Source organism: Myotis nattereri, assembly GCF_964212035.1.
Source record: "Myotis nattereri genome assembly, chromosome: 12".
Lineage (NCBI taxonomy): Eukaryota > Metazoa > Chordata > Mammalia > Chiroptera > Vespertilionidae > Myotis > Myotis nattereri.
Window position 1 is genome coordinate 57,344,996 of NC_138087.1, and position 144,179 is coordinate 57,489,174.

The 144,179-nt window shown below is 44.3% G+C and overlaps 4 protein-coding genes across 4 annotated transcripts; 2 read left to right on the forward strand and 2 right to left on the reverse strand.

Moving 5' to 3' along the window:
* The first annotated feature begins 21,777 nt into the window (after positions 1-21,777).
* TGFBR1 (transforming growth factor beta receptor 1) lies at positions 21,778-63,822 on the forward strand. Its single transcript, XM_081103569.1, has 9 exons — positions 21,778-21,943; positions 45,478-45,723; positions 48,437-48,667; positions 52,272-52,502; positions 56,004-56,171; positions 56,769-56,925; positions 58,556-58,680; positions 60,270-60,400; positions 63,414-63,822. Exons 1-9 carry the CDS (start codon positions 21,853-21,855, stop codon positions 63,537-63,539), a joined length of 1,506 nt encoding a protein of 501 aa, XP_080959695.1. The 5' UTR covers positions 21,778-21,852; the 3' UTR covers positions 63,540-63,822.
* A 38,337-nt stretch (positions 63,823-102,159) lies between these two features.
* On the reverse strand, positions 102,160-108,895 carry ALG2 (ALG2 alpha-1,3/1,6-mannosyltransferase). Its single transcript, XM_081103082.1, has 2 exons — positions 108,440-108,895; positions 102,160-104,789 (listed from the first exon to the last, which is right to left on the reverse strand). The coding sequence occupies exons 1-2, from the start codon at positions 108,782-108,784 to the stop codon at positions 103,887-103,889; spliced, it is 1,248 nt and encodes a 415-aa protein (XP_080959208.1). The 5' UTR covers positions 108,785-108,895; the 3' UTR covers positions 102,160-103,886.
* Positions 108,896-109,111: 216 nt separating this feature from the next.
* Positions 109,112-115,212, forward strand: SEC61B (SEC61 translocon subunit beta). The gene is made up of 4 exons (XM_081103085.1): positions 109,112-109,238; positions 109,430-109,527; positions 112,615-112,716; positions 114,933-115,212. The coding sequence occupies exons 1-4, from the start codon at positions 109,236-109,238 to the stop codon at positions 115,018-115,020; spliced, it is 291 nt and encodes a 96-aa protein (XP_080959211.1). The 5' UTR covers positions 109,112-109,235; the 3' UTR covers positions 115,021-115,212.
* A 17,172-nt stretch (positions 115,213-132,384) lies between these two features.
* LOC308527522 (high affinity copper uptake protein 1-like) lies at positions 132,385-132,927 on the reverse strand (the record flags this gene model as incomplete). The annotated part of the gene is made up of 1 exon (XM_081102848.1): positions 132,385-132,927. One exon carries the CDS (start codon positions 132,925-132,927, stop codon positions 132,385-132,387), a length of 543 nt encoding a protein of 180 aa, XP_080958974.1.
* Positions 132,928-144,179: the final 11,252 nt, after the last annotated feature.

Sequence of the window (144,179 nt, forward strand, 5' to 3'; positions counted from 1 at the left end):
TTTTGAGGCAGCAAATTATATAATTGGATGTATCATTATGACATTTTTCACTGTCAGAAAACAGAAAACCAGCATTAACTCTTCATAGACACAGCGCGAGCCTCACAAACACATACTCGCCTCCTGCTGCTTACGTTCATTTTATTACTGGGATAGGTACAATTGTCTACATTTTTGTTCTCGCCAGATCTGTTCGGATAAGAAGTATATGAACTAATTATTGTTTTGGAAAGAACACTGTGACTTCTGTGTGCTGAATGGACTGTGGTGGCAACGCTGGCGGTGAATGGACCAGCTAGTGAAGTACTGTGGGGATTTAGCTGAGAAGGGCTGATGTCCTGGGCTGTGGCTGAGGCAGGGAGATGGTGAGAATTTAGGAGGAGCCCTGCTGAGAGGCCTCAGTTGTGAGAGTGATTCCTGGGATTTTGGGCCTGGCCACTTGCCTGGATGGTGGTCCTATTTTCCTGGTATGGGAATGACTCTATAAGTCACAAGTCATTTTTGGTTGTTGGTTTTCTTCATTATTGTATCCCCAGGATCTAGAAGAGTACCTGTCCCTTTGTAGGTGCTCAATAAATATGTGTTGAATAATTGAAAAAGCAGTAGTTGGATCAGGTTATAGTTGAGATGCCTAATGAACATACTCATGTTCTTGCCACGGATGACTGGACAGAGACAGCAAAAACTCACTTCTCTGGCAAAGCGGCAAATTCCTCCCTCCTCCTAGTGGTCCCCATGAGGCAGGGCCACCAGAAGCTCCTGGCTTACATTATTTAGCTCAGCTGAGCAGAGCAATGAGAAGGCTTCTCTCTCCTCCTCCTGCTTCACTGGCTTTAAGTCTCAGCTGATGGGCCCAGCTTTTATCAGTTCCTCATTCAGTCTCCCAGGCTGGGGGATGGGGTTCTACAATTGGTCAGACTGAGGACCTGCATCATCTTTGTGGCCAGAGGTCAGGAATCTGTGATTGGCAGCCCTTCCCCCTCCTTCCCACCAATCAACTCCTATAGAAGGGGAGGAGCAGATCTCTAAAGGAAGAAGGTAAGGGGCCGTCCAGTTAAGAAAGGAAGAAGGAGGAGTTGGACAGGCAAACAAAACATTCCTTTTAGGAGAAGTCAGATTTAATGCCAGGAATCAAACAAGGGTTGTGCATTCAGAGGTTGGTTTTGTTTTCTCTTCTAACCTAAACAAGAAACGAACTTCGTGGGCAGGAGTTGTAATGAGGAAGTGATCACACCGCCTTCCTCTGTGGGGAAATGTACTAAAGGGGAAGTGTGAGAGTAGGCACACCACCCCCCCCACCACCACCCCATCCCCATCCCCACCCCCCCACCGCCCCACCCCTCACTCCCCGCCCCAAACACACCCCCCCACTGCCAGCCTGTAGGGGGCTCGGGAAGAAGTAAGCCTCTCAGGGGATGAGTCAGTGCCCTGTGGCACACCTCCCTCAGCCCTGCTCTGTCCAATTCTCCAAAGCCAAATAAATAGGAAGTGTGGCAGACGGGGCTCTTTTTAGCAGCAGTACACTTGGGTTTGTTTTCATGGGCATGAGTCCGCGGGAAAGCAATTATTTTCTCTTGTCTCTTTGCTGCATCAGAGAAATGGAGCCACTTAAAAAAAAGAATTCAAAGAAACAATTATGCAGCTTACAAAATGGAATCACAGAGTGACTGCCAACTTGACTGTGCTATTATGTCATGACTGGTTCTTTTTAAATATAAAAATGGTATATTTAAGGTGTACACATGTTTTGATATACATAGCGAAATGATTACTGCAGTCAATCTAATTTAACATCATCTCTACATAATTGGCATTTGTGTGTGTGTGTGTGTGTGTGTGTGTGTGTGTGTGTGTGTGTGTGGTAAGAGCACCTGAGATATACTCTCTTAGCAAATTTCCAGTATACAGTATTATTAACCACTAGAGGCCCGGTGCATGACATTCGTGTACTGGTGGGGGGGGGACGGGGGGGGTCACTCAGCCTGGCCTGCATCCTTTTGCAGTCTGGAAGCCCTCAGGGAATGTCTGACTGATGGCTTAGGCCCCCTTCCCAGTCAGACATCCTTAGCACTGCCGCAGAGGCAGGAGAGGCTCCCACCGCCACCACTGCTGCACTCACCAGCCATCAGCCTGGCTTGTGGCTGAGCGGTGCTCCCCCTGTGGGAGCACACTGACCACCAGGGGGCAACTCCTGCATTAAGCGTCTGCCCCCTGATGGTCAGTGTGCAACTTAGCAACTGTTCATTCCACCGTTCAGCCGATTTGCATATTACCCTTTTATTATATGTTAGTCACCATGCTATACATTAGATCTCTAGAACTATTCATGCTACATAACTGCAACTTTGTACCCTTGACCAGCATGTCCCCATTTTCTCTGCCCTGGTAACCATCATTCTACCCTGTGATTTTTATGAATTCAACTTCTTTAGATTCCCAATATGAATGAGATCACACAGTATTTTTCTTTCTGTTTGGCTTTTTCCACTTAGCATAATGTTCTTCAAGTTCATCCGTGTTATTGCAAATTGCAGGATTGCCTTCTTTTTTAAGACTGAATATTCCATTGTGTAATCATAATTTCTTTATCCATTCATCCGTCAACAGACACTTAGGTTGTTTCCCTGCCTTGGCTATTGTGAATAATGCTGAAGTAAATATGGGAGCGCAGCTCTCTCTTGAAGGTACTGATTTCATTTATTTTGGATATAGACCCATTATTTTGGGTCATATGGTAGTTCTGTTTTTAATTTTTAAAGAACCTCCATACTATTTTCCACAATGACTGTACCAATTTACATTCCCACCAACAGTGTGCAAGGCTTCCCTTTTCTTTACATCCTTTAATACTAGTTGTCTTTTTTATAATAACCATTCTAATAGGGATAAGGCGATATCTCATTGTGGTTTTTAATTTGCATTTCCTTGATGATTGGTATGTTTAACATCTTTTCATGTACCTGTTGTCCATTTCTATATCTTCTTTGGAAAAAGAGCTATTCAGCTCCTTTGCTCATTTTAAAATTTGGGTTTTAAAGGGGTAGGGGAGGCTGGTAGGGACATTTTCACACTTTTTAATGGCCCCAGGAGAGGACTCTGGTGTCATGGTGGTCAGCTCTCATGCTTTTTCTTTTCTTTTCTTTTCTTTTCTTTGCTATTGAGTTGTTTGAGTTCCTTATATATTGTGGATATTAACCGGTTATCAGATATGTGGTTTGCAAATATTTTCTCCTATTCTGTAGGTTGCATTTTCATTTTGTTGGCTGTGCAGATGTTTTTTTAGTTTGATTCTGTCCCACTTGTTTATTTTTGCTTTGTTGTCTGGTTTCCTACCCACCCCCACCCCCTCCAAAAAAAATCATTGCCAAGAGCAATTTGTCAAAACTTGTTCTGATCAGATAGTTTATATTAAAACCTTAGCATGCCAGAATCAGAAGGGATCTTAGAGATCATAGCCAACCTTCTCATATTACCAAGGAGGAAATCAAGGCCCAGAGAGGGGAAGGGAGTTGTTCGAAGGACCCAAAGAGTTAGAGGCCGAGTGAAGTCTAACACTGAGGTCTTCTGATTGTTGCACAAGGATCTTTCCATTAAGTCACTCAAGGATGCTTAACAAAGTAAATAATGGAGTGTCTGCTACAGGTTTACGTCTAAATGTCCTTGCAAGTAGTTGATGTGAAATTTCAACCCGCTGCTGCACATGAAATTGCTAAATGAATTCGATTCTTTCATGCCAAAAGTATCTCTGCAAAAATGAGACTTTGTCCTGGTTTCAACACATTTGAATTCAGCCCTCAGGGACGTGATCTTCCCTCCCAATGGCAGTATCTGAATTTCTGTGGTGTGAAGGCTGTCTTCCTGAATGGACTGCTGGACTGTGTCTTTATCATCTCTGGTACCTCTGGGTTTCCCCCTTTGGCTGGTAGGCTGTGCTGCTCAAGACTGGTCCCTGTCGGCCTGTCCCTCACTTCACAGTGAGGCTGTGTGGCTCAATTGCTCCATCAGATGCACCTGCCTCTGTGCCCTGCCACCTGATCCGCCTGGATACAGCAGTGGTTCCCTTGCCCTTTGGCCCCAAATTAGGTGAGGCCACCTGGCTGAATGGGAGGAAGGGAGAAGAGTGAGGGCAGGGTACCTATCCCTGTCTGTGGGATCTCCAAGGGCTGGCTACATCCCTCCTGTCAATCAGCTCCCTTCACAGAACTCTCTCTCCCTGTAGTTCAGGCCTGGGTTGGTAACAGCATGAGCCCTATGGGATTCTGCATTCTCTCTTGTGGTATCTCCAGACCCTGCATCCCTTTAAAAATAATCACTTCACAAAAGGCTCTTCAAATTACTCTACTTCGGCGTTCAGCTGGGACTCTGATGAACTACTTGGCTCCAACCTGTCTCAATCTGTCCTCAGCTCAGAGACATACTCTCTCCCAGAGAGACAATATTTAGAGCCGAATTAAGTTCAGAAGCCAGTTTAGGTAGAGAGTCCTTTAACGTGGACTCCTAAGCCCTAACAGCGAATTCTCAACTAATTCCTGAGACTAAACCTCCAAGACCTTAAGGTGGGACTGGTCACGTGGAGAATGATAAGGAGCCAGAAGTCAGGAACTTGAGCAAGGAGCCTGCAGAACGGGGCTGGCTGCCTGGGCTGGGGTCCGGTGTCCCACAGGGAATGGCGATCCTGAAGGAGAACCTACTCTGGCAGCATCAGAAGCCAGAGTGCCCCTGTGCTTCTGAGGCCACTTAGGCCCGAACACGAGGGAGGTGCAGCTGAAAGGGCGAGTCGTCGCGGGGCCTGACCACGCTGCTGGCGGCCTTGGGCACCGACTCCCCCAGCCCAAGGCGGGAGTCGCGGGAGCCTGGCGCAGGCTGCCACCCGCCCGCCGCCCCCTGTGCAGCAGCAGCAGCAGCAGCAGCAGGGCGGGGTGTGTCCCCTTGCCCGAGGAGATGGAGGAGGAGGCGATCGCCGGCGCCCCCAGGAACGAGATGGAAGACATGGACTTCCTGTCTGGGCTGGAACTGGTCGATCTGCTGGACCCCCAGCAACCGGACCGGCCCCTGGAGCCTGGGCTCAGCTCGCCCTGGGGGGGGCGGGGGCTAGAACTGCACCCTGCATCTTGCCCTGGGTCCTCCATTTTTGGAGCGGCCACCATGTGCTCAGGAGAGTGCCTTCTTCCCGGAAGCCCAGGCCCCTGCTGGCCACGCCCAGGATTTCTTTAAACTAACCAATAACAACAAGGGACGTGCGCACCAGAGAGATGACCACATCCTGTGTAACAAGACCCGACTCGCGCCTGGCCAATCGGCGGGGCCCACAGTCCCCTCCCCTGCCCTTACTATAAAACCCACAATCCCATCAGGCCTCGCTCTCTCTCGGCCACTGGGCTTACCGTTGTTGCATCAGTAAGTGTGGTTGGGGAGCCAAACTAGTTCGAAATGAAGGACTCTTTGCTTTTGCATCGGACTGACGGGCTCCCTGGGGGTCCTGGGAACCTTGAAATCTGGGCACAACACAGCCCCTGCCCAGAGCCTGTTACTCTCCTCTCCGCTCTAACGACCCTCCCACCCCCACCAATAGCCCGTTAGTTCAGGGTCCTCCTCCCCACCCCCCATTCTGACAATCACAAGCCATTCAGTAGTTGCCGGTGTCGTCTTTATTTCTTTCCTTCCTTGTGCTAGACACAAAATATGTCAGACTGAGAATAATTTACAGTCGCTTGCAACCTGCTTCCTTCAGACTGCCACTTGAGCGCAAAACTATGTGGGACAGCAGTTTCACAGGAGAAATAGACAGTTGCAAAGATAACCAAAATGATAACAATATCTCACATTTTTACAGTGTTTCACAGTTTATCAGACATTTTCTCATGCATTTCCTATCAAACGATTCTCACAGTAAGCCTATGCTATATGTGCGTGTTTATCTTTCTATCTGCCAGCTAAAATGTATTTGAAGAGCCTGGGGCTTCAAGAAAGAGAATGACTTACCCAAGGTCGTAAAACTAGCAAATAAGTTGCTTCTTTCCATGTCTTATGATCTCATGGTACAATATATTCATCGTAATTATGTCTGTCTTCCACTTGCGTCTGTGAGCTCATGAAGCACACAGTCCATGGCTTATTATATTTTTGTCATACATACCAATAGGTGTGTGTAGATGCATATATGTGCATCTTTAAGGTTTAATGAATAATGAAACAGCCATCTCACCACCCTTTAGATTAGGAAATAAAATGTTCCTGTAACTGTCTCTTCCCTGTAACTTTCTCTCTCTCCCCCTAACCACTATTCTGAATTTTGTCTTTATTATATGGCTGTAGCCTCAAAAACATATTATTTACTTGTGTATGTCATTTAACTTTATGTAAACAAACACATGGTCTATTTATCCTCACTCCTCCCACACACACCTTCCACAGACACAAACACTGTCCTGCACACAGTAGGAGCTTGGGCTAGCCTGGCCCTAGCATGACCAAAAAGCATCTGTCTGCTCACTGTGATTGATAAAGGGTTTAAAAAGTCTAGTTAGAGGTTGCAGTTGGGTTCTGGGTCTCCAAAACCACAGAGCAACACATCCCCGGGCACCCAGCTGGTTCCCATGCCCATGCTGACGCTCCAGGGGAGTCCTTAATAGCCACAAATCTGATCTATTCAGAGGCAAATCCTGAGGAGTGCTTTGCTGCTGGAAGCTGGAGTCCCACCTTGCAGCTCAAAAATCTCTTCTCTCAGGGCCTTCCTTCTAAGTCACAAGTGGCAAGCACCACCCCTATGTTCTTATTAGTAACGACCCTGTGCCCTCCATTAACCCAGTTCCACTTCCTTCTACATTTCTCTTTTAAATTCCTGGAGAATTTATGACATATTTTACCAACTATTTAAACAATGCAAGCAATTTATGCAGGCCTTAAGACTGGCATTTTTAAAACTGTGGGCCATGACCCAGAGTTTTGAAGTCGATCTAGTGAATTCAGTCCAGAATTTAAAAAAATTTAAATAGAATTGGGCTCTACCTGGTCAAGAAGCCAAGATTACAAAATATCAGAGTTTGGGGTAAATATCAGGAGCAAGGGGCAAATATTATTTTGTGAAAGTTTTGTTCCAGCTGTGTGTGTGTGTGTGTGTGTGTGTGTACTGGGTCACGGTGTAAAATGAATTTTCTACTATGGATCATGTTCCAAAAATGTTTGCAAGCAAGCCACTACTCAAGATCTATTCTCTCTGTCCCCTATGGTGGGATAAACTCGTGGTTTGGATGGGCCCTAGCAGTACCCATGATTGACCCAAATTAATTATCATAAATCCAACTCAGTTAACACTCTGATTGGTTCAGAAATGGGCAGTAATCCTTGGCCTAGCCAACCAGGACATATGGGGGGAATGTGACCCAATTAACCTAGAACTCTGTCTCTTAGAAAATTCAACCAAAACCTTTAATGGGTCTGCAAACTTTACAAATAAATGCTTTGGCGAACCCCAAGCTCACTTGCTCACTCCTATGAAACACAAAAAGACTATTCACTATCCCCCCCACCCCCACACAGACCAGAGTGTGCTGGGGAGGAAGAGGAAAAGACCAAAAAGAACAAACAAATAAGACACTGGGTAATTTCCAAATTACATCATCAATAACCTACTTATAAAAGTCATGGTTTTGCTGCCCTAAAGAGAGCTTTGTAGGTGACCACAGGTCCCTCTCAAGCTCTAGGTCCCCCAAGAAGTAGTTTACCTATTGGAAGACCTGGGCACTTAGGAGGCTGAATTCCTGGGGAAACAGGGATTTGGGAGTCCTCAGCATGCCTGTGGCAGGGGAAGCCAGGGGAGCATTTGAGGTTGTCCAGAAAGAGGTATGAATTGAGTCAGAGTGAGAAGATCTGGGACACACCCCAAGGAACGATAGTGCTTAGGGATGGACAGAGTGGTAAGAGGGAAGCCCAACACCACCTCACTTGCTCTGTTGCATTGTGGTCATACAAGCAGGAGCAGTGGGCCCTCCTGCTGTGTCTGGCAACCTGCCAAGCCCTGGTCTACATTCTCGCACCAGACTCTCAGGGCTTTGGGGTTAGAGATCTGGGTAGTGGGAGAAACGGAGGGAGAAGGCTAGCTGGGCATATGTGAGAAAGGACAGAGGGCCCTCAGTAGGATGGAAGAGGATGGAGTAGCATGAGTCTTCTTTTGAGAGATTTAAGTGTAGTCCTTGCTGCACCATTAAAAATTTTCTTTGCAATAAAAACTTTTAAGACTTTTTTTGGTTTTTGTTTGTTTTTTTTGCGGTAGGGGGGAGGCGGAGTAGTTAGACCACTGTTTGTTTTAATGAAACATTATAATAAGGAGGTTTGGAGATGGTCCAGCTATATTGGGATTGCAGTGCTAAGAGAGATAATTCATTGTATGCAGTCATCTCCCTCACTAAACTATGAGCAACTAGAAGAAAAAGGGCTGAGCTGAGACATAATGACTTACCCATGTTTGAAGAAGGGAAAAACAGTTGAGTGGGAAGGTCTCGTGCTATAGTTTCCCCTCCCTGGGCACCTGCCCTTGCCTACGCAACCCTGCCCATGAGAGCAAGGAGAGGGAAAGCAGTGCTTCCAGGGGACTGACTGGCTTTTCGTTGGAACTGAGAGCACCCACCTCAGAAATAATCTGGATTCATACCTAAATGGAACTCTCCTATGGAGTGTGGAGCAGAATCTTCCAGAAGCTGAGACACACAGATTCTATAAGTTTGGTAGACTTTCAGCATTTTTTTTCTTTACTTTTCCTTAGCTTCACAGTTAAATTTCTTTGAAAAGTACTATTTTACTGGAAATGGAAAAGGAGTTTGAGTTACATTCTGGGGCCCGAAGGAGGAGCTTAGCACTGTCCTCTGGGGAGCTGGGTGTGATGACTCAGGGGGCAGGTCTGTCCCCATCTGAGCAGTGCTCACCCAGGGCTCAGGTTCTCTGAAATCTCTCCTAAAAATGTGTCCTGACCTTTGCTTTTGATTCACATGAGGTGTTTCCCAGAACCAGACTCCTGCAGCTTCATGCTTCATCAGCTCAGCTCAGCTCAGCTCAGCAAATGGAGCTACGAACGCACTGAGATTGTTGAAGAAACAGCCCTGCCTTCCCTCTTTCTCAGAACTCCAAAGATGGCGGGGCTCTCGGCCTCTGCTTTCCCGGAAGCCCGATGTGACCTAGTTCCAATGAGCTCATGAGTGGAAAACAGCACTTGCCCTGGGTGTAATCAGCTCACAAAACCGCCCTCCCTGGTTCTCCTTCGTCCGGCAAGTCTAGTCCAGCTGACTGTTGGTGCTGACTGGGGACGTAGGGAACCTTGACCTTCTCGGTGGTCAAAGATCAGAGTGCATACGGAGAGGTAAAAAACACAAGAGATCAGGAGGGCCTTGAGGCCAGCTTGAAGAGGCTTGTTTATTGAACTGAAGTCCTGAGACAGGATGCTGAGTGCTGAGCCCTGGAAGCTGGTTCGTGGGAGGAGGGAGCCTCCGCTCACTGTTCTGCTCAGGGATGAAGGTAGAGGGCTGCAATCAACAGCTGTTGGTCTTTGTCCCTGCAGCGTCCCTTCTGGTAATGGGAACTTGGTGATAGTTCCTCTGGGAAATGACTCCTCCTCAACCACTGCGCCATATGGGTGTGGTGGGATTGCCAAACACAGTGCTCTATCCGTCCTCACCACAGGAGAACGCAGGTGACTAAGGGTTAGCTAGTCCCAGTGACCCAGGACCCTGGCTTCAACAAGTGATACAAAGCAGTGGTTCTCCACGTAAGGTGGTATTGCACCCCATACCCTTGTGCTTGAAATGGGGGGGAGGGGGCGGGTCAGCTGCAGTTTTGTTGTTGATATCACAATGATTGGGGAGCCCTTCTGGCAGTTAATGTCCAGGGGTCTCAACCATCAGCAATGCCCTGAACAATGCCCCATAGCATAGAATTGTCCTTCTCAAAAGGCCAGTGGCTTCTCGGTTGAGAAACCCTGACCCAAAGGATGGGCACCTGACCTCAATCAGAGTCTACCCCTAGGATTTTGTTTAAGAATGTCTGGCAGGAGAAGGCATTGGCCATCCCCTCTATCCCTAACATATGCAAGAAGATGTCTGAAGGAGAGAACAGGGTTACATAGAGAAAAGGATGAGGTGAAGAGAGATATGTAAGAGAGCTAATGACATCATCCTATTCTGTTATAACAGCCAATTTCCTTTCTTGCTTTCTTTTTCTTCCTTCCTTTCTTTCTTTTTTTAAAAATTTATCTTTGTTTTTGAAAATATTACAGATGTCCCCTTAGTTTATTTGCGTTTTCTTTCCCCTTTACCCACTCCATCCCAAACCAGCCCCTCCCAGACCTTCACCACTCTATTGTCTGTGTCCATACGTTATGCCCATAATGCACATAAGTTCCCCGATTAACCACTCCCCTCCCACCCCTGATCGCTACCTTCCCTCTGAAATTTGTCCGTCTGTTCCATGCTTCTATGTCTCTGGTTCTATTGTATTCACCAGCTTAGTTTGTTCATTAGATTCCACATATGAATGAGGTCATGTGGTACTTACCTTTCACCGAATGGCTTATTTTGCTTAGTATAATGCTCTCCAGGCCCATACATGCTGTTGCAAATGGTAAGAGTTCTTTCTTTTTTACAGCTGCATAGTGTTCCATCGTGTAGATGTACCACAACTTTTCTTCCTTTTTCCTTTTCTGCTTAAGCTCTTTTGAATTGGGTTCCTTTCTCTTATAACCCAAAAAATTCCAACCCCCCTGAGGCTTCCAGAAGCAATGTTCCTCCTCCCTGGCCGCCAACATAGGGGATCAGATTTAGAAAGCAGCTTTAATTCTCTCTCTACTCTTCCCAAACACCCTTCATATTTGCTATAAATAAGGAAACAGGTCCAGAGAAGGGCCACAGAGCAACATAGAGACCAGACTAGAAGTCAGGTCTCCTGCCTGGGAGCTCAGAATGAACAGCCTACTCTCAATTAATAAGATCAAATGTAAGTTCTTGGCCTTGAAGAGGGGGTGCAGTTATGTCCTTAATGTAACATTGGGCACGTAGGGGGATGCTGAGATACACAAAGGGGAGGTCCAGGTCCTCTGGGAACTTTCAAACTGGTTGGGGCCATCCTGGATCCTATTGATTTGGTTTAAGAAGTGGGATATGCCCTAGCCCCGTGGTCGGCAAACTGCGGCTCGCAAGCCACAGGCGGCTCTGTGGCTCTTCCTAAGCCTTAGGAATACCCTAATTAAGTTAATAACAATGTACCTACCTATATAGTTTAAGTTTAAAAAATTTGGCTCTCCAAAGAAATTCCCATCGTTGTACTGTTGATATTTGGCTCTGTTGACTAATGAGTTTGCCGACCACTGCCCTAGCCAATTTGGCTCAGTGGATGGAGCGTCAGCCTGCGGACTGAAGGGTCCCAGGTTTGATTCCGGTCAAGGGCATGTACCTTGGTTGCGGGCACATCCCCAGTAAGGGGTGTGGAGGAGGCAGCTAATCGATGTTTCTCTCTCATCAATGTTACTAACTCCCTATCCCTCTCCCTTCCTCTCTGTACAAAATCAATAAAATATATTTTTTTAAAAAGGGGAATATGCAGCCCAGCTGGCATGGCTCAATGGTTGAGGGTCGACCTATGAACCAGGAGGTCATGGTTCTATTCCTAGTCAGGGCACATACCCAGGTGGCAGGCTCCCCAGAGTGGGACATGCAGGAAGCAGCCAATCAATTGTTTCTCTTCATTGATGTTTCTATATCTCTCTCCTCTCCTTCCCTCTCCCTTCATCTCTGAAATCAATAAAAATATATTTTTTAAAAATAAAATAAAAAGCGGATATGCAGATGGAACTGGAACACAGGCAACCAAGCTAAGGGGCAGCGAATGCCAAGCCTGCTAAGGCTCATACTCCTTCTTCCTACCTCTAGTTCAGGTAATGTGATGGCGCTCTAGGATCTCCCATTTCCTCCGCAAAAGACCATTAGGAGACAGTCGGCATCTCTCTTTGGTCCAGAGAATTTTTAGAGGCTCCTTGTGGCCAAGACACTATAATTAAATGGAGATGGGCTCCTTTGCCCCTCCCCTATAGGTAGGGAAGGATTTATGCAAGGCTGGTGCTTGCCTGGTTTAGGTGGGTGGAGGCTGCACTGGGGGCAGTGGGGAGCCTGCTCGCTTTCCGCGCTAGCCTTGATCCAGAGCTGTTGGGGGACCTGATCCTCTGGAGCACCCGCTATCCACCCTGCCCGCCTCCACCCTCCCACTCTCCACCTTCACACCTGCTACACAGACAGACTGAAAGTCGCTGTCAGTTCTTCCTTGCAGTTTCCTGCAGTCTTAATCACTATCAATATCAAAGGGAATTCAAACAAAAGCTATTGGCAATACAATACAAGAGAAATTCAGCTTCTGGTGTTATCTCAACTTCTCCAACTGTGAGAAGATGCTCCCAGGCTGTCTCTCTCCCTCCCTCTTTCAAGCTGATTTTTCCAAATGCTTGGGTTGTTTAGGAAATTTTCAAAGCGTTTTTGAATATTTTCTTTTGTTTTGTTTTCATCTGAGCTTTTGTTAGGAATGTCCAACTTTAAACACATGAGGGACACAGGACTTATCCTCTCCTGTTTCTGCTTTGGAGGAATTTCCTCAGGTTTCTTAATTTATGGTCAGTTTTGTAAATGCCCCATGGATCCTGAAAAACAGAACTAGGCTCTGATGTTCATGCATGTGAACCTGGCAGTGAGTGTGTGTGTGTGTGTGTGTGTGTGTGTGCCTGTGTGCATGCTTAATTCTGGTAGTTATCCTTGCTTGTTTTTTGACTGCTGGACCTGCCAAATAAAGTTGTATTAAGCTCTCCCCAGTGCTGCTGCTGTGTTTTGTTTTAATTCTCTCATCTAATGTGGACGCTGTTGTTTTGGATGTTTGGATGTATAGTTCTAAATGTGCATGTGATGCGTGTGTGTGTGTGTGTGTGTGTGTGTAAAAGTAAGCTTATGCAGGTCTCCTACAAAGAGGCCAAATGGGCATGCGTTTCATGTCTTCTGGCCTTTTTTTTGTACTTTTTCAAAACAGGTGACTAAAGAAAAATTTGAACCAAGGGGAAGGGGAAGTGGCTACCTATTGAATACCATCAATTTGCCTTGACCACAGGGAATCTTCCAGGCTGACCGGGAGGGTGGGGGGGAGCTAGTCGCCTCCCCACTTCCCTCCCCACTGCCCACCAACAGTCAATACAACTGGAAAGGGCAGACCAACAGGAGGAAGGGTATAGGACCATAGTGAGACAATGAGACTAGTCAGGCTGCAACCAAAGAAAGAGTGACAGATGACACGCAGGCAGTCAGCCCCAAAGATTCTAACAAGGAACAAGATGTTGAGACAGACAGAGAACAGCCAAGGGTGCTTCCAAAGCAGAAACAACCACCTAAGGAGGTTGGTCTGCACAGAGCAAACACTCACACACTGAGCTCAGTTTGGGCCAGAGATTCCAGTCTTGCAAGGGGGGATGATAAGAAGAAGGCTGGGCCAGATGGAGGAATTGTAGACACAAATGCCGCAGCCTGGATATGGGAACACCGCAGGAACCTAGCGGTCAGCCCACAGGAGGATGAGTCCCAGAGAGCAAGGCTGGGACGGGTCAAGGTCGATTGTCTGAGGGCAGGACTAGTGCAAACAGAGCCACAGTCTGTAGCTGCAGGACTACTTTTCAGGATCAGAGAGAAGATGGCTCAAGCCTACTAGCCCTCAGCGCTGAGAGGGCCAAGGAAGCTAGCATTACTTTTTAGTTCTATGATGATGTGAGGAGGGTGGTGAAGGCCACAGGATGTATCTCCAGGGAAACAGGGAAAGCACTGAGGAGCGTTGAATGCACCTCTGTCTGTCTTTGCCACCAAGCAGTCAAAATTAAGCCAAGATTAACACCAGGATTAAATATACACACACATACACATACTCACAAGTTTGCATGTACAAAAAGGAGTCTACTTCTGTTTTCTAGTATCCATGGGGCATTTGTAAAATTAATCAAAAATTAGTAAAGTCCCCAAAGCAGATAAAGTATTTATCCGTAGTGTGTTTAAAATGAGACATTCATAACAAAAGTCTAAGAGAAAACAAAAACAATGCAAAACACAAAACAAAACATTTTCTTAGAGCAGCCCAAGCATTTGGGAAAACCAGCTTGACAGAGGCAAGCGGGGGTAGACAGCTTGTGAGCTGTCTTTAATGTTGGAAAAGCAGCAGAGACAATGCCAGAAGCTGAATTTCTCTTGGCAAAATAGCTTTTGTTTTAGTTCCATTTGATACCTAGAGCAGTTACAATGGTGTTCTGCTGTCACAGACAGTGTGGTAGTGATTTGTAAGATGTCTGGGAATGGAGGCGGTTAGGTTGTAGGAGTGCCATTCTTCATAATTGGTGGATTGACGCTCCCATTGAAAACAACTAAAATTGCTGGGGAAATATATCTTTCTAACTGCACTTATAAGCTGGCAAGAAAGTAAGAGATTCTCAGGCCAAAATACTAAGCGAAAGAAGGAACTCAGCAGGGTAACTGGAGTTCCGCAGCTGGCTGTTGCTCCTGGGACGTTTATTGAGCCAGATGAATTTGAGCTTCTGTTGTCTGGCCTCACAGAGTACAGAGAACCACAGAGTACAAAGATCAGGGACACCTCCTCCATAAGGATACGACTCCAAAGGTCTGCATTCCCAGTAAAAGGGTGAACAAGGTGAGTACTAACGCCATCACCCACCAGGGGATTTCAAAAACCTATGTGTTGAGTAAGAAAGAGAGAATAATATCATCATTAGGAATCAGGAATCACAATCTGTTCTTCATGTAGTTTGAAGCCCAAATTCATGTTACCCGTGTGTTCTAAACAATAAACAAATTAAAAACCAAAAAAACTCAAGCCAATAATTTAAGTTAGAGTAATCTGAGACCGGTAGTGGGAACAAATGCAAATCCTTGATAGAGAACCCTATCTTTATCTCAGACCTTAAAAAGTTTCCACAAATAAAATCTCAAGGAAAATGCATGGCTTTAAATAAGAAGTAACTATACTTATAAAGAGGGGCTGTAAATGACAAACAATAGAGAGCAGAAATAGACCCACAGGGATTGAAGTGCTGGAATTTTTATATACAAACATGACTATGAAATAACTGATTGCTATGTTGTTGTTTTTAAAAAAGGACCGATTAAAATACATAGGTTGGGGAAAAAAAGAAACTATAAAGGAAGACCAAGCAGATTTGGAAAAGATCCAAGTAGAACTTCTACAAATGAAAAATAAAATAATTGAAATTAAAACATAATGGAAACAACAAACAATTAGAAAATAAAATTTGATAATTGATTCCAATTACAATACAATAAAAAGTTACCCAGATATAAATTAACAAGTGTTATGAAAGACTTTTGCCAATAAAAACTACAAAGCATTGTTGAGAGAAATGAAAGACATGAATAGATGGAGAAATAGATCGTGCTCATAGATTAGAATAATCAATGTTACAAAGTTTTCAATTTTCCCAAAATTCTTATAGATATTGACAAACTATCAGTAAAATTTACTGAGAACGGCAAGGGTCGTAGATTAGGCAAAGAAGAACAACAAAGTTGGAGGGCTTACTCTACCTGATTTTAAGACTTACCATAAAGTATAGTAATCAGGTCAGTGATATTGGCATTAAGATAAATAGACCAATGTAAAGGAAAAGAGAGTCCAGAAATAAACCTACAATTATACAGTCAATCATTTTTGACAAAGATACCGATGTAGTTTAATGGAGAAAGAAAAGATTTTCAACAAATCATGCTAGATCAACTGAATATCAGTATGGAAAAAATTGAATGCTGATTCATACCCCACATCTTATGCAAGAGTTAATTCAAGATGGTTTTAAGAATTAAATGTAATAGCTAAAACTATAGAGCAGCTAGAAGACCATGTACGAGAATATCTTCGTGATTGAGGGTAGACAAATATTTTCTGGACAGAACACAAAAAGAACTAACTATAAAATAAAACTACTGCTCTTTGGCCGGCTGGCATGGCTCAGTGTTGGAGCATCTTCTTATGAACCAGGAAGTCACAGTTCAATTCCTGGTCAGGGCACATGCCCAGGCTGTGGGCTCGATCCCCAGTGTGGCACATGCAGGAGGCAGTTGATCAATGATTCTTTTTCATCGTTGATATTTCTATATCTCTCTCCCTCTCCTCTTCTCTCTGAAATCAATAAAAATAGATTTTAAAAAGTACTGCTCTTTGAAAATAACATAATAAAGCAACAGAACAAAAATATTTACTATACACACATCTGCAAAGAACTCATATCCAGATTAAATAGATAATTCCTGTAAATCATTAATAAAAGACTAGAGTAAAATACGTTGATGGACATTCACAAAAGATGATATGCAAATGAATAACAATGCTCAATATTTCTTCTGAGTTAAGAAGGTAGAGGTTAGTGCTCAGGGAGCCTGCAACTGCTAGAATCTGCAAGGCAGAGTTCTAGAGAAAAAGGGGCTATGCCGAGTTTTACAAATCTGCATAGGAGTCCTTTTGAGTCTTTGGCTGAATACTAATCTATGCATGCTTAGAGTGAAACCCCATAAAGCCAGCAAGCACAACTTTGGAGGAAAGAATAGTAACTGAGAAGGTATAAAATAGACAATTCTCAGAGTTCAGACTAGGTCAGGGATCATTTGAATTCTCTTCAGCCAGAGTAGAGAGACCTTGTTGAATATATAGAGCATTTAGCAGGGATATGAGAAAGGCCATACCTTACAAGTGAGGCAAAATTAGTCTTAGAATAATGGCTATTTTAGACTTGCCCTAAAGGATTTTTAAAAGAAGCCTCAAAAGGATTGAATTAATCTGAAATACCTAACTCACTGCCAGAAAAAGTTCCAAGACTCTGGTGGGAGCACATGCCTGAGTTTCAGGCTCAATCCCCAGTAGGGAGTGTGCAGGAGGCAGCCAAAGATATCTCTCTCTCATCAATGTTTTTATCTCTCTCTCTCTCTCTCTCTCGCTCGCTCGCTAAAAGTCAATAAAAACATTTTTAAAAAGATATTTTTTTAAAAGGGTATACTTCAGGCAGAATGAAAATGATTTGAGATGTAATGTCCAGAGGTTAAAAAAAAAGACCAGAAAAAGTAGTAAAAATTGTTTGCAAAAATGGCCACATTTAGAAACTCTCTTGGTCTCCACTCCCCTTCACAATGTGCTTTTTGTCAAAAGATGGAGTCTATTTCCCCATTCTTTTTCTTTTTAAAAAAAATATATTTTTATTGATTTCAGAGAGGAAGGGAGAGGGAGAGAGAGATAGAAACACCAATGATGAAAGAGAATCATTGATCCGCTGCCTCCTGCACACTCCCTACTGGGGATAGGGACTGCAACCCAGGCATGTGCCCTTTACCGGAATTGAACCTGAGATCATTCAGTCCGCAGGCCGATGCTCTATCCATTGAGCCAAACCGGCTAGGGCTATTTCCCCACTCTTTGAATTTGGCCTTGACCCAATTCATGCCCAAACAAATGGGATGTGGCAGAAGTGATGTTGGGCCAGTTGTAAACTTCCATTCATTACCTTGGCCCCCCCAAACTATCACTTTCACAAGCCCAGGTTAGCGTGCTGAGAATGAAAAACTACACAGAGGAAGTGCTCTAGGCCGTTAGAGATCTGTTCAGCTCCCAGTTGATCTGCCACCTGACTGCAGACTCATATGTGAACTCCGCTGAGATAAACTTAAATTGCCCCAGACCAGAAAAAACTGCCCAGCCCACCACAGTCTCATGAGCAATAATACATGGTCGTTATTCTAAGCCACTAAATTCTGAGTTGATTTGGCATTCAGCTAGGAGCACCAAGAGTTAGCAATAGATAATAATGGTATAAATCAATGATATATTGTCAGTTAAAAAATAAGATAGAAATAAAATTTACAATAGTTAGCATATGACTAGAATTGAAGTGTCTAAAGTAAAAAAAAAAAACAAAACAACATTTATTTTTCTCATATATTAAGAACTCCAGAAGTAAGCACTTGAGAGCTGGTATAGTTGTTCACAGTATTTATCAAGGACCCAGACTATTTCCATTTTTATTTCTGCTGTTTCCAGTTATGGTCATCATTATCCTTAAGGTCACAAGTTAGCTGCTGCATCTCCAGGCATTGCAACTGTGTTCCAGGCAGGAAGAAAAAGGTGAGAAGGTGATGAGTCTCTCTTCTTTATGGGGAAACGATATCTTTCCTACAAGCTCTGATAGATTCATATTTATATTTTACTAACCAGAACTCTGTCACATGGCCATACCTAGGTGCCTGGAGCCTGGCAAATTGAGATTTTTAGCTAGGTGAACTGCTTTCCCAAAGGAAATGAGGACTCTGTTATAAAGTGAATGTAGGAATGGATATAAGTTAGGCAACTAGCAGTCATTCTCTGCTCTCTATTTGGAAAATAAAACCTTCTTACTCAAAGGAACAATCCAAAAGGAAAAGGAATCAATGTCCTCGGTACAAAGACTGAGAAGTAGTATGGTGCAGGGAGCAAGGCACTGGCATGAGAGCCTCCTAATCCTGGCTCTGAGCTGTTAAGCTGGGGACTGGTTCTCACTTCTTTTCTCCTTTAAATCAAGACGTTGGAGTAAACACCTGTAAGCATTTTGGAGAGCCCGTAGAGACTGTGAAGGGAATTAACATTTATTATAGACTAGAGGCCCAATGCATGAAATCTGTGCAAGAGTAGGCCTTCCCCCCCCCCGCCCCCCCTCCCCCCCTCGCCCCAGCTGCTAGCACCGGCTTCCCTCCAGCACCTCGGACCTGGGCTTCCCTCGCAACCCTAGCTTCCTCTGGAAGGTTGTCCCGTCTAATTAGCATATTATACTTTTATTATTATAGATTCTTCATGTGCAATAGCTCATTTACTTCTTATAACAAATATATGAGCCATTATCCCACTTTCCACAAGGGGATGTGAAATTTCAGAAAGATCAAGTAGTGTGCACATATCCTAGATCTAGTAAATGGTAGAATTTCAAATGGGGTCTGCAGGCCTTCAAAGTCAAAGGCTTCTTCCAGTGCCCACCCTTTCTCAACAGGTGAAGTAAGCACATGCGTTTTTATTTACTGAAGCTTAAGGGCACACGTTCTGAACTGTGCCTTTCAAAGTGTGGCCCGGTAACGTCTGCAGCAGAATCACCTCGGGTATTTATTATAAATGCAGACTCCGGGACCTGCTTCAGGTGAACTGAAGCCAACTATCTAGGGCTGACACCCAGCAAACTGCATTTTTGAAAGCTTCCCAGATAATGGGAAGACATTTTAAAGTTTGAGAACCATGATTTAAAACTGAATTATTTTTGTTGCATTTTAATGTAGTTTACTTATGGAGCTGTGGCTCATGGAAATTTCCTCCTAATATTAGGAAAATAAAATTTAAAAATAGTTTGTTTCTTTTTCCTGTTCCTTGGTTTCCTACGGAATACACTCAATTCCATGGAAAATGTTAAGGAGCTGAAAGTGTGTCATAGGAGATATCCTAACACTGATTAATTGAGGCTCTGTAAGGCAAAGGCACAGATTACCATGAACATGAACGCCGATTAGAATCATACAGAAAAAAAAAAAAAGAATCATACAGAGCTGGAAAGCGATGGGCAAAGGAAATGACATTAACTAAATATTGCTATGTTCCAGATACTGTTCCAGACACCTTATGTCACTTAAGTGGTCCAATCCTTTTTATTTATAAATGGGATTGGTAGTAGTACATTTCCATTTTAGAGATCAAGAACCTAATGATGAGAGAAAAGCAGTCGCTTGTCTGAGCTGAGTCATTCATTCATTCATTCAATCAATATCTCTTATGTAAGGTACTGAGAATAGAGCAGAGAAAAAGCAGCCTAGAGACCTCGCAAGGCCCTGACTTACCCACCAAGTCTCCATTGAAAAAACGGTCAGTGAAAGAGCAGATTGGGACAAGAGCCTGCCAGAAGCAGTCTCTCCAGGTTTGGTTTGCCTGCTGCAGGGAGCAAGAGGAGAGCTTGCTGCTGGGAGCTCAGCAAGCCCCAGAGAGCAGGAGGTCCTTGGGTTTAGCAGTAGCTGCATCCCTTGGTAGGTTGCTCAGTGTACACCTGGCCCTTACCTGCCGAGAAGAGAGGAGATCAGGGGTCTGGAGGGAGAGCCTAGAACAAGAACTTGAAAGGGCAGAACCCCCATATCTTATTCTCTCACTAACCTCTGGAGGTAGATATTATTTCCTTTTTATAAATGAAGAAATGGAGTTTCAGAAAGGTTAACTGACTTGCTCAAGTAAGTGTCCTAGCCAAGAAAGGAATAGGGCAGGCCTCAGATCCCAGCGCCAACATCCCACCCTGCCCCTCTATAGCTCAGGAGGAAAGTCTTCACAGGTAGGTAAAAGGAATTTACAAGCCAATACTGGAGGCTGGTTTTGATTCCTGCTACCAAGGTTTATTTCATTCCATGTTCAAATCACACAGAAAATAGTTTTCTCCTTAAAAGGTTCTGTGGGAAAATGTCCTCTGTTCTATGTTGCAGCCTCCTAGGCTGTTGTTTGTGTCTGAACAGAGGACTAGTCTTACAGGAAGAATTACAAATCTGGAGCTCATTTTGGCATCCCAGAGGGAAGGTGGGTGGAGCGCCTCAGTCTCACAGTCAATTAGAAATTCAGAATGAAAACGTAGTCAAGTTTATTTGGGTTTCTAGTGACACCTCAGAATTATTGTGCAGGCTTGTCAGGGGCAGTTCAAAGCAATGAATGCTTCCCTTCCGCCTCAGGGGTGCTGCATGCTAAGAAGGGGAATCCTCCTATTTGGGGGGTGAAGGTGGACACCTTCCCTTTCCCACCTGAATCAGAAAGGGGTGAGAGGGAAGGTGTGTGGTTTGGAGTCCCGTAATGGGACTGCTCTGAGTTCCGGGGGGAGGCGGGAGGCTATAGGGATATGTCTTAGCTCAGGATCTGAACTCTGAGGCTGGGATATGAGGCCAAGATTCGGGGACTTGCTGGACCTGAAATTTGGGGGAAGGGGGTGCCTAGGTTGGGGGTAGAAGATGACAGCGGGAGTCAGAGGACTGAGTCATATATAAAGGGCACTGGACCTGAAATTTGGGGGAAGAGAGTGCTTAGGTTGGGGGTAGATGACAGCGGGAGTCAGGGGACTGAGTCATATATGAAGGGCACAGAGGGAGGATCTTAGGAGGAGTGTTGAAAGCTGAGGCTTGGATCTGCGGAGGGAAGTTGAAGCCTGCCCGATACTGCGGATCTGGGTGAATGCGTTGGCGACTGGTAGAGTAGGACTGTGAATGGGGTCGGCGAGGTTTGGGGGGTCAGGACCAGATCTTCGGTTCCTAGAGGAGGCTAGAAGAAAAGAGCGTCCAGTGACCACAGCCTTTCTCTTTTTCCGAAAGTGACTCACACCCAGACACACCCATCGTTCAGCCTGGGCCCTCCTGGACTGTGGGGTCGGCCGGACGCGGGCTAGTGTGGACCCTGCCCCCACTCGGTCTCCTGCGAGCGTGGAGCGGCTCTGGCTGGGGCAGGGGTCTCTGGAAGCGCTGCTCCCGGGGAGCCTGGGGGCGTGGCCAGCGGCCGGGCACCCGCGGCTCCGGATTGGCTGTCCCGAGGACCCGCGGGCGGGGCTCCGGGCTGGGTCCCGCTCAGCGGCTAGCAGACGGCCGGGAGGCGGGGCCGGCGGGAGCCAGCAGCCAATGGACGCGCGGCCCCCGAGCAGTTACAAAGGGCCGGAGCGAGGCCGCCGCCGCGGCGGGGGAGGTGGGGCGAGGCGGGCTTGCTAAGGCGAGGCAGTGGCCGGGCCGGGCCACAGGCGGTGGCGGCGGGACCATGGAAGCAGCGGTCGCTGCTCCGCGTCCCTGGCTGTTCCTCCTCGTGCTGGCGGCGGCGGCGGCAATGACACTGGTCCCGGGGGCGACGGGTGAGCGGCGGGGCTGGCGGGCGGCGGCGGCGGGGCTGGCGGGCGGCGGCGGGGCGCGCGGGCCGGGCCCGGCCTCTGGCTCACTCCTTCTCTTTCTCAAACATGGCGCGGGGCCGGGGGCGCAGGTGGCGGCGCCCGGGCAGGGGCCGGGCTTTACTGGCCGGGCCGCCGCCACGCGAGCCGCGGGCGGAGAGGAAAGGCGGGGCGGGGGCGTGTGTCCGAGCGCGGGTGGACGTTCCTGGCAGCCCGCGGCGGGCGACCCTGCTCTCGGCCCCGCGGGGGAGGTGGTGTCTCCGGCCCGTCTGAGATGAGGGACTGCCCTCTGGGGAGCGAGTGGGCGCGGGCAGAGGGGTGTGAGGCCGGCCTCCGTTCGGGCGCCGTGTGGCGCTGTCCCAGGCACCCCACCCGGAGCGGGTTGGCCCGCGAGGCTCCCGGGGCAGGATCGGGGTCCGAGTCGCCAGGCTTCCCGCGCGGGGAGTGACCCCTGAACCTGCACGGCTTCCCCGCGCGGCGGAGGGGGCGGCGTGTGGCGGCGACCCCGGGGTCAGCGGGGCCACCCCGCCGCGAGGGGCCGCCTCTGCAGCCGGCCGTGGCTCTGGACAGGAGCTGCGAAGCTTTGTGTGAGGAGCCGGGGCCCCGAGGATGAGCGGAGGGCTTCTCGCGTGCGTCTAGGCTAGGGATTGTGGAAGTGAACCCCGTCATCGGGAGGCGGCAGATGGTTTTCGTCGTCGAAACTTGAACTTTTTGTTCACTCTGCGGGGTTGGGAATGTTTGAATGGGGATGGCTCCGTGAAGTGGTCAGACGCTTCTGTTTCCTCGAAGGAACATCGCCGGTGAGGTTCCTTTTCTGGAGTGACAGTTCGATTGAATCAGTCGTCTGTGTAGCTGGTTTTCAAGGGGGAGAATGTCCCGCTCCGTTTTCCAAAATATTAAATCGGACCTGGGTATCCGGTCATTGCCTACCACCGAGGAGGGTGAAGAACTTTGTTAGCATCCAAGCTAAAATACTAAAAACTGAATTATAGAGCCTTAGTGTTAGCAACTAAAATACAGTGGAAAAGCACGTTTCTGTTTCTGAAACTGAATACCAGATGTTTTCAGAAACAAGAACTCAGGACGGAGGGTGCCAATTATTAGCAAGAGCTACTGTTTACCAAGAGCTTACTGTGATGTGGATGCATAAAAAGTGCACCAGAGTACATTATCTTGATCCTCCTAACTGAATCCTCAGGGCTAGTAAGTAGCATTTGCCCCGTTTTATACACGTACAACTGCGGTGTGGAGAGGTGGTTTTTTTTGTTTGTTTTTACTCAATTACTAAGAGCTGGAGTTAGGATTTGCACCCAGGGTTTAGTGTTACCTAAGCCTATACACTTTAATACATACACCTAATTGGCCCTTTTGTCTTTTTCAGTCTTCTAATGAGCATAAGCTTTATTCTTCACCTTTAGATTTTGCCCTCACAATTTGAAAATCAGATTGGCTTTCTGACTCCTAATACATTCCCAGAGTCTCCTCTCACTGGGCCTACATTAGGGGAAACCATCAATTTTTGACATTAGTCTAAGGAGGAGGGCAAGATAAATGGGTGGACAGATGGGAGAATCAATATAGTTATTCCTCAAGCATAAATTACATTTCCACACCACTGTTAACTCAAATAACAGTTCATTCTTTTTCACCTAACTTAGCACACAAAGTTTTCATGAATCAAGTAATAATACTGGAGTGATCGATGTACAGAACATTGCCTAGTCCAGGCTCTGGAGGAGTTTACAGATGGTGGCATACATTAGAATACAAAGCTGATTCAGGTGCTAATGCACTTAAGTATAGACTAGCTCAATTGTTCTGCCTGCCCTTGTTGGGTATGTTGATGTTTCAGCCCATCCTTTCATACATTCTGAAGAAGCTCAATGCTTTTTCTAAGTTTATAATTTGGCTTCCTTTTTAAGAGCTCACAGTTCCTTATTGTCTGGGTATCAGTTTTGTATTTCTCAGCTTCTGCTATCTCCAACATAGATGTCTCTAGGGAAATTGGTTCCCTGTCCCTAGTACACAGTTTAGTACCACTGTATGTCTACATGTATATCATGTGAGAGTGCTGCTTGTTTCCTTTCTGCCGATTCATAACTTTTTTCTTTACAAACACGCCCCCAAACCAACTCTTCTTTATATTAGTATCTCTTGGATGTCTCTTCCTTTCTTCATATGCATCTATCAGTTTAGTCCTCCTGCCTGTGTCATCCCTCAAAATCTAGTTGTTTTCCAGTGTTTCTTCTAGGCTTTTCTGCTGAGCTCATCTTCCTCAGTCATCCCTAGAAAGGTTTTACAAGATTTCCCATTTGTATTCAGCACTTAGACCAACACTTGAGGCTTATGATTAGGGCCATCTCTGATTATCCAATACTTCTCACTATTGCAAACCCTCAATTCCAGCGATTTCTGTTTTCCTACTGACTCCTGGCTTTTCAGCCTTTTCAAGATTACATGATTTTGCCCCTTTGGGGAGTGTGAGCAGAGAAGTTCTCAGTGCTGACTTCCTTCCTTACTCTATTCCCCTGAACTGCATATAGCACTTCAGATTTTGATGCCTGTTTCTACCATCCTGTACTATTTAACTATACTCTTGAACATGTTATAGGTAATCAGAGGGCCAGGGTTATGCCTTTTATTTTCTTTATGCGCTCAGAACCTAGCACTGTGTTTTATATTCTGTTCACTTAAATGCTTGTTGATTAAATGCATTCCATTTGACTGAGCATTCATGTAATATACTGTTATATTAATAGTTATGCAGTACAAGCGGCCCGGTGCACAAATTCATCCACCAGTGGGGTCCCTCGGCCTGGCCTGCAGGATCGGGCTGAAACCGGCTCTCCAACATCCCCTGAGGGATCCCAGATTGCGAGAGGGTGCAGGCCAGGCCGAGGGTCTCCGCCAGTGTGCAATCGGGGCTGTGGAGGGGCGCGGGAGGTTGACCATGCCGGGGAGAGAGCATGGGAGGGCTCCAGGGCATGTCCAGTCCATATCGCTCAGGCTCAGTCCTGATCTGCCGGACCCCAGCAGCAAGCTAACCTACCGGTCGACTGTCTGCCCCCTGGTGGTCAGTGCATGTCATAGCGAGTGGTTGAGTGGCCTTAGCATATCATTAGCATATTATGCTTTGATTGGTTGAACGGATGACTGGACAACCAGACACTTAGCATATTAGGCTTTTATTATATAGGATTAGTTGATAATTCTATATATATTCAGAGTGAGTCATATGATGTGGTGAAATAAGCAGTTTGTTCTTAGGTTTGGTTATTAGTCCCAATTTTACCTCTAGTTAAACAGAAAATGGGTATGATACCTACTTTTCCTAATTCATGAGATCATGAAGATCAAGAGAAAGTTGTGTTAGAGTTTGAGGTTGCTATTTGGTATTGGTAGTAAGAGATTGGATTGATGTTCAACCAGCAATTCCCATTGACCATGTGTGTTTTGATTGGTCAGATATCTTTTCTGATTGGTTAGTACAGGGGTGGGCAAACTTTTTGACTCGAGGGCCACAACGGGTTCTTAAAACTGGACCGGAGGGCTGGAACAAAAGCATGGATGGAGTGTTTGTGTGAACTAATATAAATTCAAAGTAAACATCATTACATAAAAGGGTACGGTCTTTTTTTTCAATAGTTTTATTCATTTCAAACGGGCCGGATCCGACCCGCGGGCCGTAGTTTGCCCACGGCTGGTCTGGCCCATATAACTAGTGACATGCCAGGGGAGGAAAGATGTTGAGTGTGCGGGAGTGTCCAAACCGCATAGCCAGTGATATGAAAGATCAGGGGTCTAAACCAAATGACCAGCAATATGCTAGGGGAGGAAAGGTTACCCTGTGGGTAGGTCCTTGTTTTCTCAGTTTTGTCTGCTGCTAGGGTTTTCAGCCCTGGTGACGGTCTTTACCTGGCCTGTTGTCCTTGCTCTGCTCATGTCTGTTTAACTGCCTACCACAGGGTGACTTACCTAAGTGAAGTTCTCTTGAATTTCAGAGAACTTAAGAAAAGTGGCTTCTGTAGGTGGGAGGGAGGGGGGATGATTACCAGATATAAAGTCTGCAAGAGAAGGTCAATCTCTTATATTGCTGATAAAAGGACCTGGTACAGCGTTTATTGGTTGAGAAACCAGGCTTATTGTTCGTTGGAAGATGGTAAAACAGTTTTGAGTTTAATTGAAATGGATGTAATTGAAAGGCCTTGTAGTACACGGTCAGGTTTAGAATTTTAGATGATTTACTTTGTTACTGAAATTAAATGGGGAATTGACATAATCAAAATAATCAAGAGGAAGACAAATCTTGTTCCTGTGGGAAGGGCCTTTTTTGAAAGATTCTTATAGGCCTAGTTAAAATAGTTACCTGAACTTGACACCATTCTTGAACTGTTATGTTGCATCAGATATGCTTATGTCTAATGAAGTGGGTTTTGAAAATGTCATTGTCCTGTGGATGGCCTTTTTGATGTGAGAAAGAATGTGTCTCTTCAAACCACAGAGCTCTCTGCACATGTTGACAAACTGCATGGCTTTTGCTGTTCTTTCTTGGCGGTGTCTTACATAATACAAGTTTTCAGAACAGATGGACTGTGGTTTGATATCATGTGATTAGGTCACATCTTTGTTTCCTGCTTCTGGAATTGAGGGCAGATGCTGGCATACTTCTCAGGGATTTCCATGCTTTGATCCACAGGACTGGCTTAAGAAAACTTTTGGAATCTCCTCAAAATGTATGGACTATCTTGACCCAGCCTAACTCTGATACTTAGGATAACATTTAATGTCTTTTTAAAACGGAATTTTCTCAATATATAAAATCCAAGCAGCTCCATAAACATTAAGATGTGCTGCTGCTCTGAATTAAATCCAATATGGTTTTGGCTCAGATAATGCAGGTAGGTTTCGTATGGTTATCCCTTTTTGATATGAACTTATAACTGGTTGACTTGCATTTTTTTTTTTTTTTTTGCTTTAGATAAACTTTCTCAAACATTAGTGATTGAAATAAGTTTGATTGGTTTTATGGGTCTAATTTTATATATCAGATCTGGCCTTTTGTAAAGCTGCTTTCTCATTTTGACAATTTGAGAGGATTATACGTTATAAAGAATGATTTCTAACTTCAAAAAATTTTTTTACTTGCTTTGACACTTCTTGAAGGTTCAGTGGTCCTTGCACCACTTTATCAATCTGAAAGGAATATATTATAAGAATGTGCCAGGCATTCTACCTGCCTTGTGTCATTTAATGCTCATAAACAACCCTGGGTGGTGGCTGTATAATTGTACAAATGCTTCTTACTTATGTACCAGTTAATTTCCAAGACTTTATAAGTCCATTTGTTCCTAGGTCCAGGTGACCAGTGCTTAGGAGGTAACTAGATTTTTATGACATGTATTCTAACCTAGGATTCTTTTCACTTCTCTTACATTATCCAAAATGTTAAATTTTGTCTTTCATCTTTTAATTATGAATACATTTATAAAAGGAGGACACTGCTTCAGATCAAACAGATGGCTAGACTAACCACTGAGAGACTCAAATGGTTGTGCATTACCATTAACCCCATCTACCTGGGTAAGCAGAGTTGGCAGGATTCTGCTTAGATTGGAACATTGTTTGTATCCGAAAGTTTGTAAATAGAAGAGCTTCTGTTTCCATTTTACAGACCAGAAAATTGAGGTCATAGTGTTAGTGAATGGGGGAGCCTGCATTTGAGTATTCCATAGTGCTGCTTTCATATATAATAAACTAGAGGCCCAATGCACGAAATTTGTGCAAGGGGCTCATCTCTTGCAGCCCCGGCCAGCCCTTGCAGTCCTGGCCAGTCCTGGCCAGTCCTTGCAGCCCTTCGCAGCCTTGGCCAGTCCTCACAGCCTCGGCTGGCCCTCGAAGCTCCAGCCTTGTCCGGAAAGTTGTCTGGTTGTTCTGCTGTTCGGTCTAATTAGCATATTAGCTCTTTATTATATAGGACTAGAGGCCCGGTGCATGAAATTGGTGCACAGGAGGGGGGGGGCTGTCCCTCAGTCTGGCCTGCACCCTCTCCAATCCGGGACCCCTCAGGGGATGTCCGACTGCCTCGCAATCCAGGACCATTGGCTCCTAACCACTTGTCTGCCTGGTCGCCCCTAACCACCTCTGCCTGTCTGCCTGCCTGATTGCCCCTAACTGCTCCCCTACCGGCCTGATCCCTCCTTTTGGCCAGCTGCAGGCACCCAGGACCTGGGCCAGCTTCACCCGGGCTGGCTGCAGCCGCAGGGGACCGTGGGTGACTTCACCTGGGCTGCAGCCGCAGGCGCCGGGACCATGGGGCAAGCAGCTTGTCCCTCTCCCAGGCCATAGGTGCAGATGTAGCCACTGGCACCTGGGACCACGGGGCGGGTGGCTTGTCCCTCTACTGGGCCGCAGCCTGGCTGGTCCCCATTCCTCTCTCCCCAGTGTTGAGTGTCTGAGCCATTATCTGTGAAGGTGTGAGGGTGTGATGATGTGAGGGTGTGTCGACCATTTGCATATTAGCTCTTTTTTGTATAGGATGCCTTGTTATGGTTACTTCTTAATCAGGAAGATTTTATTTTTTCTTTATTTTTTTAAACCATGAGAATTTGCTTTAGCTTGTCTTAATTACAGTTTGCCTCTTTGCAACTGCAAGTTACTCAGATGCTTGTAGTTTTTATTTGACAATACATTTTTAGGTAATTTGAATCTGACTGATGAGTCTAGTAATAGTTGATCATTCACTATTAGTATTGCTTTATGCAGATTTGTAGCAAACTCCTTGCTTCTCAAAGTAATATAGATCTGAACATTTGAATTAGAGAAAAGAAAACAACTGTCACTATCTGTGATTAATATTTTGGCTTATTCCACCCCCATGCATTTTTTATTAGTATAAGACCATTCTTTAATCATTCTGTCTCTTTCAGTAGTTATCAAAACTAATAAAGTGTTTTTAAGCTGAAACCGGTTTGGCTCAGTGGATAGAGCGTTGGCCTGCGGACTGAAAGGTCCCGGGTTCGATTCCGGTCAACGGCATGTACCTGGGTTGCGGGCACATCCCCAGTGGGAGATGTGCAGGAGGCAGCTGATCAATGTTTCTCTCTCATCGATGTTTCTAACTTTCTATCTCTCTCCCTTCATCTCTGTGAAAAATCAATAAAATATATATTTTTTAAAAAAGTGTTTTTAAGTTGGTAAAGAGCTTCAGAAGAAATGGTTCATTTAATCTCAGTCAGCAAATATTTAGTAGTGATCAACACATAGGAAGTATAGAAAAAGAAGCCTGCTTGTTTTCAAGAAATAACATGCTGTGGAAATATGAATACAGATCCAATACTAGCAACCACAGGGACTACTTTTTAGAGGTGGTAGGGCTTGTTCTTCATGCCTTGCAGGATGGATAGAGTTTATTGTGGATGATGTGTGTGAAGAAAGAATGTGCTAGTTTCAAAAATTTTAGGAAGTTCAGCACGTAAAGGTGAGTTCAGAGAATTATGAGTCTTAAAAATCAGGAAGATGGTTTTAAAGTAGAAAAAGAAGTCTAAATGTACCATAGAGAACATGGAGCAAGATGACTGTGTAGGAGATTTGGAGATTGGTATGATGGCATTGGGAATGGAGTGGAAGGGTGGCTTTATGACATTTACATGAACTTGGAAGGTAGTGGTGCCTTTGCATGGCTGCTCTTTTGCCTGAATGCTTTTTAGCTGAATGGTGGTACCAGTTAGCTATAAAATGGAGTATAAAAATTAAGAAGGACTCCATGAAATTAAAAAAGAATGACTCCAGGATGGAATTTGGCAAAAGAAAGATCAAGGGGGAATGAATTCTAGTTTGAGCATGCTGAGGTTGAGGTGATAGTATAGCCAAATGGGATTGTTCAATAGGCAGCAAACATATAAGACTGGAACATAATTGGAAATGAGAGAGAATCTTAGGTCAGGAAATGATTATCATCCTTCACCTTCCACCTCATTCTCTGCCACCTTAAGTGGAGTAGTATTTGTTTTGACCCCCAAACTCCTAGCTTAGATCTGGAGCCTTGTTCATTTCACTGTGATATTCTTCCCTCCTGGATTTCATGTCCGTGCTGTGCCCTTGCTACTCCCCTCCCTCCACCCCCAACGCCAAAGAAGAATATAGTCAGAAGTATGTGTGATCTTCTGGTTGTACTGAAATGAGTCTTTAGTTTGTGCTGCTTTCTCTGCAGTAATATGATTGACCTCTTAGGAATCTGCTCTGGTTCCTGGCCTGCATTTATACCACTGCTTTAGGTCATGGTTGTTTTTCATAGGTCTAACCTCAGACTATCTTCTGGAACTCCCTGTTAAATGCTCTTCACGCTATTGGTTTTCTCCATGGACCAAACATTGGTGCAGTTGTATTTCTAGACCATCTTTATTTTTCTCTTTGGATTGATTTCACTGTTATTCCTCCAGTTTTGAAGGCATTCAAATCATGTAACTTGGTTGCCAGAAATGTAATAAAATCTTTGTTTATAGTAGTAGATATAAGAACCCCCATATATTTGTCTGGACTTAGATTCTGATTAGTGTATCTCTCTGGGACTCACTTCTCAAAGGAGGATAACACCTAACTTAAATGATAGTTGTAAAGATAGTGCAGTGTTTACAAAATACCTAGCACATAGCCTGATACCAGTAAATAATTAATAAATGGGACTTATATATTTAAATAACTGGAGGACCGTCTTTTGGAAGGGGAAATACATGTGTATGTAATGAAGAACTATGATTAACTGGTAGACTGAGAGGCAGATTTCACTTGAATAAGGAAGGACTTTCTATCAGTGGGAACTGTCAAAAGTGGAGCATTATAAGGTTCTGTTCTCATCACTGCAAGCATTCAGGCAGAGGTTGATTGCCTTCTGTGTGAGAAGTTGTAGAAGGAATTTCTTGCGCTAGGTGGGAAGTTGGAATTTATTAACTCCAAGTTCTGTTTCTACTCTAGAATTCTGTACTTTTAGGTGTAATCTAAGCTTTCTTGCTCATTGTTTTTAGCCGGTATACAGGCTTTCAACCCCCCTAGCAGTTATGGCTTTAGAGATGAGCACTATTTTGTAACTTTCTTAATGTAATATGATTGGCCTCTTCGTATTGGGCAACACTTATTCATAGATTGGCTTGTGTACTTTGACCATTTTTCAAAACCGGATTTAGGAAGCTTGAAATAAAACATAAGACCAAAACTAATGATCAGAAAGATAAGAACCAATAAGCAAAAGGGGAAAAGAAAGAGAACAATTATCTATACCCTTTAGCCGAAGAAAACTTGAGCACAATACTTAGCTCTGAGTTTTCTAGCAGCAAAGGGTAGTAAGGGAACCTGATAGTTTACATAGATCTCATTGCCTATTACTGAGAATTCATGAGGAGGCTGCCATCTTCTTTAATTAGTAATATGGAACTCCAAACAGGAAGGTTGCAATGCAGGAAGAATCTCCAAGTGGTAAGGGTTCCTGGACCTGGCTGCCCTGATTCTTATTTTCTTAGGCTTCGTCTTTAACATGTATTTGAGGGTTCAATGGCTGCTGTCATTTTTCTTCTCCACTCTAAGGCTCTGATCCAAGTATGAACACACTAGTCTTAACCTAATGCCAACAGAACAGCTGATGTAAGGCTGGAACATTTAAATCAAGCTTTGCTAAAAGCTAGAGGGGATAATGAATAGAGAGCAACATGAAACTGCATGAAACTGATCAACCTGGTTTACAAAGACATTTTCCTCATGTCCTTATCTTTTGGCCTGTCTCCATTTGGCAGACATCATCTGGGTACTTCAACCAAAGGTGAACAGAGCCAGACGTATACCTTTCAGCAAACAGGCACAGTACAGCAAGGTCCAGAGGATGTCTTTGCTTGGGTTTCTTATTTGAAGAGCTGCCTCCTATGTGGGTAATGGATGTTGGGAATGATGACTTCCTTTACTCAGAAAGTGTGGTCCTACATATGTAGTTTCCTTAGTAACCCCAATATTTAAATAAAAGATACCCACATGTGTCACCGTGAAGGACACTCTTTGGTAGGTATAGGCTGATTTCATTGGGAAAATCAGGTTTCTCCCTGCTCTTAAGCAGAATCTATTGTAGAAGTCTTTGTATAAGGGGCATTGGGAAATAAAGTGAAGAATTTGGTTTATCACTCTCCATGACTTGTGTGGATTCATTTTCTTTTCTTATTCTGCAGTTACTGAGCTACTTTAGGCCTGTTCCTGTGTATCCTTGTTCTAACCAACAGGGCTGAACCTCCTCATTTAAAAAAAATTTTTTTTAATTGATTTCAGAGAAGAGGGGGGAGGGAGGGAGGAAGGGGGAGAGAGAGAGAGAAAGAGAGAGAGAGAAAAACATGTACCCTCCTGGTGATCAAGCCCGCAATTGGCATGTGCTCTTGTGCCCTGACCGGGAAACGAAAGAGGGTCGACACTCAACCACTGAGCCATGCTGGCTGGGCTGAACGTCCTTATTTTTGTTCACTTGCTTCAGGCTGAACCATTCCATCTAGATTTCCTAGGTGTGAACCTCACTGATTACATAATAGTGTATATTTATAGTTCTAGGACACCTTGTGCAGGCATCCTGTTACATCTACAATATAAGATGTTTAAATATGCAATGAAATACAAATAGCTCCCATGGAAAAAAGCAAAAACAAATAAATGGCTTTTTCTACTGGAAGTGAAGTCTTATACACATATTCGGGAGCACTGAACGTGGAGGAGATAGTTAAACCTGAGGAGGAATATAGAGATAGAAAAGCAGTAACTGGCTTTTCAATCTGTACAAACACACACAATATATGTATGGAGAGTTGTTTTGTTTTTTTTGCTTGATGTATTCATTTCCAAATTGAACCATAATGTGCTCTAATTGAGTCTCTTTGTTTAGCACATGGCTGTTGATTTGAGTGCTTTCTCCAGTTGAAAACTGACATTTTTAATTTTGTTATTTAATCTGCAACCGATTTAAATAAAAACATCAAGATTGTGTATTGTAGATTTCCTTAAACAATAATTATATGTAATTATTTTACCAAAATAAACAAGTTAACGTAGTTTTAGCTCTTTTATCTCATTTCCCATTTGGAAAAAATTACAAACCAGGGGCCAGAGTTTGCTCATGTTTCTCAATGAGGAAAGATAATTCTGCTTGCTAGTTCCACCAAAGCAGTGTAAAATTGATACTAGTGAAGAGTACTGAGAATATAGAAAGGAGCATGGAGAGTGGCTACATGCTACTAAAAACAGTTGATAGTTTTCATGAATATGGTATCTCAAAAATGTTAAGGGACCTGTAAAGATTAAATATGATGTGCACATAAAACTGACATACACCTGGCACATAGAAAACATGAAGTAAAAGACAGTTGTTATGAAGAGATAGTTTTTCATAGAATTCATCTGACTTTTTTTTACAGGTGAGGAAATTGGGGCTCAGAAGTCATGTGGCATTTCAGGATAATAGTTCAGCTAATGACTGAACAGGAATCTGTCTGGCTTCCTCCTCACTTTAGAACTTAATTTAGCATCCCTTTTCTGACTCAGACTTCTTTTAGGGAAAATGATTTTTTTGAAAATTGCCTAAATTTATGGAAGAATACTGTCAAGTCAGACCACCTAACGGATGGAAGCATAGATGGATAAATGACACTGTTGTAGCAAAATAGTAACTATTGTAGAATGTAGGTGATAGGTATATAGGTGTTCACAGTTCTGTGATTTTTTCTGAATGTTTGAAATGTTCATAATAAAATGTTGGGGTTGGGGGCAATTTAAAAAAATCTCCTTACCCCAGAGTGTTTATTTTACTGATCTAAACACAGACAAACCAGCAGTACTTGCTACAGCCAAAGGAAGTAAAGCAACCCTGGAGCCAGAGCCTTTGGGAGTGCACATTTTAGGGCCTTTCCTTGACATTCTTGAGGGAGTAAGAACCACAGATCTACCTTGACTTCTTCTTTCTTTCCCTTTCTTCTTCTTGTCCCTTTCTTTCTTTTTCTCTCGCCTTTAAAAAAGTAAATTACAAATGATAGTTGTGCATTGCAGATTTGAAATTCCCCAACCCACCAATAAACAAGCCAATTAGCACTGTAGATCCTGTTCCCGTGAACAAATGCTCTAATTTATTTTTATTTTTGTTGTTTTGCTTTCTATTTTCCTGTGGTAAATTTTAATTTTGTTCTCTTCCTATTTTTTTTTATTAAAAAAAAAATCTTTGCCCTAGCTGGTTTGGCTCAGTGGATAGAGCGTCGGCCTGCAGACTGAAGGGTCCTGGGTTCGATTCCGGTCGAGGGCATGTACCTTGGTTGCGGGCACATCACCAGTGGGAGATGTGCAGGAGGCAGCTGATCAATGTTTCTCTCTCATCGATGTTTCTAACTCTACCCCTCTCCCTTCCTCTCTGTAAAAAATCAATAAAACATATTTTTTTAAAATATATTTTATTGATTTTTTACAGAGAGGAAGGGAGAGAGATAGAGAGTCAGAAACATCGATGAGAGAGAATCATCGATCAGCTGCCTCCTGCACATCTCCCACTAGGGATATGCCCGCAACCCAGGTACATGCCCTCGACCGGAATCGAACCCGGGACCTCTCAGTCCGCAGGCCGACGCTCCATCCACTGAGCCAAACCGGTTTCGGCAATAAAACATATTTTTAAAAAAATCTTTATTGTTGAAAATATTACATCTGTCCCCCCTTTTCCCTCTTCTTATTTTTAATGCATTTCTAAGCTTGAATCTTCCTGTTCTCACAGTCTTTCTCCCTAAGATCACAATTGTTTCTTCCACCAAATTCTTTATTTTTTATTTTTTTATTGATTTCATAGAGGAAGGGAGAGGGAGATAAAAACATCAATGATGAGAAAGGATCATTGATTGGCTGCCTCCTGCACGACACCCATTAGGGATAGAGCCTACAATCCAGGCATGTGCCCTTGACCAGAATCGAACCCAGGACCTTTCAGTCCACAGGTCGACTCTCTATGCACAGAGCCAAACCGGCTAGGGCCATGGTCGGCAAACCGCGGCTTGTGAGCCACATGCGGCTCTTTGACCCCGTCAGTGTGGCTCTTCCACAAATACAGCGTGCGGGCACGCACGTACAGTGCGATTGAAACTTGGTGGCCCATGCGCAGAAGTCGGTATTTTGTGGAAGAGCCACACTGAAGGGGCCAAAGAGCCGCATGTGGCTCGCGGTTTGCCGAGCCGCAGTTTGCCGACCACTGGGCTAGGGCAAATTCTTTTTTCTTTTCTTTCTTTTTTTTTTTTTTAAGGCGATATAGGTATTCTTTTAGCTAGGGCCTTTCCACTCTTTCTCATTTGTCATTTAAGTTTTTTCAAATCCAGCCTTCCCTTGCCTTATGGTGGGAGAAGGGGAAGGAGGGAAGAGTTTTAATAAATTGGCTTTTAGGAGTCAAGTAGAAACCTTAGGGGATACTCTTTAAGGACCACCAGACTCGGAATTAGCTGTGTGTTGCAAGCAGATGGTGTGCCCTGAGGAAATAGCTGCTCTGAGTGACTGGCTGTTTGCATCTAATTTAGCTTAGAGATCCTGAAACTGGGGAAAAAGTTCATGGAGCAAATGGATATAGTCACATATGAAACATTCTAAACCATAGCTAGGACCTAGTAATTATTGACTTGTGTGTAGATGCCATAATTCCATGCTGCATATACATATGCTGCATAATTCTGTGCTGTATTTTCAATTCTCTGAAGGATAAGTAACATCAAGCCCTGGCAGGCTCTTATCTGTTAATAACCGCACCCCACTAGAGGCCTTCTTCCATAACCAGAACGCTAGCATCAATGCTACAAGCAATTTGAAACCCATATTCCTAATGCTATCTCTGTACATCTAGATTCTGAGGTTTGAAAACTTCATTAGATTGGTTACAGAGCATCCCAAGCTCTGGTTTAGTCTTAAAGGGTAAATGTTCCTTTGAAAGGAATTCAGACAACACTAGATACTTGCGTACTTATGCCCCAAGGGAGGCCATGGATTCAATGGTTAGAAATTTTATAAAATGCTATTAAAGCCCCTTTGTTTTGGCTGGGCTTTAATATCCTTGCTTAGTTTAATTCAGCTATGTACCGCTAGGTAACTGCAACCAGAATTGAACTGCTTGCTTTGACATCTTGTTTGACAAGGAACATGAACATTTCAGACTAGGGAAGGCAAGAAAATTAAAGCTTATTTAACTGTATGTGTTGTTCACCAAGCCTCTGAGATTTCTGACAATATCTACCATCCTTCTTTTGACTAAATTCAGTAATTTTTTTCTTTGTCCTACAAAGGGATGGGAATGACATAAAGCTAAACACCAAGATACTCAATTAAGAGTAGAAAGTGTAAATGCTTTTGTGGAGCAGGAAATAGCAGTGCTGAGGAATGTTTTTGAAACTTTCTCTGTGAAGGTCTTACATGTCTTGGTAGAGTTATTCCTAGGTATTGGATTTTTTGATGCTTTTGTAAATTACATATTTTTGAATTTTTTGTTTTCTAATTGCTGGTTTAAGAAAAGCTGGTGACTTTTTTTTTTTTTTAATCATGAATAGGTGTTGAGTTTAGTGGGGTTTTGTTTTTGTTTTTTTTTGCTTACATCAAGATGATTATACGATCTATTTATAGTTTCCTAAACTGCCTAACTCTCTTATTCCTGAATCTGTGTACAATATTTTTGAATATCATCTTCCTGGAATAAACTCCCATTCTTCTTCAGGCTTTCTTAAGCCTCATTGTAGGGTTAATCTTTGAGAGAAGTCTCCCTTTTCTGTGCTTTCTCTGCATTTTGTCTGCATTTCCCCTAATCAGTGGCATGTTTATTCTCTGCACTACATTGTGAACTCCTTGATAGTAGGAATCTCCTCCTGATCATCTCTGTCCCCCTAAAGGTGTGTTCTTCCTTTCTACACCGGGTACGTACACTGTTCTTTTCTGGTAAAAGGTGTTCAGGCCTTGCTCTCTGCTTCTAAAAGTACTAACTGCATAGCCCCATCAGCTAATTTCTTCAGCTGTGGCTCCCATAGTTCTTTTGCTGTTTGCTGGCCTAGGTGTAACTCTCCTCTTGCCCTTAATTCAAAGGCAGCTGGTGGGTGGTTACTACTTCCTTCTCTTACCACATTTTCTGTTTCATTCCCCTGCCAGAATGATCTGCACTTTCATTTAGGTTTATTAGTAGACCTCAGTATCTATGCAACCAAGTCACATCTATAGCCACTCTGCTTTCCCAAAGGGAAAGGGTTGAGACCTTTTGTCTTGTCTTACTTGGGGGAAATCACCAGAGATTATCTAATAATCCATTTTTTTCTTTTTGTGCTTTTAGAATAAGTCTAGATTATGTTGATGTAACTCATAGAGAACTTCTCGTAGAAAACTTCTGTTTCCTTGTCTATAAACTAAGGGATTAGGATCTGGTAATTATTAGGTTCCTTCCAGCATGAACATTTTATGGTTAATGAGTTATGAGTCTTTATTAGTTAGGATTATTGCATATAAATGTACACACTGGATGTGTTCAACAATTTGTTAATTTGGAACTGAAAATCTACTTCCCTGTAGGTAGCTCTCATGCTACTACTGTGAAGTTTTTGGGCTAACCCTGTTCCAAAAGTCATTGCCGAAAAACTCTGCACAGGTCTCTATGAATGGAGAAAGGGAATAGTAGCTACCATTCACAGTTTCATGTGCACACTGTTTAAGTTATATCCTAGAGTAGTATGAAGGTTTGCTCTGATTCTCTGGCCAGTGCTAGGACAGGGACTGGCACATAGTAGGTGATACATATTTGTTGAATAAGTATCCCTATCCTCTGTACCTGGTTCTCTTCCTAGGAAGCTAGTGTTACCTATTTCTTTCATATCCTCCCAGGTGATAACTTTATAATAAGTATAAGCCAATGAGTATTCATTTTCCTTTCCTCCCTCCTTCTCTTTTCTTCCCTTCTTTCCCTCCCTCCCTCCCTTCCTTAGCACAAATGTTACTATATCAAATACACTGTTTTGCATTATGTACTTTGGTTTAATACATCTCAAGGGGCTAAGTCTACATTAGTACATAGAAAACATCATTTTTTTAGTAGCTGTATGGTCTTCCATTTTGTATTGGTACATCATGTTATTTTATCAGTTCTATTGATAGATTAGATGCATAGGAAAGATTAGAAACAATCTAATGTAAACCATTAGGAAATTAATAACCATGTGTGTAAAACACTTTATCCATGTACAAGTATACCTATAGGCTACATTCCTTCTGGGTCAGAGGTTATGTTCATTTGTAATTTTGAAAGTGCCAGTTCGCCCTCCCTTTATATGGAGTGAGCTAGGTCAGTGGTCGGCAAACTGCGGCTTGGCAAACCGCGGCTCGCGAGCCACATGCGGCTCTTTGGCCCCTTCAGTGTGGCTCTTCCACAAAATACCGGCTCTTCCACAAAATACTGACTTCTGCGCATGGGCCACGAAGTTTCCATCACATTGTACATGCGCACCCGCACGTGGTATTTTGTGGAAGAGCCACACTTGAAGGGGCCAAAAAGCCGCATGTGGCTTGCGAGCCGCGGTTTGCCGACCACGGAGCTAGGTTATTCTGGACAATGGGATATTTTACATCATATGGGCATTAGGGATGCACCTAAGTATGAATTTGCAAAGTTGAAAGGTGAGCACTGAGAGATGGAAAAAGGACTTAAAAAAATGAAGGTAGTAAAGGGTAAAAAAAAAATGTGCTTGGTTGGCCATTTTAATATATTTTTTATTGATTTTTAGAGAGAGAGAGGAAAGGAGAGGGACAGAGAGAAACATCGGTGAGAGAGAAACATCAATCAGCTGCCTCCTGCACACCCCCTTCTGGGGATCACACTGCAACCTGGGCATGCACCTGACCAGAATCATACCACGATCTCTTGGTTCCTGGGTCCATGCTCAACCACTGACCCACACCAGCCAGGGTTGCTTGGCCATTTTATAAAGGACCCTGGTGGTAGCAACAGCTAACATACTAAAGAGATATTTCTTGAATGTTTATTCAAGAAACACATACTGGCCCAGCTGGCATGGCTTAGTGGTTGAGCATCGACCTATGAACCAGGAGGTCATGGTTTGATTCCCAGTGGGGCTTATGCCTGGGTTGCGGGCTCAATCCCCAGTGTAGGGTGGGCAAGAAGCAGCTGATCGATGATACTTTTTCATCATTGATGTTTCTCTCTCACTCTCCCTTCCTCTCTGAGAAAATCAGTGAAAATATATTTAAGAAAGAAAGAAACATACTGGATCTCCTGGCGTGCCAAGGCCTAGGGATACAGAAATGCATAAAGCATTAATCCAGTCCCCGACTGAAGTTCACAGTTTAATGGAGGAAATAGATAAACAATTAGACAATGAGGTGCTTTGCTGTAATTGTTGTGCCTTGAAGATGTTAAGTTGAATTTGTCAAAACATGAAAACATGGATGGTTTAATATTTGATGTAATTTGTAAAACAATAGAATCCTACCATTTAAAGGATAGAGTTTTAAACCAACCTTTCATTTAGTGCAAGACATCCTTACTTCATGAACTCTCACTTATTGGTCATTAAGCTTCTGCTTAAGTATCTCTAACGACAGGTAAGTCATAACCTTCTGAGGCAGCCATTTCCATTTTGTAGGGAGGAGCTGTAGTTAGGAAATGATTTTTTATGAAACAAAATTTACCACATCCTGACCTCATGGTCTGATTTAGTATATATAAGGTTAAGATAATTAACTCAGTTACAACACCTATAAAATGAGGTGATTGTATCCACTGCTAAGAGACCTTTCAGATTAGCCTTGGTTGAGTTAATTCTTTGAATCTCTAACTCATATTTACATGGCAGATTGATATTCAAACAACAGTTACTGATTACTTATTATATTGGACATTTATGAGATTTTGTGCCCAGTTCTCCCTCTGTTTCTCCCATCACCATGGCTACAATTAACAGTAAATACTGCTGACTTTTTAAAAAATCTGTTGTTAAACAGATTCCCCAAATCTGCTAAGCAAATCTTTATCCTGTACTTGTGCAGTTTATTTGATACTGAACCTAAATGAAGGCCTTTGTATTAATTGCCCCTATTAAACCTCATCTTGCCATTTAGGCAGCCTATTCTTAGTGTGCTTTGCTCTGAAAACAGTCAACATTCTATCAGCTAATTCATGGAGCTTAGGAGACTAGAAAATGCAGGTATTGTGGAAAAAGAAGTGATTGAGAATTTAGGAGTGTCCCCTGTTCTTCCAAGATGGAAGTGTGTGTTGAATTAAATAATGCTTCTTAAGTGATTTAAAGGTAGCAGACGTAATGTCTGGATAAATCATACTTTTGTTTGAAGCCCTAAATTTGGGAGTGAAATGTTATCTAGACTACTGGAGAATTTACTTGCACGTTGTATGGCGCAGGGTATTTAGACAAGCTTCCTTTGACATTGCCACTGCAGGGTAACCCCAAGGGGGTGGAGTTGAGAAGAACCCCAAGTTTTGAGGAACAAAACCCAGGGCAGTGGCTGGAGAGAGTTTTTTTCCCATCGCCATTTATCTCCCCTATACCCTCTTCCAGCTCCACCCCCCACCCCCCACCCCTGCAATCACCACACTGTTGTCTGTGTGTCCATGAATTCTTTCTCTTTTTTTTCTTTTTTGCTCCATCCCTTCATCCCCACCATCACCCAACACCACCAAAGCTGTCTGCCTGCTCTCTATCAATGAGTCTGTCTTTATTTTGCTTGTTAGTTCAGTTTGTTCGTTAAATTCCATATATGAGTGAAAACATATGGTACTTGTCTTTTTTATTTTACTTAGCCTAATGTTCTCCAAGCCCATCCATATTGTCGCAAAAGGTAAATTTTTTTCCTTTTTATGGCCAAGTAATAATATTTCATTGGTGTAAATGTACCATAATGTTTTATCTACTCATCTACTGATGGGCACCTGGGCTGCTTCCAAATCTTGACTATTGTAAATAACGCTGCAGTGAAAATAGAGGCATATAGTTTTTTGAATTAGTGTTTGGATAATATGCAGCATGTTTTTTAAAAAGAAGAGGACCTATAGGGTATACTGTCCCCAGAGGGAGAAGAGAAGCGAGGACAGGCCTCCTGGACCTGGGGCATGGTATTGGGAGCAGAGAGAAGAGGGGAAGGCAGATTACTCAGAACTGGAGTGGAGGAATAGACTAACAAATGCTGATGTTAGTACCTGAAAGGATTTGTTATAATTTCTAACTTTTGCCTTCACCTTTGCCAATAGTGGTGTGATCTGCTTTTAACTGTAGCTAACAGACTGTAGCTAGGACATTGTGCATGTTGGGCTCTTTACCTGCCTATTGGTGCATATTTGGAAATATTCTCACTGTATAGTTAAATGTAAGTTTGTTGTAATAGGCAGGGTAAGGGAAAGAAGGGTCATCACCAGCCAAGTCAGAGTGGTAAAAAGACTGGAATTTAATCTCTGGTGAGAAAAACCTTCTTTTCCTTCCAATTAATACAATTCAATATGACAGATAATGTTTAGTTTTCACAGTAGAAAAAAAATAGCCTTAGGTGTGATTCCATTTGAAATCTGTTTCTGTATTTTAATTTCAATGATACTAAAAGCTACAAGTGCCGTTCTCATAAGTTATGTTGTGTAAGGTGGTATCAATGACTTTAAGACTTTGTAAGTTTAGGATAATCAGTCCACATACCTAAGCAAAACACTTGCCAGCAAGCATTCCGCAAATACCAGTTTTAATGAACTGTCTGCTGTCTTGAAGATGAGGTTTAACGTTGTGACATTACTGAAATCTTTATTAAATGGTTCTCTAAACCAATTAATGCTGGCGTGAGAATGGAAAAATGTTGTTTCATACAACCACATTTACTGTGAATGAACTTTTGCAAATTGTACATGGTATTGGCTGTTAGCTATTGGCTTTTGAATATATCATGCCTGTATTGCCATATGCTCTGATTTTTCACTCTTTCAATTACAATTACTATGAAACTTTTGCTCGTACAGTGTGCTGTGAGGATATTTGGCATGAAGGAGATCTTAACACAACTGAAGAAGCACCAGGGAAAGCCTACTGGCAATATTTGTTTGGATGGTAGTTACTCATGACCCAGAATGTCATTCATTTTAGATTATCTTTTAAGTAAAACATTAAAAAAATTGTACACAATTCTTAGACTCCTCTTTCTCTTGACATATTTGTGACCTCCTGTTTAGGAAACGCTGCTTTAGAAAATATTTTTCTGATCACTCTCTAGGAATCTAGGATTTAAAGATAAGAAAACAAACTATAACCAAAAAAAACTTGGCCATTCTTTTTTTTTTTTTTTTTTTTTTTTTGTAGTCTCACCTGGGGACATGTTTATTGATTTAAATTTTTTTTTTTTTTTTTTTTTTTTTTTTTTTTAGAGAGAGGGGGAGAGAAAGAGAAACATCGATCGGCTGCCTCCCACATGCACCCCGACTAGGGTTTGAACCTGCAGCCCAGGTATGTGTCCTGACTGGGAATTGAACCCACAACCTTTTGGTGCACGGGATGAAGCTCCAACTAATTAAGCCACTCGGCCAGGGCAACTTGGCTATTCTTAATGTAATGAGAGATACTTTAACAACAGACTATAAATAGTTGGATTTGTGCTATCCTAAAGTATGCTAAGAGAGCTATGGGAACTTACTGAAAGGAGCTGCCCAGTTAGTTATCTTAAGGGTAGAGGAGGGGTTCAAAATCTTGTTTGAACAAGGTCTTAAAGCAGTGGTTCTCAACCTTCTGGCCCTTTAAATACAGTTCCTCATGTTGTTGCCCAACCATAAAATTATTTTCATTGCTACTTCATAACTGTAATGTTGTTACTGTTATGAATCGTAATGTAAATATCTGATATGCAGGATGGTCTTAGGCGACCCCTGTGAAAGGGTCGTTCAACTGCCAAAGGCGTCGAGACCCACAGGTTGAGAACCACTGGTCTTAAAGATTCAGAGGGTGGGTTTAAACTAGCAGAGAGATAGTATGTGTAAAGACCACGGTCATGAAAGACACGATTGTCATAATGGTGAGACATGTGTGGCCCTAGATAGCATTTTTAATGTGAATGGTAAATTAGAACCCAAAAGTAATTTTTAATTGTTAGACCAAATGTTGAACTGTTACTTCATGTACTCTAAGGGAGCTGTGAAGATCTTAGAACTCGGAGAGTATTCATGGCAGAAGTTTTATATATAGCAATTACCATATTATATTGTAACATTCTCCTTCACTAGTCTTTGGAACTCTTCAAGGGCTGTGACCATGAGTTATTAATCTTTGTGTACTAAGATTTTGGTAGAGTAACTGATAAAAAAGCTAATACTTAGAAAACCTTGGTTGAATGACTACTTATGGGTAAAGAGGATTCAGGAGAGAACGATGACAATCTCCTATGATGGTGGTTTCAATCTTTTATGAGTGACAGACCCTTTGTAATTCTATAAAACTTCTTGAAAAGGCAAATAAATACATACAGCATTTGGCCTACAGTTTTGTGGGATTCATGCACTCTAAAGTCAGTCCATGGATTTCTGGTTCAGAATCCCTCCTTAGGAAATTATACTCAAGGAACCTATAACCACCACCAAACCTCACCATGAGTAATTACTGTATCTTAACAGTCTTTAAATGTCAGATTATGATAGTGTCTCTTATACTTCCTAAAAAGGAAGAGATCATTGAAATAGCTGAACTATCTATGAAGAAAAACAAAATTTTTTATAATGATTAAGGTAAAACTTTTCTGATCTAGAAATAGAATAGACAAGTATGCTAATGAAGCCAGCAACCAAGAATTAGCTGCTTGAGGAGATCCTGACATTCCTGAATTTGAGTTTAGCAGGTGGGACTATCCAAGACTACTTCCAGCTCGAAGACTTGCTAGAAGGACTCATGGGACTAAGAAAAGCTGTTATACTAATGGTTGTGGTTTATTACAGTGGAAATACCCAGATTAAAATCATAAAAAGTAAAAGGCACACGGGAGAAGTCCAGGAGAAACTAGGTGCAAGCTTCCAGGTGTCCTCTCCCAGTGCAGTGGCACAGGTGCACTCCATAGCTCAGCAATGATGTGACAGCACTTGTCAACCAGGGAAGCTCTCCAGAACCTTGGTATCCAGGATTTTTATTGGGGCCCAGTCACACAGGCTTGCAGCATTCTTATTAGGGAGAATATTTCAAGGATTCAGAGTTCATTTCCTAGGAACTGACCAAGGGCTAGTCCTGAATGAAGAAGGCCTTTCTTGGAAATGTGAAGTATTGGAGCAACTCAGGCCTGCACAGCAAGTTAGCTGTTCAGAGACATAGCTTCGTTCTGGCCTGCCTGTCTGCCTAGCCACTCTTTCTAGATAGTATAGACTTTGGCCTCTTCATAAGTGGCCATTCGACATACACGGACTCTTCCTTTTTTCTTGCCAACAAGTAATTGGAAAGTTTGATTTGACTTAAAGAAGTAAATGTGCTTTGTAGTTTTCATGAGATCATAGTGAAATGTACGTGCCTATTCTGTTGTTCAGTCAATGAGGATTTATTGAATGCTGCTACATACCAGACTCAGTGCTAGATGTGGATTTACAGAAATGATTAATATGGGTCCCTGCCCTCAAGGAGCTTAGAGTTTCATAGGGGAGAGAAAAACAAAAGTAGCAATTCTGGTAAGCAGTGTGTGCTTTAGGAAACAGTTAATCATTGGAGAGCATATGGTGGAAGGTCTATTTGTGTGTGCACAGAAAGGTATTGGTGATAATTAGGGGAAGACTCCCATAAAGGGGTCACTCCTTGACTTGAGCCATAAAGATCAAATAGATAGAAGTGAGCATGGAGCTGGTGTTTCTCTAGTCATTTCTGTAGCCAGGTTGCCTGTTTTGTTAGAGCACATATGTATTGTTACCTGTGCAGTCGCCTTGACTTACTGAAAAAGCACCATAATCCTGGCTAGTAGAGAAATATCTTTCCCAGGGTTTGTACAAGAGAAAAGAGTGGTGCAATACAAATCTATTTCCATTACTCCATTACCATAAGTCCACCCAAATGGCATTTCCAACCGACATTGGAAGATTGTAGTATTTTCATACATTGCTTTTCGATAGGGGGAGTATGTGAATGCATAGTTTTGGACTAGTAAGAATAAGTATAACCAGTAAAAATTTAAATGTACTTTGTTTCAAACGGGAGGGCAAATGCTTGCCTTACCTTGATGATATTGCATGTAATAATTTCTCTATACTTGGAAGCAAAAAAGCTTTAGACAAGAACCTTGGTCCAAATTTTATCATATTTAGCTCCTACATATATGTGCTTCTCAACTCTCCTAAGAGGAATGAAGAGTTTTGTTTTTTGAAAAGTACAAAGAAATTACTATAAGATCAGGACTGTCATATAGTGAATATGGGATAATTTCAAAATATTAACCTTGAGAATTTTTTCTAATAAAATCTTGTTCTCTTTTCCTAGCATTACAGTGTTTCTGCCACCTTTGCACAAAAGACAATTTTACTTGTGTCACAGATGGACTCTGCTTTGTCTCTGTCACAGAGACCACAGACAAAATTATACACAATAGTATGTGTATAGCTGAAATCGACCTAATTCCTCGAGACAGGCCATTTGTATGTGCACCATCTTCAAAAACTGGGTCTGTTACTACAACATACTGCTGCAATCAGGACCACTGCAATAAAATAGAACTTCCAACTGTTGGTAAGTTATTGCATAAGATGTTTTTTTTTTCTTGATACTACAAAGGAAAGCCTTAGACTCTGGCTATGATTTTAGAACTGGAAGGGATCTTAGAGATTGTCTACCCCAGCTTGTTCAGTTTAGAGGCAAGAACAAACTTGTCCACAGTGGCAGTGTTATAAGAGTAGCCAAGATCCTGATTCCTGGGTGTGTGTTGTTTGAGAGGTTGATTCCATGATACTTTCTGTTCACCACAGAAGTATGTGCTCAGAATGTCTTCAGAGTGAATTTCTTCTTCCTTGCTTAGTGCTCTGTCCTTTTAAAGCAATCAATAATGGGTGGGAATTGAAAGCAGCACTAAACAGTCCAGATGCCTTCATTTTGTAATTTCACCTTGCCTTATGAAAAAATGTCCTGGAAAAGCTAGGAATTTCAAGAATAAACTCTTAGGATTAGATTAATTTAAGGTTCTGGTTTAAGATGTCAGTCTAAGCACATTTAATTCTGTCCTCAAATTTCTACTGTAGTAATCAAAATGGATACAAAAATAGGGGGACCTATATTAATGCTAGCAGAATTAATGGGAGAATACTGCCCACATGCCTACACTCGTGAGAAACTTTACAATTTACCAGTACCCGTTAGAGAAGGGCAGCAGTCCCCCACCTGGTACATGTGATAACAGCAAAGTGCAACTAAGTCTTCAGCATGACCAGGAAGCTCCCTGTGGCCAGGCTCTGTCAGACTCTTAACCTTTCTGGCTCTTTTTGTAAGTATCTGCAATTCTAATATGACAAAATGGTAATTCCAGAATTCTCCATTTCCAAAACCTTGAGAAGGACTCACTTCATTTCTAATGCTAAAAATGCACAAATTCCTTATTCCCAGGTCCTTGATACACAAAGAACAAAAAAATTACCAAATGAAAAGCTTCAGTGGTTTAAAAGGAGTGAACTAAACTGGATAAATCAGAGTAGATGTCACCCTTTGAAATAGACTTACCACGTAATAGGGAAGAACTTTCAGACAGACCAAGGTCTATTTTTCAGTTGTTCAATGTAAAATGAGGACAATAAAGATTGACAAGAAAGCAATAAAGATTGCTTTCAGATGAAAAGCTGGATTGATGAATTATTTTTTAAAATGCAGTTTTGAAAATGAACAGCAGACTGGATACGATAATTTTATAGTCAAGTGTGAGACAAGCTTAAGGCAAGATGAGCTTGAGAAACTGTTACAATTCAGAGAAAAAGACAGTTGGTGAGCAAATTAAGAGATACAGAGGACAGATCTAGGTGATCCAATATGCTTAGTATAAATATTTCAGAAAAAGACATAAGAGCAGACTTTCTATGCAAAATTAATGAAAAAATACTTATCTAAATACATATAATAAAAGACATACCAATTTCAAGAATAAAGAAAAAATGTATATGCATTCAGCACAAGTGAACATGGAATGACTATAAAAGGGAAAAAAGTTCAGATTTTGTGCTTTTTTTAAATACTAGAGGGCAGTGGAACATCATATAGTGAATGTTACTTAAAATTTTTTAGACAAGCCAAGATTTTTCATATATAAAGGCAAAGGCATCTTTAGATAATTAAGTATTCAGCGTATAAGGACACACATGTACTCTTCCTGAAAGAAATTATTAGAATTAGAATTCTGTGTTATAAGAAATAAATCCAAATAAGGATATCAAGAATGGAGAAGATGTGCTATTAAAGAAATGGTGGTGTGCAGTGAACCAGCAAGGCTCAGGATGAATGCCAAAATAATTATAATTAACTAGAAACCCGGGGCACAAAATTCATGCACAAGGCAATGTTCCCTCAGCCCGGCCTGCACCCTCTCGCAATCCGGAACCGCTAGCTCCTAACTGCTCGCCTGCCTGCCTGATAACCCCTAACCACTCTGCCTGCCTACTTGATTGCCCCTAACCACTTGCCTGCCTGCCTCATCGCCCCTAACCATCTCTGCCTGCCTGCCTCATCGCCCCTAACTGCCTCTGCCTCAGCCCCCTCCTTGTCTTTGTCCGGAAGGTCGTTAGGCTGTCCAGTCTAATTAGCATATTATGCTTGTATTATTGTAGAAAACTTTCTGAAACAATGTAAAGCAATAATTATTAAAAGAGATGATAAGAAAATAAGTGCTCTTGAATTAAAAACTCAAGTGATTAAAATAGAGTAGATAGTATACACATGCAAACTTTATTATAAAAAACAAAGAATATATTTTGCCTGAACAAAATTGATGGAGATTATATATATATATATATATATATATATATATATATATACACACATGCATATATACACACACACATACCTACACTAAACTGAATTGTTTTGGAGTAGTGAGGCTGTATATAGATTTATTTTTATTTATTTTTTTAACTTTTGCTCATCTAGTTCTTTTATTAGTGACCCTGAGAGTAATAAATAGGGAGGTCCTAGAATACTGGTGGTAGTTGGCTTTGTTATTTATTTAGATGGCTGAAAAATGCAGGAAGAACAAGTGAATGTTGACTAAGTTGGTGATCATAAAAGGAGAACCAATGGGAGGAAGGCTGAATGACTCACTTGTTCTGGTTTCCAGCCCTCTGAGCTGCTGTAATGAGGCTCTATGACTAATGGTGGTAGTGGCCAACTACAGGAAATGTGGAGAATTAGGAAATTGTAGATGCCACCTATCGTATTTTTTATATTTATTTCACTTGCCCTATTTCAGGAAAGCCATCACCTGGCCTTGGTCCCGTTGAACTGGCAGCTGTCATTGCTGGACCAGTCTGCTTCGTCTGCATCTCACTCATGTTGATGGTCTATATCTGCCATAACCGCACTGTCATTCACCATCGAGTGCCAAATGAAGAGGATCCTTCATTAGATCGCCCTTTTATTTCAGAGGGTACTACATTAAAAGATTTAATTTATGATATGACAACATCGGGGTCTGGATCAGGTAATGTAATTGTTTTTCCTAAGAAATCTTCTAAAAATTAACTGCATTATTTAATTAATTGGCTGAGCCACTTGATTTGGTTTGTTAAAACTTGGGATAGTGTGAATGCTAGTACAGCTTGAGCCTAGTAAAGGTCTTTAAGCTTGGTCTATATCTGACTATGGCTACTTTAGTGTAGACAGATTAGAACTAACTTTTACTGAAATAAGTCAGTATATCAGCTTCACGTTTGTGTAAATTTCAAAGTATTCTCACCTTCTCAGGACTCCATGAGATAGTAAGAATAAGAAGAATTATTCTCATATAGGTCAGGCTGAGTTCAAAGATGTTCAAATGATACGCAGCTACCCATTCTATTAGGATTGTTTAACAGCTTTATTTTTGTCTTTGAACAGAAACAGGCATGACAGAAAATGTGTTTCGAATTGTGAAGGTTATTTACTTTATGAATTTTTCATCATTTTCTCACCTCAGAAAAAAAGTCTAACCACCTTGTTATTTAATATAATAACTGGATGGATCCATGGCCCCTGTGATGTTTGCTTTTCTCAGTTCTGGTCATTTTTTGTGGGATTAGAAATAGACTAAGAAATTGCCCTAACCGGTTTGGCTCATTGGATAGAGCGTAGGCCTGCGGACTGACGGGCCCCAGGTTCTATTCTGGTCAAGGGCATGTACATCTCCAGTAGGGGGTGTGCAAGAGGCAGCTGATCAGTGTTTCTCTCTCATCGAGGTTTCTAACTCTCTATCCCTGTCCCTCTCTGTACAAAATCAATAAAAATATATTTAAAAAAAAAAAGAAAATTGCCAGGTTTATTCTCATAAGTGGAATTTGACATAGCACTGCTTTGTGTATAAACCAAAGGGGATTTATTTTTGACTTCTTGCTTTGGAAGGATACTAAGAGAGGAAAACCTCTATCCTCTATAGTATTGTAATGTGACACTCAGGTAGGAATTAAGAGAGCTAGACTCCAGTGCACACTTTGTCACTGCTTGGCTCCCTGACCTTGGTCAAACCATGTTTCCTCTTTGGGCTTCTGTTTCTTCATCAGAAATATGGAACAGATACTTGGTAATACTACTTAAAGTGGTTTGTTAGGACTTTAAATGAGATATACTATCGCCTTTGAGAGGTATAAATCAACTTCAAATAAGGGCTATATTTATGGGTAAAATGAAGAAGATTTGAAAATATATAATGAAAATTTCACCAATTTTATCACCAAGTGACTAAAGAAACGTTAAAGCAGAAGTTGTGACTAGGGGAGAATATCACTTTGAAGCACAAAATCACATCTGCTAATAAAGTTCACATAAATGTCAAATGCCTATTTATTTTAAGGAAATTAACATATTGATGTATATGCATCAGGAAAGATGCATATATCTATCTGTTCATTTAGAAACTGATTTCATGACCTGAAGTCTTCTTCAGTAGAATTAGGCTATATATATATATATATATATATATATATATATTTAGTAAGTGAGTTCTGTTATGATTTCTAGGACACATGTAGTTTGCACTAGAGCCCACATCTCTTAGGACAGCCTTTAGGGACCCCTGAGAACTTTGTGAGGAAGGAAGCAATGAGAGGTTGAATTGAGATGGAGCAGCCTTAGTACTGAAGATGCGACAGTCTTTGGGCAGGAGTGGTAGAGGAGTGGAGACTGTTTTAGGGCTTCCCTGGGATTTCCCATTGATTCTGAGTTATGCCAAAGAGTTCCCAAAGAAGATCTGGCTTATTCTAAAAGTTATTCTGGACCAAAATATGGTAAGCAAGGACCAACAGTCACAGGAAATCAGGGTGGCTACAGATCATTTGGAATTAATCCCTTGGACCTAAATCAAAGCAGCTCATGCCACTTGGCATAGGCTCCAGGGGAACAAGCCTACCTAAAGGAGCAAAAGAAATTAACTGTCTGGATGGCAGTTGGTTTTCCAATAAGAATACATTTATTTACCTTAAAGATATAGATATGAAGTAAAGACTTGAATTGTTATTTTTTCCATTTTATCTATAGTTATAGATCCATCAGGGATTATAGCTCTGTGATCTCTGTGAAAGCTTCACTTCTTTTATGCCTTACCCTGCAAAAACTTGTTTACATTTTTTGCAAGTAACTGTAGTTTGGGGTAGTTAGCTGATGTCTCATGTCTGAGTTATTTCATCTTTAAAATCAAAGTAATTAGATTGTTATGAGGTTCAAATGAGACAAAAATGTTTGTGTGAAAACACGTGGGAAATGGTCACGTATATCCAAATGACAGGTGTTATTCTTATTGAAAAGATATTTGGAAGAAATATCTATTTGCTGCAATGTTCCTTATGTCTTGCTCATGCCTATGATCTGTTATAATGTATGCATGTTATTTAGGTCTTATTTCTATTCACTAATGTGAAGCATTTTCCCCATTGAAGTTTACTCTTCTCAAGGTACAGAAGAATAACGCAGAGAACATAGAGATCTCAATTAGACTTGTTTATTTTTGTCTTTAGAAGAAAATCATTACTTTTTAAAAATGCTCAGGTATTCATGTGGGTTAGAGTAACCAAATATAGATAATATAATGAATATAGATGTGGTTTTTAATTTTAGGTCTGCATCTAGAATCCAAGGGTGATGGGAATAACAATAACTTTCCTTGTCCCATTAGCCTATTTTGACCATCCCATTTACATGGGTCCTGAATTGTCAGCTATTTAGGTGAACTGGAATAGTCCCAAATACAGTGTTACTTAAATGTTGTAGGTAGTTGTAAATCCTTTTCTATAAATGAAATACGTGTGGCAATATTTCAAAAAATGCGTTTTAGAGTAAGGCAAGTTCAGTTGGTAAAAAAAAAAATTACCAGAATATATTGCTAGACACTTGTTTAAGATACTAGTATTGTATAGGCAGCCAGTTCCTAGCAAGTAAATTGCCTATCTTGAAATGGTTTCTGTGATAATTTACTGATTTATTAAAAGTTGGGCCAGAATTTATTTTTATGTGTCTTATATTCACACATTTTTCTCCTCCCACAATTAAAACTGTTACCAAATTCATCTTTCTAGAATCAGTTGTTGTTTTTTAAATTATTTCTTCCCATACATAGCCTCTTTTCAGACATTTTTAATAGTTCTTCGTTTACCCACAGCTCTCATTGGTCATGTTGAGCTTGGCATCTCTAGTATTTGTCACATTTTGGTGACAGTTTACCTTCTCTTCCACTGCTTTACTACATGCACCTCCTTTCTGTTTATCTAAGCTGGTTCCCTAAAAATGTATCATTCATTTCCTTCTTGTACGTATGCTTGCATAAACCTTACCTCCTTTTCTTCTCCTTAGGTATCCCTCTGTAAAGGCCAGTCTAAATTCAACTTACTTTACAAAGCCTACCTTGACCCTCTAGCCAGGAGTTTCTGGATTCTTTTAATGTATTTATTATTTACCTTTTATCATGAATTACTGTGTCTGCAAAAGTGGTCTTTATTTCATTGAGATTGTAAGTTCCTTAAAAGTAGAGCTTAAAAGAGTTACACCTTTCCTATGGTGGTGTTGGATACCCATTCTTTTGTTGATTGTTTGTATTGAATACTATTTATTTTTATCTTCAGGTTTGCCATTGCTTGTTCAGAGAACAATTGCAAGAACTATTGTGTTACAAGAAAGTATTGGCAAAGGTCGATTTGGAGAAGTTTGGAGAGGAAAGTGGAGAGGAGAAGAAGTTGCTGTGAAAATATTCTCTTCTAGAGAAGAACGTTCATGGTTCCGTGAGGCAGAGATTTATCAAACTGTAATGTTACGTCATGAAAACATCTTGGGATTTATAGCAGCAGACAATAAAGGTCAGTAACATTTACTTTTCCTTTGAGTGTAGTAGTAACAAAATCTATTTAATAAAGCCTTTTTACAGATATGGCTACTGAGCACTGTCAAATTTAATGAGAAAAATAGATGTGTGTCATATAGATTAGACCCATTTGGTCAAATGGAATATATTAGAAGTCTTTAGAACCAGGAACTCCTTAAAGATTTCCTTGACTCTTGACAACCTGTTCCTAAATCTCTAATTGTTTTATAACAGCTAATTTTTTAAAAAGCCACGTGCTTTGTTATTTTGCTTCTGGACAGTTAGTTATTGAGTGAAGTCATAATACAGAAAAACTTATAAACTCGGGTTGCTCAACATTTTGAGGTAGGATAGAGCCCAGATATCTGTTTCCATTTAACCTCTTCACCTTAAGAGCATTCTGATATACACTAATAACTTTATTTATAAGGAGAGTAAAAAAAACTTCTCAGTGTAGTCTGTTTTAAGTTCCCTGGGGCTTAAATAGATTATTAAGTAGATACATGTTTTCTCCAAAACCACATTGACACTTCCTTGCTTGTGGCTCAGGTGCTTAAGGTCCAGGGTCAGATCAGATGCTGAGGAAGCAAGGAAGCCCTTTCCGGGGAGAGTCAGAACGAGTGGTGACTGTGAGCAGTGACTTCAGACTGTACTTGAACTACTTTTTTGGCTGCACTTACTATCTTTTGTCTACAATTTCTACTCTTACAGCTTTTGTCAGAGACGTATGTTACAACTCAACTCTCATTATTCCTAACCTGAATCAAATGCTTTCCAGCTTTCCTATTTTTTAAAAAATGCTATCATTATCTTTTTGAGATTGGCCAGAACCATAGTTATCTTTTTCCTTCTCTCCCTTCCCATTTTTTTTCAACAGCGTTTATTGCTTCAAACTGTTAACAGTGTTTAAAATCAGTTGGTAATTATGGATGATTTGATTCTGCTTCTGTATTTTCAAATTTATATACAACAAGCATTTATTACTTGTTTATTTTTTTAACTTTTATTTAGAGAAAATTTCCATTATATAAAAAAGAATAGTATAATGAACTTCCATCACTCACCTTTAATAATTATTAGTTCACTACCAATCATATTTGATCTCTGACTTCACCTACACTGCCCCCTAACTAAATTATTTGAAGCCAATTCCAGATAACATATCTTTTCATCCATAAACATTGTCATTTGTATCTTTAGATTATAAAGAACTTTTAATGAAACATAATCACACTACTATTGTCACTTTAAAAAATATCAAATATCTAGTCAGTTTTAAATTTCTGCAGCTGTCTCTTATTATTATTTTTTTTAAACAATTGGTTATTCATTTTAGGATACAAAGTCCACACATTGCATTTGGTTGGTTTTAATCTTAAGTCCCTTAAAATCTCTAGGTTCCTTCGCCATCTTTTGGTTTTTTTTCTTCTTGCAGTTTATTTGTTGAAGAAACTAAATTGTTTGTCCTGTAGGGCTTATCAGTCTGGATTTTACTAATTGAATTCCTATACTGTCTCTGAACTTGCTCCTTGTATGATTTGAAAACTGGTAGTTAGAATTAGAGACTGAATCTGATTATATTTTATTGGTTTCCTGAAGATATTTTCTTCTGTTAGGCATGTTCCAAGTCGAAAACTGGCACAAAATGCTCCTGCTGCTGTGGGCTGAGCTTTCTCTTTGCGTTTGCTCAAGCAGCAACCAAGCTGGTGCTGTCCTCTGGTGGTCACCATGGGAACTAGCTGACCTTGCTGGCTCTTCCCTTGCCCCTCTACCCCAGTTCCCTTCTCCCTTATCTTCATTCTCCTGGTTTAGTTAAATCTACCCAGATAACCTCTTATATATGCACAGCCTCTTACATATCTTTTTTTCCTTCTGCTTTTCTTGTCAGTTACCTCAGAAAAATCTATCTTCCGTCTGCCTGTGTTCCTATTTATTTCTTGCATTTCATAATTCAGTCATGGATAATAAGCAGGCAGATAAAGTAGTGATATATCTGTGTCAAGGAAGAGACAAGGTACAGTGAACACAATCAATTTATGAAGAACAAGTTTGTCAAGAACTAGTATCACGAATCTCCAAATCCTTTTGAAAGTACTGAAAAATCCCCTCCAGAATCTTCTGAAAACATCTTTTTTGATCTCTTCTAATCAGAGTTGCTTTCCTTCAGATAACAGCCTTCAAAATATAGAAGTTGTTTTATGTCAATTTGGGTTTTGTCTTTTGTTTTATAACTAATGAGGAAAGAAATAGCACATTTTAAATTCTCATGTTCCATGCTATGGAACTAAGTGCTTTAATGTACTAAATGCATTTTAAAAATCTGTTATTCTATTTTTAAAATCTTCTTAATGGTCTTACAAAATAAGGTATTCTTGTTGTGTAAAGGGAGACACTGTGGCTCACTGGTTAGGAAACTTGTCTGAAGTCACTTAGTCAATAACAGCTCTTGGATTTAAACTCAGGTCACAGTGACTTCAGGTGTGTATCGTTTACTGAATTGTGCTGCTTCGTACTATTGTAATACTTTTTCTCACAATTTCATGAAATGTGGTTTTTCATATATTTCTAGCTACTTGTAGGTTAAATAGGCTTTTGTGGACCAGCCTATCCAAAACCTTTACCTTGATTCCCATGGGAAAACACATTGCAAATTCATGCATCAGCTTACAAGTGAACTTTTGGTACATACATTCCTAGTTCTTGAGGTTTAAAATCACGTTGTGTGTGTAAAACTGGGTTCAGTCCCAACTTTGTCTTCTCCTGACATTTCAGTTCTGGCTCAGTTTTTCCGTGTGTCAGTGATAAACTTTTATGAAGTCTTAGAGTCATAATCATCTCATGTGGCTTCTTTGTTAACTATATTCAGAGCCTCTCATTAAAGCTTGCATTTCTTCATTTCACCTCACTTTGAGTTTTGTTCCATACTGCTCCATTCCACACTGTGGCCATACTAGGGTCCTGATACTTCTCATTTTCCTGCTTCCCTTCATTCTTTCCCTCCTCCCAGAAACAATCACTGAGCACCTAACCTGAACCAGGCATTTTTCTAGGCACTAAAGAGTTCCCACTTTACCACTGTCTCTGTAGACTCAAGATTACATCTTTGAACTGTGATTTCTTGTCTTTCTCTCTTTTTTTTAATTTATCTTTATTGTTGAAAGCATTAGAGATTGTCTCCTTCTGTCCCCCCCCCCATTAGCCCCCTCCATCCCGCTTTCTCCCCCTCCTCAGCCCTTCACCGATTCCTTGTCTCTTAAATTGGATTAGTCATCCAGCCTTATCTCAGGAAATGAGGCTTACTCTGAGGACCTAAAGGATGCATATGTAAAAGTATAAGACAAAATGAAAATACAGGAAAATATGAAGGAAATATTTACAAATTTAAGGTTCGATCATATTGTAGTGGGATTTGGGATAGAGTAAAGTGATAACTTTTGAACAAATAAATTGTAAATGTTCTACAGGCTGTCTGAAATATTGTTATTATACTTTGCAGACAATGGTACATGGACTCAGCTCTGGTTGGTGTCAGATTATCATGAGCATGGATCCCTTTTCGATTATTTGAACAGATACACAGTTACTGTGGAAGGAATGATAAAACTTGCTCTGTCCACAGCAAGTGGACTTGCCCATCTTCATATGGAGATTGTTGGTACCCAAGGTAACTTGAAGCAATCCTGTTTTTACTTTCAATTCCCATGGATCTAGTGTATGCTCAGAACATTTTTGTAGGAAGTCAGTCTAATTGGAGATGTTATATTTCTGTTGAAAATCTCACATGGAGTCAGGAATCTAGGAATTTGTTTAAAGATCCTGTAGTCATTGTAACAATACTGATACTTTTGTGAGTTCTAAAAAATAGCATTCAGTTTCCTACTCGTGATTTTTGAGGATATTGATTTCAGAATTCAAGTCTAAGAGATGTAATTTTCATGTGTAAGTGAAAGTGGAAATGCTTTATAAATGTCAACATGCTATATAAATGTTAGCGTCCATCTAACAAAATTATATTTGACTTTGAGATAAGACTGCATGAGACCCTTTGACAGTTGAAAAATTAAATATTATGTTTTTAGTTATTAAATGTTTTTGCTATGATTTTTGTGCTATGTAGGATATCAGACACCAACAAATCTCTATGCTCTAGCGATTATCCACTTGCTACCTGTTTCACTTGAGGATGTTAAGTAATGACCCAGGTAAAAATTGTGATTGGTACTACCTTTTAAGCAATTATGTTTCATTTCTTTTTCTTTAGGAAAACCAGCCATCGCTCACAGAGATTTGAAATCAAAAAATATCTTGGTAAAGAAGAACGGAACTTGTTGTATTGCAGACTTGGGACTGGCAGTAAGGCATGATTCAGCCACAGATACAATTGATATTGCTCCAAACCACAGAGTGGGAACAAAACGGTATACTTGTGAATAAAGTCTTTAATATGTTCTAAAAGCAAGTTCTTTTCCTTCTCATCTGCATATACATATTTTCTCTGAAACTCAACCTTTATTAGATTGGCCACAGGTAAAAGATCTTATGGTTTTGTCTGCTCTGAAACCAAGGTTGCCTGACTTAAAAAGAAGCCTGCTGATGAAAGATGGTCCTTCCAGAAAATATTTTCATTAGTGATGTTAATTATAATAGCAATAGGAGCTAATGTTTATAGGGTACCTACCTGTGTGCCAATCATTTTAATGAAATTTTTAAATATATTATCTCATTTGATGCCCTCCTCAAATGCAGTACTGTAATTATCCCAACTATTTTCAGTTCCTGAAAATATGCCTGCCTTTCTTCCTTAAAACTTTTGCATGTGCTGTACCTAGAGTCCACTTTCCCCTACTGTTTCCCTAACTTGTACTCACCCTTTCTTTCTCATAGGAAGCCTTTTCTGGACTGTTAGGTGTTCTTGCCAACAGCTCTCATAGCATGCTGAAATTGGACCGTTAAGGCACTTATTAACACATTCTGGTGTAATTATTTATTTGTCTGTATATTCCATTGGGTTGTAGGCCACTTGGAAGCAATCTGTATTCTCAGTATCCATCACAGTGCCTCATACATAGTAGATACTCAGTAAATATTTGTCCTCAAAATAATCTAACTAGGTAGGTGTCATTATTCTCAAGTCACAGATGAGGAATATACCTCATAGAGGTTATGTAATGTGGCCAACCTCTTAAATGGGTGGTAAGCTGAAGAGCTGAGATTTGAACCTGTGAACACAAGCTTGCTCTATATCACAACATATCTTCAAACTACCACCTTGGCCTTGAAGTAAGCCAAGCTTTATTCTATCTAAGTTGTATTTATGACTTCTGGATTCAGTAGGGACTCTCAGAATTCTAAACTCTGGTTGCAGTACAGTGGTTGCCACAGGTCTTTGTAGGTCCTGATCTGTAACCTTGATAGGGCTTTTGAAACCTCAGGACTCCACACTGTGGCATCAATAGGAAAATTAGCATTCGTTTTAATCTACTATTTTCTTCCCTGGGATATGTCCCTGACCTATTGTCCACCCGATTTTAATGAGGAGACTTCTAGATTAAAATATATAATTCCTGCAAAGTGCATGACAAAATAGGTGGTGTGCATCAGGACATTTGTTAACAGTCACAGTTGTTTCCTGTGGCTTTCATTGAAAACTAAGATTATAAGGCAGGTAGCAATTAGGCTTTAATTGACATCATTAATTTGGAAGCCAGTATGGTTATATAATACTTTTCTTGAGTCTAATATGATCTCAGTTATGTAACACTGTATTTGTATGAATAGAGAGATGTCTGAAAGCATAGTCATCAAACGTTAACACTGTGTGATAGTAATGGAATGATTTTTTACTTTGTACTTTATGTACTTTGGGAAAATATTTATAAGGATGGGTCATTTAAAAAACCCAGCAGTACCATGCTGAAAGAGGGGGAAAGTCTTAACATATATATTTTTTTTCTTTTTTAATTCTCAGGGGTAAAAGAAAATTTATTAAACAGTTCAAAAATAATATGGCCACCATTCAATAAAATAAAATACTGATTTTTTTTTTAGGTACATGGCCCCTGAAGTTCTAGATGATTCCATAAATATGAAACACTTTGAATCCTTCAAGCGTGCTGACATCTATGCAATGGGCTTAGTATTCTGGGAAATAGCTCGAAGATGTTCCATTGGTGGTAAATTTCTTCCCCTTTCCTCAACAGTTTGTCTGAACAGAAGTTGTTTAAGAATTGCTTTCTCTTTTATTGAATGAAATTAAACACATCAACAGTCTAAAATTATGCTCACCAGGTGATCAGGAGAGTGCCAAGAAAATAAAGGAGCCAAAACCTGTAATGGGGGGAACACAACGTGACATGCTTTACCTAATGCACAGCTTCATCCTAATGTATTCCTTTTCTGTTTCCTCTTGAATCTTGGAAGGCATCAGATTCTAACCCTTTATTTTCTTGAAATAGAGTTATGTTGAATGGATGACTGCTTTGGTGGCCACCCAGGAAACTGTCTAGCATGCACCTGAGTCAAACTGATTTTTCCCCCTGAGATGGTGGTTATTTTTCCCAACTTGGAAATTAGGTATACAAAGTACAGTACAATTACACCGCCATTACGTTGCTTTTTGACGTAAGTTTGCTTTAACTTTTTTTTTTTTATCCTCAAGGAGTGAGGATATTTTTTCCTTTGTTTGTGTGTGTGTGTGTGTGTGTGTGTGTGTATTTAAGAGAGGGGGCAGAAGGGTAGAGAGAGACAGAGAGAGAGAGATCGAGAGAGAGAGAAACATTGATTCGTTGCCTCCCACATGCGCCCTGACCGGGGTTGGGGATCAAACCTGCAACCCAGGTACATCCCTTTGACTAGGAATTGAACCCAAGACCCTTTGGTGTGTGGGCTAATGCCCTAGCCACTGAGCCATGCTGACTAGGTCTGTTTTAACTTTTAAATTTAGTTTTAGATAGAGCACTTTTGATGTTTCCTTGAGAAAGGCTTTTATCTGGGAGCCCTCACTTGGCTGAGACTAGGTGATGGCGAACCTTTTGAGCTTGGCGTGTCAGCATTTTGAAAAACCCTAACCAACTTTGGTGCCGTGTCACATATAGAAATTTTTTGATATTTGCAACCATAGTAAAACAAAGATTTATATTTTTGATATTTATTTTATATATTTAAATGCCATTTAACAAAGAAAAATCAACCAAAAAAAATGAGTTCGCGTGTCACCTGACACGCATGTCATAGGTTCAATATCACTGGACTAAGGTCTCAGGTTTTTGAGGCAGTGAGGGGCAGAGTGTGTCTCTGCATTGTAGCAGAGAGAACAGGTCATTGACAGATGCAAGGAGAGGAAGGGATTTGCACCTCAGGCTTGTCTTGTAGGATTCCCATCTCAGTGATAGAGGGTACATCCCCATGCCAAGTGAGAGGCCATGCACTCATGGAAGAAAAACTCATTAAAACTCTTAAGAGTTCTAGAGGAAACTGTCAATCTAGTCCCCACAGCTCATAATTCGTCATCATTCAAATAGCCTTTATGACCCCACAGTAATATGTACTTTCAAGGTGTGAGCCCAATCAGGTTGGGAGGTGGGTTGTTGGTAGAGATGTGGATGATACAGAGCAAGCTGTGAACCCTGTTCACTCACCTAGTTTAGTAATGGGACCCTGTGATAGCACACTCAGGACTTCCTTTCCTGCCTGGTCAAAGAATGGTCTGGCATTATCTGAGTAAACTCTTTAAATCCATTTTTTCTTTCTTTTACCAATATAGGAATTCATGAAGATTACCAGCTGCCTTATTATGATCTTGTACCTTCTGATCCATCAGTTGAAGAAATGAGAAAAGTTGTTTGTGAACAGAAGTTGAGGCCAAATATTCCAAACAGATGGCAGAGCTGTGAAGTGAGTATTTCTTTTAGACACTATGCAGCTTTCTAAACTAATTCTGTTTAGTAACTGCAAATTTGCTACTTTTCTTTAAAGAAAACAGACACAGATTCTCTTTATCTTTTTCATAGCAGTTAAACTGAGTAAAACAGAATAATTTGTTTTTCATGTTAGTTTATAAGCACATTGAAAGGGCCATGGTGTAGTTGCACTGGCCATGAGAACAGTGTTTATTTGGACCTGCCGATAACCAAAGCACCTGCATTTTGAATGAATACTTCCCTTCAATCAGGGCAGTCCAGAATAGTGGGATGCGTGCTGACAGGAATCGGGAGACCAGTATTCTAGGTCAAGCCTGGGTACCATTTCAGAGCGACGCTGGGCAAATGCCTTCAGTTCTCTAACTTTAGCATGACTTTTTGTAAAATGAAGAGCTTGGATAAGATGATTATGAAGATGGTTCAGATGGTTTTATATCTTATTCTCTTCATTGCCCGTAGGATCACTCACCAGGAATTTGGGGGAAAAGCTCCCCCCACAGTGTCTGAGCTTCTCAACGCTAGCTCTTACAAAAAGTTTTAGAAATCTCTTTGTAGTTGTAAATTTAAAGAAATTTTAAGACAAATTTTATGGAATCCATCTTTAATTGTTGCCTGTTACTAATAATCTGGTGAGGCAGAACATTTCCTTCCAGATTTGAAGTTTTGTACTTTAGGAGGAATTAAAAGCTGACCACTAAGTAGTTGATTTTACATCTCAAAATAATGTAGACTCAGTAGAACCTTTGACATCAAGAGCTCTCCTTAGCTATCTCCAACAAAACCATGTACTTAGACCCAGATACGTCTTATGTGTGCAAAGAATCGGCATGTTTAATAAATGAAATTGGGCTGGATTTTGCCTCTGAAAAATTTGATCTTAATATTGCAGTACAGACTTGAGTATTTTTGTATTTACTCTATAATTCGAACAGATTCTTCCTGAGCAGAGAGGTGGCTTTTTAACCATGAAGAAAAGTTTAAGAGCATTCCTGAACTTGCAGTGACTACCACATCATGCTGAATTAATGCCATTCAATTTGTTTTTTCTCCATTTAGTTAGTTTTTTATGTACTTATCACTAATTCAGTTTTTCACTTTCCTAGGGTTTTATAAATCTCCTCTCAATAGTTGAAACATATTTTAAAAAATAGATGAAACTGACTAAAGAAGTGCCTTTCAGAACCTTCTGACGTTTTCCAGTCTGGACTGGTTGCTCTCTAACCCAGCTGTACAGCTTTCATCTTGGGATATCCCTCACCTTTGGTCCTGGGATTCTCTTTGCCTGTTTTGTCGTGAATTCTCCTTCCTGGATCACATGTTTTCCTGTTTCTTGGTTTGCTCATTCCTCCCCTCCTTTAGGTCTCTGCTTAAATGTTACCTTGTCAATGAGATGTTACCTCTCCATCTGTTTAAAATAGCATCCCCCTTGACCTGGCTGGCGTGGCTCAGTGGTTACAGCGTCTGCCCACTCGCAGGTTTGATTTCTGGTCAAGGGCATGTACCTGGGTTGTAGGTTTCATCCCCAGCCCCAGTCTGGGCGCATGTGGGAGGCAACTAATCCATCTGTCCCTTTCACATCAATGCCTCTCTCTCTCTCTCTCTCTCTCTCTCTCTCTCTCTCTCTCTCTCTCTCTCTCTCTCACTTTCCCCCTTCCCCCTCCCCTCCCTTCTACTCTCTAAAAATCAGTGGGAAAAAATATCCCCAGATGAGGATTAACAACAACAAAGCATCCTCTTCATCTAGCATATTTTATCTTCTTCCCTAAATGATGTTTCTCCTTAGCACTTACCGCAGACAGTCCATGTGTTTTGCTTACTTGTTAATGTTATGCTTTAAATCTCTAGAATATAAGGTTTATGAAGGCAGGGATTTTGTGTTTGCCCACTGCCATATCCCCAGTACCTAGGACAGAATCTGGTATGTGGTAGGCACTCAGTAAATATTTGTTGAATGAATATATGTCTGTGATGGGCACTTGGTCCTTTTTAATCTAGAAACAAATGTTCACTTCTAGGAAATGTTTCTGAAATATTTCTTTGATTTTCTCTTTCATTTCCCTCTCTTTTCTTTTTTCAACTCTGATTATGAATGTTAGACTTCAGAAACAAAAATCTATCAATGAAATATCCAATACCATATTTTTTGGATCTCTTTGAGGATGTTAATGATAGATTGTTGATTTTTTTTTCTCTGTGTACAGCTTCTGTTTTCTCCAAGCTGCTTTTTTTCTGTTTGTGTCAGCTTCTACATTTTATAGACTTCTCTCAAATGTTTGATGAAACTCATGCTCTGTTTAAAAACAGGGCACTGAATGCTTATAGGAAGCTCTGTGCACAGGAATGGAGGGAGCTTTTTGACTGTAATCTTTAAGTGTTCTGACAGGGGCCACTGATCTCAGTCCCTTCAGGTCTCTCCTCTGAGGGCTGCTCACATGCTCCAGGGAAGACTCTTCCAGGCTCTTGCCTGGAGCAGTTTGTACATGTTGCTGCCTGTGTTTTGGGGAGAAAGCCTATGGTCTTAGCATTTAGTGTGTTCTCAGTATGGAACTTTCTCATCTGTGTTCCCCAAGTCAGAAATTTCTCTTTTACCCTCTCAGATACAAACCTCTAGTCTATTACTGAGGTAGGGAAGGGGGAAGGGCAGGTATCTGGGGTTCCAGCTTTTAGCTAATGCTTCTATTTTTCGCCTGAATTTCACTCTAAATTAGTGTGAGTCAAGTTCCTTCTTTGCCTTACATAGCTCTGATTTAGGATTCAGCTTTTTCAGGTGAGTGAGTCGCTCTGTGTCCTTTCCAGCTGCTAGCATCAGTACCTCGTCGATGGGAATTTAGGTTATTTCTGTTCACATGGTATTACAAATGCTCAAACAAAAAATTTGTACATTAAGAAATGTCATTTAGAAGGAAAACTCGCAGATAAATTACATTCTTATCTAGATGGATTGATAGAGTGCATTCATTAATTCTTTTTCTTGTATTTTCTTGTAGGCCTTGAGAGTAATGGCTAAAATTATGAGAGAATGTTGGTATGCCAATGGAGCAGCGAGGCTTACAGCTTTGCGGATTAAGAAAACTTTGTCACAACTCAGTCAACAGGAAGGCATCAAAATGTAACTCTGCGGCTTTGCCTGAACTCTCCTTTTCTTCAGATCTGCTCCTGGGCTCTAATTTGGGAGGTCACTTGTTCTACCTCACTGAGAGGGAACGGAAGGATATTGCTCCTTTTGCAACAGTGTAATAGGTCAATTTAAAACTTCCCAGGGTTTCTTTGGGCCCAGGAATCAGCCATGTGGGTCCTTTCTGTGCACTATGAACTCTTCTTTCCCAGGACAGTTACAAAGTGTTGTATAGTCTACCTTTATTTTTTATTAATACAAAACTTTTTGTTTTTTAAAGCTAAAATTGCTGGTCTTAACGTTAGGTAACTCTGCTGCGCTGAAGATCATCGTTAAGGGTGAAGGAGCTGGACGCTGAGTTATCCGAAGCATTTCTTATTTTTAAAGAAAGTAATTTACTCCTGGTTAGTACATTCTCAGAGGATTCAGAACCACTAAAGAGTTTCTTTGATTTAGACATTGAATGTACTGTTCTGTAAATTTCAGGATCTTAAAACTAACACTTAAAAAACTTTTAGCTTGAGTCTAAAAATGACCTCATATAGTAGTGAAGAACATAATTTATGCAATTTTATTTTGTATACTATTATCGTTCTTTCACATATTCAGAATATTACATGCCTTCAAATGGGATTGTACTATACCAGTAAGTGCCACTTCTATGTCTTTGTAATGGAAATGAGTGGAATTGCTTAAAGTCTGTGCGTGTTAAAACCGGTAGTGTTTCAATTCAGATAGTTTATCTGGGTAAACCAGACATTTTCTCTTTTGCTTTTTTTTTGGAGATTTTTTGTGATGTCATTTAGTATTCCAGTTTGAAAATGCTTTTCTCCTACCAGAATGTGCTTAAACCACTAATGAAGTGGCATTAATTGGTAAATTGTTATCATGGTCATGTTGGATAGTCTCTCATCAGGGTTTTGCATTTTAGTTGTGTCGTCTAAGCATACTTTAAAAAATATCAAGTGGCACTCTAGATGCTTATAGTACTTTAATTTAAAATTGGTAGCATACAGACTAATTTTTCTAAAAAGGAAAATTTGTCTAGCTGCTTGTGGAAAGTTGTGTGGCATTCTCTAAGCCATTTTGTTCTTTATGTGATAAAAGACAGTGTTATTTTTTTAAGAAATGAATTCTGTTTAAAGTTAGAATATGGTTAATGTTAAATGATAGGCCTTTTTCTAGGAAGGTAAAGGTAGTTAATTGAGTAGATAACAGGTGTGCGAGAGAGTCACATTTGTTATGTAGGAGTCACTGGTGGGTTTTCTGTCTGTAACTGAGGTTAGAGTTAGTGTGGTTTTGAGGTGTCACTACATTTTGAGGAAGGCAGCTTTTAATTCAGTCTTTCCTTCTGTGTGCAGATATTTTAACTGCTTAATTTACATGGCTCTGTAATAAATTCAGCAGACGTGGTATTTGGGAGAGTGGTAGCTAAAGCGTATTCTGAGTATAGGTTCTCCATTTACAAATGTTTTTGGTCAAATTAAATGTTTAAAATAAACTGGTCATGGTCTTCTCACATTAAGTTGAAACTAGTTTATAACAACTGGTTTTACTTCCAGTGCTGAAAGTCTTTGCAGAGCTTTTACAGTTTTCAACGTTTTCTTTATCACTGTGATCTTATTCTGAGGGCAAACTATTTAGCTGCGAGGCAGACACTGACTTCATAGTGCCGTCGATTTCCCAGTGAAAGGGTTAGAATAACCTTATAGTATTCAGGTCAGTAAGAGGGAGTGGCCATTGACGCTGACTGAACTGCATTCTGATAATGTCTTATCTCTTATACATAGACTAAGTTTGAAAGACTATTTGGTCTTAAAACCAAAGTAATTTTAGAAAAAAAGACATTATACACGAATTTAGGGTCAATTTCATGTGTTTAAAAATGTCATGGGGAAATGTGCTTAGAAGTTAATATTTTGACTCCAAATTTGAGTTATTTTTGTAGTTTCCGTAATTTCATTAAAGCAGATATATGTTTGACAGGGTTGTTTTTATAATTGTGTTATATTTCCTGTTTAATAATCTCTAGCTCTGTGATTAGGCACTCTTCCCCCCCCCCCCCCCTTGCCATTTCTAAACCTACCAGATCTGCTTTATGAAATCCAGGGGACCAATGTATTTTATCACAAACTATTTTTATATAATTTTAAGAACCTACCAAAAGTTCTTGTCTGATTTAAAGTTGTGACATATGATTGCTCACTTTCATACAAGATAATCGATTTTTGTTGATTATATTGTTTATGAAATCAAAGATTGAGTTACAATTATACTTTTCTTAAGTCGATAAAATGTATTTTTGATGAGTCAGGGAATTTTTTTAAAGTTGAAATTTAGTTCTAAATTTTATTTACATATTGAAGCTAGTTTCTTGTTTGGCTAATGACAGTTTGATAAACCTCAGTTGGCTAATATTGAAAATGAAAGTAATTTAAAAGATGAAACAGATCATCTGCAGTTAAGTTTGACTAGAGTATTAATTTTGTCGTTTAGAAACTTAAGCCTTTGTTTATACTGCCTGTCTTCAGATGCTCACCTTCTAAGATTCAACTTGGCTAATATACACCTTCAGGCAAATTACCTGTCCACATCCATTTTGTCAGTACCCTGGAGGAATGAGGATGGGGAGGTATGGCCCACGGGGGCACAGACACGCATGGTCCTTCCTTTCATAACTTCAGCTCTGTTTCTCTCAACCCGCCTTCCTGCTGATCCCTGACTCAGAGACCATAACCTTGCCAACCTTCCCCTCCCCCTTCCCCAGCAGCCTTTCCCTAAATAGCTGACTTTGACATCTATCGTGATATCTAAAATGGTTGATGGAAGTTGTGGGACATACTTTCATTTTTCATTTCCTTGAATATTGGATGTTACTGAGAAGGGTCTCCAAGTTTGGAGATCGGGCATATGATGGTCCTGCTGGCTGCCCTACTTTGACTTCAGCCTTGGCCAACGAGTGGCAGCTATGGCAGTGGGAGATATGCCAGAAGCCGTGGCCAGTTGTATTCCCTATAGGACAGGGTGAAGCCCAAAGAGCTGAGCCTATAATTCTACTGTAATAATAGTGCTCAAGAAGTGCCTTGAGTTGGTATAGAGTGCCATGCCATCAAGAATTCCAAATTTCAGTTCTTACGACAAAATGTAACTGGTCACTTGGCCACTTTGCAGCTTATGCATGAGTTACCTTTTATTTTTCTCTACATCTGAGAACTGTCACATAGAATATTCTGTAAAACATGATGGCAAAGTGCTAATTAAAGTGCATAACAAAATCAGTATCCCATTGGACATGTCACATCAAGAGTTAATTTTTATCCTCACACTGAAAGAGCAATTGTAAGTCACCTGTTTTTTGTTTCTTGATTGTGGCGGTGTTTTGGCTCCAGATAATAGAGATTCCAAATTATGATTCTGCTACAACTTGGCGAAAAATGCCAATTCACATATTTTTGAGATCTTAGGGATAGCTCTGGACATGTAGTAAAGCTTCTTATGTCTGTTTTGGAACACTGGGTTAGCCATGGCCCTCTGTCTAGGAATGCTGGACTTCTAGGACGTTGAGGATTGTCAGTACATTCAAAGTTTTCCATCCCATTATGCAATCTTATTTTTAATTGTAAATTTTAAAAATGTGGTTAATAACATCCAACCTGTTTCTTAAAGCTTAAAAAGAACTTCATTGAATTTATTTTTATTTTTTTAACTAGATTTGTGAATGAATATGATGAACTGTGTTTTGATATCCCTTTTTCACATTGTGCCAATGGAATGGGGTGTTTGCTATTTCTTTATATGTCAAGGAGATGCTTCAAAATGTCAATTGCTTTAAACTTAAATTACCTCTCAAGAGACCAAGGTACATTTACCTCATTGTATATATATGTTTAAATATTTGTCAAAGCATTCTCCAGGTTTGCAGTTTTATTTCTATAAAGTGTGAGTATTATGTTGTTACATTACTCAAATGGTACTGTATTGTTTATATTTGTACCCCAAATAACATCTTCTTACTTTCTGTTTTCTGTATTTTATTGTATTTGTGCAAAATCCTTTTGGCTTTTATCATATAATCTCTGCTCTTTCAGATGTGTACAGAAAATGTCCATATAAATTTTCCTTTAAGTTGAATGATTTTGAGAAACCTGTAAAGAGGAGAGAAAAACAAAAACTGCAGTTCCTCATAAGTTTTTAAAGTATGTATATTGTATTTGTAGTAATATTCTGAATGAACTGTAAATAGGAAGTAGAAGAGTGATACTTAATGTCAAGTCCTAACACTACAGTAGAACAATGGAAACAATGCAAATAAATTACTTTTCCCCTAAGTACCAGTGGCGTCCCGTATCTACCTATCTATATATATAACAGTCTAATATGCAAATTGTCCCCACTAGAGGTTGACCAGGAGACTGATCGCTTGCTATGATGTGCGCTGACCACCAAGGGGTGGCACAGAATGAAGGAAGGCCCCGGCCAGCATCCAGCAGCCAGGGGAGGGAGGCCCCGATCAGCCTTGATCACCTGCCAGGCCTAGCGACCCTACCCGTGTACGGATTTCATGCACCGGGCCTCTAGTTTAAAATAAAGTGTGTCTGTCCAAGTGAGCCATGCTGTTATGAAATGTAGTTGCTGAAGTTAGAGACTAGAATCTTTGGATTCCTACTCAGAACAAATTACAATATCGAAACATGTTAGAGAAGTGCTCACCTGCCCAGGGTGCATCTCTGTGCTGGCTTCTTCCCACCTGCTGAGGGCTTTTGAGCTGCCAGTGGTCAGGATGGCACCTGTCTGCAGGGGAACTGCTTTGCTTCTGACTCGGCAAGTTTGCTAAGTTTGTGTTAGAGCCATATTATTATTTTGATTCTTAAAGAACTGCTGGAGGAGATGTGCTCAAACCCCTGACTGGCTGGGACATAGGGGTTGCAGGTTAGATTGCCCTCAAAGCAGAGACTAGTCATTTCAACTCAAAGACTGGACTTGGAGGTTTTTTTTCTTTCTTCATAATAAGACACCTCTGTAGAGCTTTCTTTGGAAAAACTGACATTTTCTTTAAAACATTATAGATTCAGAAAAACAGCTTGACTAGCTTTATATAGGCCTCTTCTGCCTCTGGTGTTTCCTGATTTGGAAAAGGTGTTTTTACATATATGGCCTGCTAGACATATCTGGCAACTGCACTTTTTTAGCTTCCTAATCAAGGATTTACAAAATGGGGCTATTCTGAGAAATGAGTAGAAAAACTTGATGTTACAAAGGCTGGGGCCCTTGTCTTCCAGGGACCCAGGCATGTCTGGGGTGCCCTGTCAAGGAGCACAGTGCCTCATCTTAGTGGAATCTTTTCTGTGTAGCTCTGTAAAGCCATGTCATATTGTACACATGCTTCCCGTTAAGCCCTTATGCAAATTCTGTGTCCTTGAATGGTTCTGAGGCCTGCCTCTGCAGCTGGAAATGAAGACTCTAAGAGTCACTCATTTCTGGGAACCTATTGCCTAGCCCAGAGTTTGGATCAGAGCAAGGAGAGTCTGAACGAACGATCATCCTGCTGAAGGAATCCCAAGTGAGCATGAATCGATCTGAGCGCAGCTGTGGAGCTGGATGTTCACTTTAAAGGAGCAAGTCTTTCACACTGGGGCCCTCCAAGTGGAGGCCTGGCTTCCCTCTTTTTCTTTTTCTTTTTTTGGTTAATCAATCCTCTCCTGAGGATATTTTTTCATTGGTTGTTTGAGTAGAAGGGAAGAGGAGAGACAGAGAGAAACATCGATGTGAGAGACACATCGATTGGTTGCCTCCCACACACGCCCCGACCAGGGCCAGGGATCTGGCCTGCAACTGAGGTACGTGCCCTTGACCAGAATCAAACCGGGGGCCCTTCAGTCCACTGGCCAATGCTCTATCCACAGAGCCAAACCAGCAAGGGCTCTACTTCTATTGTCTTATTTATCTGTATTTTTCTCATACTTGATGTCGTTTTCTTTAAAACAATGGGCTCTCCTTAGAACTCAGGAACTTTTAATAAAGTGGAAGTTTGGAGCTTGATTGAAATTAATGTGAAAGAACATTTTTACATTCTCAATATATATTTATTGAGCATTGACTAGATAACATCCTGTACATATCATCCCCCTCTTCCTAGTTCTTGTACTAGCCTTCCAAAAACAAACAAACAAAAAACAAACACAACCACACTGAGAATTCTTATTTACAGCAGCCCAGTGTCTGAGCTTAGTGAACCAGATGATTTTGGAAGTCTTTTCAGTTCCACTACATTTGTAATTCTAATACGGTGGCTTTTTTTACTTGTTTGTTTTATGTTCCTTTTTTAAACCCATAAGTTGGGTTGAAGGTTGCTTTGATCTTATTGGGATGTTAATATTTTCAACCTTTACTTTAAAAAGGAACAAGAGTTTGGTTTATTAGATTTCAGGGCCTGAGTTTTTAGGGAACGTGTCCTAAGGGTGGGTAAGTGAGATATGCAAATCCAGTGCCTGCTAACAGGTTGGGTGTGGCAAGATGGCTAATCAGATGCAGCTTGGTTCCTCTTAGACTCTGGCTCCTTGGTATATTCCAGTCATTCCAAAACATGAGCTGAATGCCTTGGCCATGTCATCGAGCTCAGGAACACCAACATTCTTTCTGTAGCTCCAGGACAGGCTTTCCCTGTTCTCCCATTTCCAGAGACCAGGGATGCATTCACTATTTCACCAGACAAGTTATTTTTGGAAAGCAAGACTTATTAAAGGTTCTTTCTGGTACCCTATCCCTACTCTTCACTGGTCCCGTACCCTTCAGCCGTGTCAGAAATGAGGCCATATCCTTGGGTCAGTTCTTTGCTGAGGTGAACAAACTCCATGTCTTAAACTGTTGCCCAGACTTTCCCAAGTGTCTCTCCATACCATCCTGATTTTGTACATATGTCGCTAGTAATCCCTGCTGCTGGTAGAAGACAAGCCAGATTTCAAGTTTGTGCAAGTGTCAAAAGGCAATCTATCCTATATAATAAAGATGTAATATGCAGATGGTCGTTACGTAACGACCAACCGCGTAATGACCGGATCATGGATCAGCAGGAGGGTGGGGCAGTGAGCTATAAGCGGTGGCGGAGAGCTACAGGAGGGGGCAGGGAAGCAAGCTATGAGGAGAAGGAGAGGGGGAGGGGGTGTGGGCGGGGTTGCTACAGGAGGGAGGGGCAGCAGGCAGAGAGTTACAGGAGGGCAGCAGCGAGCTACTGGTGAACGGATTCGTGTGCAGGGCTACTAGTCTACACTAATCTACACTAATAAAAGAGAAACATGGTAATTGGCATACGACCGCTACCCTTTTCATTGGCTAATCAGCAAGATATGCAAATTAACTCAGCCAAGATGGCGGCCGGCAGCCAGGCAGTTTGAAACTAACATGAGGCTTGCTTGCCTCAGTGACGGAGGAAACCAACGTTCCCCGTCCCCGCCTGCGGCTGCAGGCCTCTGAGCGGGCAGTTTAAGAAACTCTCTAACAAATACCGCAGGACTTCAGCCAGCAGATTCGCAACATTGTAAGCAAAGGCCAGAAACCTACTTTCAGCCGAGGCCTAAGAGCTGGAGCCAAGCCTCAAGCTAAAGCTGGCCCAGAATAAAAATAAAAAAAATAAAAAAAGGAGCAGTTGGGAGCTTCAATCACCCACAGCCTGAAAACAGCCCTCAGCTCCTCATCCAGACTGGCCAGGCACCCCAGTGGGGACCCCCACCCTGATCCAGGACACCCTTCAGGGCAAACCAGCCGGCACCCAACCATGCACCAGGCTTCTATTCTATATAGTAAAAGGGTAATATGCCTCCCAGCACCGGGATCAGCGGAGCCATGAGGCCTCCCGGCACCGGGATAAGCATGACAGGGGGCAGCGCCCAAACCCCCTGATCGTCCTGCGGCTCTGTGTGTGACAGGGGCGGGGCCACAACCTCCCTATCCGCCCTGCTCTGTTCGTGACAGGGGAAGGCACCCCAACCCCCTGATCAGCCCTGCTCTGTGCCTGATAGGGGGGAGCTCCCCAACCCCCCCCCCCCACAGGCCCTGCTCTGTGTGTGATGGGGTAGAGCCATAACCTCCCCATCGGCCCTGCCCTGAGTGTGAGAGTGGCAGCACCCCAACCCCCTGATCGGCCCTGCTCTGTGGGTGATAGAGGGCAGTGCCCCAACCCCCTGATGGGCCCTGCTCTGTGGGTGACGGGGGCAGCGCCCCAACCCCCTGATTGGCTCTGCTCTGTGCGTGACAGGGGGGCAGCGCCCCAACCCCCTGATTGGCCCTGCTCTGTGCATGACCGAGAGTGGCGCCGCAACCTGCCCATCGACCCTGCCTTGAGTGTGACAGGGGACGGTGCCCCAACCCCCCAATCGGCCCTACCCTGATCGTGACTGAGGGTGGCATCACAACCTCCCAATCTCCCTGCTCTGTGCATGACAGGGGGCGGCGCCCCAACTCCCCAATCAGCCCTGCTCTGAGCCCGACCAGGGGCTGCACCTAGGGATTGGGCCTGCCCTCTGCCACCCGGGAGCAGGCCTAAGCCAGCAGGTCGTTATCTCCCAAGGGGTCCCAGACTGCGAGAGGGCACAGGCCGGGCTGAGGGACCCCCTCCTCCCCCCCGAGTGCACAAATTTTTGTGCACCGGGCCTCTAGTATATATATAAAAGCCTAAGTGACTGTTTGACCATTCAACCAGTAGCTGTGATGCTCACTGACCACCAGGGGGCATATGCTCCAACTGGTAGATTTGCTTGTGGCTGGGATCTGGCCTATTGGGCCTGGGTGAGATGGGCCAGACACACCCTGGAGCCCTCCTGCGGTCCCTCCCCAGCCCCAATTGTGCACTGGTGGGTTCCCTCAGCCTGCCCTGTGCCCTCTCACAATCCAGGACCCCTCAGGGGATGTCGGAGAGCCGGTTTCGGCCCGATCCCTGCAGGCCAGGCCAAGGGACCCCACGAATCTGTGCACCGGACCTCTAGTGTTACTTATAAAACAAAACAAAAAGCCTTCCTAACTCAGATTCTCCAAGAAATCCTCAGTAGATGGCAGTGTTGAGCTTTTTTTTTTTTTTTTTTTTTTTTTTTTTTGTGGTGATGGTGGTGGGTGTGTTGTTTTGTTTAGAACTGCAGGCTTCTGTTTAGCTTTAGATTGTGCATTTCACAAAATGCAGTTCATTTTACACAGTCTTTGTTGCTCAGGGCCTCACCAAAAACCCTAAGTGCCCTTGCAAGCTAATAAAATAAATATATCTTTAGTATTCTAGTTAAAGTTTTTTAATTGTCAAAGTTATGCTTGTAAAAATTTAAAATATGTGGAAGTGTAGAAAGTAAAAGTGATTGTAAGTTTTCCAGCTGTTTTACTATGCATATAAAATAGACATATAACATAAATGGGGTCATATAATTCAGTTTATTCTGCAGCTTCTCTGTGCCTCTTTCCATCATGCTCATTTCTCCACATAAACAGCTGTGGTCTCCATCCTTCCCAACTTTCACAATTCATAATGTCTACATTCTGCTCCAGACTGTAATCAAGTCATCTAGGTGAACTTCTGAATACTTAAACCTAATAAAAATAGCATTTCCCATATCATGGTTGTGTAAATACCAATCACTGTAGAACAAAACGTGGTCAAATCTATCTATAATAATAAAAGCATAATATGCTAACTAGACCGGACATCCTTCTGAACGAAGCCTCGGGCTGAGGCAGAGGCAGCCGCTGCCGCGGCAGGGGCCAAGCCCCTTGCAGGAATTTCGTGCATCAGGCCTCTAGTAGAGAAATAAAGTTAATTCCATGTGCTTAACCCCTACCCCACAATTGTCAAGATTCAAAGCTGTCTTTTAATTTCATTTTTATTTTCCTCACTTTCCCAGCAATCACAACTTTTCATATGTTTTAACCTCATGTTCCTTGAAATCTCATTCTTAGATTCCTTTTGCTTTGCTCAAGTACATATGTGAATTTGAGTGCATTGCTTTCTCTGCACAGCTGAAAATATCCCTCCCCCAACACTTACTGATTGATGGTTTGGCCGGGAATATAATTTAGGCTCAAATTCCTATTCCAGAGTAAATGGTTGGGATTTTAAAGACATAGTTTAAAAGTATTTCTGCTGGAAGTCATTTCAGTCACATTCTCACTCCTTTGTAGCTGACCTGTTTTGTTTTGTTTTTTCTTTTTAAGACTCGTTGTTCCTGGGGTTTTGAAATTTCTACAGGTGTCTAGGTATGGATCTTACTGTTATTTATCCTGCCTGGTACCTGGTGGGCTTATCTGAAGATTTGTGTTTTCTCCTAGCTCAGAAGTGTTTCTATTATGTGTGATCCCCACCCCGTCTCTTTTCTTTCTCAAACTCCCCAATGAATGTGTGTCGACCTCTTGGATCTTTCTTTGTTCCTGGACTTTAATTTTTCACTGCTTTGTGCTTTTCCTGTGTTGTAGGAGATTTCATTGACTCACAGATAACTGGTATGGTTTTTAGTCTTGGCTATTCTATAATTCCTTCTGTTTGCCGAAAATAGTTTTTTGACAGTCATTTTAAATTCCCAAAAATGATTTCTTGTTCACTGATGGTTCCCTTTGTAATGGCAGCTAGCTCTTGTTTTTTTAGAGGCTTAACATTCTCTCAAATCTCTCCATAGAGTTTTCTTCTTGAATATTACCTATTATTTCTTGTTTTTCCAGGATGACTCCTTCCATTACTCATCTTTGTTTAGCTCTTTCATGCTATTGGTTTTCCTCTAATATTTGGCCGTTCATCCACTTTCATAATGAAGGACGACATTAATATGTCTACATCTCTGGTAAAGCCTGTTTTCCGGGGAAGCCACCCCTTGAAGGGGAGGGCTGGCTACAGGCTCCTATAGGCTGTTGATCCATGTGTCAGCAGGTTCACCTCTAGATTACAGCCTGGGGATCCCCACACTTGCCGATGTACAAAGAGGCTTAAATAATGGACTAGAGCAAAAATAATGCTTTCCTCTTGGGAAGAGCCATTCCCCCCCTCCTCCCTTTGTCCTATATGTTTCTCGTAAATGTCTAGAGCAAGTGTAATCTCTATTCCACTTCTCTCTTCAGTTTCAACATCCATATTAGGATCCCTTCCTGGATAGATCACTCATTATTTGGAGAGTAATGTTTGGGTCCTGGGCAAAGTTGCTCCTTTATGGGTTGGGGATATGTTACGGGGCAGAGGAGGAGGGAAAAGGTGGGAGCCTACTGGCCCAGCCACTGTGAATATAGTTCTTCGCTCAGCTATCCTGATGATTGCCCTGTGGCCTACTCTTGCCTTCTCTTTCTTGGCTCTGAGTTTGGAGTTTTTCTGGCATTACTTTGAGAAGGGATGTTCTTGGTCCTGGCATTTCGAGCTATGGTTTACCTTTCTAGTTTTCTGTGTTTTCTCAGACTTTCTGATCTGCTGGCAACTTCTCTTGTTTTCTAGCACTAATATGATTTAATTCTTTTAAAAATACCTTATATTTTATTCTAATGGGCCATGGCCTAGTGGTGAGGTGAATATCTGTGCTCAATTTGTGACTTTCAATGTTCTTTCTTAATTCATGTGGTTCAAAAGGTATAAGACAGATCTAGGAAGTGAAAATATCCCTTTCACCCTATTCCTCTACTGGTTGTTCCCTTATGTCTATTCTCCCCTTCTTTTTTTTGTTTTTTAAAGCCCCTAATTTTAACTGGGCTCATGATTACTCAGCTAAGAAAGATACTTCCTAGGTGTGGCCAAGTGATTGAGTGCTGGCCCATGGTAGGTGAGCAGAAGTAGCCTGCTCAGCATCTAACAGGCAATGATGTGCATATTTCCCCCCTTCTTACTGTCTGGAATGCAATTGCAGGGGTAGGGGTGGGAGCCATCCTTGTCTATCCTGAGAAGGGCAACACTGTAGGGATGGCTGAGCAACAAAACAGAAGGAGCCTGGGTTCCTGACACTTTGTCACCATTATGCCAGCCCTGGTATGTGAGAGAGAAATGAAATGCTATCTTGTTTAAGCGTTGTATTCTGGGGTCACTTCTTACAGCAGCCTATCCTGTCTCTACCTGATACAATCTCTGGACTACTCAGTTCTCTTCCCTGTAGGTAACCAATGAGAACATATTACTGGATCCTTCCAGGGATATTTCATGCACAGATGAACAAATACACGGGTACGTTCATGAATGCATACATATGTATATACATACACATACAAACACACACATACATATAGCCCCCTCTCCATTTTTACCTAAATGGTGCTGTGCCAAACAGCTATTCTCTAAAGAAGTGAGGCTCTGTTTGAGTAGGAGGTTGCTAGTGGCAGCCCTCAGCCCAGCTTCTCTTCTGTGCTGACAAATTGAGCTCTGTGTCCAAATGTGCACACTGCCCCCTAATGAAAGCAAAACTCAATCCCCTCCACGCTGAGACAAGGTGTAAGCTCTTTGTCCAGTCTCTTCCCGCACCCCCCACAACCTCTTCCCCTCTAGAATTGTCAGTCTGCTCCCATTCCATGCCCCTGATTCTATTACATTCACCAGTCTGTTCTGTTCATCAGGTTTTTTTATTCGATTTTTAGGTTCACTTATTGATAGATATGTATTTGTTGTCACTTTGTTGTTAATAATTTTTTTATCTTTACCCTTTTCTTCTTTTTCCTTTTCTTAAAGAATACCCTTCAGCATTTCATATAATACTGGTTTGGTGGTGATGAAACTCCTTTAGCTTTTTCTTGTCTGTGAAGCGCTTTATCTGACCTTCAATTCTGAATGATAGCTTTGCTGGATAAAGTAATCTTGGTTGTAGGTTCTTGCTATTCATCACTTTGAATATTTCTTGCCACTCCCTTCTGGCCTGCATAGTTTCTGTTGAGAAATCAGCTGACAGTCGTATGGGTACTCCCTTGTAGGTAACTGTTTTTCTCTTGCTGCATTTAAGATTCTCTCTTTGCTTTTGCCCTTGGCATTTTAATTATGATGTGTCTTGGCATGGTCCTCTTTGGATTCCTCTTGTTTGGGGTTCTCTGCGCTTCCTGGACTTGTAAGTCTATTTCTTTCACCAGGTAGGGGAAGTTTTCTGTCATTATTTCTTCAAATAGGTTTTCAATATCTTGCTCTATCTCTTCTTCTGGCACCCCCATAATTCGGATGTTGGTACGCTTGAAGTTGTCCTAGAGGTTCCTTACACTATCTTCATATTTTGGATTCTTATTGCTTTTTGCTTTTCTGGTTGGGTGTTTTTTGCTTCTTTGTATTTCAAATCTTTGACTTGATTCTTGGGATCCTCTAGTCTGCTGTTGGATCTCTGTATATTATTCTTTATTTCAGTCAGTATATGCTTAATTTCTGATGGGTCCTTTTTCATATCCTAGAGGGTCTCACTAAATTTCTCAGAAGTTTCTAGAAGATTCTTGAGTAACTTTATAACTGTGGTTTTAAACTCTATCCAGAAGTTTGCTTTCATCCATTTCTTTCATTTGTGACTTGTTTCTTTGTCTCCACAATTTGGCTGCTTCCCTGTGTTTATTTCTATGTATTGGGTAACTGCTAAGTCTCCTTGAGTTGATAGAGTGGCCTTGTGTGGTAGGTGTCCTATAGGGCCCAGTGGCTCAGCCTCCCCAGTCACCTGAGGTAGACACTCTTGGTGCACCCCTTTGTGGGCTGTTTGCACAGTCTTGTTGTAGTTGAGCCTTGATTGCTGTTGGTATCACTGGGAGGAATTGACCTCCAGGCCAATTGGCTGTGATGACCAGCTGTATCTACACTGGAGGATCTCTTGCGCAGAAGACATCCTTATGGGGCAGGACTTGCTTCAGTGGGGCTTTGGTGCTCACTGAGTCTGCCCCTTGAGTGTGTCTCTTATGGATGTGAAGAGTTGTAATCCAGTAGGGTCTCACTCTGACCACTGGGTACACTGGCTCTTGGATTTCCACGAAGGTGCAAGGTCAACCACTGTCTGGGGCTGCCCAGCAGGAGCTACAGAGGCATCTGCAGATTACTCTTCTCTGTTTGGGGTTTGGAAGTGCCCAGACGAGGCCCAGCTGTGAAGCAAGGCTGACTGCTGCTGCTGGGCCTGGGCCTTCTTTTGGAAGCTCTGGGGCTCTCTGACCCAGCTGCAGTTTGACAGGTTTTAGGCAGAGAAAGGACAGGCCATTCATATGCAAAAGCCGATGCACACAGCTTGGGTGGGGTTGTAAATTGGGTGGGGAGGGGTCTCTGGGAATCACCAGGGCGGAGCAAACAGCAATGGCTGCCAGTCAGCCCTGCACCAGAGAGGTCCCTAGGTTTCCGCGTCCCGTGCCCCCGTGCAGGAACAATGATCACTGTGAGCACCTCTGAGAGAAAGCCGCCCTCGCGTTCCTGTCCCAGTGCCGGACAGTCCAGTTTCTCCCCGTATGTGTCTGGGTCCCCCAGAGTCTCACCCGGAACTGGAGTTCAGAGCAAGCGGGAGCTTGTATCTCCCTCCCGATTAAGAGAGCAGCACATCCAGGTGCCAGCTCTTTCCGCGCCTCCACACCTCTTACCAGTCTCAATGCACTTTCTTCACCTCTCTAGTTGTGGAACTTTTCCTCAGCCAGCTTTCCTGTGGTTCTGGGTAGTAGTTGTTCGGCCTTTTAGTTGTAATTTTGATGTGGTTGTGAGAGGCAGCAAATATATTGTGTTTACCTATGCCGCCATCTTGGTTCTCCCATGTAGCTATTCTTTGTATCAGTGGCCTGAAGCGTTGAGTGCCAACATTATCTTGATGGATACCTGACTCGCATAACAGATAGGGGAAGAGATCCAACTCACCTCTTCACAGGTGGGGAGCGCACCCCAAGACTTGCTCATAAGCCCAGGAAGACCCACTGTGATTTTTCTCAGTCACTGAGGGGTTAAGCCTGCCACAGCCTCTGCCAACTCTCAGGGGTTTCAGCCTTTACTCCAAGGCCATTAATCATCCGGGACCAGGGCTGCAGGAACAATACTTACTAGCAATTAACCTACAGTGGCGGGATCATTGTTTTCCCCAGCCTGCACTTCCCTCTTCTGCACGCCCAATTACTCTAAATTAACATTTACCAAGCAAAGTGCCTGTTAATTGGAAGGGCAGTAGAAAGAAAGGCCACACACCTACCCAGTCTAACTTAATAACCTCAAAAGAAGCCATTAATTAACAGGAAACATTGTACGTTCAGATCTTGTTGAGACATTGGCTATTTACTGTGTGTTTGTGTTTCTGAGCTCCATGTCCCCCTCCCCAGCACTTCAGGTTATAAATCAAAGACAAAACACACTCACGGGTAAAACTGCACTTGGAAGAAGTTCGCACTGACTGGAGTCCTTAGATTCCTGGAAATAATCCTAATGTCTGTATGGGGGAACTAAAAACTAAAGCTGAGAAAAAGGAAGAGGAAGAGAAATGCCCAGGGTCACGGGGTCAGCGGCAGCTGGCTGCCTCCTGGCCTGGTCCTCGCTCCACTCTGCATGTGCCCTGGGGCCTTTGGAATGCTGAGGCAGCATCCTCTCTGGTCTCCAGGTGGCTGACAGTCAGGTTTGTCAATTTTCACACCAGGGAAGGGTGACAAGCAAGAGGCTGATGAGAAGGGGTGGAAACCTGCTCACATGTTGAAAGTAGCCCCAGGCTGCCTGTCCTAAAATGCCCCCAACTTGCTCCCATCACCCCTCCCCATATGTGCAGTGGGGTTAAGTGACACCCAAATCCCCCAGCCCAGCAATCTGAGCAAGCTCCTCCCCCGCCCCCACCTGCCATCCGTTCCCAGGTCCTGCCCATTTGTAGCCTGGGCATCCCTCAGACCCAGCTCTTCTCTTCCTATACACGCTCTTGGTCTCCATCCCAGCCAGGCCCCCACCGCCTGGCAGGCCTTCCATGTGGCTCAGGTGAGTTCTCTCTCTTCCATTCCCACAGTGACTGCTGCACAACTTCCTCACTTCCCTTAAGTCCCTGACTCTCCATTCATGTCCTGATCAGACACCCTCACCTCTCTCTCCAAGAATATAGAGACCATCAGTGGGTTCTGCTCAGCCCCCCTTCCTCCCTGTCCTGTGGAGGTGCCCGAGTCCCACACCTCATTGAAAGTACTACCATGCTCATTGGAGTCATCCCTCCCCCATCTCTCATGTCCAATCCATCCATCAATCATCCAGCCCTCTACATTCCATCTCCAAGGAGCCTGTCGCCCACTGCCATTACTTTAGCTGTGACAAACTGCAGTCTCACCTCCCTTCAGCCAGAGTGATCTTGCTACTCTCATATTTTATCAAGTCACATCCTTCAGTGGCTCAGCATTGCCCACATGTCAAAGTCATGCTTTTTAGGACATCCTCCAAGCCAGATTACCCAAGACCACTAACTGGCATTACACCCCAGAAAAACTCACGGACTAGGACAAGAGTTCTCATCGTGGCCTCATTTTTCTCATCTAAAAAAAAATCAAACAAATATCCCTTCAACAATGTTGATTCTTGGAACTTTGATACCCACTTCCTGATTGGTCTTGAAACACTTCCATGAAGTAGGTATTGTCCCATTTTCCAGACGAGAATAATTGAGTCTCCAAGAGTCCGAGGTCACAGAATAATAAAGGCAGGCTTTGAACTTCAGTCTGATATTTTTCTTTCTTTTTTTTTTTTTAAAAAATATTTTATTGATTTTTTACAGAGAGGAAGAGAGAGGGATAGAGAGTTAGAAACATCGATGAGAGAGAAACATCGATCAGCTGCCTCCTGCACATCTCGTACTGGGGATGTGCCCACAACCCAGGTACATGCCCTTGACCGGAATCGAACCTGGGACCTTTCAGTCCGCAGGCCGACGCTCTATCCACTGAGCCAAACCGGTTTCGGCCAGTCTGATATTTCTTTTGCTCTTTCCACGATTCACAGCTGAACAATCCACGAGAGCAGAGGTGGGGCTTCTAGGGGACCACTCTGACCACAGCACATTCCTAAGAGACTTGCCCACATTGCAGTCCGCTCTTCCGGCGTGCCACGGTGCCTGAGGCCTGAGTTCTGGGGCAGAGGGGACCTGCTCCCACACCTAATCTCAGATGGAAAGGGGGTGACAGACAGCAGAGGATCAATAGCCATCTGCCCAGGCTCCACTGACAAGCTAATCTTTTCAGTAAACATTTCATTAGCTCCTGCCAGGCTGCTCCCACCTGCTGTCAGCAGAGGCAGAATGGGGTGGGGGAGGGGGCCCTCTGTGTTAGAATGGGCTCAGGTGTCAGCGGGGGTCTCATGGCCCCTGAGATCCAGCTCAGCTCAGCTGTAATGCCAGTGCTATACACTGGCGGAATCCAAATCATCCCAAGATTTTTGTAAATTCCTGGAGACTTACGTTCTTTGTGCTTCCTCTAGCTCAGTGGTTCTCAACCTTCCTAATGCCTCGACCCTTTAATACAGTTCCTCATGTGGTGGTGACCCCCAACCATAAAATTATTTTCGTTGCTACTTCATAACTGTAATTTTGCTACTGTTATGAACTGTAATGTAAATATCTGATATGCAGGATGTATTTAGGCGACCCCTGAGAAAGGGTCGTTCGATCCCCAAAGGGCCACGACCCACAGGTTGAGAACTGCTGCTTAGCTCTTCCCCAGAGAAACTTGCATGATCCACCATCTCATAGAGCCCCCTCCCCCGCACCCTGTTGTGGGTCCTTACAACTTTTGTTTTACCTTCATCTTACTCTTCTTACTACTGCTGCTGCTATTGATAGTGTTCGTTGTGTTGCTAACAATAGCAAACACCTGTGAGCACCTACTTTGGGCGGGGCACTGTGCTAAGTGACTTGCACACGGTGCCTTCACTGAACCCCACAACGACTCCACCTTTGGCAGGTGAGCAGAGCCTCCTCAGGAGTGGGGCTCCATCCTGGGCTTACCTGCCTCCGAAGTCTAAGCTCTTACCCACCGTATTGCATTTGCAATTTGTGGAATTATTTGACTACCGTCTGGCTCCCCACCAGACTGTGGGCTCTGCAAAGGCAGGAAGCATGTCTGATTGCTCCCACTGTGTCCCCAGCACAGCGCTTTAAAAAAAAAAAGATACAAGCTATTGTCCATGAGTTTGTTTAGCCTCTGTGGCTCCCAAGCCAATGGAGGTAAGAAGCTGGGGTTTTTTGTTTGTTTGTTTCAGAGAGAGGAAGGGAGAGGGAGAGATAAACATCAACGAACGAGAATCATGGATCTGCTGTCTTCTGTATGCCCCCTTCTGGGGATCCAGCCTGCAACCCACGCACCCTGACCTGGTCCATGGGTTGATGCTCAACCCCTAAGCCATACCAGCCAGGCAAGAAGTTGGTTTTTTATTTTATTTCTTTTGGGGGGTTTGAGGGGGGGATGGTGGTGTTTGTTTTTGCCATTCAAACTCACTCTCTTCTCAGCTGCTTCAGAGGAAGACAGCTCCCTGCCAACATGGCTAGTTTGGGTGATCTCATTTGGCCCCCCTCCCCTTGCTTCTTAAAACCAAACCATGTCCAAACAATGTCCTCAGGCAAGCCCACAGCCCCTCCTTTCCCACCGCTGTGAACAAGCGGCTCCGGGTCTGCAGGACAGGGTCCGCCCCCTTGCAGAGTTCCGTTTGCGGGCTTAGCCGCTCCACTTCCCTCCCGTGTCCCCTGTCCAGGCTCCTGCTGTCTTCCCACGGCTTTGGGCAGTCCTTCCGAATGATGTGGGTTCTGGAGTTTTACATGTCCCGGGTTCAATGGAAACTGTTGTTTTGGGGTGATTTCCAGGAAGAGAAAAGGGAAGGATTGACATGATGCCATCAGGTGACCTTATGGGGTTTGGGATTAACCTAGGGGGGCAGCCCCAGCTGCTTGGCGGCATGTGGGGACACAGCCTCACTGGTCCCAGGGCTTCCTGTGTCACGCTGGTGGCAAAGGACCCAGCAGGAACACGCCGTGGCTGACTCTGCTCTTAAACAGCACATTACCAGGTCCCCATTAGCCGTGCAGATGGCAGAAAAATGGGAGACACTGCCAAGCTAAAACAGATAATTAAAATCGCCTGCCGTGCTTCCACCTAAAGGAAATCACTGTCAAACATGTGATGTGGGTGGTTAAAGGTGCTCAGACTTTTTTTAAAAACATATATGCAGACAAAAAAAAAATCTTACCATGCTGGGCATGGGATTCGGAGCCTGGGTCTGCTCATGTAGCACTTACCCGGTGAATGTATTTCCGCGTCAGGAAACACAGGTTTATGTAATAGTTGGTGGCTTGACAGTATTCTCGTGCAGGGCGGAGTGTGACTTATTTAACTGGCCCCCTGTTGACGTGCAGCGTTTCATTTTTACCCTTTGATACGATGCTGCACTGCATACCCTCGCATCTGACGTTCTCCCCCTAAGGCAGGGCTTCTCAACGGCGACACTATTGATGTTCGGACCAATCATTCTTATTCTGGAGGCTGTCCTGTGCATCGGAGGACGCTTAGCAGCATCCCTGGCCTCTACTCACCAGTGCCGGTACCACACCCTCCCCCAAGAGCCGACAGTCAATATCTCCAAATTGCCAAATGTCCCCTGGGCGGCAAAGTGGCCTGTGCTTGAGAACCACTGCCCTGGGGACAAAGTTTTTAAGTCGAAAGGTTAAAGGATACGCATATTTTGCCAATTGCCTTCCAAAAGTTGCATTATTCACTCCCAGCAGCAGTGCATAGAAGTGCCCCGTTCACCACCTTTAGGAACATGACCATTACCATGAACAGAAGAAATTACCCAGCTGGTAAGACAAAAAGTTCCCACTGTTCAATTTTTTTATTTTTTTATTACCGGGGTGAGATTGAACATTTAAAAAACCATGTGTTGACTGGCTATTGTTTCTGTTGCAAACTATCTTTCCTTATAATTTACTCTTTTTTCTTTTGGAGTATTCACCCCTCCCCCCTTATTTTTCCATGTCATCTTTTTTTAAATCCTCACCCAAGGATAAGTTTGTATTGATTTTTAGAGAGCGAGGAAGGGGAGAGAAAGAGAATCACTGATGCTCGAGAGAAACATCAATTGGTTGCCTCCCCTAGGTGCCTTCCCTGGGGATAGAATCCGCAACCTAGTTATATGCCGCGATGGAGAATCGAACTCACAACCTTTTGGGGCGTGGGATGACACTCCAACTGACTGAGCCACCCGGCCAGGGCTGTCATCTTTTAATATATTAAATAAAACATGGCTTTCGTAGCTTGCTGTGTGTCTTTGTGTTGATATCTGTGGCTGTGTTTGTTCCAAAATCCTTAAGAATCTCGTAGCTGGTTCCAGGGAAAGCAGCCCTGCACGTTCACTTTATTGGGGCGCCAGCTGTGAACCTCCCCACAGTGACCCCCCAGCCGATTCCACTGTTGCCTGGAAGGGGGTGCTATTTGGGTCAGGCTCTTTCGTGTTAAAATCTGCTGAATGTTCCTTGAGTGTTTGAGTGAAAAGTTCTTCCTCTGAAAACCTGTCTGTCAGGAGTCCGCCTTGATCTGGGGGAGGCTGACCCGGGGCTAGGCCGTAATTAGTTCAGGTTAATTATTGCCCATCTGCAGATTTGCAACACGGGGGCTTCTCTTTCCCTAAGCAGGGGCCTCTGGAGGTTTCTTTTATGAGCTTTGAACCCTGCGGGAGGACTTCAAGAAATGAATTTTCCTGTAATCAGATTTGAGGGTTTGCTCCCTGAGCCGTCCAGTCAATTGGAGAATTGAGCACCGGCTGGCGTATTTGCCCGAAGGAGGCAGAAGATGAAGCACGAGGCATCCAGTCACCAGCCCCGTGAGTATAATGGAAAAATGACTTGACATGTTACAGACGCCCAGCTCTCCTACTGCCGGAAGTTTTCGGGGGGACAGTGCTCTCTGCAAGGAGGAGGATGTCATCTGGGAGCTACTCAGGAAAGAGCAGCGTGGTTTCTGCTTGGAGTACCGGGGAGTAAGAGCCCAGTCATTCTCCAGCGAAACCCTTGGAGTTTGTGCATGTTTATAAATATTTAACTTGTTCGATATTTATTCAGCGTTCATTCATTTGTTCGTTCATTCATTCAATCACCAGGAGGCATGGGGATGAAAGTGCGTGATGACACGTGGCTTCTGCCCGTTTTAAGGCACATACATGCCACCCGTATTATTGGGAGAAAATGGATGCCCTGTGCAGGTCTGTATTCCGTACATTGGCGAAAGCCTGCGGGGTTTTGCAGCGAAGTTAGTGAGGCCTGTTCAGAGACAGGAAGATGGTGAGAAGGGGCTGAACCAGGGATAGCGGTGATGCGTATGCACTGGTCAGCCATAGGCATTCAGTGGACGCTGGGTCCTTCTCCCAGGAGAGTCTCCCATTTGAATCTCTCAGAAAATGCAACGGTCTCACTAGGTTTGAACTCGGAAACAGTTCCTTGCAAAGAAAGCTCCCAGTCAAGGAACAGGAGAGGAAAAGTTCAAAGACTTTTGTGTTGCTGTTGAGACCGCAGGGCAGACGCCGAAAGAAACTCCAGTGGATCTCCGTTCCTCCTTGGGCAGGCACCGGGCGCAAAATGAGGGCCTGCTCTGGGCGAAGCGGGACGTCTAACGGAGTGGAGAGCGAAGACCAGATCTCCACGGGCCCCTGGAGCTGGAGGTGGCTCCGTAGGGGGATGGGGGGAGGACCTAGCTGACGAGGGGACCCTTCTGCCCTCTGATCCATCACTGGAGTGAATCACACGTATCCCCTGACTCTTGATTATGCTCATTTCTTGCTTTTCTTTGCAGCTGCATGATTCTTCTTTTCTTTTCAACAAGTCGCATTGGTGATATAAAGGGGGTTCATGACATGGAGTTTCCATTCAACCCACTTCCTCTCAGGAGTCACTCACTGATTTCGGATAAAGGATGAAGATGACAGAGCTTTAGAAAAAAAAGTCCTAAAGACAGAGATTCCAAAAGGGAGGTTCATTCTATTTGGATGTACGGCTCTCAAAAATGTCATTCTGAGTTAATTCCATTCTGTAGTTAATCCCAATGAAAGGGAAAAGAAGAAGAGGAAGGCAGAGAGGCACAGGCATGGCTGCCTTGGAACTGTGCTGGGCTCAGGCAATATAACTGCTCTATGTCACAGAGAGGATAAGAGTGCGTACACACACACACACACACACACACACACACACACACGAGGTACAGCAAAGACATGTAGGGACACAATCAGGATGGTAACCCAGCAGGGCTGAGATTTGTGAAAAACAACCAAAAGGCTTTGCTGGTTCTGCTCTGTATGAGTTCAAAAGTGTGTTTCATAGCTGATAACAGAGACTTGAAAAAAACAATGGCTTAAACAAAATTGGGTGCACCTTTTTCTCTCGGAAAGTGCGGGATTGCTCTGGTGGGCTCACAGTTCTTCCATCCTCTGTGAATGGCTGCCACCTGCAACTTCACCTCCTGGCCCAGGATGGCTGCCAGTGCTCCGACTAGGAATAGGAAGGGAGTGGGGAAGAGGGGAAAGGCTGCCTTCCAATCGGTCAGCCCCTTTAAAGTAATTCCCCGGGAATCCCCCCAGTGACCTCTGTATACTTCTGACTAACCACCTCACCTGTGCAGGAGGCTGAGAAATGAGGTTTTGTAAGCCCATGGCACACGGGGTTCTCTCTGACACAAGATCAAGGAAGACAATGAACAAAGAAGGACAAGCACTCTCCCTCCCTCCCTCCCCAGCCTGGGACACGGGTGCACTGTGACCAGGCGAGAGGAAACCTAAGGCTGGAAGCTAAGCTAATTTGCTTCCGACTTCTCTAAATGTTAGAGGGAAGTTCAGACCCAGGGAAGGTGAGGACGGAGCAGCCTTTAAGAGGATTTCAAGTTCCAGGCCCCCGGATAAGTCTCAACACAGGTCAGTGAAAGGACGGAGAAACCCTGGAGCATTCGCCCAGGGAGGGGCCCGGTGGGAATCACAGTGTCTGATGTGTGTCCCCAAGACGCTGCTGCTGTTACATGAAGAAGTGGCTCCCTGGTCAACAAGTCGGGGATTAAACCAAGTTAAGATGTTTATGTTGCTGCAGAAAATGTTGGAATCATCAATATGCTCACTTACCTTATGATTGTTTTCTTGTTTGTTTTTTGAAAGGGAGCATTCCTGAGTGTATTTGACTGTAGAAGTTAATTCTTGCATAGCATCCCATGGAATAAGTGACCCAGAGTAAACATTTAGTGGGAAATAGTGGTGCATGTGGTCAGAGGCTGCTGGGCTCTTGGCTTTCTTAAAGCACCGCCCTTTCCCGACCAACTGAATCCCAACCTTGAGCCTGTGGCCTGGAAATCTGCATCTCGCCAAGCTCTCTGGGTTATTCTTACACCACCAGGGGGCAGAGCTGAGCCTCCACTGTTCAAATGCTTGATGAATTTGCATCCAGGTAGCTCCTCCCAGCCCCCTCAGAACTCATTCCTCTCCTCACCATTGGGTATCTGGTTAATTTGCTCGGCCCTGTTCCGAGCAGCTGGCATTTATCTTTATTGCCACTCTCTTTATTGATTTAGGCCCATCTCTGCAATTCGTCAAGCTTGGATTGCATTTTAATCTTGGCCTCCAAAGTAGCTAAGATCCCTTCCAGCTTCGTATCATGCAGAGATCTGATTAGCTGGGTCTCGATTCCATCCTTCAGGTCATTAATGGAAATATTAAATGGTCCTGGGTTGGCACGAAGGTCTTCAGGGCTCTCAATAGATGTATGGCTCCCATTTCTGCCACTAGCCTCTGCTTGGTGCAGTCACAGGGTGGAGATCACACCCAGCATTTCCATTTATATTGCTTCCTCATTTACAAATTCATGCATGCAGTGCAAACCTGTTGAAAAAATAAAGAACCTATTAATTACTTAATTCAATAAACATTAGAGCAACAGATGTCTTCAAGGCATTTACTGTTTTCTCGCTCACATCGATGCCAGGTGGGGCACAGGGTGAAAAAGTTCGTAGCAAGTGCCTGCATTAGGAAGATCAATTTTTATGTAAAAGGCAGCTCAGTTCCACCTTTGAGATACATCCTTCCAGGCCAAGCCAATCTCATAACAAGCAGCTTCTACACGATAATGCAGGAAGAGTCTGCTTTTCTGAGCATTTCCTAAGAGCCAGTCACTCTCCTCCTGTCTTTATGTGTGTTTGATTATTCACGCTCACAATACTCCTCTGATGTGAGTGCTCCCGCCCCCCATCATTCCCTTTTCTAGCTGGGCTGTCTGGACCCAGAGAACTTGGATAAGATGCAAAAGGGGCCAGAGTTGGTAAGTGTCAGAGCAAGAACCCCAACTCAGGCAGGCTGCCCCCAGCACGCAGGCTCCGACCACCATCCCATGTTTTGCAGCGGTGACTGAATGAACGTCTGGTAGGAGATGCCTACCAGGGCTGAGAACACAGAAGTTACCAGAGAGACTGACCATGATGCGAACAGGTTTTTATTAATTGTCTCATTTTATGTTTGAAAACTGATCATCAATATTATTTGCTCCTATTGGATAGATGAGAAAATAGAGGCACCCAGATAATTCCCCAGAATCGATCCCAGGTCCACTGGCTCGCTCCTCGCCGAGGCTTGCGGGAAGGAGACGTCCCAAACAGCCACTCTGGGGGCTCCATGGAGAAATGGAGGCAGCAAGCATTGCAGGCCTGATGCTCACCCCACTCTCCCCGGAGACTCTTTCTCTGGCCTCATCCTTGAACCTGCAGCGAAACAACCGACAGGTGTGCCACCTACAAGCCCGTGTTTCTCCAGAGGAGCCTCGCTCTTCTGTTGGGCCCAGCGTGGGCCTGCGAGACGATGGCTGAGCTGAACTTTTCTCTGATCCAACAAACTCATTCACTTACTCACTGGATCTGGGCTGGGTCTGGCTTTATTTCAGGTCCCGGACAAGGCTGGCCGCTGCATTTAGAAATTGGAAAGTTGAGGAGATATCACCCACCATCCTGGCTCGTTTTTGGCGGGTCGGGGGGGGGGGGGGGAGGGGAGGGAGGGGCGACAAGCCAGGGCATACAGCTGTCACCTGCTTCAGGAGAGCTGGAGGGAGCCCGCAAGGCTTCCTGCAGGAGGGGTGAGCGTGGGGCCTTGCGGTGGGTTTCAGGGACACCTGAGGTCACCTTGGTGAGCACTGGAGCAGCTCTGACAAATGCCCTCAGACCCGGCCCCTCAGCCAGGTTCTCAGGAGCCCTCTCCTGGGCTGATGGACATCTCATTCGTTGGTTGAGCCAGTCAGTCGAGTGCCCAGAATAAAAAACTGTCACTATCTCACGTGGCCCGCCAAAGGAGGCTGGGAGACCGCCCTGTTTTTGTTCTGGGAGTTAAGACTATGATGCACTTTGTCCACTGGCCACCAGAGGGCGATGCTCGTTCACATTTGGGATATTCCTACGGAGACCGCCCTGGCTCTGCCTGGGAGACCTGGGAAGTTGTAAAAGACGGCTTTGTTCAAGACGAGGAGGACTCCCACCACCCCCAGAGCTTTTAAAGCCTTTAAAGTGGCGTCTTCCACTCCTAGCGAGCGGTCCGGGTTCAGGATCTCTCCTTAGGTACCAGGACGCTTGGTCTGGGAAGTCAGAAGAGCTGGATTTGGACTCCAGCTCTGATGCTCAGAGGCTGTGCTTACCCCCAGCTTTAGTGGCCTCACCTGTAAAATGGGAACGTACCGATTTCAGTCCTGTCTCGCCAGGGGTCCTGAGGTTTAGCTGAGAGGAGGAAGTGAAGGAGTGCTGAAGGACCTGGTGTGTGAAGACACGGGATTTTTAAAAAGTGAAATTGATTGGGGGACAGAGTGTGTGCAGACAAGAGATTTTGATCAAAGTTGCTTCTACTGGTGCCTGTGGCCAGCATCCTCCCTGCCATGGAGAGGGGGGCAGACGGAGGAGCCCGCAGTGCGCTGGGGTGGAGCTGCCTTCCTGTCATGGGGGTGGCCGTGCAGTGGTCAGAGGTGCAGAGCCGCATCCCTACATCCGAACATAATTTTGGAAGGCATTTTGGGGAGTCAGAGAAGACTTAGCTAAGGGAACTAAGTTCTTCTCCTGGCTCAGGACCCCTTGCTGTTTATTAACACAAATTGTCCTAAGGCAAGGTAGGTATACATCAAAGGCCAGGGCTACTATACAGAATCCATTGTCAGAGTGGGGGAAGCTGCCTAGGCTGCTCAGGTGTTTGGCCAGCAGGAGGCAATAACATGTAGATTGAAATGCCCTCAGCTGTCTGGCAGCCAGCGATCATTTATGCATCCTTTTCAGGTTTGGGGAAATGCCCTCAGCCTCTTCCAGATGATTCAGCCCTGCTGACATGCTGGAATTGGCTTCCGGCATAACCCCTCCCCACTGGTCCCATTAATACACACAGAGCCCACATTGGCAATGGAATGTCCTGATTCTGATTCTATCAAACAAGGAAACTCTTTGCCCTTTGACTCTTCCTGGCCACGACGGTACCCCAGCGTGTCCCCGCTGAGTCATGGTTGGAAAACATTCCCATGAGTGCACGTGGGGCCCTTCTCCCCATCGGCATCAGAGGGAAAAGGGTAGAACACTTACACCACCTGGACGTCAGGGCGAACACAGGCTGGCAGTGAGGACCAGGGACCTGGGTGCCTTCCTGACACGGGCTCCGGGCCTGGGTGCTGAGCTGCCCTTGTGGGGCCGCTGACGTCCTCATCTCCAGCCGCCCGAGGCTGGCCAGCTCCGGGAGCACGCGGTCCTTCTGTGGCTCCTGTGGCTGATGGAACGTTGATACATTGTGCAGCCCGTATTTCTCCAGTTTTATCTTCCAATACTCCCATCGATTTTTAAATGTTAGTGCAAATGTAAAGCAAACTGAAGTTTATGGTGTGTAGGAAAGGAGAATCCACCTAAAAATTCATCACTCAGACCGCGATTCCCTCTCTCTCCCCACCCCCACTGCCTTCTCTCCCAAGATCTTCATTTCTACCTACCTCCTCTTTGCTATATCCAGTGGTTCTCAACCTGTGGGTCGCGACCCCTTTGGGGGTCAAACGACCCTTTCACAGGGGCCGCCTAAGACCATTGGAAAACACATACAGTGGGGCCTTGAGTTACGAGAGTCCCAACTAACGAGTTTTTTGAGATACCAGCTGTCTTTCTGCCGATTTTTTGCATTGAGTTGATAGAGTAATTTGAGTTAACGAGCTCCTTAACGAGCTCGGTCTCGGAACGAATTAAACTCGTAAGTCAAGGCCCCACTGTATATAATTACATATTGTTTTTGTGATTAATCACTGTGCTTTAATTATGTTCAGTTTGTAACAATGAAATTGGGGGTCACCACAACATGAGGAGCTGTATTAAAGGGTCGCGGCGTTGGGAAGGTTGAGAACCACGGCTTTATGCAGCCTCAGTTCTTCCCACTTTCAAATGAGCCTTCCCTGGTGCTGCGCCCACATCAGGGACCCCGCCGCCCTGTCCCAGCTGTGGCATCAGCACCACCTGCCTCCAGGCCCCTTTTTAAACTGAAGACGGACCCCATCACTCCCTTCCCTGAAGGTGTGGATGGCTCCTCCTTGCCTTTGAATAAACCCTGGCATCAGTGCCCTTAGGCGATTACCACTTAGAATAACAGCAAAGACTAACAGGTAAAAGCTTTAACTCTGAGCCAGGCCCTTCGCCAAGTGCTGCTGTCCCATGTCACCTCATCTGAAGAGACGGGTCATATTACTACCTGCAGTTTGCAGATGGGAGAACCGAGGCACTAAGAGACCCAGGCTCCAGGTCACCTAGTTAGGGAGGGAGGTGCTGGGATCCGAATCCTGTTTTCAAAGACGGTGCCTAAACACGGAATAACACCGCCTTATGGTTCTGAGAAGCTTTTTGAGACTCTCCCCGGCGGACAGAACACAAGGTTTCTTCATCTTCACCCCGGCTTTCCTTAATAAGTAAGGTCCTTGCCGGGTGCCTCTCTGCTCTGTTACTAGATTGGCAGCGACTCAAGCCCAGGACCGAGGAAGAGATAAGCAGAAAAGGTTGGTTAAGTGGCATCACCCTCCATTCTGGTCGCTTCCCTGCATCGCATGCCTTTTTCCTTCCCCCTTCCTCATCCTCCCTGCATGCGGCTCTGCACGTGCCTCTGCCGGCCTAGCCTCCAGGGACAGGCATCTCTGTGGCCACATCCAGCATCCGCCCTGGACCCCACTGTTCCTCCTTCTTCTTGCCAAAGCCCTCTTCCCTCTGGTCTCTGCACACTGCCCATGACTGGCCATTTTGCCTCCTGCGGCTTCTTCCCTTCTATCTCCATCCACAACCCTCCTCCCTCACGCCAGGGAGCTGTCCACAGCTTTGTCCTCGCTAGTCCCTTAGCCCCAACCCATAGTCCACACTGAGGCATAGGAGTCACTCCATAAACAGGAGCTGGATGAATATTTAAAGGGAAGCAGTAAGTAGTATATTAACAACTTACAGGGATGTTGTAACGATCTACAGTGAAATATTCCCTCCCCTCTTGGCAACATTATCATTCCAAACCACGGAATACATTAGGCTTTATGATCTCCTCGCTTCTTTGGGGAAGTATAAATCTTGAAATAGCATCTTCATGTGACAGGGCAAAGAGTCCCCTGGGACGCAAGATGTTTAAGAGCGTTCACCGAGAATCAGAAATAGTTTGCGATTAACATCAGGGTTTTGTTTATGGGCACAAATAAATCCGTGGTCTAGGGCTGACCTGTAAAGATCTGTCCACGATGAAAACTCCGATCGAAATGATGAAAGGAGAAAACAATCTGAATTTAAAGAGGTGATTGGGGGCGGGGTTGCAATGTTCAGGAGATAATGTCTTCTAACCGTAAATTTGTATGTTGCTCAAACATTCCTAGTCACCAGCTAAAGTCAGTGATGGAGACAAGGCCTTTATGTTGATGGCGTAGCCTCCAAGTTTTGTAAGTAGGTCGTGTGGAATGGAGCAGTTCCTTTTTCTAGGGCCCTTAGAAGTGACCTCTTCATCCTCGTCTTCACTGTTAGGTGAAGAGCTGGTGGTGATGCTTGGCATGAGGGGGCAGAGGAAGACGTGTTGGTATTTGGGGCCTGGCATGACCGGTTGTCCAGTGGAGGACCCTCCTGGGAAGAGCATTGCTTTAGGAGGGAGAAGACCCACATTCGCCTCCTGCTTGTCAGCCCGAGGAAAAAGTAGTCAGACTTCTTCCTGGTTTAAAAACCCATCACAGACTCCCCAGGGCTTCGTTTGGAACAAAATCCAACCCTCAGAATCCTTAGCCTGGCTGAGCAAATCCTTTGTGATTCGACTGCCTCCTCTCCAGGCTCATTGCCCATCACACAAGGCTTTTGCGACTCCACACATGCTGGCATCTCCACTTCTTGGTCCCTTAACCTGCAACTTCTGCCCAAATGTCCCTCTTTGTTGAGCCATTTGGTAAACAACTGCAATGGAGGCCAGCTCATCTGCGAACCTTCTCAAGCCTCCTGGGAAGAGAGTTGCTCCCTCCTTGGGTTTCCTCGTTCACCCCGAGTGTCGCTCTCTCCCTCTGTCTTGTGACCTCACAGAACAGAACAACAGAACCCAGTTCCTGCCTCCCTGGTGTTGGACTTGACCAAGAGGCTTGTTTAGACCAGAGGGATGTGAATGGAAGAGTCAAGGCCTTAAAGGGGGGTGGGTTTTTATATTCTCTGGTGCTTCTTCGATCTTTCCAGGAAGACCTTGTCTCAGACAGCTGTCGTTCCAAGGAGAACACGGAGTCATGAGGAGCAAATCTGAATCCAACCCACACCTGGAGTCAACCCCAGCTGTCCTTCAGCGGGAAGCACAGACCTGTAAGTGAGAAAAACAGATGCTGTCGGTGGGAGCCACCTAGTTCTAGAGTGGTTTGCTATGCAGCATGGGTGGGCAATAGCTGACAAACACGCCATTCCGCTTTGGGGTTAAACCTCAGAGTGGAACTGTATGTAGAGGAAACCACTTGCTAAGCTTGGAGGAATTAAAGTCTGTCAGGGCAGGTGCTCCAGGCCTCTGAGAAGTCCACACGAGGCGCGGTGCCACATCTCATGTGGCACAGAAATGGTGAGACAGCACCAGACAGGCGAGGGGCTAGAGAGATAGAGAGAGAGTGCTCCTGCGTGCATATCCGATCCTCGGACAGAGGTTTAGGACTTCTCACATGCCTGGAGGGGATAAGGAAGCTCGGGAGAACTACTGTTTATGTAGGTTAGAGATCAGCCTGGGAAGCTACAAAGTGCAGGCCCCTGGGATCTCAGGCTATGGAAGGTCTTCAGTGACCAGCCCCCCCAGGAAGACCCCAACCCAGGGTGCCCTGTAGTATGAGGACATGGTAGTGGAGGTTTTAAGCCACTAATTTTATGGTCATTTGTTCAACAGCAATAGAAAATGAGCACAAGCTGAAAGCAATATAATGATACAACAAGAGTGGACTGTTTAGACTTTTTTTTTTTTTTTTGGTAAAAAATGATAGACATTTATGGGAGAGTATGGTGGTGATAAGTTTGGGCTTTGGAGGTAGACAGATCTGAGGGTCTGACTCTGACTCAACACTTAGTAGCTGTGTGATCCCAGGCGAGTGCCATACCCTCTCGGAGCCTGGATTTCTTCACCGGTATCTCATTTTCTTGTTGTGAGGACCAAAATGTGCATGGTACATAGTCAGTACCCAGTGAATAGTAATACCCACTACTTTAAAATTATTTATTATTACTGTTGTTATTATTATTATTATTATTATTATTACTACTAGAGGCCCAATGCATGAAACTTGTGTATGGGTAGAGTCCCTAGGCCTGGCTGGCGATCAGGGCTGATCTGGGGGGCGACTGGTGAGGTGATTAGGTCTACCCCCACTGGCACCCAACTTGGCTGGCCTGGGGCCTGTGGACAGCTCCTGCATTGAGTGTCTGCCCCCTGGTGGTCAGTGTGCATCATAGCAACCGGTCGTTCCACTGTTCGGTCGATTTGCATATTAGGCTTTTATTATATAGAATTATACAAAAGGACCTACAATAACATGGCAGTCATCTCAGGGTGAGGATGACTTCATTTTTCTTGTCCCCATTTTCTGATTTTTCTACAATGGACAAAATTTCCTTTGGAACAAGAAAAGTGTTTTTAAAATGTCTAATTCATTCTCAAACAGTGAACTAGAGTTCATTGCTTCTTCGGTAATGTTTTCATTACTTTAATTTTTACAAGCTAGTTGCAAATAAATGGTTTCCATTGCCAGTTTTTTTAAAACCATTTAAAAAAACATACAACGTATGTACTGTTTTCCATCAAATCGCCTTTGCCCACATGGTTTGCTCCCAGTGTCTTGACGTGAAGAGACTTTGAGTGGGGGCAGCAGGAACAGACCCCTGGAAAAGTTGTGTGGGGTGCAGGGGTCCAGCCTTCTGCAAATGGATGGTCAGGTTTGAGCATCTTGGGGCAGAGGAAAAGTAGGCTTGACACTAGCTAGATTCTTGGAGGAAAAATCAATGTTCAATTGTGATTTTAAGCAGATTATGTTTACTGAAGAAAGCGATTAGTTGTGGGTATTTCTTTGCAAATGGCTTGAAACCACGTCTTTACTTAGTTATGCAAATGTTAGCTGTAAAGATAATTTTATTTTTAATATTAATTCAGTGGACATATTGAATGTCCACCATGTGCCATGCTGACCAAAGAATGGATTTGGGTGGGGAGTTGTGCATGGATGAAGAGGATCACAAAAATGAATGAATCAAGGTCAGCAGTTTCAATAAGCTTATTATCAACTTTAACATGCTCCCATATTGGCTTTATCTGCTTTCCATTTCTTTAAAAATTATTTTGCAAAACCATTTGAAAGTAATTTTCAAACATTATGACTCCCCATCCCTGTATATTTCAGAAATAAGAACATACTCTTTTATCACATATACTATTATTACTAAGAAAATCAATAAAAATTCTATAATATCTAATATTGTCTGTTTTCAAATGACCCTAAATACAGTGGGGCCTTGACTTACGAGTTTAATTCGTTCTGAGACCGAGCTCGTTAAGGAGCTCGTTAACTCAAATTACTCTGTCAACTCAATGCAAAAAATCAGCCGAGAGAGACAGCTGGTATAAAACTCGTTAGTCGGGACACTCATAAGTCAAGGCCCCACTGTAGAGATTTTAAAGCTGTTTTGTTTTAATCTACTCTGATTTTGTTGACTTTGTTGTTTAATTACCTGGAGAAAAACTGACTTTGATCAGTGCAGCCCATGGCATTCCTGTTTGTCACACAGTGTTTGCCTGGTTGTGGAGCCCTGCACCTTCATATTAAGATAAGCACCATATCTTGTAAGGAAAGTGGTCCCTTTCGAGTCCTCTTTCCAATAGGAAGAGCTTAAGCTCTCCTATGGGCCATATCCACTCAGGTAGGATGAAATGGGCTGCATCCAATTAGGTTCTTTGGACCCTTCTGAAGTGGCCAATTTCAAACAGATGCCATTCAACTCAGCAAACATTTACGAAGTGTCTGCCGCACCCAGGGGCCTTTCCATTTGTTATATAGTTAAATGTGCACAATTCTGCAGAGCAATATAGCGGTTCCGAGTCTCAGTCGAGAAATCTAGGTTTACAAGGAATAGCGCTGTTCTTTCTTTCCTTTCAACCAACGTTTGGCTCTGAGTTCTTCTTTGACTGTGACTATTTTATCTTTCTGCTTCAGTTATTATGGGGCCCCCTTCTCTGTCTTCTTTCCTACTGTCCTGCTTCTCTCTCCAACCCCTCCCCTTCCTTTCTTCCTCTCTCTCTCCTCTCTCTCTCTCTCTCTCTCTCTCTCTCTCTCTCTCTCTCTCTCTCTCTCTTTCCCCCTCGGCTCTGTGCTTCTGTGCTTGCCCACCTCCCCAGCCATCCTCCCTGCCCTCTTCCCTCCCTCACCTTCGTCCTCATCCCCCCCTTCTGTCTTCTTCACTGCACTGAGCTCCCTAACAAGGGGCTATCGTCTAGTCATAGCAGTAACTCCCCACTTACTGAGCGCTCACTGCACGCCAGGCACGGGGATGATTCCCATGAGTCCTCACAATAACCGTATGGTTATGATGCTTCAGGTTGCACATAACATGAACCCAACCAGCAGCGGTGTGAACCATGGGGACGACACCCTTCCCTTAACAGGATGTCTGCAGGAGGCGCTGCTGCTCTTATTCAGCTGTTTGGTGGTCGGATCAAGGCCTCCAGCCTCGGAGTTATTCCTTCAGGATTGCGAGGTGGCTGTGCCCCCCCCCCCCCCCCCCCCCGCCTCCCCCATCTGCGTTCGAAGGCGGGAAGCAGGCAGAGGGGAATTCTTTTCCTGTGCTTACCTTGGGGGACAGGATGTTCTGTCCAAGGTGCTCACCTGCAAACTTACCTCCACGTTAACATTTTCCCATATTCCATCATTCTAAGCCTCATCCCCTGCTCACCTATGAATCCCACTCCAACCGTGAGTGGTCTCTGCCATCCATTTATATTTCATTGTCCAACTCCAGGGCCCAGGTAGAGTGGTTTCAGGATTCCTTATCCTTGCCCTCATGGGGAACAACTTGTCAACTAGAATGAAGTGCTTATGGGCCGTTCCTTTGCCTTTAGTTTTACACACCAATTTCCACAATTACTTAGGGCAGCACCTTGTCCTCCCACCCCTTTCGGTGAGGTTGTTTCATAGATTTGTGAAAAATTCTTTTCTTCCCTCTGTGACGTGGATCTCAGCCCGTATGGAGTCAGTCTCTGGGACCCCTTCTTTCCCTGGATCTCCCTTCCTCTTTTCTACCCTTCTGCCCTCTTCCTGACACGCTGGTTTCATCCTGCTCCCCTTCACCTGGTGGGGGCCAAGAATACGTGTTTGCTCTCTATCCTGCAGGAGCGAAGGTGACCCCTTACCATCAGGGGTGATGCTCCTGCTCCACAGACCCTTGGGGGATGAGGTCTAGGTTCCCGGTCCTGCGAGGGGAGAGAAACTATGAAACAAGAGAGGCTTTCTCTTTCTAGTGCTTACGGCCCCAGCATTGCTTCAGTATGTTATTAGGCTAACTTAGCCTCCACCCACAGACTTGTATCAACAAGTCAAAGAGGGTACAAAAGAAGAAAGAGAGTGAATGGGGTCAGAGAATGCCTGGGGGTGACTCAGTGGTGCCAGGGTCCTACGGGATATATAGATTTCCCCAAATCAAATCATTCACGGAAACAAAATGTCATTCTCCTTTAAGCATTGTGTTCTTCAAATTGCTCTACTAAGTTTATCTTTAAAAAAAATCATCAGTGTCCAAATACTTTGAAAATCACTTTCTCCTCCCTGAAAGTGATCTAAATAACATTCTCATGTTTATAATAATCCTTGTGGCTCTGGGGTGGGAAGGGGTCTGAAGTTTGAAGTGACATCCTTCATCAGTTCTGTCCCAGGGGATGAGGAGGGAGCCTGACAGCTGGTCACTTCTTGCCTCTGATAAGCACCTTTCTTATTCTAATTACACCCTTTTCCTAAAGTAACTTTCCAGTCCCCCCCTCACCTCACCCTTACATCCCTGTGTGAAAGGAGCCTATTCAGACAGCTTGTGAACAATGATGCTTAGAGATGGTTTAATCGGGGAAAGGAAACCTGTAGAGGGTCTTATCTGGGGTGAGCGTCTCAGGCATCCAAGATTATCTCCCTGTCACCTCCTGACCCATCTCCTTCATGCCACCTTTTAATTTTGGTAGCAATTACGGTGTATATGGATAATGCCCATTAGCATATTCATGGTCATCTCATCATATTTATTGTCCGCACAACTCATTAATCTTCATCTACTTTGTGTGCTTGACAGCTCAATCTATTTTGCAATCTCTGGGAAGCAGCCATAGCTCCCCAAAGCCTTGTTTTCCTGTAAATAAACTGTGTTGGGGACCAGAGGACAATGGTGCATCTCGTGGTGATTGACATCAGCCAGGGCTACTAATCAGGAAGGGACTTCATTGCCAGCTGAGGCGAGTGCATTATGGGGCCATTGTTCCAAGGCTGCCGGGGCAAGAACACACACAGCCAGTCACCTTCGCAAGATGGGTTGATTGTTCTTCAAGATTAGACCGAGTTGCCTTATTATCCGTCCCAGACAACGAGGCATCTCACCCAAACAGACACATTTTCAGAAACTGCCTGTACACGGGCCAGATCTGAATTGCTAATGTATAATCTGCCTGGCACAGATGTGCAATGAATATTTGGATGTTGTTTTGCCCGTCAGTCCAGGAGGCTGCATTGATGAGGTGATGAGTATTCAGTGATGGGTCCTGGACGTTGGCCAACAGCAGAGTTTGAGTACTTGCGCTGACGACAATCAGATTACCCGCCCCCTGCCCCCCCCCCCCCCCCCCAAGTGCCTTTGCTGTAATTCAGTGGCAAATTCTGTGACAGGAACTGTCGGGTGGAAAAGTCCCTTTCCTTTTTGATGGAACGATGCCTTATGTTTTCCAGATTTGGGAAAGGTAGAGAAGTTGCCTTTATTGTGCCTTTACCTGACAGCTCCTAAGGCTGAGTCATGTGGCGCCGACTCCTTGGGTTTGAATTTGCCATTTTCTAGCTTATTTTATTAAGCTCTTGGTGCCTCAGTTTTCTCATGTGTTAAAATGGGTTGAAAAATTCTATCAACCATTCAGAGCTGCTGTGGGGATCCAATGAGTTGATAGAAGTCCCAGCAAATGTTAACTATTGCCATATCATCGGTCATCTGCTTTCTTTCAATATTACTCTGGTCAAATAGGTTGGCTATCCTGGGAATAAAGTTAAGGCCACTCCATTACCTCTGGATGTCTCATGGCCTGTACTATGCTACAGGTCCATTTCTGGTTGTAGGGAACATTTCCAGTACTTATATGACCATGAAGCTTTCTTCCTGAAGCATCTTTCACAGCCTACTTTCCCAAGAACATACTATAGGACAAGCTGCCCTTGCAGGTGATACACAACATTTACAAAGCTTTGAAAGAAAAACATGGGATTCAAGAATTTGATATGCAATCATATTTACATATAAAGGCAACAGGGATTAATTATGCAAATGAATATGTTCTCTCTGAAAAAAAAATGTTTCTCTGTTTATTAGACAACTCCCATCCCCAAGAATTAGTCAAAATTGAAACATGTGTGAAATGTGATTATTCAAATGTGAACAAAAAGAAAGGTCTGGGAATATTAATATCAGGCAATGTAGAATTATACAAGTCAATGAGTATTAAACTGGTAACTATTTCATTTCTTTATCCCCAGTCAAATGCACAAGGTAGATCCTAAATAGTCACAGCAAGATTTACTGTGGAAGGGGACGCAATGGGTGAAAGGTATGTGGGAAGGGATGGCTTTGAATACTGGAGAGGATACCTACTTTATCTGCCTAAGTCACCTTCTTCTGGGAACTGCTTCCTCGTCCTTCCTCTATGCACCCAGGCTCCTTTCTCCCAGCTAGAGGATTGCTGGGGCCATGGGATCCTGGGTCCAACGCAGTCGATGGGAGTTGACCTGTGTCAGGGAAACCACACTACCTTCCCCCTTGGCTTGCTTCATTAATTTAAGAGGAGACATCAGAATCTTCACTTTTGTCTTTTCAAACTCTGAAAAAGTGGGCTGGTTCCTCTTATAGACAGTGAGATGGAGGTCTCGGTTGCTACTGGTTGCCATGTTCCCTGGCAAGAGGAAGAAACTCATCTACAATGAAGTTTTATATAAAAACATGCTGCTCTGGTGGCTTTTGGATTCTGGTACCATTGGAACCTCAAGACTAGCCATAGCCCTGCACCCCCCTGGAGCAGGTATGCACCTTTTCCTTGCATGGCATGATCTATTCCTATAGCTTCCTAAGCATTTTATTTTTTCTGCCTTTTTCTCTTTTACAGCTATAAACTGTATTAGTCAGAAACCCAGCTCTAGCTTGCAACCCAGAGTCCTGACTAATACAGTCACTTGTTAAAAAATTTAAATAACGGTACATACATCCTGACATATGATACTGTATTCCTCTATTAAATTGATAAATCAGGTTTCTTGGTTCCACATGCAAAGGGAGCATACAGTTTGGCTGAAAGCAAGCTGATCAACATGGTACTTTGATTTGAAAATAACATAATCAGTTAGTGATTTTTTAAAATTGCTTTTTTTTTCTGTACTGCTAGGCAATTTTATCATGTCATATGCCTGCTTTTTCTTCTATTGTTTTTAAAATTTGCTTTTTAAAATGTTAAATATTTGCTTTTAGAATATAAAGTCAATTATTTTTTGTCTAGGCTGCTTATAGTAGCAAAAAGTTGGAGTAATCTAAATATATAATAATAAAAGATTAATTAGGGCAAATTATACATCCCAAGTAGGGCAATAGTTGGAAACACAAATGTCCAAAGCTATGTTGTAAAAATGTACGTGACCAATAGGATTACTTTATACTTTTTTTCATGTTCATTTTTTCTTATGAGAAAACCATCTACTAGAATATAAAAATATACAAGCAAACAAAAGAAAAATTTAATCCATACTTATCATCACACTCACCTTTTAAGACTTAAAAGACTTTTAAAAAAATTATTTTTATTGATTTCAGAGAGGAAGGGAGAGGGAGAGAGAGAGATAGAAACATCAATGATGAGAGAGAATCATTGATCGGCTGCCCCTCCTGCACATCCCCTACTGGGGATCGAGCCCACAACCCAGGCATGTGCCCTTGACAGGAATCGAACCTGGGACCCTTCAGTCCACAGGCCAATGCTCTAGCCACAGAGCCAAACCAGCCAGGGCAAGACTTAACAGACTTCTATAAACTTTTATAATCAATGTTACCACCTGGTTATACATTCTTATAAACTTTTATAATTATATAGTCATATATACTTTGACATTTGTTCATTTAAAAAACCTTTTATTTCCTATAAAAATGGGACTACATCACATGTGCTTTTTAAAAAAACCTCAACTGTATGAGGTATAATTTACATATAATAATGTGCACTCATTTTAAGCATCATTTCATGAATTCTGACAAATTTTACAGCATTATAACCACCACCATGATAAAGATATAAAACATTTTCATCATTCAAAAAAAAATTCCTTTGTGTTCTTTCCTGACTAGGCAAAGAACAGGCAATGATCTGCTTTCTGTTGCTATAGATTAAGTCTTTTTTCTTTAAAGTTTCATATTAATGGGATCATACAATATGAACTCTTTTGTGTCTGTCACTCAGTATTTTTGAGACTCATCCATGTCACTGTGCTTGTCAGTAGTTCATTCCTTTTTATTGCAGCGTTCCGTTGTATGAATATACCACACTGTGTTTATTCATTCCAGCACTATTTCTTGAAAAGACTCTCTTTTCCCTATTGAATTATCTCAGTACCTTTGGCAATAATCAATTGACTACATATGTGCAGATCTATTTTAGGACTCTCTGTTAGCTGGGTCTGTTTGTTTATCTTTACTTCCGTCTCACAGTCGGGAAAACTCCTGATACTGCGTTACACATTGAGAGGGAAATACACCTTACTGAGGTTGTTTATACCATCCGCCGGTTTCCCCGTGCCGTCGCTGGGGTGGCAACAGACTGGGGCAATTCATCCAGGCCTGTGGAAGGCTGCCTTCATCTCTCACAAGTTTATGATACTCTAAGTTTACAAATCAGCTTCACACCCTTTGTCTCCATCATTCATATACTGATTCAGTGCCTCTCCTGCACTCTTTATTTCTCCTTTCTTCACAAACACCCTGTGGGGTGGGCTATTTAGACCTGATTATACCCATTTAACAGATAAGGAAATTTACACTTTAGGATTATCACTATCAGGACACCTTCTCATAAATTGGAATTCTAGGCAAGTAACACAGAAAACCAAAGGCCAATCTGAGTTCATCATCATAGCAGACTGTTCTAAGTCTGCCTGATGACTTCTTGAGAGAGTGGCAGGCCAGAGAGGTCACACCTGTGCTACACTAGTGCCCCTATAAAAACTCGATACACACACACACACACACACACACACCTTTTCTAGACTATATTTGTCTTAAATGACATCTGTGGCTGGCCTAGGATAGCGATTCCTGCAAGATATTTTAGCATTTGCTTGTGGTCATATTTCTGGGTAACAAGGCCAGGTCACCCTTACTGTGAGCCCCACCCAACCCCCCAGTCCTCTTGTTAAGGATAGAGAGCTAGAGCATGACTGTATTTTCTGGCTTAGATTCTTTCAAATACTCAAAATCTTTTTGAGTTAAGTTTGAGTTTCTGCTTCATGCAAGTAAATGATGCTGGTAACTCTACTAGGACTTTGAAAGACCCAATGTCTGCTACGGGGAGGGCAGGCAATGATTGGCCTCATGCAGTGATTCTCAAGGGGCTGGAATAGAGCAGTGGGTGCGGGACATTAGATCTTTTAGGACCAGAGGATTAATTTGAAGACAGAAGAGCATCTTGTCCCCTCACTTTGATATAACTCAGAATACTGTATTAATTTTTAATTTCACAAAGTATTAAAGGACATTTATGGTATTAAAGGGGTGCAGTGAGAGATTCTGGTGTGTGCAGTCCTGGATGGACCAGGTAACCATGGGCTGAATCCTGGCTCACTCACTTTTCAGTTGTGTGCTCTTGGGCAAGATCACTTCCACTCTGGGAGGTGGGTGGAGGGTCAAGGTAAGCTCCATAGCAGTGGCATGAGGCAAGCCTTGAAGGGTAAAAAGCATTTGTGTCTCACACTTAGGAGCATCTTACTTAATATGACACAAATATTAGCAGAGCTGATGAACCAGTTGGCGTTAGAAATAAACCTAAGCACTACATGCGTGACAACAATCCGTCTTCCCTTCAGCATCCAGTTTACGCTTAGTTTCTGACTTCAGGCTTGGCTGTCATATCTACGTACGGATCACGGAAGCCACAATTTAATATTGTACCATCTTTTCCTATGATAAACATCTTTTATTGACTTGTCTCAGTGTGCAAGAATATGTTTTGTACAAAACATACAGAGCATCCTTGCTCTGGGACCAGGCAAAGTTATGGCTAACCAACATTTCCCAAGAGGACAGGGAACAGGTGCACTGATTCTGGGAAGTACAGTGACCCTGTTCTCAATATGTTATGAAGCCAAATTCTTCAACTGTGACGATGACACACAAACTGTCAAAAACAATTAAGGCACAATATGACTCAAAATTTATACTCAGAGCAGCAATAATCTAGAGAAAATATAATTAACACATGGAATCATATCACATTTTAATTAACACTGATAAGACAGAATTATTATAGCATAAAAGATATTGGTTTGTGAAACAGGAAGATGGCTCAGATTCAAAAATCAAATGTGTTAAAAAAACAACTCTTGGGCACTAGATTCTAGGTTTCTTTTACGGTTCCCAAACTGGACCTACATTCTATACAATATATTAATGAATGTAGCAAAAAGACCTTTAATATATCTGATCATACCAGCAGTTTGGTGACATATTGGTAGAGCTGTTCTGTAAATGCTTCAGAGGAAAACTTTTCCTTCACCCTGGCTCTGCCAGCCAGTCCCATTGTGACCTTTAAGGAAGGTTCATGGATGAACTTTTCTATTGCTTCTGAGAATTGCACGGGGTCAGGCTCACACAGAAACCCTGTCACACTGTGGACAATGGACTCCAAGGGCCCACCTGAATTAACAGCAACGACTGGGCACTGCATGTACATGGCCTCCACAGGGACAATGCCAAAGTGTTCATTGCTTGGTGTGTAAATCACACATGTGCAGCTGTGGAGGAGTGAGATTTTCTGTTTGTCCGAGAAAGACCGCAGGAAGGTCACAGACTGGTCAAGGTCAAACTGCTGGGCCATTTTCTTCAGTTCCTGATAGTGTTCCACGTTCTCCAGGACTCTCTCGTCATACCCACCAGCCATAATCAGATGAACCTTGTCCCAATCTTGGGATGTCAATCTTCCACGCAGTTTTACTAGGGCTTCCAGCGCCAAAGTCAGGTTTTTCTTCCTTTCATACCTGTTGATGGAAAGGAACAGGAACTTTTTTCCCTCGGGGACTAGATCATCAAGCTTTTCAGGGACAGCTGAGTCAAAGCTGGTAACATTCAGAGATGGGTAGAGGACATCGGGGTCTATGTGAGACAGGGACTTAAACGTTTTCTTAAATATGGCAGCTGTGAACTGACTGTTGACCAAGATGCAGTCAGCCATACCTGTGGTGTATTCTTCTACCCAGTCAATCGGGGCCCTGTATAGACGTTTAAGAAAAGAATCCCTCTTGGTAAGAAGCAGATCTGGGAAGTGACAATAAAACAAGATCTTCTTACGCCGTCTGGCCAGCTTGAACACGGGGATACAGGCAGACACCTAGCCAAAGCAAAGATAAAAAACAGGTAAAGTAACTGGTCAACTAATCTTCAAGTAAATCAAAAGAACAGACACATGCTGCCTACTAGCCTGCGGGCTCCTCGTGGGCAATGTCTCATTCTGCTTTGTGTTGCTACAGACTCTCACCCAGTCCAACACCTGGTGCGTTAAAGGCTGGTAGACATTCTCTGGGTGTGTGCTAAACATTTAAAGCTGCAAGCTGAGTCTTTGCTCTAGAATAAGCAGTCCAATGAAAATGAAAAGCTAATAACCACATTAAAATTTTTAATGGGTTAAATAAATGTTAATATATTTTATCTAAAATATCACCATTGAAAATGTAATCAATACTATAATAGTTAATGGGATACTTTACACTTTTTTCCCCCACATTAAATCTTTAAAATCACGTGTGTATTTTACACTGACAACACACCTCAGTTCAGACGAGCCACATTTCAAGTGCTCAATAGCCACCTGTGGCTAGTGGCTACTATACCGGATAGAGCAGCTCTAGTATATTTCACCTTCTAAGACACTGAATGAGCTATAGGGGTTCAGAGTGCAGGCTCTGGAATCAAGATGGCCAGGGTTTGAATCTCAGTCCCACTAGCTGGGTGTGTGACCACGATCAAGTAATCTACCCCTCTCTGGGCCTCAGTTTCCTCTTCTGTAACACGGTGGCAATGATGGTTACCAAAAAACCCATCCATACTAATAATAGAGGAATATGCAAATTGGCGGGACACCATCACATAGCAACCAATCAGGACGGGGGCAGGGCTGCAGCAGAGAGCTCTCAGCATGCCTGCAGGGGGTCTGAAAGGCACGGAGAGGAGGGGAGCACAGATAGGCAGTTAGGGGGATCAGGCTGGCAGCGGAGAGCAGATAGGCAGTTAGGGGGATCAGGCCAGCAGGGGAGAGCAGATAGGCAGTTAGAGGGATCAGGCTGGCAGTGGAGAGCAGATAGGCAGTTAGGGGGATCAGGCCAGGAGGGGAGAGCAGATAGGCAGTTAGGGGGATCAGGCTGGCAGCGGAGAGCAGATAGGCAGTTAGGGGGATCAGGCTGGCAGCGGAGAGCAGATAGGCAGTTAGGGGGATCAGGCCAGCAGGGGAGAGCAGATAGGCAGTTAGGGGTATCAGGCTGGCAGCGGAGAGCAGATAGGCAGTTAGGGGTATCAGGCTGGCAGCGGAGAGCAGATAGGCAGTTAGGGGGATCAGGCCAGCAGGGGAGAGCAGATAGGCAGTTAGGGGGATCAGGCTGGCAGTGGAGAGCAGATAGGCAGTTAGGGGTATCAGGCTGGCAGCGGAGAGCAGATAGGCAGTTAGGGGGATCAGGCCAGCAGGGGAGAGCAGATAGGCAGTTAGGGGTATCAGGCTGGCAGCGGAGAGCAGATAGGCAGTTAGAGGGATCAGGCCAGCAGGGGAGAGCAGTTAGGGTCACGAGGCTGGCAGGGGAGCAGTTAGGGGCATCAGGCAGGTGAGTGGTTAGGTGCCAGGGGTTCCAGATTGCAAGAGGGATCCTGGATTGGAGAGTGCAGGCCGGGCTGAGGGGCTCCCTCCCTGCCCCCGTGCACAAATTTCATGCTCCGGACCTAGTGTTTTTTATAATTACTAAATGCAATGGGATATGTAAAATGCTTAGGAATTTAGCATATAGTATGTCAGCGGTTTTCAACCTGTGGGTCGAGACCCCTTTGGCGGTCAAACGACCCTTTCACAGGGGTCGCCTAAGACCATCCTACGTATCAGATATTTACATTATGATTCATAACAGTAGCAACATTACAGTTATGAAGTAGCAACAAAAATAATTTTATGGTTGGGTAACAACATGAGGAACTGTATTTAAAGGGCCAGAAGGTTGAGAACCCCTGTAGTATGTGCTCAATAAATATTAACCATAATCATTACTAAGCATGAACTACAGGCTGGCATTACTAGACTTTCTTGTTGGATAATCTTATAAATCACTTAATCTCCAGCTCACTTAACACCTGAAGGTGAGCTTTCCAAAGCTACTTAGTTAGAAAGTAGCAGAAGAATGGAACTTGAATCCAGGTCTCTTCCAAGCTCAGTTTTTTTTCTCTATCTGCTGCAGTCTCAGCTGCCTCAAGCTTATTAACTAGTTAGACATGCAGGGTGTTTGGAAAATGTCCACATTTCTCAAAAAGAAGCATCTTCCACACAAGTAAGGATGATCAAAAGTAACTCAAGAGTTATAAAGAAACACAAATACAAATGTAATGCTGTTTCCCCTATCAGTGTGGCAAAGATTAAAATGGTTGATAACATCCAACATGCACCAGAACATAAAGCAAAATGCTCTGTTGTTCATGTGGGAGAGTAAAGTGACACAATCTCCTTGGAAGGCAAGTTTGACAACAGCTATTGACAATTACAATGAACAACTCTTAGATCTACTAATTTTATTTCTGGGAAGTTATTCAAAGGACATACTTGCAGAAGTACAATAAGAAGGTACAAGGATGTTCATTACAAAACTGATCTATTCACAAAAACACCCACAATGTAGTGTCCTTTAATAGAAGAATATATAAATTACCTGTACATTTTAAAAAAAGATTTCCCAGCCACTATGAAGAATTAAGTGAATCTCTAACATTGATATATAAGGATGTTCCAAATAGAATTTTTTGGCGGAAAAAAAAGCAAGTTGTCTAATAGTAGCTATGTAATAATCCTAATTATTACAAACTAGAGGCCCGGTGCACAAAGTTCATGCAAGAATAGGCCTTCCTTCCCCCGGCTGCAGGCACTGGCCTCCCTCTGGCACCCGGGACCGGGCTTCCCTCCGGCCGCTGGCAGGCACCTGGACCCGGCCCTGGCTTCGCTGGAAGGGCGTTTGGTCTAATTAGCATATTCCACTTTGATTATTATAGAGAAGATTTACATATCTTAACAGACACACATATGGTGGCGTAGCCATAGACAATTTCTGTAAGGACATAGGAGAAACTGTTTAACAGTGGCTATTTTTAGGGAGAGGAACTGGAATGGGAATTTAATTATATTATACTCTTTTATACTACTTGAGGTTTTATTGTTACTTTTTAAAATAAATATTTTTTTGGGGGGGGCGGGGGGCATGAGTGGGAGGAAGACAAGGAGTTTAGAATAGTTGGACTCCACATCCAGGTGGGCATTCTGTACCAAGGGAACGCATTTGTGCTTTTCTATGAAGACTAATGGAGAGCCACGTTAAAGTTCTAACGGGGTGTGACATGTTCGGCTTGGTGTTTTCACATGACCTGGCTGCAAAGGCTCGGACAGGGTGATGTGCATAGCCTAGAAACAGCGTCAACAGAAATAAGGCAAAGAGTTGCTCCCAAGTAAACAGTGACCGAAGCCTGACTCCTAATGCTTGCGTTGCTTAGAGCGAGCTGGCCCCCGGGCCCACCTGCTGCAGAATCACCGATGTGCCACTGAAAAATGCAGATTTCGGGGCCCCATCTCGGGGCTGCTGGATGAAACTTCTCAGGGCGGGGCCCCGTCATGCGAAGTTCCAGGACTACAGTCACTCCCAGCTCTGATCTCCCCAGGTCAGGTGCAGTGTTTCGGAACCGCAGACCCGGAGAGGTCCAGAGGAGGGCGAAGGGGCGTGGCGAGGCCCGGCGTGGTCACCTCACCTGGTCGCACACGACCACGTCGAACACCTCGTCGCCGAGGAACAGCACGTAGAGCGCCAGGAAGATCATGCGCACGTAGGCACAGACCGCGGCGCCGCGGCCGCCCCAGCCCAGGCTGCGCGGCAGCCAGTCCCCCGCGCAGCGGACCGGCAGTTCGCGGCTCTCGGCGAAGCAGTGGCCCGGGTCGTAGTGCGCGGTCCAGATCGTCACGCTACATCCGCGCGCCTGCAGTGCCAACGCCGCGTCCAGCACCAGCCGCTCGGCGCCGCCCACGCCCAGGTCTGGGTGCAGAAACAGTACGGACGGGTTGGGAGCCAGCTCATCCCGAGCCCGCTCCTCTGCCATGGCCCGGGTGTCCCGCACCTTAGGCACCGGCGCGCCTGCTCCTCCCGAGGGCACCCGGGGGCCTCAGCGGGGCTGACCACGCCCCGCGGCGCGCACGTAGGTTAGGCCACATCAGCGCACGTCTGTGGGTGCCTAGTGACCGCCGGAGAAAATTTCTCTTCTGGCCATGGCTATATCCGCCCTCTGGTACGAATTGGACTCTATGAAGGGTGCTGTGATCTAAAGGAGGAAGACGGAAGATCTATACATCCCACGCAGCAGCGGACCAAGTCGCCGGTAGCAACATTTCTACAGGCAGATAGAAGGACAGCCCTGGCGTCCTTGGAGTCCGAGGCCCTGCCAGCAGGTCTGGGGGCGGGGACGGAACCAATTTCTCCAGCCGCCGGTCCAGTGAGGGCTCCGCCGCTTCCCTGCCGTCTGTTTCGCGCCCCTGCCACCTCCAGTTTCCAGAATGGTATGGTGACCCCAGCCGTCCCTCCTTAGCCCTCACCTCTCCCAGGCGCCCCGACTTCTGCCTTGCGCCTTGCCCTACTTCCGCGGCTCCCCTGCTTCTCATCCTCCAGTGCGGGTCGTGGCTGTCGGGGCCTGGGGTCTGGGGGCCGGCGGGCGGCGCTCACCGGTCTGTCTCCTTGTCGCCCTCCGCAGCCTGGCCCGACCCCCAGTGGCACCAACGTGGGCTCCTCAGGACGCTCCCCCAGTAAAGCGGTGGCCGCCCGGGCGGCGGGTAGCACGGTCCGGCAGAGGTAAGGATCCCGGTGACCCCCTTGGCTGTGGGGCGGGAGGAAGGGGGCCCAAGAACCCGCTGGTCCTGAGAAGGTCGCCCAGAATGTCACGGTTCACGAAGGCAAGGTGAGCTTCAGGCGGGAGCAGCGGCCTTTGGGTCTTTGTGTCTAGCGAGGGAGTGACATTTTATTCTCACTGCACAGTTAAACAGGGGCAGAGACAACGTGGAGAAAACGGTGTCATTGAACTGACTCTCTGGGCCTGAGCTTTGCACTCACATTTCCGTCCATTTAACAAGATTTGTCCAGCTCATTGTCCCCGATCATCCCAGCCGCCACCCCCCACCCCCCCAGGCGCGTTGCTTAACTTACGGGTACATGTGGCTCTGCTCTACGCGCCTTCACCCAGAGCCAGAACTTCAGCGTCATCGTGGGTTTTTCCTTAGGCTCTGGTCCTGTCCAGTCATTTGTCGGACTTTAAATTATATGCAAAAACCTGCTGCTCATCCCTTCTTTGCGTCTCTCTTCCTACCGCCCGGATTTAGCCGTCAGCTTCTGGTCTAGACTCTTGCATTTTCTACTCTTCTACCCTCCAGGCCCTTCCTCTCCAGTCCCTTATGGGCTCTGGTTCTGTCACTCTTCTGCTTAGTTTCTCTGTTAGTTGCTTTTTGCTGAACTTTAAAAACAGGGTGAGGGGGGCGGATAGCCAGGTTCTTGGTGACTTTTTTTTTTTTTTTTTTCCCTGCCCATCAGCTGCCCTTCTCCCTGGCTCCTGGGATCCAGCCATAGTCAACCTGCTACTATTTTTCTGAACCTCCCTTCCTCTCCCCACACACAGCTTCTGTTTATTCTCCTCGGACTAAGCTCAGAGGTTTTTGGAGGCCCTCCCTGACTCCAAAAGTGGCAGTAGCTATTCCTCCTCCCTTTTGCTCCCAAAGCATTTTGTTCAGTGAAGGAAGGAATCAAACAACCCTGTTGTCTTCAGGTATTCGAAGGAGCTAGTGGGGTTTTATGTAGAGAGGGAAACACCTCGAAGGGATACAAGAAAATGATTGATAGGGATGTGAAGAGTGACGCGATTTTTCTTGTTGGCTGTTGTAGGTACATGTAAAACTAATAATGTGAACTTAGCAGAGACGGATTTCAGCTCATTGAAAGTACTGATATCACTGTGATGTTTCTCTTGAAATTATCGTGTTTTCTTTGGATTACAAAATCCGTATTATTAACCGGTTACGCATTAACTGTAATAATGCAGATTTTGTAATCAAAGAAAGCACGATAATTTCAAGAGAAACATAAAAGTTGCTTTTTATTGAAAGTGATGTCCATCGCTAGCTACCCATTTCCCCCATCTTATAGGTAATTTGTGGATACTGTCCCAATAGAACTTTTCTTGTTTTGAGGCAAACCATTCAGAGACTCAATTTTCCACTTCTTGGTACGTTTTGAAGCGCTGCTCAGAAAGTGCGTGTGCCATCGATGGGGACAAGTGGTAACTTAAAGGAGCAATACAACAAAATAGCATACATACCAAATCGCATATATATCAACATCTGTGTAACTCCAGCTATTGAAAAAAATCCGCATTATTAACCGGTACACCTAGTAAAGAGATGGTAGGGATAAGGTTTTCACTACTGTTTTCTCTCTATGTGGGAGATCTTAAACAAGCTTTCCTTTTCAGAAATTTAGAATCAGTAGCCCACAGATAATGGGATGGGATTTTACGGAAGGGTGTGCTGGGATTTGGTTAATGATAGGGGCAGTAATGGGGCAGGCTTCCCCCCTCGTCCTTCCTTCCCGAGGATTTCTTAGGAGTGGCTGAAGAAGATGTCTTCTGACTTCTCGTGCTTCCTGCTTACGCTCGCTCTGTAGCACTCCAGCCGGGGAGAGGAGGAGTGGGGGAGCCGTGCTCGGTGGAAGGGCGGTTGTGGGTGGGCCTCCCCTGTGACTGAGGAGAGGAGGGAAAGGGTTTCCCCCCTGTGGGTGGCAGTGCTTGTGTCAGTGCTGTCCAGCGCCTTCTGTATGCGAAGGCTGCCTCCATCACAGCTCATCTCACCAGCCTCGGTCTCCTGTGAAGGACAAGTTCTAGTTGGGTGTTTTCTCCATTTTTCATATCCTACCTCTGTCCAAGATTTATGGCATATCAAAATAGTGAAAACAGACTACAAAATGATGTTTTTGGTAAAATATATGTTCCATTTTGGGACCTGGATTATAATTACAGCTTAATATTTTTGTCTCTTTCATTGCAAATACAGTAATTTTAAAACATTTTAAGGTAATTTAAGTCAGATTACAGTTGACCCTTGAACAAAATGGATGTTAGGGACACTCCCCTTTCCCCTGCAGTCAAAAATCCACATATAATTTTGATTCCCCCGAAAACTTAACTAATAATAGCTTACTGTTGGCCGGAAGCCTTATCGATAACATAAACAGTTGATTGACACATATTTTGTATGTTGTTATGTTATATACTGTATTCTTACAATAAAGCAAGCTAGAAGAAAGAAAATATTATTTAAAAAATCATAAAGAAGAGAAAATACATTTATGGTATTGGGGGAAAACCTCATGTAAGTGGATCCACACAGTACAGTTTAAACCCATGTTGTTCAAAGGTTGATTGTATGTAAATTCCGGACATTTTAGAGCAGAGGTTTGTTACTTGGCTTCACAAAATGCATGAGAAGAGAAACTGAAGTACATTGTCCCAATGAGGTGCCATATGGTTGGGCAAGAGGATGGGCTCTGGAGTCAGAACTGGGTCCTCAGCTCAGCTTGGCCACCTGCTGGCCGTGTGGTCTTAGGTAGGCACTTGGCTTACCCTTTTCTGAGCCTCATTTTCCTCTTATAAAACAGAACTGGTAACTGCTTTCCAGGGTTAGTGTGTGCATTAGCATGTGGCAGGTACTCAGTTCATGGTAGTTATCATGACCCGTGGGGTGAAAACAAGAATTAGGGGTATACTCACAAAAGAAAATGTTTTTTTCTTTCTTTCTTATTTTTGTTCTTTAACAATGTAATGGTAGCAGATGTTATAATGCCATTAAACGGGTTCCCCCCAAAAAAGACTGTTCGTAACATTTTTTCTCTTAACAGGAAAAATGCCAGCTGTGGAACAAGGAGCGCGGGCCGCACGACCTCAGCAGGCACTGGGGGGATGTGGCGGTTCTACACGGAAGACTCCCCTGGCCTCAAAGTGTAAGTCTTGGGAGCAGACCTTGTGTTCCTGTCAGGTGTCACAGGCTGATGGGCAGCACTGTCTCTCCGCCACCGGTGGTGCTGGCTTTGATGAATTTACAATGCACACAGCTTCGTTTGGGCCAGGTGGACCGGGTTTGGTTTGTCTGTATATCAACCAATTAGTTTAGGGCCTGGAATGATATCTCTTCATGGATTGCGTGAAAGCAAGGGGAAATCTTCAAGTAGCTAAGCCAGAATAAACAATGGAAACAGAGAAAACTGGAGGAAAAACTGCTTAGTTAGATGAAATTGTTCTTTTTTGGTTGTCCGACACTGAGAAAGAGGAGTAACCCATTGAATATGAGTTGGGTGGTTTTTCAAAGCTTTCCTGGAACCATAAGCTGATATTATTGCAGCTAATAGACGTTTCTGCATTAGGCTGTGTTAAGAAAAGTTCTTTGGCCTTTTTGCCTTTTGTGGGTGGTGAGTGAACATAGCACTTTCCAAGTTCTTAAGGCCTGAGAGTGCTCATTAGGTGATGGGAAATGGGCACCTGGGGGACCCCTGTTCCATGCCTTGCTCACCTCACTTTCCAGGGTTTCTGGTACTGTGTGGCAGACTTAATCCCACAGGTGTCTGATCACGTAGGCCCTAGGACACCAATGCTTACAGCTGCTTCCTGACTCAGCCAGTGGATGAGGAATAGGAGCACTGCAGGTTCAGAAGCTCAGGTTTCGAGAGGCAAAGTTATGTTCTAGCAAGAGCCAGAACCAGATAATCTAGAATGTTCAATCCTGTGCTCCATATGTCTATCTGGTAGAAAAGAGACAATCCATATGCCTGTCTGGAAGAAAAGAGACAAAATTAGATTTATTTGGATTAGTTTAACTTGACCAGTAGCTTGGCTTGGATCACAAATTTAAAGACTTGTATGGTAAGGTGAGAATGTATTCAGGAAGTACTTCTTGGGGTTGGGGATATATGAGTTGGCCATATTCAGACAACCTTTTGGTCTTTGTTAAAGGTAATTTTTCTGAGTATTTCAGAGAGGAATTTTAAAGCCCCTTGCTTTTTAGGGTATCCAGGAGACTCCTTGAAACCCTTATTAAGAAGGTGGTAAAAAAAAAAAAAAAAAAAAAGAAGGTGGTAAAAGCTTTTCTCCTGTGAGTGATTCTGGCTTGTGCTGGCTCTGGGCTTTCTGCTATTGTGCAGCCAGGCTTGCTTGTTGCTACTGCTTGAGTACTCCCAGGAATTGCTAGAAACTGTTCCTTGAAGTGTTGTAAAGCACAGTCTCATCCCACCAGAAAGATGGTAAAAGGACACAATTGGGAATTTGTATTCACAAATCCACATCTTGGAGCAGTCAAGTAACATCTTAGAGTTTGTTGGCTCTTGTAGGATCTTAGGATTTTTTTTTTTTTTTGAATAATAGTAGCATTTCTGGTGAGCTTATTATAAACTTGTATAATCCATGTGTATTAATTTACTTAATACCTCAGTAACCGTATGAGAGAGGTACTGTGATTGTCCCAGATGAGGAAACAGGCTTGGAGGAGATAGGTAATGGGGCACAGTCACAACTCATAAAGGACGGAGTGGGTTTGCAGACTCTGGCACTTGGACTCTGAGAGCTCCACTCTCAGCTTAGTGCTCTGTGGCTGATGATATGCTGACATTGCTTTAATAGGGGCTGTGATTGAGTGCAGTATGGTAACATTTTCTTCCCATGTGTTTTTAAATTTGTTTACTCCTATAATTGTACAAATTTTGGAAGAACAAAATAGTGTAGCAAGGACATTGATCTCTGTGCATTGTTTATTGTTCACTAGTGAACTCTTACTCCACTGCCTTAAACAGTGAAGGTTGTCTAAGTAAATCTTACTTCGAAATAATAGTTTTATAATTGCATCATTTGTACTTAAAAAGTTTGGAGAAGTTTTCATTTTTATTATGGAAAATATCAAATACATGAAATTAGAGAGACTAGTCTCTCTAAGACATCAGATCATTTTACTTGTATAATTTTAGTCTGTTTTACTGGAAGAGAAGGATTTCTCCTATTTAACCACAATGCCGACACCACACCTCTCCCCCCCTCCCTTCCACTCTCTCTAGAAATCAATGGAAAAAATATCCTCACTTTTTGGGTGAGGATTAAAAAAAATTAAAAAGAAAAAGAAATATGGTGATGTATTATTACTAAAGTAAGCATGCCTTTTCTTCTTTCTTTTCAGTGGCCCTGTTCCAGTATTGGTTATGAGTCTTCTGTTCATCGCTTCTGTATTTATGTTGCACATTTGGGGCAAGTACACTCGTTCATAGATTTGGCTACATCCATCTGTCATCTGAAGAAGGAGAAAAAAAAATCAATATATCTTGGACCAAAAGCATAGTGGTTTTCTGTTCATGAGAAAGAAATTTTCTGTAAGCTTACTGTTTTACAGGGAACTTAACGAGAATTGATTTTAAGGATCAATTTTTTTTCTATGGCTAATAAACTTTTTAATTCATTTATACCAAGTCTGATCCTTTAATCTCTCTGCCTTTCAATTACAAGTAAATATGTAGAAAACACGTCTTTTGGAGCTTGTTTTCTTTGTGGGATTGACAGGTCCTTACATGACCATGTAGTTCAAATCCAAGGTCCTGTAATTGGCCTTGGCTTGTTTTCTTCTAGGTATTTCTGTCCTGGTGATTGTCATTTTGGGCGTTCCGTGGTTTTTAAGGAGTGTGCCTATGACTGCCTCAGGCAGATCTATATTCAAAGGCAGCTGGTACCCAAAAAAATAGTCAGAAATCAGAAATGTGTGCTTATTCTTTTCTTTGTCTCTAAAACCTATGAATTAAGAACTCTCTCCCAGTTTTATATTCTGTGAGTATAGATCAGGAGTTTCCATCTATCACTTGTCGCTAAACCTATTTTGAAGAATTAATTTGATAAGTTGGATTTTTCAAATAAAATTTTGTTTTCATTGTGAAAATTAAAGACTTCTCTAATCAGAGTGGGTATCAGCATTTCCAAACTGAGTTGATATAATTCCAAACAAAAAATTTAAAAAAAGTTTCACTTAGCTTATGTTGCCATTCTGGGAATAAACATTCAGTTTCTGGTAGACCCTAGGAAATAACCAAGAATAGCTTACAGGTGCATACTTCAGGAGTCTAGGATATAAGCCAGATTTTCTAAGGAGTAAGATATCCCTGTGAAATCCCCTTAGTTGTCCAACAGAATCACAACATGATAAAGAGGTGTATTAGTTAAGAATCAGATAATTTTAACAATGACTTTCTCATTAATGAAGCTTTAAAAAGAACTAGAACAGTTAAGCTGTTTTATATGTGTTTTTCTTAACTCCTGGCTATAAAGTCAATTTAGGTCCAAAATACCAAGTTAAATGTTGAAAGTATGTATCTTTAAAAAAGATTTCTTAGGGCAATATATGGGTAAGCATGCTCTTGTAAATACTAAAAAATGGGAAATTATTGGGAGAAAATGATGAAAAATTGGTCCTCTGGGATCCCCGGAATTGCTTATTATGTGAAATGGGTATCTTCATTTTGAAATGTGGGGGACAACGTCTTAATTTCATTTTGAAGAAATTAAAGATCATAGTATCTATAATGGATTTTTTTTTCAGGTTGGTGGTACCAATAATAGCTAAAAGTTAAGATCTTAATTTGGAAAACAAATCTGTTCCTCTATCCAGACGGGTGTGTCTTTCTCTGGGGAGCTGCTGGAGCCACTTGGGGGAGCTGTTGTGTTGTTGGGTGCGTTCTCTTCGCTGCATAGTGCAGCCTGTTAGCCCTGTCCGCCTACCTGTGGTCTCTGGTGGACTGCTAGTGGAAAGTCACTGAGTTCTGAGCTAGCAATTTATAAGAAATGCTGCTTGTAGTGGCAGAGCAAGGAGATGCTTCATTCAGCAAAAGGGAAATTGGGGCTTGGATACAGCGGTGTACAACATCTATTTTGTAGCTACTTTTGGCTCTGACAATACAATGCTTAATGCAATCTTAGTGTTCAAGATGTTCCTTTTTTTTTTTTTTAAATTTTAAAAATTGTGGTAAAACTCATGTGACATAAAGTATATCATCTTAACCGTTTTTAAGTGTTCACATCAGTGATATTAAGTGCATTCATATTGTTGCTCAACCATCACCACTATCCATCTCCAGTACTCTTTTTCATCTTACAAAACAGAAACTTAAATGCACCAAATAATAACCTCCCTCTTTCCCCTCAGCCCCTGGCACCATTCTACATTGTGTCTCTGTAAATTTGACTAAGTACTTAATATAAGTGGAATCATGCAGTATTTTGTCCCTTGGTGACTGATTTACTTGTTAACGTAAAAAAACCATTGAAACCTCTAAAGAATTTTTGTAGTTTATTTGAGCCAAACTGTCGACATATGCCGGGAAGCAGAACCTCAACGAACTGAGATAATGCTCTGGAGAATGACTGGTTACATTTGTATTTATTCATTGCAACCAAAGGAGGGATGTAGGTGGGTTACATGAAATTCATTGGTGATAGATTAAGGAGGTGGGATAAAGCAAAGCGAGGGTGGGGGTGGGTGGGTGGGGGGAGCGGGAAACCCCTGGGATTGGATAAAAAGTAAAATGATGGACACATACTTAGGTGGGTGCAGGAACAATTAACATGATAAGCAATTTGTGGTGTCTGACCTGGTGCCCAGCACATTTGGTTGTGCCCCAGGGACTCCAGAAAAAGGGAAGTTACAAGTTACCCAAACATTTCAAGGGTATGTTATCATAGATGCAAAAAGACAGATAGGCTCAGTTAAGGTAAAGGTTGACCTTGTCAGAGAAGATACCGGCCTAGGACTAGAACGTAACTGCTCACCATAACTGCTTTTAGTTAAAGTTTAATTTCAGACCATCCTTTGTGGTTACTTTAGGTCTCTGAGTTTGCAAGACTGCCATGCAGGCCTCCCCTGAACTTGTCAGGTCAACATGTGGCCCCTTTCGTCCACATACTCCACTTAGCATAATGTCCTCAAGGTTCATGTTATAGCGTGTCAGAATTTCCTTCCTTTTTAAGATGAATAATATCCCATCGTATGTATATAACACATTTTGTGTTGCTTTCTTTTTAAATAGGGATTCCTAGACTGTTTCTTGAGCCATTTAAAGTAATTCCGAAAGCCTAACAAATTGACATGCATTAAGACTACCTTGGCCCACCAAATCCTCAGGCTCCTTGGACTTTGGGTTATAATTCTGGCCACCTCTGAGTGATGGACAAAAGCTAGCACATGTGTCAGCAGCTCTATTCTAAGTGTTTAAAACTAGGGAAATGAATTACATTATAATGCAGCTTGGCCTGAGCCTTTTAAGTCATTGAGGAACAACCAACATATGGAAAGGGCAAGTCCCTGAGACTGCCAGGGGATGGAAAGACGAGAACGTCTGGACACAATAGTGCCCAGAACACATTTTGGTAATGAAACAGGAATTTTTGGGGGTGAAAAGGACAGGTTTTAGGAAATTTTAGAAATTTCAGAAATTAAGGGGACCATGGAGGAAGCACAGGGCTGCAGAGCAGCAGAAGGTATATTTCCATAGAATGAGGGAGCTGAAAAGCTGCAACAGGTACATTTCCATAGAATGAGGGAGCTGGGAACAGCAAAAGGTCTATATTTACAAAATAAAGAGAAGGAAGCCCTTCATCCAGAAGGAGAAGAAGAAAGCCCAAAGGGAATAGGAAAACAATAAGGAAGGAGGTGGGCATGTGAGGTTCTACCTTTGAGCTCAGGAGTTACTATAGTAACCAGTCTAAGGGAATAGTGGCCAATCAGAGGGGATATCAAGGCACAAGGATCTGTAGACTTTGTAAGCCATAGGGAAAAGGAACTCAGTGGGATCTTTTCCCACTCCCCAAGTGGGAGTCCATTCTGTGGGACTTTTTCCCTCTCTCCACGTGGGAGTCTGTATTTGTTCTTTAATAAATCTCCACCTTTACCATCTTATGTCCGTGGATTCATTCTTCGACTCCGGCAGACAAAGAATCGGGGTTTCAGTACAAAAATTCTGTTTCAGTAAAAGAGTAGTTGAGGATGAAAGGGCGAGGGCTACGCCCTCCATCTTACCCCGTATCCTCCATTTTTTGGGCAGCAGCCATTAGCCATGTGCTCAGCAAGGAGCTTCTTCCTGGAAGCCCAAGCCTCTGCTAGCTAGCCACACCTAGGATTTCTTTAAACTAACCAATGACAATCAAGGGAAGTGCGCGCCATAGACACAACCACATCCTGTGTAACAAGACCCAGACTTGCGCCTGGCCAATCGGCAGGGCCCACAGTCCTCTCTCCTCCCCTTACTCCAACCCCCCTATAAAACCCCTCTTCCCACAGGACTAGCTCTCTCTGCCTCCAGCTGCTGCGTCGGCGAGTGTGGGGGAGGAGCTAGCTCGAATAAAGACTCTTTTCACTTTTGCATCAGACTCGGCTGGCTCCCTGGTGGTCTTTTGGGGATCCTGAAATCTGGGCATAACAAGGAAAGTTCTGTTCCTAGGAGAGGTGAAACATGCCATAGCTGTCCCAGGTGCTAATGTCCTCAGAGGAAGAATTAAAAAAGACATTCTGAAATCATGCAGTGTTGGCATCAAGTTAAAATGTTGAAAAGGTCTACAAAGCTGACTTCATTCAACAGAAAATATGGTATGTGGAGTCCTATGTCCATGATCCCCTTACAGCTGCCCTTGGGGAGCTTGAGCTGCAACGCTAGGACTTCCAAACTTAACTCCTGTCTTCCAGGCTGGGAGCTTGCCTGACCTGGGTCCCACTGCTGGCCCTGCAATTTACCAGTTGTGAGAATGTGGGAGACCCAATTTCTCTGCGTCCCATTTTTCTTATGTGTAAATGACTATGCGTATGATCCATCAAATAGGATGATTAAATGAGAAGAACGATCCACAGTGCTTATTCTCAATAATTTCAGAGAAGTAGGTTTCTTATTCAATCAACAATCTAATGAATTTACTCTTCGCCCCATTCACACAAGAGGAAACTGAAGCTTAAACCACTTAGCTTGTAAGTGAAGGAGCTGGGATTTAACTCTAGGTCTCTGACTTACTAGTGTCACATAGATGGACTATTGAGTGTTTGGTGTGAGGGCAAGGGGAGGGTGTCACAGCATTAGAGGTCCCACAATAGAGCTTTTAAAAAGAACACAATTCCAAGAAGTGCCACTCAACCATTTGGTGTACTTCAGGCATTACATAGCTAGTTTGAGGCTTGAAGTCCTGCAGAAGGAATTGGTTTCTCTGTTTCAGTCCTGAGCTTTGTTCATTGTGTGGGACTCCTGAGGTGGTAGAGAAAGCACAATGTTATTCATTCAACAAATATTTACTGATTGTTGTGTGCCTTGCCCTTCTATTGGGGCTTTACAAATGACCTGGCCTGGTCTCTTACAGCTTAAAAGGGCTGGACATTTGGATGCTAGGATCTTAGTCCTGCCTGGGGCTACAAGTTCCAAATAGCTGTGTGATTATGGAGAAATCAGACAGGAAATTCTCTCAAGGCCCCCTCAACTATTAGTGAAATCGATAGTTGGGACCACAGTTTAAGAACTGGTATGCTCATAGTGTGTGGGCAGTGGTGCCAGGGATTGCAAAACTGGCACTCTCCCCTCCCCCTAACCCCCAGGAAGTCCATACTATATGATCACCTGTCAGACAGCAAAGCCAGCGAACGCTGGGATGCCTCAGCTGGAGTGCTGAGAGTTCACCATGTCCTCCCCTATACAACAGAGGAGACTGGGGCCCAGAGAAGGGACTTGCTCAAGATTATCTTCTTACCAGAGAGAGGCCAAACCAGGCTTCCTGTTCCAGCCCAGAGCTGCTTTCTAGAACTGCACTGTGACCCCCTGTTTTGGGCCTGTACATGAGCCAGCCCACCTCTCTAGAGGCAAGGCTTGGGAGTTAGGTAAACTGAGTGCTGGGCTTTGATTGCTGGGCAGTGTTAATCAAAGTGGGGTGGGGGTGTAAAGGCAGCAAGTTGAGCTAGTAAAAATACAATGAATTAGTAAATGTAGGAGGTCAACAGGTGCATGAGACTTACTAATGGAGAGACAAAATAGGGAAAAGCAGCCAGCTGAATGGCAGTTTTGCATTCTCTTGACCAGAAATAGTAGGTGAGCCAAGACACAGTGAGGTTGACCAAGTAGGGTTAAGGTAGGGGCCAAACTGTTTAAATAACTGGCAAACTGTTTAAATAACTGACCAGTTAAATAACTGGTCATCTGGCAACTAAGTCTTTTTGCCATGCTAGAGACATTAAAAAAGGATCAAAGGTATAGGCATAGATCGCTTCTTTTTGGGGAATGATCTAGAAGTTTGTACTCAGAAAGCAAATGAAGAGATAAGGGGAAGAACTTGAATTACACATGAAAGGGTTAAATTGGTCCTGCAAACACACTTGCTTTCCTTCCCATTGACTGTCATAGGCAATCCTATATAATAAAGAGCTAATATGCAAATGGTCGCCACGCCCTCGTGTCCTTGTGCCTTTGCAACCTCACGCCTGGGCCAGGGGACCTGAGGTCAGGATGGAGGACCTGAGGCCATTCCCCCCACCCCAGCATCGGGCAAGGGGACCTGAGGCTGTGCCGGGAGACCTGAGACTGCACCCCCTGCCCTGCGAGGCTAGACAGGGGTGGGTCTGGCTGGGTCTGGGTCTTGCGCGATTTCAAGGCATGCACGGGTGGACGGGGACTTGACTCTGGGTCCCGCGGTGTGCCCCAGACTCTGACAGGAAGAAGATTTTCATATACATTTTACTAATTTTCTTTCATCTCTGACACTTCTATTATAGAGAAGGGCTAATAGCAATATTAAAATATTTCCTTTAATTAATTCCCTTTTAATGTGCATGAATTTTGTGCACTGGTCCACTAGTATAGAGAATAAATCCTGTGGTTGTGTGTCCCATTGTCTCACCTATTCTACTCAGTAATGTGATTTCTGGAGAGAAAGCAAACTCATTCTCCCAGGACCCTCTCTAGTTTGGTTTGGGTTGTGGAAATTTAATCATTGGTTCTCAGATGTTGGCGTGCATCCTGCAGGTCTCTGCCTCTGCTACCTCGCACATTTGGCCAGCACCAGATTGGGAATCCTGGCTCTCAAAAGCAGCAGTCACAATGCGTGGCCGAGGTGGCTGGGCCTGTAGTTTATTCCAGACCCATCACCTGTACAAGTGTGTTCATTTTGTCCCTTGCTCTTCTTTGAAGTTTCCCCCACGGTGGTGTTTGTGTAGCAGCCTCTGCGCTGCCCCTGGGGAATTTCACCTGCCTTCTGTGATTTTGCGTGTTGCGTATTCATAACCAGGCGCTATGCTTGGTCAGCTAGCCGTGGGGCTGGCAGGCCCTGAGAGACCGCAGAGCCCTGATTCTCCCTTCAGTTCTCTCCCTTTGACTCAGCAGTGCCTCTTTTTATAGAAGACGTGCTGCCCGAATGAACAGAATGAGGTCTTGTCAGACTTCCTTTTATAGCAGGCTTTGCACTGAGACCTTCAGTGGGCTCCAGGAGGCAGTGAGAAGGGAAAGGCACAAGTATGGAATGATTGTGCCGGGCAAGGATTTCCTTACTAGGTGGGCTGGTGTGGCCCCCACACATCCATCCCAATGGCGTCAACGGCGGGGAACCATGGCTCTCTGCTCCTGTGCCTGGCAGATGCCTCACTGCAACAGAAGACATGTTGAATCTACCAGACTGGGGGTGTACCTCTATGAGACCTCAGGGATGGTGTCAGGAGCCATGGGCATTTGTATTAATTCCGTGTACATCTTTTGCATGCTTGTTGGTGGGCTTAGCAGTAAACCAAAATTTAAGCACACTTAGGTGAAACTGGTGCAGGGACAGTGTTTACATAGCCCACTGCTCTTCTCATTCTTTTTCCGCTTCCCCTCCTCCTCCTCCTTCTTCTCTTCTTTTCTTCTAGCTCCTCTTCCTCCAGACCCTCCTGTCCTTCCACCCTTCCCTTACTCTCTTCGGTTCTGTACAACTCAAATATTCCTGGGCTATTGTGTGTGCAAACAGAATGCACAAACAACCCTCCAATGAAAGTTTTTGAAAGTAATTCTGAATTTTACATGTTTTCCAAGTTGTGGGTTGAATTGTGTCCCCCCAAATTTAATGTTCAAGTCCTAACCCCTAATACCTCAGATGGGATCTTATTTGGAGATAGGGTCTTTACAGAGGCCAGCAAGTTAAATTGAGGTCATTAGCATGGTCCCTCACCTGATATGACTTATGTCTTTATGAGCAGGGGAAATTTGGACACAGAACATCATGTAAACTTGAAGACATCCATCTGCGAACCAAGTAGGGAGGCCTGGAACAGCTCTCTTCCTCACATCTCTCAGAAGGAACCCAACCTGCCAGCACCTTGACTTTGGACGTCTGGCCTCCAAAACTGGGAGACCAAGCATTTCTGTTATGGAAGCCGCCCCATGTGTGGTGCTTTGTCCCGGCAGCCCTAGCAAGACAACATGCAAAGATATCAAAGCGGAAGCCAGCCCACAACGCTCAGCAATGCTGTTAGAAACCCCCTTCCCGTCTTCCTTGTTCATCTTCATGACCCTCTGGAACTTCTTGATCTCTAAACTCCAAAAACCCTTCCCGCTCTAGCCTGAATGGCTTTTATTCTCCTATCACCTCCCCTCGGAGGGAAATGAAAATATGGAACTTCTCAGACTACACTTGTGTCTTTTCCCCATCACGATCCTACCGTGTATCCTTTCGCTGTAATAAACCTTCGCTGTGCGTACAACTGTGTGCTGAGTTCCCTGATCATTCCAGAAAATCTGTGGGCCCCTGACATACTCTCCATGTATTATTTTAAGGTACCGTTACATGGTGTCTGTTAATATTTTATGTTTTCTTTGTCAATATTCCTCAGTTCAGCTCCTGTTTAGCAACTCCCATTTACCTCACGGACACTGTTCCAATTACCTTGACACCCAGCAACTTCTTTTATCTCTTGAGGTTCCCCTGCAACTCATTTTAACCGAGGCCCACAGAGATGGCGTGGCTCCTCCAAAGCCATGGAGCTGCTGACTGCAGAGCCAGTGGGGAGCCAGGGCCACCTGCCTCCACACAAGGAGGGTGACCGACCGTCTCCATTGGCCCTTGACTGAGGGCTTTCCTGGGACATGGCACTCTGAGTGCTAAAACCAGCATGGTCCGGGGCAAACGGGGACAGGGACAGGTGGCCACTCTACTTCAAGGCTACAGCTTTTTTTTACACTTCATCTGACTGGATACTTCTGTTTTCTTAAAGGAGAGCGTGTCCCCATGAGGAGTTGGGCCTATTTAGACCTACACTGGGAGAGCTCAGACCCCTGGTCTCTCAAGAACAGCTTCCAAGTTCCTTTCCTGAGCGCCCAACTCTCTGCATCTCCGGCTCTGCGGTTGGCTCTTCCCCTTCACACCCTCTCCTCTCCCCGCTCTGCTCGCCACATTTTTCAGCGTTACTGGTTTTAATTTCCTTTACCATCCCTTTTGCAAAAACTTCTTTCCTGATTTAATTATTATTTCTCTTAATTCAATTCCCTTCTCTTGATTGTCGTTAAGCTCCTAAAGTTGTTTCTCCAAAGAATTTCACGGCCAGGCCCTGTGCTTAGAGATTAATGGCCGTCATTTTGCCTTCAAACACAGGTACTTTCTTACTTCTCTGTAATTATCCCTGGAAGAAAGGGAAGTAACCATCCTTCTTCCCAGGGCCTGTCTGAGAACGCACACCGCTGGGGGCTGCCTTTGGAGAGAGAGAAAGCCAAGTGTCTGACATTTTCCTTCCACCTTCTACTGTTTTTAGTCACAGAACCTGAGAGCAGCCGGACAACCCCAGGCTCTGCAGGAGGGCTCAGGCCCTGCCCAGGGAGGGGGCTTGCAGGCAGCAGCCCAGGCTTGAGGGCGGAGGGTTCTCTGCCAGGAGGGGTTTGGGATGGTGAGGAGGGGCAACGGGGAGCTGGCTCTGGCCTCGAGCATCCCACCCGGCCAAGGTCTCTCAAAGGAACAGAAACGCTCTGGGCTAGAATTTCCCTTCCCTGGACTGTCCATTTCGGGAAACCAACGCTTCAGTGTCCTCCCCTCACTGTCCTTGTCCAGTTCTCAGTGCAGCAGCCCTTCGACCTTTAAGAGACTGCTTCCCCCACCCCCGCCAGTCTCACAGGCTGTTTTCCCCAGCTCTGTTACCCTGATCTCTGTCTCTGCATAAAAGCCTTGAGAACTGGACGGTTGCTACAGGAGGAGGGACAGTCCCAGGTGGGGCTCCGGCCCGGTTCCTGTATGATCCAGTTGCCGCAGCCCTGCCCCTGGGTGAGTGAAGCGCCCTGAGAGCAGAGAGCACAGACCCTGGGGTCCGAGACCCAGCCTGGCACTTAGGAGCTCTGTGACACCTTTGCTCAGCTGCCTGAGCCTCTGTTCCATTGTCTACCACACTCGGATAGAGTAGATGCCCTTTTTGCGCGAAAGGGGAGAAAAGCAGATGTTTATTTTTATTTTTTTCAGGGTTAAACGAAGGTTCAGTAAAGCATCCAACACAGTGCCTGGCACGTGATCAACTTAAATGACAAGTACTAATATTCATAACAAGTAAATGAAGCATTTGGTCCTATATGTCCTAGGAGCCCCAAATTTGAGGACTGAAAGGAAAACTGAAGTCTTTAGGCCACCCTCCACTCCACCCTCCCATTTGAATAGGAAATCTTTCATCTGGTCTCATACTCTGCTTGGATACCTCCTGCGATGGGGAGCTCACTGCTCTTTGGAAATCTCTGCCTTCTTTGGGCTTCTCTATGGATGTGGGGGCTCTGTTGACAGGCCTGCTGTATGTAAACTGCTTTCCACTTGTGGAGAAGAGGAAGCCTTTCCCTGTTCAACTCCAATCATGCAGGCTGCCAGAGAACAGGACCCAATCACCGTTTGGAGGGTACTTCAGCAAGCAACTCAATGGCGCGCTCATAGGTGAGGGCTCCAGACTCAACTGTCTCCTTACCCAGCCTGGGAGTCTAGTCCAGCTGAAGACAAGGTCCTGAGGATGAGGAGGAGCCCAGCTCCTCCAGGTGTATTTTAGACAAGGCCTCCCTGGTCCCAAAGGAACCTCTGAAATCACAGGGACTCATACATGGTCCCATCTATCCCTGGTTGTTCATACTGATTAACTGCCAGACAAAGAGCTTAGTGCTCACGAGGGCCTCCGTCCGCATCACTGCGGGGCTGCGTGGCTGCATTTAGGATGAGAAGACCCTGGGGTGTTTAACCCACAGCCCAACTTGCCTAATAAAATCCTCCCCTGGCCTGCCTGTGTTACCAGCTTCAGCCACACACTCTTGATTGGGACAGTACCAGAATGTATTTTAAATTTCCATGTGTCTGTTTTGTTTCTACTTACAGGAAATGATTTTCAAGGTGCAAAGCAGATTTGTCCATGTAAACGTACCTTCGTACCTATATGTGAGGAGCTATTACGTGTATGAGGACAATGAGGCGATGCTTGAGGAGAGCGCAGGGTAGGGATGAGGGCCTGTGCGTTCACGGCTCATCTAACTACAGATCCACGCTGTGCTCCTAAGAGCTGTGCTTTATGAAAGAGTGGATTCCCGTTGTTACGTAGCGTACATTTATGTAAAGCTCAGTTTATTTCCATTTAGAGCTTAGTAGATGTAATCTTACTTTATTAAAAAAATATTTTTGCCCAGCTGGCATGGCTCAGTGGTTGAGCATCAACCCATGAACCAAGAAGTCACTGGTTTGATTCCTGGTCAGGGCACGTGCCTGGGGTTGCGAGCTCAGTCCCCAGTAGGGGGCTTGCATGAGGCAGCGGATTGAGGATGTTTCTCTCTCTCCCATTCTCTTCCACTCTCTAAAAATCAATAAAATTAAAAAAATTTTTCATTAAAACAGGCTGTCACACTGCTAAAGGGAGGGAGCTAAAGAATTGGCTGCATCTTTCATCTGTTGTCTTCATTATCTGTGTCTGAAAGTGGAAGGGGCAGCAGAGCGATTGATTTCCCCACTGGTATAAAATTTACCACCCTCCTTAGGAGGCAGAGACGGTTACAGTTGCCTTTTATTTTCCCATTACTACACCCAAGGATTGCTGTGAGAATCAACAGAGATGAGAAAGCATGTTATAAACTATAGAATGCTATTCAATGACAGAAATGATCGTTTATCATTATTATGAGTGTTGTCATGTCTCCTAAAGCTGAGAGAGAAAAGGAGGGGGGAGGGGGACAGAGAGAGAGAGAGAGAGAGAGAGAGAGAGAGAGAGAGAGAGAGAGAGAAAGGAGATAGAGTGAGAAGAAGGAGGGGTGGGGTGGAGGAGAGAGAAGAAAGGAGGGAGGGAGAAGAGTGGAGGCCCTTTTAACATCAAAGGTAGAATAAAATTACATTCACATACCTGGATGCCATGACTGACCAAAGGGCACACACAGCCCTCTGGGAGCCAGCATCACCATTCCTTACTCAGGTTTCTCTGAATTTAAAAACAGCTCCCTCATTTCAAAACAAAGTTTATTTTTTAAAAAATGGTTTTATTGATGTATAATTGACATACAACAAACTTCCAAATTTAAAGTTGTATAAATTGATACATCCTATATAATAAAAGGCTAATATGCAAATCGACCAAATGGTGGAACAACCGGTTGCTATGATGCTCAATGCAGGAGCTGCCCCCTGGTGATCAGTGCACTCCCACAGAGGGAGCATTGCTCAGCCAGAAGCCTGGCTCACTGCTGGTGAGCACAGCCGCAGTGGCAGGAGTGTCTCCCACCTCCACGGCAGGGGAGCGGGCCTAAGCTGTCAGTCAGACATCCCCCAAGGGCTCCCGGATTGTGCGAGGGCGCAGGCTGGGCTGAGGGACTCCCCTGAAGTGCACGAATTTTGTGCACTGAGCCTCTAGTTTTGACTAGATGTGAAACTAACCACATAATGAACATATATATATCTGTCACCCCCAAAAGTTAACTCCTGCTCCCTCCCTTGTGTCCCTCCCTGCCCCCGCTCCGCAGGAATCACTGATCTGCTTTCTGCTTAATTAATGTAAAATATTGATCTGCATTTTCTTGAACTTTATACAAATGGAATAGAAAATTTCACATATTATGCATGTTCTCTTTTTTTTTTGCCTGACTTCTTTCACTCAGCATAATAAATAATAATTTGGAAAAGAAAAACCCCAAATTACCGAGAAGTGTGATTAATGATGTAACATAGACCCGCCAGGATTGAGAACAGTTAATATTTAATCATATTTTCTTTAGCTTTTCTCTTAATTTTTTTAGTAATGTGATTTATACAAAGAGGAAAGTTTTAAAAATTATACAGTTTATGGATAATTATAAAGCAAACCTTGTATAACCACCACCCAGCTCAAGAATTGGAGTCTTGCAAACACCTGTCATCTCCTAGGGTCCCCTCCCTGACCATGCCCCTTCTTTCCCCATTCCAGGTCAGCACTGTCCTCACTTTGGGGAGAATCATTTTCTTGCCTTTCTTTTTGTTTTATGACCTGGTACGATGGAGGTAAGTCACCTGTTTGTGAATTTTATAGGAATGAGATCATATTGTATGTCTTCTGTGACCAGCATTTTTTACTGTTGTGTGTGTGAGATCAGCCATGTTGGCCATGTGGCTATGGTTTGTTCATTTTGATAGCTGAGGAGTATTTGATTGTATGAATATACTGCAGTGTGGCCCACCCTTACTGCCAGTTCCCTGACCGCCATCCTGTGTTCACAGAAAGTTAATCCCATGAATAGCCACATGTGCAAATCATAAATATTGACAAGAGCATCTGCCCTCCCTTCCTTTCTGCTTTTGTTGCTGTTGCTGTCTCAGACTGGAGGGTAAGTCAGTTCCTATTACCCCATCATGATTAAAAGCAGAAGTCCCCACATTCTTTTTTTTTGTTCCAAATTTAAATGGTCTATTTAGGGAGGTTTCTGTGGTGAGGGCAAAGCGGGGCCAGGCTAGCTCTCCCAGTTTCAAAATGCACCGGCTCCCTCTTCCTTTGTTACCAAAAAGAACTCAAAATGTGGCCTCTCTGTGCATTCACCTAGTGTCTTAGGTTAAGCTTTCCGCCTCTAGACTGTGTTTCCTCGAGCTCCACAGGCCTTCCCTTCCGAGGTGGATGGCACAGCTCTTTAAAAATAGAGAAAACGGTAGCCTGTGTTGAAGGGAAGTCCATCAGTGAAATGGCAGGGCCAGGGGAGATGCCAGGGCAGGCCAGGGCTGGGGTGGAAACACAGGCTGAGGCCACGTAGATGAAGACGTCAAAGCTGGGGCAGAGCATAAGGCCACGTGTGAGCAGTGTTTAAGGAAAAGTCCACGCGTTTGCGTGGTCCACGGCTGGGGCAGGGGCAGGGATAGGGGCAGGAACACTGTAAGTTTGCCAAAATAGAGGAGGCAGCCGTGTATAATAAGAAAAGGCCCACGTTTGGCTATGTGTGATGGAGCATTTGAGAAGCGTGGTGTCTGAAGCACATCCGTGCCAGAGATGGCTAGCTGCCCACTGAAGATAAGTGCTTCCTTTGCAGGGCTTGTCACTCCCCAGAGCTGTCACTGGGGAGAGGCTGCCTGTGCAGGGACTGCGTTCCCCATCCCCGTTGTAGGCAGACATGAGACTTAGGGCCAGGGCATGGAGTGTAAGTGGCGGTGATGCTCACCTCCAACATGGGCTTCTTCCCTTCCAGCTGGCTGGGCTGGAGATGACCCCGGGGGCAATCCTGGAAGTCACTTGGTGACATGGGAGACCCTTAGTTCCTTGGGGCTAGCCCACCTACTGAGGGCCATGGTGGTGGCGAAACTACAATGTCACGTGAGGAACTTTCTCAGCAAGGCAGCGAATTGATCATCTGGCAAATTGACTTTTGACAATCCGGTTTGCAGCAAATTCTGCCTCGAGGATATCTATATATGTATATTTCGCTTGGCTTGCTTCCTTTGGAAAGACCAAGTGGTGCTTTGAGTGGAATGACACTTCAGTTTTAGCAAAGAGGCAGCTGATGTTACTCATAGATTATTTCATAGCTTTTTTACCCTGGGGTTAGGTGGGGAGGACTTGCCTTTATTTTTCTCCTTCCATCCATAGGATTCCAAGCCCCCCACTCATAAGAGGAAGAAAACTTGGGGCGGGGGGAGGGAAACAGAAGGGAACTAGAGAGAGGGAAAGAGAGAAGGGAAATCAGAGAGGGGACACTCACCTACAGTTGGCAGAGGCAGACTAATCGTAGACCAAAACTACTCAAGGGGAAAAGCGAAGAACGTTGTGTCCCATCCATGGGCATCTGTGTGCATCCATGGGCTAGATCGTCTAATCACTGACCGTGTCTGGCATGTCCTGCCCTTCCCTGTGATAGGGGCATAACAATGGAGTTACGGGTCTAACTCCTCATGTTGTAGATTGGCAACCGGAGACCCATATAGACACAGGGCAGCCCACGGTCACCGTTTATAGATTTCAGAGTCGGGATTTCCCACACTGACTTGATTCAAAGACTTCACAGAGGCCCCCGCCCACTCCTTATGCCCATTTGCACATTCGAGCAGCTGAACTTGTCTTCCTGTGAGTTGGTGGAAACCACAGGGCGTGTCTGCAGGGAGACAAGCCCCTTCCTCGTGGCTTAGTGTCCTCCCAGCAGGCGGCGCGGTGCAGGCAGGACCACAGGCGGGGCTGCTTCTTGCTCAGGGTCCCCACCAACGCATCAGGTCCTGGTTTCATTTTCAGGGGAATCCCGCCCGCCTTCAGCTGGTGGCCCCGTGAGGCAAATGGCTTGAGTCACTCTCACCGCAGCCCTGGGGTGGTCTGGAAAGCAGTTTCCCTTTTAACGTCTGTCTGGATCAGGTGTTGCTCTTTACACATCTCCCCCGCCTGTCTGTCCTTCCTGCCCAGACTCCTCCTAGTTTCACTGTTCTAAGCTACACTGCGATCCTGTCATTCCCTAGAGCCCACAGAGTGGGTTGCACACTCCTTAGCAGGACATTTGGGGACCTTGTATAGCCCCCCTCCGCTCACTCTTCCCCCCCCCAGTGCCTCCTTGTGTCTTACATGTTGGGGGCACTGCCGGGAGCCGGTCCATCCTTGCTGTTTCAAAGGACCTGGCATATATGGCATACTGTTCTTAAAATGTTTGCTCACCTTCTTGGCACTATGTGTTTTAACCAAGGTCGCCTCTCTGAGAAAGGTTGTTTCCCCAAGTAGGGATTTTCCCCTGAAGTTAGGGAGGGAATAAAACCTCTTAACTAAGTGCCAGGAGGGTAATTAATCACTTTAACTACGAACAATCATGCTTAAGCTACATAATCTTTACTCCCTGGAATGGAGATAAGAAACGCCCTAACCTTTGTAATAGAGATTGATAGGATTGAATCAACTGGTATAAATACAGATGTAACAAGACAGCAAGACACAGAACTAGAGAGACAGAACCTAGGCACAGAACCTACACAGAATGTTCTCTAGAGACAGAAGAACTGAAGATCGAGACCATAGAAGACAGAACTTAGAACAGAGAACTTAGAAGACAGAACCTACACACAGAACTTAGGAGACAGAACCCGGCTACAGAACCCGGCTACAGAACCTGGCTACAGAACCTGGCTGGAGACTCTGACAAGAGAACCCGGCTATGATGATCAACTGAATGCTGTCTCCGTGTCATTCCTTCTTCGCTGACTCCGTCCACACCTTTGGGGACCCCTGGACCTGCTGGGGTTGGACCCCAGCTTGGCACCTTGCTAATTCAGTTGCTTTTGTACCTCTGTGCTTTTGCGCAACCAGTTCTTTTTTCTGGACTTTTCTCCCCCACCTGGATTACTTGGAATACTCCCTCCTCATTCTTTAATTTTAAAAAAACTCTTTATTTTATTATTATTTTTTAAAATGTCAATGGTTTTATTTTAAAATACTTATGTCTATTTTCTCCACTTGATTGTCATATCTTTTTTTTTTTATTGGCGAGTTCATTCTAATCAAAATGTTAAGTGAGAGCACCATAGATGAGTCAGCCACCCCCAAATCGCACACTTCTGTAAGCTCTAGACTCATAGTCTCTAACCACCCTCTGTGCACTACTCAGGTTTTGGTGCAACACATCACACCCAGGGAAAGGCACAACGTATTTCCCATTCGTGGAGTCCGAAGACTAGAACTTATTTTTTAGTGTTAAGTTTGGGTTCTGGGTTTAGTTGGGCAAGAATTTCCCTCAGCTGCCATGAATCCTAGCTGAAGTCAATCCTTCCCCACCACTGACCTGGGAAAACCCCACCAAATTCAGATTGCCTGCTAAAAAAATAAAAAATAAAACCAGAAAATTAAAAAAGAAAGCAGGTGATCAAGTCACTGAAGAGGCAGTTACCTGGCTTAGACAAGAACATTTATCTTGGATCTAAGACGGTGGTGGAGGGGAAGACATCTCATGGGTGGTTTCACCTCAGGAGCAATGGGAATCTCAGCGCAGGAAGAGCAGTCAGGCGTTATCACTTTAGCTCAGAGACTGGAAGCTAGACCTCTCTTGAGAAGGTGTGTGTGTGTGTAAGGAGTTAAGGAGCAAGGAGGGAAGATTCGAGTAGGAATAATGTCTTCGTCTTGAGCTGCTTCCCACTGCAATCGACAAGGCCGCACCCTGGACTTTGACGTTAATGGCAATGCTCTGTGATGTCCGCTACCCCTGCCTTCTTCCAGCTGAGGAGAAAGTCTCCTGGGCCGGCCCTGCTGCTACAGCAACGCAGGGGTACCCACCGTAGGTCATGAAGAGGAGCATGAGGAAGCCGATGACCACCTGGGTGAGATGCAGCACTGTTTGCAGGAGGGGAGGGAAGCTCAGCATCTGCTGCCCAACAGTTTTGGGTGTCTCCATGAGAATGGTCCCATTTGGTCCTGGAACAGGCATGGAACTGTAGCGGATGCTGACTTGTGACTTGTGTAGCAGGCTCTCTCGGGCTATCTTGAGTCCTTCATAGAACATTGCTAGTAAAAACACTCCCACTAACACTCCAGCCATTTCTCCAGCTGTATTGATCACCACGCCAGAAAACAATAGTTCCACATTCTTAAAGCCAAAGTAGAAGGTCATATGCATTATCATCATGTTACCATCCCCCGCTCCGTGGAGGTGGGAGGCTGAAGTGGCCGTGTGATGGCGAGAAGGTGGCATGGTACTGGTGTGGTCCACAGAGTTCATCCCCATATGGTGGGAATGGTTCATTTTTCCAGGAAAAGTTGAGAATCAGCAAAAGGTTCTTCCCAGATCAAGTCCCACCACTGGTGCCTCCCTTTCAGAACCTTAACCTGTCGCCCCCTCATGACTCTTCATCAACCCTGTCCACTAGTGGCCAGCTCAATGTATCCATGATTGCCACCGACACCGCCAATTCCTGCTCTAAAACTATTTATTTTTAAAAATTGTGGTAAAATACACATAACATAAAATTGAACATTTTAACCATTTTTTAGTGTGCAGTTCAGTGACATTAAGTACATTCACATCGTTGTGCTACCATCACCACCATCTATCTCCAGAACTTTTTCATTATCCCTAACTGAAACCAAATCCATTACACACTAACTGCCCATCCCCCTCTCCCCGCCGTAGTACCTGGCAGCCACGATTCTACTTTCTGTCTCTATGAATCTGACGTCTCTGGGTGTGTCTAGGGGGTGGAATCAGACAATATTGGTCTTTTTATGACTGGCATTTCATCCATGTTGTAGCATGTGTCAGAACTTCCTTCCTTTTAAGGGCTGCATGGTATTCCATTGTACATATACCACATTTTGTTTGTTCTTTCATCTGTCCATGGTTGCTTAGGTTGATTCCATGTTTTGGCTATTGTGACTTCATCTGTCGCCTAACATGTGGTCTGTCCTGGAGAATGTCCCATGTGGAATTGATAAGAATGTATATGTGCCCGGCTGGCGTGGCTCAGTGGTTGAACATCGACCTATGAACCAGGAGGTCATGGTTCAATCCCCGGTCAGGGCACATGTCCATGTTGCGGGCTCAATCCCCAGTAGGGTGCGTGCAGGAGGCAGCCAATCAATGATTCTCTCTCATAATTTATGTTTTTCTCTCTCTCTCCCTCTCACTTCCTCTCTGAAATCAATAAAAATATATTTTAAAAAAGAGAACGTATATGCTGTTGCTGTTGGGTGGAGTGTTCTGTATTATGGCTGTGCCATGTTTTCTCCAGTTGGTTTATTGTGCTGCTCAACTCCTTTATTTCTTTACTGATCTGCTGTCTGGATGCTTCATTCATTACTGAGAGTGGGGTGTTGATGTCTCCAGCTATTACTATGCAACTGTCTATTTCTCTCTTCAGTCTGTCAATTTTTGCTTCATCTATCTTGGTGGCCTGTTACTGGATGCATGCATATTCGCCCTCAGTTTTTAAGACTCTATTCTAGTGCTCCCTCCTCCGCTGCCCTCACGCCTGCCTCCCCCAGCGCCGGCGGATTCCTCTCCCCTCTGCTTTCACGGTAACTTGTGTCCACTCTGTGCACTGCGTTCTGCTGCAGTGAAGCATTTACAGTCTGTCTTCCCTGTTGGCTTCTCTTGGAGGACACAGGGTTTTGTCTTATTTATGTTTGCAATTCCAGAACCCGGCACAATAGGTACCCAGGGAACGTTTGTTGCATGGACATTATTTATTGAACGTGATTGTGTGTCACCCATGTTCTTCCTGGGATAAAAATAATTATAGCCAGAAATTCTCAACACATCATTGCTTTGAGTATATGTAAACTATAGTCTGCAAGGTTTTGCTCTTCTCTCTCACTTGAGCCTTATACGCCCTATGACGGAGGTAGGGCCTGTTTTACAGCTCCATTTTACAGGTAAAAAACCTGAGACTCGCTCAGAGGGGCCTAATGTCTTGCTAGAGGTCAAGATGGTAAGAAGCAGAGCTGGGACTTGATCCCAGGAAGGTCTGGGTCCTGAACAGGGCTGCTTTCTCAGTACCCACTGCCCTGGTAGGCTCTGCTCTTTGTGGCTGCCCCGGCTGGCATCGCAGCCTCTGTGTGTGGGAGGCTGAGACGGGCACATGCGACCCTGAGCTTCTCTCTCCTCTTGGGGAATTTCCAGGTTGTCTTTCGATGTGTTCCAAGGAGTTCCAAGTGAGTCTATGCACCTACCAGATCCATTTTGGAGAAGATGACTACTGAGTACCTTGCTCCCTGGGGCACAGGCAGGAGGGGCTCCAGTCTGGACTTCCCTGACTCAAAGTATTATGTGCCTGCCCTTGGATCTGAAGTACCCTGGCCACCTTGGGAGAGAAGGAGATTGTTCTTATTTTGAGCAAAATGTTCCCCTGTGACTACCCTCCCACTCTGTCCCGTGGAGCCTGCTGGCAGAGTGACCCCGCTCTCTCTGCTCCTGACACTCGGAGCAGACATGGCAACAGCGACGTGTTCCCCTTCCTCAGGGTGCCTGGCTCCAGCGCCCTCAAGCTCCGCCATGGCTTTTCCAGGAACCTGAAGCCCAGCCCTGCCGCTGTGGGCCACCTTCTCCAGATATGCTCCTGGCCGGGTCGGAGTGACAGCGAGGGCACAGCCATGACAGGGCATCTCCGGGCTGGCAGGAGGAAGGCTTGCAGAGCCTCTAATTGCGGCTCCCTCAGATGGACAGGCAGCTGACTGTGGGTGGAGAGCAGGAAGAGGAGGAGGAGGGGGAGGGCAGAAGAGGGGAGGAGCAGGAAACAGAGCCCTGGCCTGTGTGATGGAACAAAAATAGAGGAGCCGGGGTGACTGTGGGCCGAGCTTCTTCCCAGCGTGCGCTCTCCAGGAGGCTCCGGCTCAGGGGAGCCCACCGGGCCCTGTGCTGGTCGCAGGGTGAGCCACCTGCGGGGAGTGCTGGCCATCCCCAGGCTGTGCCCTTCAGTGGCTGGAGAGGGATTTCGGAGGGTGTTTATCAGAGAGTCCATATTGTGCTCCTGGAAGTCTGCGGTCCTTCCCTCCTGTCTCAGGGGTTCTCTGGAGATGGCAGTGATAAGAATGTATAGATGCCCGGCCGTCGTGGCTCAGTGGCCTGGCCTTGGCAGTGAGGGGACACAGAGACAAGGGATGGCTAGACAGGGCCCAGTGGGGGTTTTGGGGTTAATTTTCATGTAAATGGTAATAATTGCACTTACAGGAATGCTGGACATATGAAAAAAGGCAGCGTATCTATGTGCTTGGTGCGATGCCTGAGGCTGTAAAAGGCAATGACTGTAACTGCACTTGATGCTGCAAGGGCACCGGTGGCTCCTAGAGGGGTTTCCCTCGCGGTGTTTTGGGGGCCTGAGTGAGGTCTGTCACCTCCGCGCTCTGCAAGCACCTGTGGGCTGAGAGTGACCGGACAGCAGGACCAGATTTCAGCCTGGCTCTGAGTGCTGCGTGACCCCGGGCAAGCTCCTTTGCCTCTCTGGGCCTCTGTTTACTTTCCTGTACCATAGAGGACTTGGGCTAGATCTCTGAGGCCTCTCAGCCCACAGAAATTGGGGGATCTGGGCCATGGGCAGGGTGTTACTTTCTGATGCCTGTGGCTCTTTCTTTGGAGAAGGCCTAGCCCTCCACTCCACCCTTTGCTGAGCTGGCCTGCTGGTTTCCTAGACAGGCCCCACCGAAGGGTGTGCTGGAGACCAGTCTGGGACTGGGGGTTCTGAGGCCAAGACTGTGCATTCCCTTCGCATGAAAGCAGGAGACGCGACCGGAGCCTTCCTTCTACATGCCCTGAAGACACCCCAGCAGAGGGGTGCTGCCTGGGTTACTGGAGAGTTTGGCCTGTTCTGCCGGGACACATGGCTGGAGGGCAGTAAACCCTAGCCCTCCTGCCGGGCAGGTGATCCTCACGGAGCTAGCCAGGCCTGACTCAGAGCTTCAGCCTGCCAGCCGGGAGCTAGCTGTTCCCTGGGCCACTACATAGACATCACATCACACCTTGGGCTCCGAGAGTGTCCCTGGCTCTGGGGCCAAGGAGAGAAATACAATATCAACTGGCCTAAAAGAACAGCTGACTCTGGTAAGAAAGCTGAGATGAAGCCCCAAGTTCAAGATTGGCAGGTAGCCTCCGGACAGATTGCTGATGGTCTGACCCTCGGCCAAGGAAAGAGCTGGGCTGGGCTGTTTGAATCCAAGCCCCCGATCCCGCCCTCCACCTGGCTGTGTGCGACCTTCACTTGGTTCCTGCCCCTTCCTGGGACTTCGGCTTCCCCACTGGGTCTGGATATGAAGGTGTTAGTTAAGAGAACAAATTTTGTGGTGTCTTTTCTTCAGATGTGAGGACCCTGTTCCTTCAGGCTTTAATGGAAATGGTACTATGAAGGTTAAGTGTATTATGCGTGACTATCTGCTGCCTTGAACGTGCTACCCCTTCCCCACAGCCTCCCCTGCCTCACCACATCCTGTGTCTGAGCTGGTACCTAGTCTCCCATTTTCTAGAAGGAAAGCGACCTTCATTCTGGATTACAGAGAATGATAATCTGGACATTTCAGTGTGTCATTGAAGAGGTTTGGACTGACCAAGAGTGGTCTTAGTTCTTGTTCCAGATCTACCAGTGGGTCTTGACCCATTAATTCTCTTCCTTGTCTGGGCCTTGGTTTCCCTCTTGGTAGCGTGCAGTGTTGGGTCCAGGTGATCTCAAAATTTCTTTCCAGTTTGGCCTCAGGGTCTCTAATTTCCCCTGGAATTTTAACCCGCCGTCGCCCTGGGCCTCACAAACGGACTAAATGGGAATGACTGAGAATGGGAACAGCTTGGCTCCGAAGGACAATGAAACCTCTAACCTCTACAGTGGAGGGCGGCTGCCAAAATGCGGGCCCTCTCCTGCTTGCACAGATGATGGGCTGCTTCATGTTCATCTCAGCCATGGTGGGGATTTTCATGAGTGGTCTCTCTCTCACACACACACACACACACACGTACGCACACTCCAAGGCTCGGCGAGTGGGCCTTCTGGAGAATGCTTGTCCCAGAATGCAGAACAGTGGGCATGGCATCAGGCCTCATGGGGTTATCTTCATGGCAGAGCTATAATAGATTTTAAGTGGGTTCCAGAAGCTTCATGTGAGCACCAAGTATCCAGTGTCCTGGGGCTCTGCCACCACCTGCTGATGGGGCTGGCTGCGCCCCTGGGCCCGCATGGCATCCCGGTCATGTGAGGGACTAGTCAGGAAGCTGGTGCTCAGCTCTCTGGCATTTGGTTGTGAACCTGGGCCATGGAGCTGTCAGCATGCCTGTCAAAGGGTGCTGCCAGGAGAAGGGCCACACTCTAGGCAGCCCTCCTGGCACTGCTGTCCCCGTGCTCTGTGGCTGACAGATACTCACAGCCTTGTCACTCGCCAAGCGGCCAGCAGCCCGGGTGCTGGTCTGAGCAGCTGGGCCCGGGGTTATTGCCGGAGGGAACCCTACATCCCTGCTCCTTTTGAGCTGGGCTTCGAACGGTGAGCAGGAGAGAAGGGGGAGGCGCCTTCCGGATGCAAAGTTGCATGGGAAGATTCATAACAGATTCGGGTAATTCCAAGTAAACCAGTTTGCCTTGACCAACTTAACAGTTCCTACTTGTCTGACCACAAGTCTGTGATGATGTGTGAAGAATGTTCATCATTCACAGCAAAATGGGGGAAAGTCAGGCCAATAGAATGAATTTCATAAAGTTAATGTAGCTTGAGGATTTATTTATTTATTTTTAGAGATATCCTTTTGAAGCATAAAATGTCCCCACCCCCATAGAAAATGAAAGTGATATTAGATAGTAGGTGGGTTTTTAAATGTACGTGACAACGCTATGACAATCCTCTGTCATTAAAGAAATTATTTTCACCAATAGATGAATTCCAAACACCTAGGAATCTGTGTGCCCTCACAGGGCGTGGCGGGAGAAAGGGCGGAAGTGGTGGGCAAGGGAGGGAGGTGGGAGGCCTTGGTCTCTCACAGCAGGGGTCGTGTCGGTTTTGCTCACCGTGGTATTTGCAGCATCTAGCTCATGGGTCATTAAAGTTTTTGTTTTTTCTTCTTTTCTGTTAAGGGCTCGGTAGTAAATATTTGAGGCTTTTGGGGTTGTATTGCCTCTTTCACAACTACTTGCCTCTACCTTCTAGCCCAGAAGCTGGCACAGACAATGTGCAAATGGGTGAGTGGGTGTGTATGCCAGTAAAACTTTATTTACATAGACAAGCAGTGGGCCTGATTTGGCCCAGGGATCTTTAGTTGGCTGACTCCAATCTAGCACAATGCCTGACATCCAGCAAATAAGTATTTATTGAGTTGTTGTAATTATTTCTAGAGGGCCAAGAGGAGACATTGGAGGGGTCTGAGGGAGGATTTCAGAAAGATCACTGGTGGGCTGTGTAAGATGGACAGGTGAGGGGTGGGGGAGAATGAGATAGAGGCTGTGCTCAGGTAAGGTTTGCTATGATGCCCCAGGCCTGGAGTGGGGAGGGCTCAGTGGGGAGCGGGGAGGTGGCAGGGAGTGAAGGTGTGGGAGTGGCTGGGCTACGTGGTAAGGATGTGTTTAATGGAATGGCTGGAATTAAAGCCCTGATTCCTTAGACTCTGCTTTTCACGCCCCCAACTGAGCTTCTAGAGCTCACAGCCCTATTCTATCTGCAGAAGCCTGGCTCTCCCAAACCAAAATCTTGGCTCTCAAAACTCTTTTTGCTGTGAATTTCAAAAGCCCACTTCAAAAGCCAAGAATTTTGATTCTTTGCTTTCCTGTTACATTTCAACCATGCCAGCTTCGCTTGAAGGCAGTAAGTCCTGAATGTCTTAGCCTCCTGATTTCGTTTTAATGGCAGAAAGGCTGTGCATTGAAAAAAGAAAAGAGAAGGAAAATGTGCTTGTTAACTTATCAAAATATTTTCCTGCTACATTTGGTCCAACAAGAGGCAGGGAAGTCTGGGGAGGGTGCTGCTTTTGGTAAACGCATGATGAGTCAGTTCCCAACGGCTGCAGTGGTAGGGGGGCATCCAATTGAAACGTCCGGGGACACTCGGAATTGCCACTCAAGTTCACCGAGTGGCGAGGGGCAAGACTGGCCGGAGACTCCTGGAGTGAGCTGAGAGTAGAGGAACTCTCAAAGAGTGGGAAGAGCCAGAAAGCCTGAAGTTTAATGTTCAAAAATGCAGTCATTCATGGGGCAGAAGATAAGGATGAAGGTATCAGAGGGAAAGATGCAAACACAATTGCAGTTCCTTTTAAGGCCTCCCAGAGGTCTGGTTGAAGTACGACCCTGAGGTCTCCCTTCGTAAAGACAAAGCTGAAGGGAGATGGGATTGGTTACTACACACCTGCTCAAAGATGGATGGGGACATTCAGGAGGTGCCCCGTTCCCTGTCATCAGGATGTTCAGATGTTGCTGGGTGACCTACAAAGGGGAGGGAATCCTACAAAGGGGAGGCAGCCCTCACTGTGGCCTTTCTCCCAACCCTACGATCTGAAAACAGGTCTTCTGATTCCATGTCTCTTTCCCCGTGTGTCCAGGTAGACTCTCAGCAGTGTGGCTATGAAGTCTCCTTGAGGGACCCGTTTCCAGGGGTGTAAAAGCAATGGGCACAGCACCGTGCGAGGGAGGGACCCCGAGCCTGTAGGCAGAGCCTAGCGTCCTCTGCCCAGCTCTGTTGTTGACCTACTGAGGGGCCCTGGACAAATCCTTCTATTTTCTGGGCCTTGATGTCCCCTCCTGCACCGGAGCTGCCAGACCAGGCGTTCTCTGTGGTCTACCCCATTGCTCCTCACGCTGGCTCTGGGAAAGGGCCATTTTTTAAGTTATAGACTTACTGAGATGCAGTTCACACACCTCACCATTCACGCGTTTAAAGTGTACAGTCCAATGGCTTTTATTATATTAATGGAGTTGTGCCATCATCCCCATAATCACTTTTAGAATGTTTTCATCCTCCCTCAGAGATAGCCCATACCCTTTAGCCATCACTCCTAACTCCCCCCTCTCCCCCTGCTTCTATATACTTGCCTATTCTGGGCCTTTCAGATCAATGGAATCATATAATATGCAGATTTTGTGTCTGGCTTCTTTCATTTAGTATGTTTCTAAGGTTAACCCATGTACTTCATTCCTTTTTATTGTCAAACTAGAGGCCCGATGCATGAAATTCGTGCAAGAGTAGGCCTTCCAGCTGCCGGCACAGGCTTCCCTCTGGCACTTGGGACCTGGCCTTCCCTCGCAGCCCTGGCTTCGTCCGGAAGGACATCTGGTCTAATTAGCATATTATGCTTTTATTATTATAGGTGCTAAGTGACATTCCATTTATAGATAGACCACATCTTATTTATCTATTCATCAGCGGAGGGACATGTGGGGCGTTTCCACTTTGAGCTCTCCTGAGTAACGCAGCTATGAGCATTGGTGTTCAGGCTTTGGTGTGGAGGCATGTTTTCCACTCTCTCGGGTGCACCCCTGGGAGTGGAATTGCTGCAGGATTTCTTCTCTGGCCTTATATCCCACACCACTCCTTCACACTCCCTATGCTCCAGTCGGTCAGGGCATGGTGGGGTTCTGCCCCTGGCCCCAGCTCATACTTTCAGGTCCTCACACGTCTGCCCACACTGCTGTTTCCCCCAAGAAGCTCTTTGCTCCTATCATTTTGGGTCCAGATCTTGTGTGTTACTAAGGCCCATCTCAACTGTCACTTTCTCAACACCTTCCTCCCACGCTGCCTCCTGCTGTGAGAGCCAGGCTGCCCTTCCTGCCTGTCTCCTGACAACCAGGCGTTGGGCTGCAGTATTCTCTGCCCACGTTCCCTTACCTTCCTAATCTATACTCCTCGCCTCATCTAGACTCTGGTGTTTGAATTTACTAATATTTCAATTGCTTTGCATATGACAGACTCTAAATCAGCGGTTCTCAACCTGTGGGTCACGACCCCTTTGGGGGTTGAACGACCCTTTCACAGGGGTCGCCTAAGACCATTGGAAAACACATATATAATTACATATTGTTTTGTGATTAATCACTATGCTTTCATTATGTTCAATTTGTAACAATGAAAATACATCCTGCATATCAGATATTTACATGACGATTCATAACAGTAGCAAAATTACAGTTATGAAGTAGCAACGAAAATAATTTTATGGTCGGGGGTCACCACAACATGAGGAGCTGTATTAAAGGGTCGCGGCATTAGGAAGGTTGAGAACCACTGCTCTAAATAAATGTTAGAATAGTGAGTGTTCAATGCGTTCTGTTATTTAATGGTTTTAGGGTGACATCCCTATGCCCGTTGTGGCTTTTGGGATCGCAAAGCCCTTCCCTTCTTCTCAAAAGGAAGATGCGTTCTCCAGGCGGCACTTGGGGAGGAAGGCTGAGCTGCCTTCTGTCCCTCTGGCCCAGCCCTGTCTCCAGTCTGGCACAGTCATCTCAGCCTCTTCCTCACATTTCCAGCTAAAATCGAATGAGTGACTCTGAAAAACAAGGTTATGCATGTTGGGTCCTGACTTCTTTGAGCATTGCTCATGACTTTGAAATCTGTAAACAGACAGTTAGCTTCCCAGATGACCGGCCAAATCATATTCCCCTGGAAAGCAGAGCTCAATTAGGTGGTTTAAGGCATCAGATAGTGAAATGGACGAGATGACTTCCTGCCTCACCAAGGTAAGGCGCAGCCCTGACAAACAGTCATCTGGTCTCGGGGCGGACATTTCCACTAACAAGCAGATCCCTTCCTCCCAAGGCTGCCTTGGGAGGCGAGTGCTTTATATGGAGTAAACCCTGCCACCCTGCAGCTCTCAGCCACTGTGCCTGGTGCGGCCGCCTGGGGCCTTCTGACCACCCCCATCCCTTCTGTTCCTGCGCGTCTGAAACAGGACTGTGGCTTTTGTGTTTGTTCTTACCAGACAGACTAGCCCCAGTGGCTTTAGTGAGTTCTCCATACTTAAGAAGCAGTGAGACTAGGAAATCCTAAATAATCAATCAATTAATAATAATAAACAATTTTGAGTAAGAAATACTAATACTATGATAACAAAAGTGACCATTTTAGTCACTTTATGACTAAAATCGTAGTCTTTAACATCTTATTATTGAGCACTTAGCATATGCCTGGCGTTGTGCCAAACCAGATTCACTTCACATGGATGAACGCTCTGCCGTCTCACAACAACCAGGTGAGGTAAGGGCAGTTATGATTCCCACCTGACAGACAAGAAACCGGGACTTACAAAGCATACTGACTTGGAAAAAGTCACAGAGCTACTGCTGGAGGTAGGATTTGAACCCAGCACATCTTCTTGAGTCCCAGGTCTAACTTCTATGCGCACAGCCTTAGCATCGGGCCCTCCCAGCGGCAGTGACCTTTTCCAGGGAGCTGGCTGCAGGCTTTGTCCTCCTGTGCTCAACGGAAGGAACCCTGGGCCAAGAGTCAGGAGACATGGGCTCCAGGATGGACACTCCCAGCGTGTGGGGTGACTGCTGGAGGTCCCCTCCCTGCCTGGAAACTAAGCAGTTAAAGTAGCTGGTCTGTGAGGCTGCTATTGGCTTTCAGTTTGAATGTTTCAACCTTCCCTGAATGCACAAAACCCTTTCCCCACTCTGGGCCTTTGAGCTTCCAGTCCCATTTCCCGGAAGTTTCTCCCAGCTTTTACTGCTTGACAAGTAATGACTCATCTTTTGAGACCTGACTTGAATATTGCTTCCTCTGTGTAGCCTCGCTCCTCCCTGCTCCCCAAACGCCTGCATAAATCTCCTCTAGAACCTGTGATGTCTCCCCAGAGGGACGGTGAACATCTCGAGGACAGGGACTTGTCTGTGCATGGTGACCTCAGCACTTAGCAGGATGGATGCTTGTCTCGAAGGACTCCAGGGTGGCCCCAGTGGTTCTAGTGCCATTTCTCCGTCACATCTGCTAGATGGCGCTGCAGCCCACAGGACTGGCGCTCCCAGGTCTGCAAACGTGCAGGTCAGCCTGTGGGGGCGGTAGTGTCAGGCCAAGCTGGAAGATCATTTGGCCAGAAACGCAGGAAAAGTACAATATTCCATTTCCTCCTCCTCCTTTGCTCCGTGTTGATTGCTGCTGGGATCAAGCTGTTTCTTTATCTGTCCCTTTCCTTGAGGTCTAGAAAGGCAGGGGCCTCTCCCTCCTTCTCTGCTCTGCTGCCTCATAGCAGGAGAATTTAAACCATTCCATTCCTCTGCCTTTAGACTGTTCCAGGTTTATTGTCCAGTGTATGTAGGATCTGTTGATTTTTGCCCCATGTCGTGCTCACCTGCTCCTGAAAAAAGGAGAGGAAAGATACAGCTGAGCACCTCATGGTGATACCTCTGACCCAAATGAACTCCTTCCAGTTCTGATTCTTTTACTGCTTATTTGAATCCATTTTATTTATATTTTCCTCTTTTCCTTTATCTTCTTTCCACTTTTTTTTTTCATGTCTCAGCACACCTGCACTTCTGTCCTCCAGCCGAGGAAGGGCAGCGTGGTTGTGGTTAAGGGCAGTGAGCTGGATTGCCCGGGGTTTGAATCTTGATT

Coding starts and splice junctions, on each gene's coding strand:
- TGFBR1 (XM_081103569.1), top strand. CDS start 21,853: ATGGAAGCAGCGGTCGCTGCTCCGCGTCCCTGGCTGTTCCTCCTCGTG. Junction 52,503..56,003: donor TATAGCAGCAGACAATAAAG/GTCAGTAACATT, acceptor TATACTTTGCAG/ACAATGGTACATGGACTCAG. Junction 58,681..60,269: donor TCGAAGATGTTCCATTGGTG/GTAAATTTCTTC, acceptor TTACCAATATAG/GAATTCATGAAGATTACCAG.
- ALG2 (XM_081103082.1), bottom strand. CDS start 108,784: ATGGCAGAGGAGCGGGCTCGGGATGAGCTGGCTCCCAACCCGTCCGTA. Junction 104,790..108,439: donor ACGTGGTCGTGTGCGACCAG/GTGAGGTGACCA, acceptor TGCTTTGGCTAG/GTGTCTGCCTGTATCCCCGT.
- SEC61B (XM_081103085.1), top strand. Junction 109,528..112,614: donor GGTAGCACGGTCCGGCAGAG/GTAAGGATCCCG, acceptor TTCTCTTAACAG/GAAAAATGCCAGCTGTGGAA. Junction 112,717..114,932: donor GACTCCCCTGGCCTCAAAGT/GTAAGTCTTGGG, acceptor CTTTCTTTTCAG/TGGCCCTGTTCCAGTATTGG.